Here is a 116,806-nt window from a genome sequence, read left to right as displayed (position 1 = left end):
AGTTGGTTGAGAGTATTGTTCAATTCTTTATTCTCCTATATTCTATTCGTCATAATACTGAGAGAAGTATTAACATTTCTAACCAAAGGGGCAGCTGGGTGGCTCAGTCAATTCAGTTTCTGCCTTAGACTCAGTTCATGATCCCAGGATCCTGGGATGGAGCCTTATGTCACAGCAAGCCTGCTTCTCCTTCTCCCTCTGCCCCTTCCTGATTGTATTCTCTCTCTCACACACACACATAAATAAAATCTTTAAAAATAAATAAAATTTTCAGCTATATAATTACATTTATTTTTTCTTTCTATTCTGTCAGATTTTGGTTAAATTTTATTGCTCACCCCCCCCCCCAAAAAAAGGAGGAAAAAAGCTAATTCACAGACATTCTGGATTCTGTTACATTCTTAAGAAAACTATTGGAGTTTTGATTTACTTGTTTATTATTTTTTAAAGATTTATTTATTTGAGAGAGAGAGAGAGAGAGAATGAGTGGGAGGGGCAGAGGGAGAGGGAGACAGAATCTCCAGCAGATTCCACAGAGAGCTGAATCTCACTCAGGGGTGGATCCCTGGGTGGCGCAGTGGTTTGGTGCCTGCCTTTGGCCCAGCGCGCGATCCTGGGGACCCGGGATCGAGTCCCACGTCGGGCTCCCGGTGCATGGAGCCTGCTTCTCCCTCTGCCTGTGTCTCTGCCTCTCTCTCTGTGTGTGACTATCATAAATAAATAAAAATTAAAAAAAAAAAAAAGAATCTCATGCAGGGCTCCATCCCATGACCCTGAGATCAGGACCTGAGCTGAAACCAAGAGTCAGGAGCTTAACCCACTGCACCACCCAGGTGTCCCAGGGGTTTTTGTTTAGGAAGCAGTGAATTTGCTTGGACTCAAACCCTGCAGAGGGAAGCAAGTTATATTTCTGTTCAATTCATGTAGACAATGGTTTGGCCAGTGTTTTTGCTCAGATTTTGGGGTTCACCTCCGTAATAGTTCCCTTGATTATCAGTTTTCCTTTCTAAATTTCAAGCTGCTCTGCTAGCCCAACCATCTCCATTTTCTACTATCTTGAACCCATAGGACTTCAGCTTTTTCCTACCTGAGGTGCACATCTGTTGGGAAATATATGCATCAAAGGGCAGCAAGCACCCCTTTCACCCAGTGTAGGTGTTTTTAGGGACTCTTGACTGTGATTTCAGCAGGCTCCCTCTATATAGTTTGGTGGTTAGCCAGGGATTTGGGCAATGTTCACACTTAGGTTTTGGATTTCATCCCCTTTGTGGGCCCCTTGCTTTAGGATGCTCCTCCAAATTTCCAGTTTCTCTTCCAACAAACCTGAACTTAGTGTGCTTCCACCATGAGCTGGTAAGACTGGGTTTCATTGCTTGACTTAAAGGGGTGAGGGACATTGTCAGGAAGAAGGCACTCATAACTCTTAGAAGCAAATTCTGAGTAACTCGTAACTCTTACAAGCAAATTCTGAGTAAATTCAGAATTCTGAGTAATTTCCATGTGCTTTTCTGTCTGATTTTATTGTCTTTCATATCTTTTAAAGTTTCTACTCTATATTGTCTACTTTTCTTAGTTTTTAACTGCAGGTAGGTTTACCTGACTACTTTCTGCTTGTCCATTTCTTGATGTGTTCTTGTCAATTACTTTAATATGTTAATCATAAGATTTTCCTAAGGTATGCTTTTAAAATGACTTACATAGAAATACATATATATAATATTTTATTAAGCTTTTTACGCTTATAGTTTCTTTAATAAATAATGCCAACCACTGAAGAACTAAAAGGAAATACCTGTCCTGCAAAATGAATATTTATCACAGAGCAATGGAAAAAATAACAATTGTTAGCTTGTTCTTTTAACAAATATATTTATCATCTGTGTTCCAAGCACTGATATAATGAACTGTATCAAAGAGACATGGGTTGGATGCTCATAGAACTTACAGTCTAGTGGGAGAAATAGGCCTTAAACAAGTAAACTCCAAATAATTAAATGGTAAAAATTTTCATAAAAGCAATGAAGGAAAGGTATATATTCTGAATACAAAGGGTACCGACTGAGGATTGTGTAGTCAGGAATGTCCTAAGGAAGTGACATTTAATCTGAGATATGAAAGATAAGTGGTAGATAGCTAATGAGGGTGGAACTTTCCAGGCATAAAGTGGGCATAGTATTTGTGAAGGACTTCATTTGGAGAAGAACTTGGTTTGTTGGAGGAGCTAAAAGGCCAATATGGTTAGATCATAATAAACAAAAAAGAAAGGTTAGGCTTTTCCCATAGATGCTATATTTTATTGTAAGCACACCTGTAATCCACTGACAGTATTTTTAAACAAGGGAGCGGTGATATTACCAAAATTCAGTTCAGACATTAACTTTTACATCAGAAACTAATGGCTTCCCAAGATACATTATTCCTTTCTCTCTAATAAAACCAATTTTTTTTTGAGAGAGAGAGAGCAAAGGGTGGGGGGAGGGGAGAGAGAGAGAGAGAGAGAGAGAGAATTCTAAGCAGGTTCCATGCCCAGCATGGAGGTTAATGTGGGACTTCATCTCATAACTCTAGATTATGATCTGAGCTGAAACCAAGAGTCAGACACTCAACCAAGTGAGCCACCCAGGCACTCCTAAAAACCAACTACATGCATAGCCATTCGATTCAAAGATTGCCTTTCCCAGGCTCTCCTGTAGGTCAGGGGTGGCCATATCGTTTAAGTTCTGGACAATGAGATGGAATGGAAATTTGGAACAATTTGGTGGGGGGAGAGTAAAGCAGGGATAAGGAATGATAGTAAAGATAATAGCAGCACTTACTTTGCATTTATAACATGCCAGGAAGCATCTGAAGGCCTTTACATAAACTGGAGTCAGCAGGACCTGTTTGAGAGACTGCAAATGGTTTGGCATCCCAGCAGAGCAAAGTGGGTGGAGATTAGGGAGTAGAAGAGGCAGAAAATTTAGAGAATAATCAATGGGAAGATTGAAAGAGGCCTTGTGTTCCATTCTATGAAGTGAAAACTTCAAACCAAGGGTAATAGGAATCCACCGAAGGATTTTAAAGTGGGCTATAACCTGATCAGATAGCTTTTGAGAAATTTCACTTGGAGAACAGTATGGACAATGGAAAGAGAAGCTCTATCACAGGTTTATAGTAATTGTCCAGGTGAGAGGTTCTTTTGTAAAGAAATACATGAATTAACACATTAGGAATCTTTTTGACAGGTACACATAGGGCTTTGTGATGAATTAAGTAAAAGGTCTTAGTGAGCTATTACCATAATTTCTATTATTGGAAACATACTTTAAATGTATATTAGAAAACATGTTCATTCACCAAGACCTTAGCTCTATAATATATAAAAAGTATTTTGGTATGGAATAAACTGGTACTAAAGTTGTGAATATAAGTGTTAAAGGCAAGAACTCCTGCAAGCATCTTCTCTGGGCAGCTGTATAAGTTCTTTGAAGTTCTCAAAATAGTACAATGCTATCTATATAAAAAATTTCCCCTTCTATTTCCAAGCTCACCTTTTAGACAGTATTATTAAGAATGAAGAAAAGTAGAAAGAAGGATATTTAATTCCTCAAAATGATCATTTGCCTTCTGTAGTCTAGGCCTGAAAAATATAGGACTTCTGCTGTCATAGATAACTTTTAGAAAGCACATTTCAGTTTATAGTGAATGTGCTTTGTATTTCACATCCAACTTTTAATTCTCTAGCAAAATTTGAATCTAGGCCTTGGAATTTGATTTAAAGATACATAAGATCAAGACAGGCAATCCCTAAGATTTCTTTAAAAAATTAAGTGACAATGATTCAAATAGCAAACACTTCTATTGTATGTGGTTGGCATTGTTGCCTCTTACATGTATAAAATATAATAGTCCCCAAGACAATCCCATGATGTGTTTACTATTTTTTTTAATATTTATTTATTTATTTATTTATTTATTTATTTATTTATTTATTCAGAGAGCGAAAGAGAGGCAGAGACAGGCAGAGAGAGAAGCAGGCTCCATGCAGGGAGCCCGACGTGGGACTCGATTCTGGGTCTCCCAGGATCACACCCTGGGCTGCAGGCAGTGCTAAACCGCTGCACCACCAGGGCTGCCCTGATGTGTTTACTATTATCATTCCCATTTTATTTTTTAAATTATTTTTTAAAAAAGACTTTATTTATTGATTCACGAGAGACACACACACAGAGAGAGGCAGAGACATAGGCAGAAGAAGGAAAAGCAGTCTCCGTGCAGGGACCCTGATGTCGGACTCAATCCCGGGACTCTGGGATCACAGCCTGAGCTGGAGGTAGACACTCAACCACTTAGCCATCCAGGCGTCCCTATCATTCCTATTTTAAAACTGAGGAAATTGAGGCTGAGGTTAAATTATCTGGCCCCAAATCACATGGACCTACACAATTCGGCTATAGAAACTCTGCCTCTTGCTACTGCCTCTTGCCACTGATTTATTACCTTTAATAGAATAGTGCATTTGCATACTCAAATTGCTCTTACCTATCATTTCACTATATCACAATGAGCTATTGGGAGACTAATTACAGTGATTAATACAAATGTGAAGAGTACAGCAAGTTGAACTCACAATCAAATTTACTCACAAAGTAAAGGGAAAAAGTTTGTTAGCCACTGTGTTACTGTTATTTTCAAGTTTTTTTTTTTCCTTTCTAAAATGCCTACTTAGACTGCAAGCATCATTAGGGTGGGGTCCACCTTTTTTGTCTGTTTTTTTCCCCCCATAATAGTTTGTCTATCTAACATGGTGCCTGGCACCTAGTGGGCACTCATATTTGACCTACTGCAGATCCATAGGTCTCAGGGACTGCTCTTCTAAAGACCTTTTACCTGCTTTGATTAATTTAGTTAGTTTTGGTTCCTTTTAAGATTATGGGGGACTGGGCAGCTCCGGTGGCTCAGCGGTTTAGTGCCGCCTTCAGCCCAGGGCCTGATCCTGGAGACCTGAGATCGAGTCCACTTCTGGCTCCCTGCATGGAGCCTGCTTCTGCCTGTGTCTCTGCCTCTCTGTGTGTCTCTCATGAATAAATAAATAAAATCTAAAAAAAAAAAGATTATGGAGGACTTCAATAAGATCTCATTGTTAATAATTAAAAAATACACAAAGGCACATAAAAAAAAGTGAAAATCCACCTTTTAATCGCCAACACATACTCTTTTCCAGGTGACTACTATCCCGTTTGGTGCGATTTGAATTCTCTTTCTCCGCATTTACACGCACATATGCACAAACACATTTACATGAGTATATATGTAACCACAAATACACATTATTCCGCAACTACTTTCTTCTTCTTCTTTTTTCTTATCTTCTTTTTAAAGATTTTATTTATTTATTTGAGAGAGAGAGGGAGCTTGAGCAGGGGAGAGGTAGAGGTAGAGGGAGAAGCAGACTTCCCATTTAGCAGGGAGCCCATGTGGGGCTTGATCCCAGAACCCTGGGATCATGACCTGAGCTGAAGACAGTTGCCCGACTATTTAAGTCACGCAGGTGCTCCCCCACCCGCCGCAACCGCTTTCTTTCAGTTTCCTATGTCTCTATAAATGTATTTGATTTTTAAAAAACAGTTATCTCGTATTTCATAATATGGATGCATTAAGCTTTATGGAATTGTTCCCTATTGATGGACATTAAGATCATTTCCTGTTAGTGTGTATTAAAAACCACGCAGCAACGAACATTACTGTGCCAATACCTGTATACATGTGGAATTACCGGGAAACACAGACCCCCGTTCGCGGGAAAGCCAGTTAACAGCTAGGAACCCCCAGGACACGTTTACAAAGCGCGGCTTCTCCCCTCCCGGCCTTTTTCAGCGGCGGGGGGTGGGGAACGCCCGGCGCACGGTAAGCAGAATAGGAAAACCCCTCCCTAGGGCGTTCGTAAAGTAACCCCGCCTCTCACTCACGGGTTCATTCTCAAGGGCAATCAGCGCGGGACTTGCTAGGCAGCCGCAGGACTCCGATGGGGGTGAAAGGGCGGGCGCGGGCGCCCTGACAGCGACTCCGCGAGGACCACCGCCTCCGGTTAAGCCGCGCCCCCTCAAGTTTGCCCTGTTTAGGCTAGACTGATGGAACAACTCCCCAGCTATTAAAAATGACCCGGAGGCAGCAGAGTGAAGTGAAAAGCATCCGTGTGGCTTGAGACGTGAACTGAACCGAGGCGAGGCGCCAGTCGCCACCGCAGGACTCCGCCTCCGGCCACCCCGGCCGACTCGCTTTCCCAGCAGCCCCCGCGGCCCACAGGGGCCTTGAGCCCGGCCTGCCCTCGCGCGCGCGGGGGCGGGGCCGCGGCCGGAAGTCACGTGCCGTGACAGCCGCCGGGGTGAGGCCGCCGCGGTCCGCCTGGCTGGTTGGGGCTGCGACCGGGAGAGGCGGCGGGGTGATGGCGGTGGAGACTCTGTCCCCAGACTGGGAGTTCGACCGCGTGGACGACGGCTCACAGAGTAAGGGAGGGCAGGGCAAGGGCTGCGGGTGGATGCGCCCCGGCAGCGCTCCTGCGGGAGGGCTCTGCGTCGCGGTCGCTGCGCAGCGGTCCGGTTCGGGACGCTTGCAGCCCCTTGGGGTGCGGAGGGAGGAGCTCTGCAGCGTTGCTTTCGGGATTGGGGTCCCGGTGGCGGTGGGTCAGGCCAGCCGAGGCGGGGCTCGGCGTCCGGGGCGGCGGCTGTCGCGAGGAGCCGCGGTGCCCGGGGGCAGCGTTGTCGGCTGTCCGCAGCCCGCAGCCCGCAGCGCCGGGCCGGGCGGGGCGGGGCGCGCCCGGGGAGGCCCAGCAGCCCTGGGAACCGCGCTGGCCCTGCCTCTGGCCTCTCGGGGCTTTCGCCACCCGTGCTGAGCGTTCAGTTCTAGAATGGGGAGAGGTCCGGCTTCCTGTTTTCGCTTTCCTGTTTTTCTACTTTTCCTCCAACCAACTTCTGGAAGTTTGAGTGTTCCCCCCCCCCCCCTGCATATTCTTACAACGTGTAAGATAGCGAAAAGGCGCTCTTCACACGGTAATAATTAAGAGAATGCCAGTTTATCTTCTTCCATGCCTTTTATTTACGATATGTGGTGGTTTTTAGGGATGCCCCATAGCTTCCATTGCACCTAGAAAGGTTTCAAAATTTAAAGCAACTTTTACTTCATAAAATTGAATAGTTTCATTTTGAAGTTCGGGGTTGAAAAGCCGTATCAGATGAAGTTCCATGCAGCACAAGTTAGAGACCAAAATGATTATATTAGTGAAATTCTAAGATTAACACAAGTTGATAATCTGTCTCTTTAGTGATATTAATCTGACTAATAAGAGAGATTGGTACCTTCAGCTCCTGAGTGTTTTCTATGCACTTTTCATATGAAAAGCTAGGAACCTTAATGAATTGAATGGATCCAGCTGATTCAGAGCATTAATTGCCAAATAAGGGAGATTGGGGAGCTGGGTCTTTATCCTTAGGACATACTTATCTTAGAGTTCCTTTGCATTGTTAATTTAAGGAGAGAAACATTTTAGTTTTTTTAGACAACACGGTTGAATAGTTATTCAGATCAATAAAAGAAACTGAATCAGATTTGCTGCGTTTGGAATAAATAATGAACTCTTAATGTGTATGGTAGAATATTTCCTTTCAATTATTAACTTTAATGACTAGACATACTTTTATTGTCCAGTTTATTTCAGTGACTCCTTAGAGTCCTCTGTATAGTCTGTGAATTCTGTAAATATTAGCATTGTATTCTGTACTCAGTGTTCTTTACTGGCTTTTCCAACTCTATTTTGATAATTAAAGTATCTTGGTAAATTTTGGACATTATAGAAATAACATTCATTATGATAAAATAGTCTAAAACTGTTTTAAAAACAATAGATGTATTTTTAGACACTGGTCAACAGCATAGAGACTTACGAATGATGATTAAGTTTTGCTTCTATGACAACACAGATTTTTATACTTGAGTCAGGTATTCTTTTTTTCTTTTTGCAGAAAAAGACTCAAGATGTTGAATTGTCTAAGGCATTATTCAGGTTGTTTAAAAGCCCTAACTTACAGGGTATATGGGGACAATAACCTCTTTATAGCATTTTAGAGTTCTAGTTTATGGGGAATCTAGGTGGCTCAGTTGGTTGGGTGTCTGCCTTCAGCTCTGGCCATAATCCCAGAGTCCTGGGATCGAGCCCCACCTTGGGCTCCCTGCTCAATGGGGACTCTGTTTCTTTCTTTGCCCCTCACCCTCCTTGTGCACTTTCTCTCTCTCTCTTGCTCACTGTCTCTCAAATAAGTAAATATTAAAAAATAAAGTTATAGTTTAAGTGTGTTGTAGCTGTATATGGTTAATATCTATAGCTTTTTAAATTATTTTATTTGGAAAGGATTAAAACTGAGTTATTGTTTAAATTTGAAACTTTATTTTCAAGAAGTCCAGACATATCAAAATAATACTTTTAAAAAGCTTAGTAACTACTTTGCTGTGACTTTTGGAATTATTTGAAGTAAATGTCCTATAATTTGTTAATTGTACTTCTTACATACTGTTTTAAAATTTAAATTCAGAAATTCATGCTGAAGTCCAACTTAAGAATTATGGGAAATTTCTTGAGGAGTATACGTCTCAATTGAGAAGAATTGAGGATGCATTGGATGATTCAATTGGTGATGTTTGGGATTTCAATCTTGATCCAATAGCGTTAAAGGTTTGATTTTGTTTTATTTTTAATTTATGTATACATTTTCAGGACATACTATATCTTGAAAACATAATCTTAAAAAGTGGAATGTACATTTGGCCCTTGAATAATATGTAGGTTACGAGTGCTGACTTCTCACACAGTTGAAAATCTGCGTAGAACTTTAGGGCCACCCTAAACTTAATAGCCTGCTGTTGACCAGAAGCCTTACCAATAACATAAGCAGTTGATTAACACATATTTTGTATACATATTATGTACTATATTCTTATAATAAGTTAGGGAAAATAAAATGTTATAAGAAAATCATAAGGAAAATACATTTAGAGCACTGTACTACATTTATAAAAAAAATAAACCTGCATGTAAGTGGACCCACGCAATTCAAACCTGTGTTTTTCAAAGGTCAGCTGTATATTTTTATTATTTGGAATCTAGAGAACTAAAAGAAACTTGGAGACAAATTGTTAATATCCTTATCTCTAAGCCATGTAGGTGTGTGCCTTTTATCGTTTTTTAATGAATGGCACAGACCTCTGAGATAGCCTTTATTTTTCATCAAGAAAATGGAAAGGGTTGGAATAGAATATTCATTCTTTATTTGTTCCTTATTGACATTATTTTACATATAGTGAAATGCATAGATTTGCAATATTCTGTTTAGTGAATTTTTCTCAAACACATGTCACTCATATTCTGATGAAGATATAGAAGATTTCCATCATTTCCCCTTATGCCATTTAGGGGATCTTAATGTGGGCGTAATTTATTTTTTTGATTTTATTAAAGTATTTATTTAAATTCCATTTAACGTATAGTGTAATATTAGTTTCAGTAGTAGAATTTCATTTGGGAGCAATTTTTTAATGTATAAAATAAGTCACTTCTTTGTTCCATTCTGAGAACATTCTATCTTGTTCTGTCTTTGAAACTATAGCCTGATACCACTTTAATAATAATTAACATTTGCTGAATGTTTATCATGTATTAGACACTGTCTTGAGTTACATATTGACTTTTTTTAATAACTTTCTTGAAATTCAGATCTCACTCTTGAAATTCACATATCATATAATTCTTTGGGTTTTAGTGTATTCACAGAATTGTGCAGCCATCATCAGACTCAATTTTAGAGTATTTTCAACACTCCTATAGAAATCCTATATGCATTAGCAGTCACTCCCCATCTGGTGTATGTTAGTGCTAAATATAGGGTCCAACAAGTTTAAGTAGAATAGAGCTAGACTCAATTAGTATCTTTAAAATTTCAATGATTTTTTTTCAAATTATAGAGAAATATTCTTTCTCTTTGTTTTTATAGCTTTTGCCTTATGAACAGTCTTCCCTTTTGGAACTCATAAAGACTGAAAACAAGGTATAGATTTCTAAACCTAAAAATCTATTTTTTAAATGCTTTAGTTATCTTCTATAACTGATTTTTAAATTTTATGTTTGTACTCATCAAACTAGGTCTTGAATAAGGTCATCACTGTATATGCTGCACTTTGTTGTGAAATCAAGAAATTAAAGTATGAGGTAATTATACTCTTAAGATGTTAAAAATATGATTTAAAAGCAAATAAATGCGTGTGTGTGTATGTATATAGTGTACATAAGGATTTGTTGCATGTTGAATGAATTATTTAAAGTAATATTAATAATAATGATTACCATTATTATGCGAGACCCCATACTTGTACATACTTAGACAGATAACCTGAGGAATAGATGAGGAAATAGGCTTAAAGAGGGCATCACTTGCCTAACATTTTACTGGTAGTAACTGAGTCTAGGTCTGCATACCTTCCGAGTCTATGTTATCTGCCATATATACTGGCTTTCTAAACATAATTGACTTTTATACGTATATGTATGTATATTTATATATGTATATATATTTATGTATGTATATACATATATTTATATATATTTTTATGTCTATGTTTTAACAATTTTTTTTAACGATTTTTTTTGGTGGGTTTTTTTTAAGTAGACTCCACACCCAACATGGGGCTTAAACTTATAACCTTGAGGTCAAGAGTTGCATGCTCTGCTGACTGAGCCAGCCAGATGCCCTTAGATATAACTGATTTTTTTGTTAAAGCTTTGAATTTTTAATATGTTTTGCATTTTCTTGCCCATGGGTCATTAAAACTGGTAGAAGTTGCTAAACTTCCTCTTTTTTCTGTACCTTTTTGATAGTATGTGGGAGGATATAGAACAATTAGAATGGTCAGAAAAGACAAAACGGGGGTAAAGAAATTAAGAAATAACTTTGAGTATCAGTAATATCTTTGGTACTCTAAAGATAATTGAAATTTACCTGTTTTGTAAGCAGTTTCTGAATTTAAATGAATTTGTATATGCGATATAGTTTTCTAATTGTTAAATATGGATAACAAGAGAGCCTAGCAATTTAAAAACAAAATAGCAACCTTTAAAATTATTTTAAATTTTTTTTAAACAGGCTGAAACTAAATTTTATAATGGTCTCTTGTTTTATGGAGAAGGAGGTAAGTTTTAAAGTTTTACATTGTAGTGTCATGATGCCTTTTTTAAGATTGAAATGAATGAAAGTTGACAATTCTAGCACTACCATGATTATATAATGTATTACTGTGAGAAAATAGGCATTCAAATTTTTCTGTTGGTTTACTTGTTTGATAAGCAGGTGGAAAAAACCTGAGTGATGAAGCAGTAGCAAATTCTCTAAAATCTGTAATTTTTATGTTACTCCAAGGCTTTTCCTTGAATTCATTAAATAGTGAAACAGATGGTTACTTTTAATTGAGTGGTTAATGATTGTCTCATGTTTCTTTTCAGTATAAAAATTATTTTTTCAATACTATGCAGATTAGAAGATATACTAATGAATAAAAATTATATTTATTTTTCATTTTGGGTTTTGACTAAGTTTAAATTAGAAAATCAAAATATGGTTCTTGTTCCTTTTTAAAGCTACAGATTCCAGCATGGTGGAAGGTGATTGCCAAATTCAAATGGGAAGATTTATTTCATTCTTACAGGTAACTGATTTTTCATTTTAATTTTTTTTTTTTTTTTGAAAAGTTTGGGTAAATTATACCCAATCAAAAAAGATTTCTGAGGGGCACCTGGGTGGCTCAGTTGGTTTAGGATCTGCCATCTGCTCAGGTCATGATCGCAGAGTCCTGGGATCAGGCTCCACCCCACCCCCACCCCACCCATGGACTCCCTTCTCAGCAGGAGTCTGCTTCTCTCTCTCCCTCTGCCCACCCACTAGCGTGCTCTCATGTGCTTGTGCATGCTCTCTGAAACAAATCTTTAAAAAAAAAAATTCTGAAACCTTCAAATGCTAAGAATATGTATTTTGAGAGTAAGATAGTTGGCATTGGATTATAGTTAAAGAGGTCATAACTCCTGAAAGATTTTCATAGCATTTTACGGAAATAAGAAAACAAAGGAAGTTTTTTCTTTTTAAATAATTTCATTTGTGATGGTTTGTCACCATACCTTTTAAAAGAATTTAAACTTTGTACCAGGTAGGAAAAGATAATTTATGTCAGAAAAAATTGTTAGTGGAAATTGTTAGTGGAAAAGTTAGTGTTAAGCTGTGATAAAGTTTTAAAAAGTAGCTCTTGATGCTTTTACCAGATGTTTTCATCACTGCAGGGTTTTAGTTATTCTAGGTCTTTGGTTTAATTTTATAAAAAAAATGAGATAACTTCCTCTTCTCTCTCCATTATAAAAGCAATGCTAGTACTATATGACAGGCAAAAATTGGAGATAAGGAAAAAACACCCCTAATCCCACCTGCCTTCTGATTATTACGTTTAAGATTTGATGTATTTCATTGAATCAAGCATACTCTAATAGATTCAATTCATTTATATCTTTACTACTTTTTTTGTCTCCTTGTTGTAATTGAGAGCATTTTGTTGAACTGGATTTCTCTTATGGTATGTGTTAGGTTTCAAAAGAGGAGATTTGATATAGAAAATTGGTTATATAATAGTTGGAGGGCTAAAAGAAAAAAGAGAATAATGAGGTCTTCCAGAGGAAGCAGACACCACCTCTACATCAAGGGAAAAAAAGGATTGGGGTTGCCAGAATCTGGGAGCTTACAGCAGAAGCATTGTGGAGTTAGTGCTGATACCTATGAAGGAGGCAGTGCTGCCTGACTGATGGGTACCTCTGAGAGGACAATATGAAGTTGGTTCTGGAGTGGTGAAAGAAAAGGAGGCTGGAGCAAACTGCCATTGCTGGGTGAACTGCTCTTGCCTGGATTTTGTTGATTAAAAAAGCAAGAAGTGGAAAGGTCCTTTTCCTGCCTTCTAGTGTCCTTTTAGTGCCACCTGTTGGCAGAACCTAACAGAAAAGCCTCCTGGTAGGAGTCTAAGAAATGTCATTTGCGGGGTTCCAGTGAATATGTCAGTTTCTCCCTCTGGTTTTCTCAAATTTGGATTTCTTATTTTCAAGATACTGTATTTGGTGCATACAAATACATAAAGAATGTTAATCATTCTTTATAAATTGAATCTTACATGTTGACCTTGTTAAATTATAATTAGGTATATAATATATAATTATATAAATGTATATATAATAGCTATAGTAATGCTAACAAACTATTTTGTCACTGCCCCAGCTCTATTTTAGTCAACATTTTTATGATTTATCTTTTTATATTCTTTCAGCCTTTCAATATCATTATGTTTTAGTTGTGTTTTTTAGGACCACATGTGTCTGGATTTTACTTTATTATGCAGTCTGAACATCTATAAATCTCTGTCTTTTAATTGGCTAATTCATTCTGTTTCTACCTTTTGTAAGTAGTCTGTTATATACCTGTAAAAGGTTTCTGGCTTTTTTGCTTTGCACTACTTGTCTGCATTTTCTGTTCTTTGCTTTTATTGAACTTTTAGAAGTTAAATAAGAAAGTTAAAATTAGAGCTATTTAAGGAAGATTGAAATGCATTATTTATTTTCCTTTTCAGATATTTTAAATTGTCTTTTGATCTCATTGACAGCTGCATAAAATTCCATTTTTAAGCCTTCAGTAAATGTTTTATAAGCCTAGCATATGTTAGGAACTGTTCTTGATGCTGGGGTTGCAGCAGTGCACAAATCCAACAGAACTTCCTTCCCTTGTAGAACTTAAAATTTAGGATAGCCACAGGTTTGGGTAGCCCCCGTGGCACGGCGGTTTAGCGCCGCCTGCAGCCTGGGGTGTGATCCTGGAGACTCGGGATCGAGTCCCACATCGGGCTCCCTGCATGGAGCCTGCTTCTCCCTCTGCCTGTGTGTCTGCCTCTCTCTCTCTGTATCTCTATGAATAAATAAATAAATAATCTAAAAAAAAAAAAGAATAGCCACAGGTTTAATCAGGTTTAGAATACTTGAGGATACAAACCTTTTTTAGGTTTAAGCATTGAGAGCTTCTGAAAAGAAATTTTCAGAAGGTTTATGACATGGGTAGATGCGATTTATTTATTTATTTATAGATTCATTCATTCATTCATTCATTCATTCATTCATTCATTTATTTATTTATTTATTTATTTATTTATGATAGACAGAGAGAGTGAGAGGCAGAGACACAGGCAGAGGGAGAAGCAGGCTCCATGCCGGGAGCCTGACGCGGGACTCAATCCCGGGACTCCAGAATCGCGCCCTGGGCCAAAGGCAGACGCCAAACTGCTGAGCCACCCAGGGATCCTCTAGATGCGAGTTATTTAATAACAAACATATTCTTGCAATAATTAATAGTTCCCTTTCTGTGTGCCAAGCTTTTTTATTAAAAAAAAGACAAAGATAAACATTTAAAGCTATTTCAGCGTGACTTCTGGAGAGCCTTTTTCCTCGTTATTTTACTTTCTAAATTGGCAGTCTTTGAACTTCTTCATTTAGATGTTCATTTATTTATTAACTTAGGACAGAAATTTATTGAGAAGCAGTTGAAATTTAGCCTCCATGCTGGGCAGTGAATATTCAGGGAAGCAATAAGCTGGTCTCTGCATTTAAGAATAACATGAGTAACTATAAGACTTAAAATAGAAGGATGAAGGAAATTCTGTGGGGGCATTAGAATGACCTTGGGATGCAGGAGAGGAGTTAAGAATTGATTGCTTGAAGGATTCTTGAAATTGTCTGGCTGCAGGTTAACTGGAAATTTTACTGAAAAACTGTTTTGTTTAACGTTGTTACCATAAAATTGAGAAATGGTGACAGTTAAAAAAGCAACTGTATAACACATACTCAACTTGTCATTTCAGGAACTGTCTTGTTTTGTTACGAGGTGCTATGAAGTGGTGATGAATGTAGTCCATCAGTTGGCTGCCCTCTATATCAGTAACAAGTAATGGATTTTATAAATATTTTTGCACTTATAAGAGAGATGCCAGGAATGTTTTTCTAAAACTAGTTACCTGAAATAGTTTTTTGCTTGTTTGCTCATTTGTTAACTCATTCTTTCATTCCTTTATTCAATATCATTTGAACACTTGTGATGTTTCAAACACTACTTGATGTGTATAATACATAGGTTAATAAGACAGTTTCTGCCATGGTGTTATCTATCTGAATAAGAATGTTGACAATATTACTTAAATTTGATTATGTAGGAAAAGCCTAATATGGAATTAGAACATGTACCAAATTCTCTCTCCTTATTTCTCCTTTACGTTGACTGTTCCTGGCCTAGTAGAATCACATGGAACTTTTCTTAGCCCTTACTGTTCTTATGACCGCAAAGTAGTATCTCATATTTGATTAATACTTAAAATTTTTCCCATTTACTATTGGATTATAATTTCACAGTAACTTTAAGTATATGAGAAGAGGTTCTCAATTATGAGAAGTAATTGAGGCCCAGAGGAGGTATATAAGATTCCATAGCAATTGAGATGCTGTTCTTTGATCATCAGTCCATTCATTGTTGTTCTTACTATACCAGGCTGCATCTTAACTCTCTTTATAAACTCGAAGACTGTGTTAATGGTTTCTCATTCTCATGTTTTTCTTAGTCAGGTGTTTATTTTATGCTTTGTTTTTTCACTGAAGCTGTTCTCATGGCCAGAGGGCAAATGAGAGCATAGCTCCCCAACCCCTGCAGTACCTGATGTGTGATTCAAAGAGGACTCCTCAGCACCACACCCCTATCCAAGAAAGATGAAATTTATTTGTATTTTGTATTTAACTTTTAAGATAATTCTATCATGTAGAATGGAATATCTATATGTGCTTTGATATACAAGTACTGTCTTAAATTATTTACTGCTGAGTAGAAGATGTCTAGCAAGTAAAATTGAATTATCCTGGGGCTTCTGACTTTGGTACAATGTTGGTTGAATGCATTGTTTTTCAGTAGGAATGGGGACTCAGAAATAAACCTGACTAGTTTCCAAGTGCCAATTTGGGTTAGGATGATAAAGATTCCTGTTGGGAACTGAGAAATTCTAACTATTTAGAAAGAAATTAGTATCAGTTTTATTATTTCTTTACCTCCATCCCAGAAGCTATCCTTTAGGTTTAAATGGCTAGGGTTATTCATGGGCCACATATTGTCATTTTCCTACCCATTAAATTAGCTATAGGCAAGCATAACCCTGACTCTATATACACAAGTTAGTTCTCTTTTTAGGAAAGTGGAGTATGGTCTCATAAATTCTAGTGGCAACAGCCAACTAAAGATACGTACATGTTAAAATTCCAAGAGCTGCTGCTGCTGCTATGTGTTTTCCTTAAAATAAAAATGAACAATGTCAAAAAACAAATTGTTTTCTTAACTGGATGTTATCTTATTACAGGATTGCACCCAAAATTATAGAGACAACTGGAGTTCATTTTCAGGTAAAAGTAATTTAAGTTGATCTGTAAAACTGTAATTTTTATTATATTTTACTGGGGAGTTTATATGATTGGGGAATACAATTATAGCAAAACTCTTAAAGTTGTTTTTGTTTTGTTTTTTTTTTGCCTTTGCTCACTTTTGTTTGTGAAGTTGATGAGACATTACTGACCTATTATCAGTATAGCTCTTAGTTTTTCCCAGTAAGGGGAAATGCAGATTCTCTAAGTGGTCACTTTGGAGAATGAAACAGTTCTGCAATATCACGATTAAGGATGAAGTAGTGGGCAGGCATTTCTCTATTTAAGGTTTATTGTTCCATCTGAGGATTAATAGTTTCATCTGTGTTAATAAACTGATTCACCCGCTGCTTTAATTCAGTAATAATTAGCTCAGTTTAACTTTAAAAATCCATAGGAAGCTTAACTTGTAACTAGTGATTAAATGGTAATCATTAAAGGTGTTTTGACAGACTATGTATGAGCACTTGGGAGAGCTGCTAACTGTTTTGCTTACCCTGGATGAAATTGTTGATAATCATGTCACGTTGAAAGAGCACTGGACTATGTATAAAAGGTGAGCCAATTAAAATGTTTAAAATAGTCTCTTTGTAGAGTTAACATATTAGTAATAAACAAATGTAAATAGTGCAGATCTTTTAAAAGATTTGGAGATCTGTATTTAAAAGGATCTCATGTCAAATATTTTTATGAAAAAAATATTTTTATGAATACGGTAACCATTTTTAAATTTCAGATGAGCTTGTTGAGCCTCCTAATTCTTAAAATGTAGTGGAATGTTAATTTGACTACCTTAGAACCCAGCTTTTTTGGGGGGGTTAGTCAAGTGACCATTCTTTTCCTGAAACCTGTTTTTATTTCATTGTATATTCTTAAGACTTAAGTTGAGGCATCTTATATTGTTCATCTGGTATCTAGAGAGTACCAGATATCTGAATTTAGGATGATATAAAAAGGTATGATTAGAAAATTAAATATATTAGCATTGTTTTTATTTAGGTTTTCAAATATATAGAGCTAAACAAGAAATACAAATCTAAAATTTTGATTTCCTGGAAAATTTTCAGTTGAAGAACTTTATAAGGAAAATTGAAGGTCTTTCTCCTAATCTTCCATAAGGTTACTGAAATCTGTCCATCACAATCCTTCAAAATTTGGAATTCAAGAAGAAAAACTAAAACCATTTGAAAAGTTCTTGCTGAAGCTAGAAGGGCAGTTACTTGATGGAATGATATTTCAGGTATGAGAGCTGTAGCGAGCTATACTAAATGGGCTTATATTAGTTGATCCAGCTCAGAACTACAGTAGGACAACTTTCATAGCATACTGTTGAAATATGTTTTCTTTAAAGTGCTTTGGTTTAAAACATTGTTAGTGTACTAAAATACAGATTTTAGTATCTAGTAGCAGACAAAATTAATAGTATGAGTTGTTTTGGGATGAAGTTTTTTTTTTTTAATTATGTAAAAAGATAAAACTGTAAAGAATAAGATCTAAGCAGTTGTGTTAATGTTGTTAACCTCTAAATTTGGGTTTGTTATAATACCTTTTATTTATTTTTTAAAAGATTTTATTTATTCATGAGAGAGACAGAGAGGCAGAGACATAGGCAGAGAGAGAAGCAGACTCCATGCAGGGAGCTCGATGTGGGACTCGATCCTGGGGCTCTAGGATCATGCTCTTGGGCCGAAGGCAGATGCTCAACCGCTGAGCCACCCAGGCATCCCTGTTACAATACCTAACAATTCTTCCTAGGCTCAGGGAATATGATTTGGACTTGTGTAGTCTAGGTAGCTTCCTACCATTTAGTAGTTTTTTAAAGTTTAAATTAATTAAAATAAAGTAAAATTTCACTTTCTATAGCACTTTCAAGTGCTTAATAGTGGCATACAATCTAATCATCTCAAACCTAAAGGACATATAACGCATATATAATCTAATCATTTCAAACTCAAAGTACATCTCAAACTTAAATATGTTATATATCAATAATATCTTAAAGCTGGGGGAAAAATAGCCACAATTAGTTTGTGACTAGCTATCAGCACAAATGTAGAACATTTCTGTGATCACAGAAAGTTCTATTGGATATCACTACTTTGGATAGTATTTGTCGGAGATTGCAGTATATTTATATTTAAAATCGATTCAGAGTTATTTTTAACATTTTTTAAAAAGATTTTATTATTTATTATTTGACAGAAAGCACAAGCAGGAGGAGTGGCAGGGAGAGGCAGGTTCCTCGCTGACAAGGAGCTCAGTATGGGGCTTGATGCTTCCGGGACCATGACCTTAGCCAAAGGCTGATGCTTAACTGACTGAGCCACCCAGGGGCCCCTATTTTTAACATATTTTATATGATCATAATTTGTTTTTTAATTGAAGTATAGTTGACACATAATGTTATATTAGCTTCAGGTGTACAACACCGTGATTTGACAAATCTATACATTATGTTAAGCTCAGGATCACAATTTTTACAGATTGATCCCAACTCTTGTTTATATCAGTTTAACAGCTAGTATTAGATTCAGAAGGTAATTTTTTTTGTTATTGATTATTTTTCCAGGAGACATTTTTTTAAGATTTATTTATCTATTTTTTTTTAAGATTTTATTTATTCATGAGAGACAGAGAGAGAGGGGGCGGGGTGCAGAGACACAGGCAGAGGGAGAAGCAGGCTTCATGCAGGGAGTCTGATGTGGGACTCGATCCCAGGTCTCCAGGATCACACCCTAGGCTGAAGGCGGCGCTAAACTGCTGAGCCACCCGGGCTGCCCATATCTAGACGTTTTTTAAGATTGATTTATTTATCTATCTAATCTATCTATCTATCTGAGAAAGCATGAGTCAGGAGAGGGGCAAGAGGAGAGGGACAAGCAGACCCTCCGCTGAGTGTGCTGCCTGACATGGGTGGGGCTTGAACCCAGGATCCTGATACTATGACATGAGCTAAAGTTAGATGCTTGACTGACTGAGCCATCCAGGTACTCTTCCAGGAGATGTTCCTATACATGCTATAATTAAGTGGTAGGAAAGTAATTATATTCAGAAAAATTCTGCTCTTGAAAGTGCAAAGCAAAATAATAAAATCTGTTTTCCAGTGCTTCATCAGATATGTCTTCTGTACATTATTGAATATCACTATGTATATTTCTTCATATTGAATTATGGATTTGTGGGTCACCTGAGTGGCTCAGATGGTTAAGTGTCTGCCTTTGGCTCAGGTCACGATCTCTGAGTCCTGGGATTGAGCCCCATGTTGGACTCCCTGCTCAGTGGGGAGTCTACTTCTCTTTCTCCCCTCGCCACACCCTGTTCATGTTCTCTCTCTCTCTCAAATGAATAAATAAAATCTTAAAAAAAAAAATTCCGAATTTGTGGTTCAGTTTTATTGCACTAACTGGTACTCAAATATTTAAGTACATACATACTTTCCATTCAAAAGGATTTAGACAGTAGATGACATTAAGGTAAAAACTTGAGCCTCAGTGTTAGTAAAATAAAAATGATGAACGTAGAAGTTTATCACACACTCTATATTTAGCTTCTGAGATCAGACAAGATCAGGCCCATCAGGATGGTATGGCCATAGACCACACACTCTATATGTAGATCTGTTTAATAGTTTATTACTGAGAGTCTAAATTTCTCTTTAAATGTTTCCTGTTTAGGCTTGTATAGAACAGCAGTTTGACTCTCTCAATGGAGGAGTATCTGTGTCAAAAAATAACACTTTTGCTGAAGAATTTGCACATAGTATTCGCTCAATTTTTACAAATGTAGAAGCCAAACTTGGTAATGTAAAAGGCATTTTTAAATTTTTGTTGATGAAGTTTGCATTTCCTTGAACATAGAACTTAAGTATATTTGTTCTGATTTTCTCTCATGCTGTTGTTTTATAAGGAGAACCTTCTGAAATTGACCAGAGAGACAAGTATGTTGGAATTTGTGGACTTTTTGTACTGCATTTTCAAATTTTTCGAACTATTGATAAAAAGTTTTATAAGTCTTTATTGGATATTTGTAAGAAGGTAAGAACTTGGAACTTTTATTTTTTTCAGTTTGAGTAGATGAAAAAGATTTTGGATAAAATTGGATGTTCTAAAATGTGTTTTATTTCTGCTACAAAAATAGTAATTTTTGTAATATTTTGTAATAATTATAAAAATAATATCATAGTATTTATTTTTAAAAACCAAGCATTCTGGAAGTAAGTGATATAGTAAATGTAGGTACTGCATAATTCCACATCACATAAACACCTGTTTGTGGAGGTTTCTCCGGATATTTTCCTATAAAATAACTTCCTATTACTGTTATTTTTTCTCTTCTTTTTCTTCAGTTCTTCTCTCCTTGCTATTCCTTCTCATTATTGAAGTAGAAAAAAATTAAAATTGGTTTTACATCTTTGCTATTTCCATGATATGACATCTGATTTCAAAATTGAAAATTTAGTTTGTGTGTAGAATCAAGTGATACGTGACTAGGAGAACCCAGTATCTTGGGTCTTTCACTTTTTCACTAATGTAGAATAAAAGTAAAAGCCATCAGGATTCAAGTTTCTGTTTGCTTTTTGCATATTTTTATCTAAAAATCTGTAAGAGTATATACGTGTGTGTGTATTTAATACTGAGGCAGAATAAAATTATTTTCATGATCCACATGAGATATCGGAATGCCTTAATTGTGCCACAGTAAGATAATTTGTTTTATAATGATTGTATTTATGATTATGAATTGTCTTCTATTGCATATTGTAGAACTAATAAATAGCTGATTGCTTAGTCTACATTTATTAATTTACTTTCCCTACATTACTATTTCAGGTACCAGCCATCACTCTAACTGCTAATATTATTTGGTTTCCTGATAATTTTTTGATCCAGAAAATACCAGCAGCTGCCAAACTTCTAGACAGAAAAAGTCTTCAAGCCATTAAAATTCACAGAGATACTTTCCTACAGCAGAAAGCTCAATCACTTACCAAGTAGGTTTTATAAGTACCTATAATGAAAATATTCAGATACTTTATATTCTCAGATCTTATATTGACTCTAAATATATGGAAAACATTTGATTTTAAGAACAAATATATTTATTACTAGAGAAAAATGTGGACAGTCTCAAGGAGACTTATTTTTTTTAGGATTTTTTTTGTTTTGTTTTAAATGATTTAGATTTAAACTCAGTTAAGATTAGGAAAATTAGGGATCCCTGGGTGGTTCAGCGGTTTGGCACCTGCCTTTGGCCCAGGGCGTGATCCTGGAGTCCCGGGATTGAGTCCCACGTCGGACTTCTGGCATGGAGCCTGCTTCTGCCTCTGCCTGTGTCTCTGCCTCTCTCTCTCTCTCTCTCTCTCTCTCTCTATCATAAATAAATAAATCTTAAAAAAAAATTAGGAAAATTATACTTTATGGAGGGGTGTGTGTGTGTATGTACTCATATATACATGTATTTGCATACATACATGCATACACACAGAACTTTTTATCAGATACATTATTTTTTGTGTAAAGTGAAGTTTTGTAGTAGATGTCATTTGATTACATTAAACACATTGTGTGTCCATGATTCAATGATAGTTTTTGGAGGAGTTGATTTTAATTTGATGCACACCTTTTTTTTAATTTTTATTTTTATGAAAGTAATGTATACATATATTTTAGAATCAAGAAGTACTAAAAGTTTAAGGGAAAAATAATTGTCCACAGCCCACTTTCCTCCATACCTGAGTACTATTCTCTAAAAGAACACTTTTAACTTTAGTTTCTTTTTTTTTTTTTGCAATATTTTTATTTATTTATTTATTCATGAGAGAGAGAGAGAGAGGCAGAGACACAGGCAGAGGGAGAAGCAGGCTCCATACAGGAAGCCTGATGTGGGACTTGATCCCAGGACTCCGGGATCAGGCCCTGAGCCAAAGGCAGACACTCATCCGCTGAGCCACTCAGGCATCCCTTAACTTTAGTTTCTTCTGATATTTACATCCTTCTATTTTGTCTGAGTCTTCTTATGCACATTTTGAAATATATACAAAATAGAGAAAATAGTATGCTGAGCCCACATGTTCTCATCACCTAGATTCAATATTTAAATTTACCGTACAGGGGGGATCCCTGGGTGGCTCCGTGGTTTAGCGCCTGCCTTTGGCCCAGGGCTGATCTTGGAGTCCCGGGATCGAGTCCCACGTCGGGCTCCCTGCATGGAACCTGCTTCTCCCTCTGCCTGTGTCTCTGCCTCTCTCTCCCTTTGTGTCTCTCATGAATAAATAAATAAAATCTTAAAAAAAAATAAATTTACCATACATTCTTTAGTATGCTGCCAAAGTTACGTGTTGACCTATATGAAGATTTTAAGTGAAGTGACACAGGACTGTGCCACTGGCCCATGTGTGTGACACGATTAAAAGAAAATGGGGATAGTTATCCTCTTCCTTTTGATCTTGACTATCAAGGGGAAATTGGACCACTGCTGCAGAGTGAGGGGAGGAGGAGTATGTCTGGAAGATAGGAGGTCCCCTAAAGCACCTCTTAGTACTCCCAGTTGATTAAAGTCTTTGAAAAATGACAATTACTTAGTTCAGGCAGGATTACAGCAGAGATTTCAGAGCCCTCTCATACATTTTAAAACAACTGAGAAGGGAAAAAGACATAGTTTGGATTTAAGGAAGTGAATTCAATAAGATGGAGAGACAGGGATCAGGTTTAGTAGCAGTAATTAAAAGATAGGGATATTTTGATTATCAGAAGCTTACTCTTTTACAGTGTGATGCAGTTACTAAAAATGGCAATACATACTTGTATTACATTAAAACTAGGATAATGGAAACTGGTAGTTATAATATCTAGGACATGTGAATTGGTAGTTTCACTGAATTTTTATTGGTTAGATCATACTTGGTATTTGGTGGTGTCACATTATAGAGAGGAACACAGAATGCAGCAACCCTAAATGATGTTGATTAGGGTATGTCAAAGACCAGACAGCCATGCCCTTTGAAGCATCTCTACATTGTTTGGCCTTTAAAAGGAAAATCTGAGGAATGATGTGGTGAGCTCCTTAAATATTTGAAGGGCATTCTGATTGAAGAGGGAACAGATTTGATCTCTGTGGCTTCAGAAGGTCAACCAGAACCAAAAGATGAAGATGATATAATAATAGTCACCAGCATTATCAAGCTCTTTGTAGCAGGCATTATGCTAAAGGCTTTACGCTTTGTCTTATACAAACCTTGCAACAGTCCTCTTATGTGGAAAATAATAAAGGTCACAACTAAATATGAACCTGGTCCTTTCTGTAAGCCAATAACTAAACTATTCCTGCGACTTTTCACATATCATCTCTTTTAATCATCAGAGAATCCTATGAGGCACATACTTTGTTATGGTCATTTTATAGATGAGAAAATTGAAGTACAGAGATTAGATTAAACTTATCCAGATTTAAACAACTGGTAGGTGGCAGAGCTGAACAGTCCTAACTCTGGAGCACAAGCTCTTAATGGCTACTCTTTAGTACTATTTTTATCCTATTTTTAGATAAGGAAAATGAGGCTTAGAGAAATGAACTTTGGTCACACAGCTAAGCACATGTCAGAGAAGGCATGCAGACCTGTACCAATCCTGTGGAGAGTCTGCAAGAGGGTTGTGAAGACTGCTCTGGGAGGTAATGTGCTTTTTCCCTAGAGCTGTGTAGGTGGACTGTAGATGACTAGTAGTCCAAGGGGTAGGAAGGGAGGCTTATCAGGTGGAAGATTGAATAAGTTGACTTTCAAAGACACCTCCTCCCACAACATGATAACATTTTGTGTTTCTAAATTCTTTGATTCCAAAGATATATAGTCACCATCAAGCTCCAGGGAGCTAAAGGGGATAGTGCCTTTTTCATTCTCCTTGGAATTCTTAAGAAACCTAAAATTCACTCTACTGAAATGAAACCCAGAAGAGGGGAGACAGTGTGATCAGCATGAGTTTTGTCTAATGTTTTTTCCAGTCACACTCTGAGTTCAGTAACTAAGTAAGAAAGAAGCAGTGGGGGACGGTTTCCTTATTCCTACACTACACAGTAGACTACCTGTCCAAGTGCCCCAGTCACAGTCTTGACTGAAGTCCACAGTTTTTAGGTTGCTGCATTTTCTTTTCATTCACACCACTTTTGATACTGGAAATACTGACTTTTCAGGATAGAGGTATGAACCTCCGTTTCAAACCTGTGTTGACACTGTCACATGTTTTATATTGAGAGAGGAGATTTTTTTTTTCATTAGTCTTTTTCCTGTTTGTACTTTAAAATAAGGCTGGCCATCTGATAGACCCTTGGGTATTTTTGGACTCTATTAACTTTTTAAAACTTGAAGCATTTACATTTTTACAAATTCACAAGAGACGAAGATTGGTGTCTGGATGTGGGAGTGATGGGTGGCGTTAACAGCAAACCTCTGCTTTATCCTGCATGGTCCAATCTAAAACTGACTGCCTTTGACTGATGATATATTAGCCGCCTTCAATAATGTTCATGGTTTGATTACTGTCAGGGAGCGCTTCATGATCTCTAGACCTCTTGCTTCTGTCCTTGCTTATGACCTTTCTGTTCCCTCCTATATATTGTATTCCTGCTGAATACCGATCATAGCCTCTTCAGAAGTGGAGGCATTGCCCTAGGTACCTTACTCATTCTCTGTTCCACACTTTTAAATCAAATAATCCACAAGTCAGAAAACCTATAAATCAAATAATGTTAGCATCATTTGAGGCAAAGCCAAAAGTACAACTATTGGTGTCATTTGTTTAATGGAATCCTGGCTCAGCAGAAATTTTTCTGAGATTTGATGCTAGGGTTTCATCTCCTTAAAACACGGTTATTAAAAATTTTGGTGTAATCCCTCTTTAGGCCGAGTTCTTGAGACTATCAGACTGTTTGGCAGTATGACTGGCACTAACCAGTGTGGGATTCTGGTCTCAATCAAGTGAGTCTCTTCAGTCTCTTGCCCTAAGAGCTATCCTCTAGCTGATTCTGACTGGCAATAATGGGATGTTTCGTTTGTTTTTTTTTGAGATTTATTTATTTATTTTTCTTAGAGTGAGAGCTCAAGTAGGGGTAGAGGCAGAGGGAGTGAGAATCCTCAAGCAGACTCCCCAATGAGTGCAGAGCCTGATGCCAGGCTGGATCCCAAAACCTTGAGATCATGACCTGAGCTGAAATCAAGTCAGGCCACTTAGCCAGCTGAGCCACCCAGGTGACCTGAAGGAGATTTTTTTTTTAATAAATTAATTTTTTATTGGTGTTCAGTTTACCAACATACAGAATAACACCCAGTGCTCATGCCGTCAAGTGTCCCCCTCAGTGCCTGTCACCCATTCACCCCCCACCCCCCGCCCTCCTCCCCTTCCACCACCCCTAGTTTGTTTCTCAGAGTTAGGAGTCTTTATGTTCTGTCTCTCTTTCTGATATTTCCCACACATTTCTTCTCCCTTCCCTTATATTCCCTTTCACTATTATTTATATTCCCCAAATGAATGAGAACATACACTGTTTGTCACCTGAAGGAGATTTTTAAATACAGTTGGTAATGTTAGTTCCCACAAAGGGGAATTGTTCATTTTTTTCACACTAAATCTGTAAAATAAAAAATACATATATTAATCAGCTTCTGGGATAAAAGTTCCCATCTTTAGCAATTTGGCATTCATTTATGGAGTGATTTAGTGTTTGTGACTGGCCTGCAGAGGAGAATTATATTATCAATTTAGTCTTTCCTATATAGGAAAGCTTCCTACATTTGGGCTTATATCTTGGTTTGGCTATATACCAGTTGTATGATCTTGGGCACTTTTCGTAACTTTTTGATTTATCAATTTTCTCTTCTGTAAAATGGAGATCTTAATACCTATCTCATAAAGTTAATGTGAGGACTAAATGAGTTACTTTGTGTTACGTTGTGCTTAAAACAGTGGCTGGCATACAGTAAGCATTCTATAAATGCAGCTTTTATGATTCTGACCACTTTGTCTCTCATTCTGGCTCAAGTTGTAATCTCCTTCTGCATTATCACAGTAGCTTCCTAAGTGGTTTTCCTGCTATTACCCTTGTCCCTTTTATAGTTTATTTTTAACATTTCAGTCAAGATTATATTGGTCCTCTTCAGAGTTAGATCAAGTCACTTTGCTCAGATCCTTTGGTGACTTTCATTGAAGTCCTCGCTACAAGGTCTTACACAAATCCTGTTATGTCCTCCACCTTTCCCACTCCTCCCCACCACCCTCTACTTCTCTAATTTCCTTTTGTGTTCTCATACCTGCTCTCTGACCTCCAGCTGAACTGACTTTGTTATTACTTGAACATACTAGACATACTTCCTATTTTAGAGCCTTTGCATTTGTTATTTACCTTCCTACGATTCTCTTCTCATATATTTACATGGATTACTCATTCATCTTCAAATCTTGGCTCAAAATAATCTTTTCAATGAGCTTGCTTTGATCACTGTATTTAAAATTGTGCCTGCCACTCAAGTCTCTCTTTTCCCTGCTGCATTTTTTCCCATAGCATATATCATCTAATGTCTTACTGATTTTAATTATTGGTTTCTTTGTTATACAGCTGGTCTTTCTAGAATGTAAGCTTCATTGTGGCAAGGATTTTTATTCATTTTATTTGCTGCTAACTTTTGTTTTTAGTACTGAGAAACAGTGCATTCTGTAAACATTTGTTGAGTAAATTATATATGTATGTAGGATGTCTATAGTTTGAAAACCAGAAAGGTGACTGCTGCAAGGAAATATTTTATCCCAATCAGTTCAAAGAAATGGAAGTAAATTTTCTTTCCTGTGCTGAGTAACTGCAATATTTTCCTTTGTTAGAGATGTACAGTCTTACTACGTCTTTGTGAGCTCATGGATGATGAAAATGGAATCTATTTTATCTAAAGAGCAGAAAATGGATAAATTTGCTGAAGACCTCACCAATAGATGTAATGTTTTTATACAGGTAGTTGCATCTTCTTACTTAGAATATTTTGGGGGTCATTTCTTTGTTAATCCAATGTATAGAAATTACACTTTGGAAAAAAAATGGTAGGATAGGTTATGTTTTTGTTTTTAAAAACTGAAATTGATTATGTTTGGATCTGTGTAACTTATTAATTTAGATATTCTAATTACATACATTTATATTCCCTTCAAAGCATGACTTTTTTGCTGTATCCATGTTTCAATATGTTGCATTTCCATTATCCTTTAGTTCAAGCTATTTAAGAAATTTTATTGTGACTTCTTTTTTGGTCTTTGAGTTGTTTTGAAAGATATTTTTTAATTTCTAAAGATATGAGGATTTCCTAGTTATTTTTTTATTATTGATTTCTAGAAATACTAAAATAATTTTGGTATTTTGAAATTTGAGATTCACATTATGGTCAGCTTTCGTAAACAGTTCATGTACATTTGAAAAGAATATGTAACTTGCATTTGTTGGTTGTAGTGTTCTGTATATGTCAAGTAGGTCATATTTGTTAATGATTTTGTCTGGATATTGTATCAGTTATTGAGAGAATTGGGTTAGAATCTCCCACTGGCATTGTGGATTTGTTTTTCCTTTGTCAGTTTTTATTTTATATAGTTTGAGACCAAGTGAGTGCATAAAATTGAGAATTTTGCTATATCTTTCTGATGAATTGAACCTTTTATCATTATAAAATTATCATAGGAAAATTATTATTATCTTTATCATAGGTCTTGTATGTGTGACAGTAACAGGTATACCAGTTTTCTTTTAGTTAAGGTCTACATGGTATGTCCTGTTTTTGATCCTTTTACTTACAACCTGTTTGGCTCCTTTTATTTATTTAATTTATTTAAGATTTTATGGTTTAAAGATTTATTTTAGGGAGAGAGAGCACATGAGCAAGAGGGGCAGAGGGAGAGAAAATCTCAAGCAGACCCCACACAGCATGGGAGCTAATCATGGAGCTCAGTCTCATGACCCTGAGATCATGGCCTGAGCTGAAACTAAGAGTCAGATGCTCAACCAACTACGTCACCCAGGCGCCCCTAAAGATTTTTTTACTTATTAGAGAGAGAGAGGGAGTGCATGAGCTGGGGTCGGGGGTAGGAAGTAGCAGACTCTCTGCTGAGCAGGAAGCCCAATGTGGGGCTCAATCCTGAGCCAACGGCAGCCGCTTAACCTACTGAGCCACTCAGGTATCCTGGCTCCTTACATTTAATGTCTGGGTCCTGAAAGCAGCATAAGTTTCCCCAGTTTGATCTTTCTTTTTTCATTATTTTTTAAAATATTTATTATTTTAGAGAGAGGATATGCAGGGGGAGAGGAGAACAGAGGGAGAGGGATAGACAGACTCTGTGCTGAGCACAGAGCCCATTGTGGAGAGCCTGATCTCAACCCTGAGATCATGACCTGAGCTGAAACCAGGAGAGTTAGACGCTTAACCAACTGAGTCACCCAGGCACCCCTTTTTGTTACCTTTTTGTCATTGCTGATGTATTTGGATTTAAACTAGCATCTGACTGATTGCTTTCTGTTTGTTTGACTTGTTCTTTTGAATGATTTCATCATTTTATTTCTCTCACTATTAGGTTTTTAATTCTATATTCTTTTACTGTTTTTTAGTGGTTACTGTGGAGGTTTTAAGATGCATCATTTAACCTTCAACTCCAAAATAAATGAGTAGTTTTATCCCTTTTACCTCTGCTGCTATTTATTTTGATTCCATGTATTAAACTTCACAAGGTATTATTATTATTGCTGCTGTTGTTTTTTATAGTTAGGGTCCATTTAGATTTACCCACATATTTGTTCTGTTGCTTTTCATCCTTCCTGCATCTCTTCATTCTTCTGTTTGTGGAATACCTGTTAATATTTCATTTAAAATGTCTTTCTGTTGATGAATTATCACCATTTTTTGTCTGGATATATCTAATTCCAACTTCATTTTGGAAGGTAGTTTTGCTACATTCAGAATTATGGGTTAGCAGGATCCTTCACCTCCCTCCTCCCTTATTGTCTTCTGGCTTCCTTTATTTTTTTTGAGAAGTCAGTTGTCAGTTTTGTTGCTTTTCTCAATGTGAGTCTTTCTCTAATTGCTTGTAAGGTTTACTTTTTGGGTTTTAGCAATATTATTTTGAGGTACCTAGATGTAGTTTTCTTTGTGTCAGTACTGCTTGGGATTTGTAGAGCTTCTGGAATTTCTCAGCCATCAACTCTTCAAGTACTATTTCTGTTTTATTATCACTCTCTCTCCTAATTTTCTCTTCAGCTATGTCTAATCTACTGTTTAACTTATCTGCCGAATTCTTAATTTTAATTATTTTACTTTTCAGCTTTTTTTATAGCTTCTTTTTATGAATAAGTTTTCATTTCCTTCAGTATACTCAGCATAATTATTTTGAAGTTGCCAATAATTTCATTATCTGGATATTTCTGTTACCTGTTTTTTTCTTGGGTTTTGGATATGTCTTTTTGTGTGCCTGGTTATTTTTTAATGTATGGCACATTGTATATGAAACCTATGGCTGTAATTTGAAGATCTGGATATTGTTTCTTTTTCTCCAGAGAGGATTTAATAATCTTTGCCTCCAATATACAGCTAGTCTAGGACAGTTAGCAACCCAGATCATCTCAACCCAGTCATGGATTGAGATGATTTGAAGTGGGACATAAATCTTATGATGGCTGTTTTTTGAGTTCACCCTTACTTGTCAGGGGGTAGTTTTTCAGGATCCCAATCCAGAATGTAGGTTTACAAGACTTCTGTCCCTCTTTGATGGGCCATGAACTCCTATTTTTTTTCTCATTTCCTTTCAGTGTAAGGTGTTTAAAGATAATGTTTGGTTTCTTTTTTTCTCTTTTGGAATGGGGCAGATGCCTCTTAAGGGGAAAGCAGCCACAAAAGCCAAGCTTACTTCTCTGAGTTTCTGTCTTCTAGATTTTGGCTTTATATTTCCTTATCTTCTTGGTAGTTCTTTGATGCCTTCTAAAAGATTAAAAAAAAAATGTTTTGCCCAGATTTGCTATTTGATCTTTGTCGGAAGATTGGTCCAGATTATTTATTCTACCATTAACAGAAACAGAGCTAGACCTCTTCCGTCCCCATTTAGATTTTTAAAAGACATCATTCATATGTATCTCTCACAAATTATTGACCATCTGGGAATGGTGTGATAGATATCACCCCATGAGTTCTTTCTCCTTCCTTTCCCCTCCAAAAAGAAACTCCTTTTTTCTCCCTGCCTTAGAGTTACAGTTTTGCTGTTTGTTGTTTCTGTTTTTTAACTTTTTGTGGTACTGCACTGCAGCACAGTCTGGTGTAATAGTCCTGTTGCTGACAAGATAAGACTTGAGGCTCTTTCTTTGTGTATGCCCCAAGCTTTGGTTTTATCGTATGTTACTTTTCTCAGGATACTACCTTCCCTCTCATTTCTTATTCTTTAATTTAGCACATCTCTTTATCACAGAGTTATTAATACTTCAGAGAAACTCCCCGTCCCACCCACATTGACTGTCACTCCTTTGCTGAGTCACTGTTAACACCGATGGGGAGAGTACTCTCTCTCTCACAGCAGAGGAAAAGAATAGAAATTGAGCATCACTAGTGTGTAGCTTCTGCCACGGCTCCTTGGATATATCCACAGTAGTGTAGTTTAGGTTCATCTCTAAACTGTATGTGTATTTTTTTTTTTTGGCCCTTTATCAACCCAAAGAATTTCTATTACTATATATGTTTGTGGCTTTCTGGATCTAACTGAAAATATATCTGAGAGATCATATCCTTTTTTCCTGTTTTCTTATTCCATCCCATTTCCCTTGGTTTACTAGCACTCAGTATTTTTTAATCTCACAAGACCTGTATTCTTCCTTTGTGAATCCGAAGGGTAGGAGAGAATCTGTTCTTACTGGGCTAGAAGGAGATAAAGTCTGATTAGCACCAACATAGGCAGAGTACATGGTAGCAGATAGACAGTGGTGATTGCCCTAGGTGAAAGGAAAGGGGGAATTGCCTTGGAAGTGAAAAATACCTTTTGATATGTGTACTGGCCAGAGAGCAGCTTTCCTCATTTTTCACTTCTCCTTCCTTGAATTCTTAGCTTTTGTCTGCGGCAGATAAGAGTCTTTATATTCGTGTCTGGCAGGTAAGATAAGGATGAATGGCTATATTCTTGAGATTCAGATTACTTCCTTGAAGGGTATGTTTGTATAAAAGGAAGATTCTTTAACTGTGATTATGTATCATAATTTCAGCAGTACTGACCTTACGGTATTTAATAGGTTATATACACTTATAAGAATTGTTTTGAAACTTTACCATCATGTATATATTGTATGAGGAAACGTGTTTAAAAATCTTAAAAGCAGACTTTAAAATGAACTTTACAAACAATAGTTATTGACAAGCCAAGCCATAATTATTGTTACATAGAGAATGAAATATTGAAGAAATGAAACTTTTTCTTGCAATTATAATCAATGTTTTATTTTTTATAGGGCTTCTTGTATGCATACAGTATTAGTACCATTATTAAAACCACAATGAATCTCTACATGTCAATGCAAAAGCCAATGACCAAAACCTCGGTTAAGGCATTATGCAGACTTGTTGAACTTCTCAAGGTAGGTTCAAAATTATTTTATTTGCCATTATAATTGAGAATTGTGCTTAAATTAAGGTGGTCTTGTAATATTTGACTTCTCAATTACGAAAATAAAAAAATTGTGGGAAAATGTATTTATCTCTCAGTTGGCTAAGGAAACTAGCCATTGAAAGAAATTCCTGATTAACTTCTTATGAATGGCCAATATATTTAAACTTTATTAAAAATTAGCATGTAGTGAGAGAGAGAAGAAGGCAAGTGAAAAGGTTAGCTTAAGTATTAGTAAGGTTTTACTTATTGAAGTTTTAAGCGTGTTGACTGAATTACAAAAAAGAATATGGCCTGGCACAGAAATTGACACAGAGGACAGTGGCACAAAATGTTCCCAGAAATAAACTCACAATTACATGGTCAATTATGACAAAGGAGGCAAGAATATACAGTGGGGTAATAGTCTCTCTCTCTCTCTCTCTTTTTTTTTTTTTTTAAAGATTTTATTTATTTATTTATGAGAGACACAGAGAGAGGCAGAGACACAGGCAGAGGTAGAAGCAGGCTCCATGCAGGGAGCCTGATGCGGGACTCGATCCCAGGACTCCAGGATCATGCCCTGAGCCAAAGGCAGGCGCTAATCTGCTGAGCCACCCAGGGATCCCCGGGAAATAGTTTCTTTAATAAATCGTGCTGGGAATACTCGACAGCTACAGGTAGAGCATGAAACTGGACCACTTTCTGATGCCATGTACAAAAATAAATGTGAAATGGATTAAAGACCTAAATATGAGACCTGAAACTATAAAAATCCTTGAAGAGAGCACAGGCAGTAATTTCTCTGACATCAGCTATAACATTTTTCTAGATAGTCTCCCAAGGCAAGGGAAACAAAAGCAAAAATAAACTATTGAGACTACATCAAAATAAAAAGCTTTTGCACAGTAAAGGAAACCATCAAGAAAACAAAAGACGATGTACCAAATGGGGGAAGACATTTGGAAATGATACATCCAGGGTTAATATCTAAAATATATAAGGAACTTCTACAACTCAGCCATTATCATCATCATCATCCAATTAAAACATGGACAAAGGACCAAGGAGACATTTCTCCTGAGAATACATACAGATGGCCAACAGACACTTGAAAAGATCCTTAGTATCACTTGTCAGGAAAATCCAAATCAAAAGCACAATGAGATCTCCCCGTTGCACCAGTTAGAATGGCTAATATCAAAATGACGAGAAATAACAAGAGGTGGTGGGGATGTGGAGAAAAAGGAACCTTCATGCATTGTTGGTAGGAATGTAAATTGGTATAGGCACTGTGGAAAACAGTATGGAGATACCTCAAAAAGTTAAAAATATAAATACCATATGATCCAGTAATTCCACTACTAGGTATTTGCCCAAAGAAAATGAAAACACTAACTCGAAAAGATATATACACCCCTTATGTTTAATTGTAGCATTATTTACAAGAGCCAAGGTATAGAAACAACCTTAAGTGTCCATCAGTAGATAAACAGGTAAAGAAGATGTGGTATATATGTCATAGATTACACAGCTGTAAAAAAAGGGTGAGATTGTGCCATTGGAGACAACATGCATGGACTTAGAGGGCATTATGCTAAGTGAAATAAGATAGATGGAAAGATAAATACCATATAATTCCACTCATAAGTGGAGTCTAAACAACAACAAATGAATAAACGAAAATCAGAATCAGATCTATATAAGTATAGGAAACAAACTGATGATTGCCAGCTGTGGGGTCGGGGCATGGAGGGTAGGATAAAATGGGTGCAGGGGAGAAGGCGATACAGGCTTCCAGTAATGGAATGAGTAAGTCAAAGGAATAAAAGGCAAGTCATAAAGAATACAGGCAGTGATAATGAAATAGAAATGTAATGGGATAGTTGGTAGCTACACTTATGGTGAACATAGCATAATGTATAAACTTGTCAAATCTCTAGGTTGTATGCCTGAAACTAACATTGTGTATCAACTTAAGGAAAAAAAAAGACATTATTTGTCCATTTGATGGTGTTCAAATGCCCATGAGGCTGGTCAACATGAGGCTAATTATTTTGTAATTTAGAGAAAATGCTGTGACCTTGTGATTTAAATACTTCTGGAAATATAAAGCTCCTTAGCATGCTCTCTTTAAAAAAAAATATAACCCCTTGTAGGTGGGAGAACTCCACTTAACCTTTTGTAAAAATTGAAAATATGCTAGCAAATTTCTACTAATGCCTTTAGATTGCTTAGGAAATAAATTTTTGGAGATTTTTAGCATTTTTTTTCCTTTAAGATATGTTATTAGTTATATTTTTTGTGAACTATAAGTACAGAAATGTATATGTGTATATATGCATATGTATTTAATAAACAATTTTTTAAAAAGACTAGACACTTAAAAACCCATCCCATTTAAGAAATACTATTTTCGCAAACCCCCTGTACTGTCCCTTTGTAATTACTCTTATCCCACTCCCTCAGGGGAAACCACTGTCCTGAATTTTATGCTTCTCATTCTGTTGTTTTTCATTTTAGTTTACCAGATATGGGTGAATCTGTAAGCCATTCGTTCTTGAAGTTTATATTAATGAAGTGATACTTCTTGTATTTTTGACTTACCTTTTTTCAAACTCAGGATTTTATGTTTGAACATGTTGCGATGAGTAGCTGTCCTTCATTCATTTTCATGGCTATGTAGCTTTCCTGTGGAGGGACCTTTGGGTGGTTTCCAGTTGTTGCTATTATAAACAGTGTTGCTATTCTTTCATATGTTTCTTGGTGTAATTGTGCAGGAGTTTTTCTGAGGTGTTATGCGTCTATTGGAGGACTGCTGGTTGTGTGTGATGTCCATGTTTAGCTTTTCAAGAGGATGCCACATTGTTTCCTATAGTTGTTCTATGTCAGTTTAGATACCTCCCCAGTGGACTAGACTTCCTGTGGTTACCTAACTGGCCAACATTGGTATTATCTGGCTTTTTTTTGGGTGGGAGGTAAATTATTTTATTTGTGGTATTTACTTCACTGATTGTTGACAATAATGTCTTTTTCAAGTGTTTTATTAACTGTGTTTTTTCTTTAGTGAAAAGGCAATTCTTTTGTTCAGTTTTCTGTTAAATTATTTTTAAAATATTTAAATTATCTTTAAAACATATTTCATTCATTTATTCTGAGTACTAAACCCTCATGTGTGGCAGGTATTTTCTCATGCTTCAGCTTGCCTTTTTATTTTTTTAATAGTGGCTTTTGATGAACAGAAATTCTTAAATTTTAATGTAGTCAAGTTTACAGTCTTACCCTATCTGATGGTGATTTTGGATCTCATTTACAAATTCATTACCTAACCCAAGGTCTTAAAGATATTCCATAATTTGCCTTAAAGTTTTAAGCTGATTTTCACATTACTTGTGGTTCTTTTTAGGCAATAGAGCATATGTTTTACAGAAGAAGCATGGTTGTGGCTGATTCAGTTTCACATATAACACAGCACCTTCAACATCAGGCTCTTAATTCTATTTCTGTAGCCAAGGTATGCAGTTTATTGTATATTCAGCATAATTATTTTTTGTTTGCTCTTCTGTTGTTTTAGATACTTTACTTACTCTGTTCCTCCAAACATAATAACTCTTGGCTCTTCTGTGGTATTTTATGATTGTTATTTAGAACAATCAGGGTTATCTTAACTCTGAACTTGCAGCATGCACTCCTCTATTAAAAAGTGACATTGCATATATTTTAAAAATTATTCCTCTTTCTTTGGGATGCCTGGGTGGCTCAGCGGTTGAGCATCTGCCTTCAGTTCAGGGCATGATCCCAGGATCTGGGGTCAAGTCCCACATTGGGCTCCCTGCGAGGAACCTGCTTCTCCCTCTGCCTATGTCTCTGCCTTTCTCTCTCTTGGTCTCTCATGAATAAATAAATAAATCTTTAAAAAAATTCCTCTTTTTTTAAAGAAATAATTCCCGTATTAAAAAATATGGAAATTTTAGAATGGGGCCTATACTGCTCTCTTGAATTGCCTCTCAAAAAGCCTACTATGGAAATTTAAAAATATGCTTAATACATTTGCTGTCTCTAACAGCATTAAATGACAATGTTAAGAAGTGTAAAGCACATAACAGAAGAAGCTGAACAGGGAAAGTGTCTAAAATTGCATCTTGGAAAAGATTACCCCAAAGTTTTTCTTCTGAGTCTTTGTTATTGCTTCAGAAATCTGTTATTTCTTGTTTTCTCTCCTTTTATCTTTTAGAAAAGAGTAATTTCTGACAAAAAATATAGTGAACAGCGTCTTGATGTGCTCTCTGCTCTAGTTTTGGCTGAAAACACTCTAAATGGACCAAGCACAAGGCAACGGCGACTTATTGTTTCTTTGGCACTAAGTGTTGGCACACAAATGGTAAGTGTATTGCTACTATAGAGGGAAAATGAGATCTGAGATTTCACAATTCTCTTGTTATTGACCCAAGAAGCCTGTCCTTACTTTGCAACTTTTCTGTCATTTTTTTTCTCCTTCCTGAAAGAAAACATTTAAAGATGAAGAACTCTTTCCACTCCAAGTAGTCATGAAAAAGCTGGATCTTATCACTGAGCTTAGAGAAAGGTAAGTAGGGATATGTAATGATACTTCAAAGATAAGGCTGATAGAAACATCAGTTTTCTGTTTAGCATGCAAGAGAAGAAGAAATATAACCTAGAGAGACCATTAGTTCCTCCTTGTCACTCTTCCTCTAGCATGACCAAAATGAGCTAGTGACGAGGGAGCATATTTCTTCAGCTTCACTCCTACAGTAAGGAGGTGGCTTTTGGAAGCACTCTTGTGAGAATCTGTCATGCCAGCCCTGATGCACAGTGATTGCTGAGATCCTCCACTAGCCTTGTGGGCTTTTAAAATTGCTGTTTTATAACAAGGTTTCATCAATCTGTAAGAGACTTAGAGTTTCGTGTCACATGTCACATTCTGTAATTTTATTTTGACATATGAATTGGAAGTCACTAAAATGAATTCTTTTTTGGAAGTGTTGTGACTTTATTATTTTCCTTTTATTTAGGAAGCAGTATGTTTCTTGAAGGGAAAATGAGTCTTCTGAGTTTTGATTCTCAGGTGAATTAAGGTTATAGTATAGTTTTATGTTTAATGTTTAAAACTTAATGTTTTAACTTCTATAAAACTTACTATTTTTGTTCTGAGAAGCTGAGACTTTTGTAGTTAGTAGCACTTAACTTTCTATCTTTGGAAGAAATAGTGAGCCTTCTTCATTACAAGATATTTAATGATCATTTTGTTGTCCCTAAATGGCATGAAATAGTCACTTGGCAAAGATTATAGACAGGTTAAGTGTAACTGGTTTTTTTTTTTGTTTGTTTTGTTTTGTTCACAATTTTTTAAAAAGGTTCTGCTTTTCCACCTTGAGACGGGTAAAATGGCATGTGTGTTGTAAGTTCAGTCATATCAAATAATATTGAAAAGTTTAAACTATTTATAAGTTATGTGTATTTTTCAAGTATGCTTTAGAATTAAAGCATCTGTGCAGAATTCCGACTATTAGATATTGGAGTGTTTTGTTATCCTTGTTCAATCTGAAAAATATTATTTTGTGCCTTTCTCTGTACTAATATTGGGTTAAGTGATACAGGGAATACGGAAGTAAGATTGAGCTCTTACCATTATGGTAAGATGATGGTCCTTTCATTATTTTGGGGGCAGGGAGGAGGTACTTCAATTTTGCTACCACTAATTACTACTTTATATTGTAGAGTCCAAACACAGTGTGACTGTTGTTTTTTATACTGGCATCGAGCTGTCTTCCCAATTTATTTAGATGACGTATATGAACATGCCGTTGATGCAGCCAGATTACATGTAAGTGAAGAATAATGTAAAAAATAGTCCATCATTTTTAGTTATTGTACAAACCATTCTAATTAGTCTTAAATACAGTCATTTGACTTGATCATTTTAAAATTTACTAATGTTGTTTTTACAATGCTACTATATTTAATAGGCATTTAACCTGTAGTTAAATTTGATATTAATTTTAATATATTTAACTTTTTTACTCATATTCCTAATCATTCTCATTTCACTTGATTTTAGTTTATGTCACAATAGTTTGGCGTTTACTTGTCAGCAAGGTGTATATATTATTCAGGTCTTTCTGTTTCTTTATGGAAGTAAGTATTTGAATGCTCAAGACAAGAAAGGATAAGTGAATGTCAATTTTTTTTTTTTAAGTATTCACTTTAGAGAGTAAAATCTGGCTCATCTTGTTTAGGAAAGTAAGACAGTTATGTGTAAAAAAAAAAAAAAAAAACCCCTTCAGATTGAGATTTTGTCTTTAAAGATAAACTTTTGTGATACTTCTTTTTTTCCCCTTGTGATATTTCTTAATTAGAGCTCTTGTTTTTCTAAATTCATGAACATTCTAATTTTCCTCTTAGTACATGTTCAGTGCTTTACGAGACTGTGTACCTGCCATGATGCATGCAAGGCATTTAGAGTCCTATGAAATACTTCTGGATTGCTATGACAAAGAAATTATGGAAATTTTAAATGAGGTAACATCATATTCGGGATTGCATTCCAAATACATGTTTTAAGTTTTTCAGTGTTTGGGAATACCTGGATTGAAGCAGGCTTTCATTTACACATATATTCATTTTTTATATAAGTAATAATATAAATTATTTATAAATCATTGTCTAGAACAAAGGATCTCTTTTTATAGTATCACTATTTTGCTAAATTGGTCTGTAATTTCTAATTTTCTTTTTTAATATTTTTTTAAATTTGAGAGCACACACAGGGGGATGGAGAGTGACAAGCAAACTTTGAGTGTGGAGCCTCACTGGAGCCAAAATCAAGAGTGGATGCTCAACTGAGCTGCCAGGGGCCCCCAATTCCTAATTTTTATATAAAAATTCAGACAAGAATTTGGGAAATTTTTTTCACTTTAGTAAATAGTAGACTTGAATTTAAAATTCTGTTTATTAGAAGAATAAAAATGCAGAATTGGTTTGAATATTGAGTGCTACTAGTGGTAATGCAGTTATTGCAACTTAACTACCAATATTTTATTGAGTTATTTGCAGAGCTACTGACTAAAATTTACTGTTCATTTAAATTTCCTAAATTTGTGTTTAGGAAACACAAATTGTAATTTGTGTTACAAATAATTCAAATGCAGTGTAGTATATACCTTCTTATTTTAATGGAATGCGTATTATAAACACTGATACCTTTAAATTTTCATCTAGCAATATTATATGGAAGGAGAGATTAAAAACAAGTAAACTTCACAATGTAAACCATATTCAGGTTTGATAAATTGAAAAATTTTGTATAATTTCTTATTAACTATTCTTCTTTAAAAATAACATACATGTAATTAGAACATGTGTAATTAGAACTTCATGATAGACCAGAAAAGATCAATTTTATTTTGCAGTGAATTTTTTTTAAAAAATGATTTTTATAAGGAAGTGAAGCTTGTAATAACCTTTAAGATTTTATTTTTTTATTTGATAGCAGAGGGAGCAGCAGAGGGAAAGGGAAAGAGAGGATCCCAAGCAGACTTCCTGCTGAGCATGGAGCCCACAGTGGCACTCCATCCAATGACCTTGAGTTCACTACCCAAGCTGAAATCAAGAGTCAAACGCCCAACTGACTGAGCCATCCAGGCACCCTTATAAGGAAGCTTTTAAAAAATGTCTTCTGGTAGTTTTCGGGGCATTTCCTTTTTTGTTACTGGTTTCCATAAATATTGCATATTCATATTCCTTTTAATTAAGTCATCAGACATTAGCTTTTGAAGTTCTTCTCAAGGGTTTAAGTATTATTGAAAATAGAAACTTAGAATTTATTAACCTGCTCCCTGGTCAAAAAATCATTTGTTTAAAGTGGAGAACAGGGGTGCCTGCCTGGCTCAGTCAGTAAAATGTGTAACTTGATCTTGGGGCTTTGGGTTCAAGCCCCACATTTGGAGTAGAGATTACTGAAAATCTTTATTACTTTTTTTTAATGATTTTATTATTTATTTGACAGAGATAGCATGAGCACAAGCAGGGAGAGTGGCAGAGGGAGAGGGAAAAGCAGACTCCCTGCTGAGCAGGGAGCCCAATGCAGGGCTGGATACCAGGATCCTGGGATCATGACCTGACCCAAAGGCAGACACTTACCGACTGAGCCACCCAGGTGCCCCACTTAAAAATCTTCAAAAAAATAAAATAAAATGAAGGACAAAGTAATTTTCACTTTGTCAATAAAAGTAGTATTTTACCATAGCTTATTTAGACTCTTTAACCAGATTGACAGATTTTTTTCATCATTGCACTGATTATAAAGCTAATGGTCAAAGCATAGATGCCTTAGTGGAATAATGCAATTAGAGTATCATTTTGTTTTTTGTTTTTTTTTGTTTTGTTTTGTTTTTGAGTATCATTTTGAAAAAATTAAAGTATTCTTTTGTGAATAGCATTTACTGGACAAATTATGCAAGGAAATAGAGAAGGATCTGCGACTTTCTGTGCACACTCATTTAAAGCTGGATGACCGAAACCCTTTCAAAGTTGGCATGAAAGACCTGGCCCTTTTTTTCTCTTTGAATCCAATTCGATTTTTCAATCGTTTTATTGATATTCGAGGTGAGTGTTCTGCTTTCCTTCTTAAAATCATGCTCTATGTCTGTTTGCCCTTAACTATTAAAAAACAAAACTCTGAGGATATTTTTGTTACTCATTTATTCTTTAATTCCTTTTTGCTTTTATTTTCTTCTAGTACTTTATTCATTCATTCATTCATTCATTTATTCATCTATTTATTTTTAGTACCTTATTTTATTTTATTTTATTTTTTTTAATTTTTATTTATTTATGATAGTCAGAGAGAGAGAGAGAGAGAGAGAGAGAGAGAGAGAGAGAGAGGGAGAGGCAGAGACGTAGGCAGAGGGAGAAGCAGGCTCCATGCACCGGGAGCCCGACATGGGATTCGATCCCGGGTCTCCAGGATCACGCCCTGGGCCAAAGGCAGGCGCCAAACCGATGCGCCACCCTGGGATCCCTAGTACCTTATTTTAAAGGAAGAAATTTAATGTTCAAAGACAAGTTGTTTGCATAAGTTTCATTTCTCTTCCTTTTCTATTTTTTCATGAATCAAAACATTTTTTATTTTTTGTTTTTTTGGTAGCTTATGTAACTCACTACCTAGACAAGACCTTCTACAATTTAACAACAGTAGCTCTTCATGATTGGGCCACTTACAGTGAAATGAGAAATTTAGCTACCCAGCGTTATGGATTGGTTATGACAGAAGCTCATCTTCCTAGTCAGACTTTGGAACAGGTACAGTATAAAGTGTTTCTCGTGTAGTGTATTTGTAGCATAATAGTGTTTCTCTGAGTAGTCTATTTTTTTTTTACTTTATTTAGCATATGTTTACATCTCAAGAAAATATTTGCTATAAAAACGATATGCTTGACAAGAATAAAAAATTAGATGGTGCTAATTTTCTTCATGAGTAATTTACCATAAGCTTTCTGTTTATAGTTTGCCTTTTGTTGAACATCTGAAATCTGCATAGATTTAGATGTGTTTCAGAAACATTGGTCTAGTGAGGTGACTTGTGCAGAATTGTAAAAAGTTTAATCAAGATCATAGCTAAAGATTTTAAACCTAGATATATAACCTTTAATGTTTTAGGAAGAAATAGTTAAATGTATATAATTATAAATATATTCTTAAAATGATGACTGCCTGGAAGCATTTAATTTTGCTAATTCAGTGAGCTAATTTACAATTGGCAGTATCTCGAGTGCAAAAGTTTATGTTTTCAGTTAATTTACATGTATTTTTTTCTAAGAAAACCCAGAAATAATATTATCAAGAAACATTTATTCAGTCCTGAAATTTAAGGATCACAATTTTTCTTCCATCCTACTGCATTTCCAAGATCATTTTGTATATCCTTTCATTCATTTGTACATTTAGTATTTACTGAAAAGATGCTAGGCACTGAACTATGTTTTGGGATATAAAAATAAATAGAAACAATTTTAGCTCATATCCTTATAACCTAGTGGGAGAAAAAGTGAGTAAACAGATTTTTAGGTCTAAACATGAGAAAAACGATAATAAAAACTTCAGTGGGTACTGTGATACTTCTTTGAGCCCCAGTTAGAAGAGCTGTGGGACAATTTATATGATGCTGTGAGGCATTAGAATAATAACTGAAGAATGAAGGATTCTTAACAGGTAACCTGCACATTAAAAGTGGTTTAGTGTAATTAAAAGAAGCATAAGGATTCAAAATCAGACTTTGTAGAAATCCCTGGCTTCTGCTTCTTCCTAGCTGTTTGACCTTTGAGAACTCCCTTAGCTTCATTTTCCTCAGCTGTGGAATTACAGAAGACTAATACCTCATTTTTTTGAGAATTACATATAAAGAACCTTGCCCAGTGCCTGAAAAATAGTATGCATTTTATAAATATCACCACATCTCCTGACTGCCTTTTAGAATCTGACCATCAGTTTATTTAAAAATATATAGAAGATCTTTGGAAACACAGATACAATCAAGAATGGTGGGGAAATGATTGGGTAACGAATCTCTGAAATTTTAAACATAACTGTTCATGTTTTTACAAAAGGGATGAGATAATAAGCAGCCAGGTTTCCCTAAGGACATAGTCCTGATTGTAGCAGTTAGAGGGCTCCTAGCCCTTGGTCTTACCTTTTGTATAGCTGTTTCTTTAAGTAATTTAAAAATCTTGTTCGCAAGTCACTATATTGGTATAAGTCTGACTGTTCAATAGTAATAGAACTGTGCGGGCTCTTTTGTAGGGACTGGATGTTTTGGAAATTATGAGAAATATTCATATATTTGTGTCTCGATACCTCTATAATCTCAACAATCAGGTGAGTGGGTTTTAGAATTTTTTTTAAATGTGGGTGGATGTATATTAGGAAGGCTGAGGGGCAAAGAATTGATTCTCATTGGTGAAAACTACTGAAATAAGCAGAAAATAATTGTTTAGAGATCATATTTTTATTCTTTTGCTTTGATTATATTATCTTCTTGAATGACTTTCCAATTAAATTATCTTTAATGAAATAGATTGTAAAAATTTTTTGTATAACTGACCAGTGGCTTGCTATGGATTGTGTTATTTAGCCTAAGTTTGTTTCATTACAGATTTTTATTGAACGAACAAGCAATAACAAACATTTGAACACTATTAATATTCGACATATTGCTAATTCAATTCGAACACATGGCACAGGAATCATGAATACAACAGTAAGAACCCTTTTTGGGGGGTTGAGTTGGTAATAGACTCCTGTTTAAGTTGGTAGTTTGGCAAATATTCTCATAGAATATTTTGGTAAACACATACTACTACTTGTTTATATTATACTTGAATTTCCATTCTTCTGGTTGGTGTAATTAAAATGTTTGGAGGGCGCCTGGCTGGCTTAGTTGGTAGAGCATGCAACTCTGGATCTTGGGGTTGTAAGTTTGAGCCCCACATTGGCTGTAGAGCTTATTTAAAAATAAAATCTTAAGAAAAAAATGGCACTAAAATTGTGTTCAGAAATGTTGGAAGCTCTGTGATACAAAAGGCATATTTGAATATCTTACCATCTCAGGATCATCATTTTGAACACTATTGGAAATTTGAGCACATTGGCTAAATACATGTATCTGGGGTGGATTGTCTGATATTCTTGGAGAGTTGCTTTTGCAAACAAATCATCAGTAGCAGTTTATTTAACATCAGTCTTGGGGGGGAGCTTACTGATTATTTAATATCCATAAAAGTATAAATTTACTAAAAATATTTTGAATCTTAGAAGTGGGCAATCACTTGAGGGAATCACTTGAATTTGTATGGTATTTTTTCTTCTGCAGACAAGAGAAGTCTTTGAATTTACCTGGTTTTCAGGGTACACTTAATTTCTCCTTGAGGAAAGAAGAATATGAATGCTTAAATAGTAAAATATGATTAAACATGTTTGAAAGTAAGGGAATAGGGAGGAGTTATGTAACTGGAAATTACATAGGGACCATTTTAATATTCAGTGGGGGAGCCATTATAGTATTTGAGCTAATAGGAGATGTGATTGGAGTTCTATTTTAGTGATTACCAATATAGAAATAAGACAGAGTTTATAACTTAAAATAAGGAGTCATTCATGTAGAGGTCATATCTGAACTTTTCAGGATTAAAATAAACTCTTCTTTAAACTCTCCTGTCAGATACTCATGTAATAAATAAAATTATGTGTATATTTTACATGACTGAGCCACTGTGCTTGCTACTGTGGTGAGAAAAATGGTTCCAGCTCTCATGGTGTTTTTTACTCTAGCAAGGGATATGTAGTCATTAATCAGTTGATCACAGTAATGAATGTACATTCCCAGTGTCTGGTGATGACAAAGTGAGCATAGAAGAGACAAGATCAGAGACTGGCAGTTACCCATTATTAAGAGCGGGAAGGATAAAGAAGAGACTATTTCTACTACGATGACTACTAGTAAGGAGATCAAGAAAAAGCAGTACTTAAGCCACAAGAAGAGTTAAGAGAAAGCACCCATTTCTAAAACTGGGTAAATGAAGACTGTTAAAAATGGCATCTGTTTGCCAAACACCGTAGTTCTTGAGGCTGGAAGAGATAAAAATTAGTACAGGCTTCCATCTAGGTCAGAAGTAATCTTATGTTATTATGGCTTTACTCTCAGCTCAAATCCAACTTTTTCAGGGTTTTCTGAGTCTAGGTCAGGGCCTTTTCTTCATTCTTAAATCACTGGCACTTCTCACTGTATGAATTATTACGGTTGAGATTTAATAATTTATTTAAAATATTTGTGTTTAAAATGTCTGTTGCTCCTGCTAGAATATAGACTTCATGATGACAAGCATCATGTCTAGTGTGAGAGCAGATAGATTGTGCCTTGCACATAAACGGTGCTCAAAATATTCCTGGGTAAATAATTAAAGGTCTTCCTTCAGGAAAGTTCAAAGAGCACTGTGTTTGTTACTTTATTATCATTCTAGACATGTAGATTTGTAATAAGTAGTCTTGTAGAGGGAGGAACAGAAACTTTTGATTGTGGTTTATGACTCAAAATCTAGAGTGTTGAATCTGGTTTTTGGATTCTCAGAATAACTCTTTGTTCTATTAGAATAATCTCCTCTTTGATGTAGTTAAAATATTTAAGGGAAGCTTATAGAAAGTTCTGTAAACTTGGGCAATAAAAAAACTTCATCTATTTTATTTCCAGTGTGAATTAGACTTTGTAAATTATTAGACTTTATGAAAACTCATAAATTAGAGTTTATTGATAACTGTTCTTCAGCCACATTGATTTGAGATTTTTATATTAACTTTGCCCAATTTTTTGTATTTTAATTTTATAGGTTAATTTCACTTACCAGTTTTTGAAAAAGAAGTTCTATATATTCAGCCAATTTATGTATGATGAACATATCAAATCTAGATTGATTAAAGATATTCGTTTTTTCAGGGAAGTCAAGGACCAAAATGATCATAAGGTATTTTTACATATTCTTTTTAAGATATGTTGATTCCACTGTTGAGTACATAGCAGATGTTTATGCTTAAGTTCATTATGAGGCTTGGTAGTAAAGTTTTAGTTTTATTATGTTTCACAATTATATCTCCTGGATCTGACCTCCAAGTTTCTTTATTTCCCCTTATAGTTTCTTTGCATTTTCTGTAGGCTAAAGGGTAAGGATTAGTGTAGCAAGATGTTACTTTTCTTTATTTATTTTAAATAACACAGAACAAAACATGCTTACTTTGAAAAATTTAAGCAATAAAGACTGCATAAACTAAATGATCTCCCTTATTTCTCTTCCTCCCAATTCCATTCTCTGTAGGCAGTTACTGTTAATGTCATGTGATGCTTCTAGATGTTTGTGTGATAAACATCTATTTGCACCTACATGTACTGCTTTTTTTCTAAGAAAAATGACGTAATACTACTACACAGATTATTTTACTATGCTTATCACAGGTCTCAACACATAGATCTGCCTCATTCTTTTTAATAGTTGATAGTAAGGATGTATACCATAGCTTATTTAACCTTCTCCAACTGACATTTAGGTTTTCTGATTTTTTAGTGTTATGAACAGTGCTACAGGTAATATCCTTACACATTTATCTCTGTGTATTTGGAAACTATTAAAATTCTGGAAGGGGAATTGCTTGAAGAGAAATTTCTAGGGTACAGAATATGAATATTTAAAATTCTGATACATGTTGCTATGCACTCTAAAAATACTGCACCAATTGATACTCCCACCCATAATTTATAAAAATGCTATTTTCCCTTCATCCTCTGGGCTGAGTTTTCTAATAATAAAGAGAAATGTAAGTGGTACTAGTATAGAGCCATTAGCCATGCAGATGGAGAACCAACATGCTTAGATGGCTTTTATATTTGATTTGCCACATTTGTGGCAAATGTTTAACTACCCTTAAACATTACCTAATTGCAACCCCCTAGTAAACTAGTTGGTAGTTTTTATACAGCAGTAAAATACTATTTTCTAGTAAAATAACTAATAAAATTACAGATTACAGTTACCAGTAGAGAATTTTATTAACTGTCTCATTTTTACTGGAACAAATTACTAGTATATAGATAATCATTCTATTATTTGTAAGGATTGTTTCCATTGTTATTAATATAAAATGAGTAATTTCTTAACTTTTAATTAGCTAAGAGTTGAAAAATCATTTTTTATTGGTGATGGCAAATAGAAATTTTTACTCAGCTAATGTGTATTATTTGGGAAGGAGTGTGTTTATATATTTATATAATATAATACCTATTCAGCCCACAGGAACATGGTTGGGCATCTGAAGAAATGTTTCTAAGAAGAATTGGTTTCTTTTATCTATCTAATAGAGTAGTTCGATGTTGGGAAATGAATAATGGTGGTGGAAAACTTAAATTTGGTGGCTTTAATAATAATTTTCCTTAGGGGACGCCTGGATGGCTCAGTGGTTGAGCGTCTGCCTTTGGCTTGGGGCGTGATCCCGGAATTCTGGGATCAAGTCCCACATCGGGCTTCCTACATGGAGCCTGTTTCCCCTCTGCCTGTATCTCTGCGCCCTGCCCCCCCCCTCTGTCTCTCATGAATACATAAATAAAATCTTTAAAAAAATTATTTCCCTTAGGTAGTGGCAAAAAGAAATTTAATTTATATTGACTGTGAACATTAGTGGTTTTCGTACTACAATTTTTTTGCTATTAGGTTTGAGTGTTTTTTTTTTTTTTTTTTAAACACAATGGAGGGATCCCTGGGTGGTGCAGCGGTTTAGCGCCTGACTTTAGCCCGGGGCGCGATCCTGGAGACCCGGGATCGAGTCCCACGTCCGGCTCCCGGTGCATGGAGCCTGCTTCTCCCTCTGCCTGTGTCTCTGCCTCTCTCTCTCTCTCTCTCTGACTATCATAAATAAATAAATAAATTAATTAATTAAAAAAAAAATAAACACAATGGAAATACAAAATTAGAAAGGCAAGTGGTATTAGCATGGTTGATTTGTAGGCATTTTATGCTTTAGGGGTCTTTATTATTAAAGATAGTCTTTAAATTATCTCCTTAGTATCCTTTTGAAAGAGCAGAAAAATTTAATCGAGGCATCAGAAAACTTGGAATTACCCCAGAGGGACAAAGCTACCTTGATCAGTTCAGGCAACTCATCAGCCAGATTGGTAAGTTATTATAAAAGAGTTGGGGAATAAAATACAAATTCCGAGAATCCTTCTCTTTAAATAGCTCATGCAAATCAACAACTTAATATGTAAGTACCTGAGATCAATTTTATTCCACTAGAGTAATGTTCTTACCAAAAGTTTTTCAAGTATGATTAGATTGCTGGTGCAGAAATAATTGATGGACTTAATATGTATCAAATAAAACCTCTTCAGTTAAATTAAAAATACATTTAACTCATCTCAGATATCCTCATGATAGTCAGCTGGGAACTATTTATTAGTTACCCTATTCATGGTAGTTTTGGACTTTAAAAACTGGTTCCCTGAAGTTATAGCCTAAGTGCAAAGGTATAAAATAATTTATGTGAAAAGTTAATAATATAAGTAACTAAGTTATATTACTTACAAATAAGTTTAATTACAGTTGTCTCTGTACCAACATGTATTTGAATTGTTAAAGTCCACTTATATGCAATTTTTTTGGATGAATATAGTACAGTACTGTAAATGTGTTTTCTCTTATGATTTTCTGAGTAAGTTTCTTTTCTCTAGCTTACTTTATTGTAAGAATATAGTACATAATACACATAACATTTAAAAAAGTGTTAATTGACTATGTTATTGGTTAAGGCTTCTGGTTAATAATAGGCTATTAGTAAAGTTTTGGGGGATGCAGATTTTCACCTAAGCGGGGTTGGGGAGTGGTTCGGTGCCCCTAACTCCTGTGTTGTTCAAAGGTCAGCTGTATTATTGAATTCCTACTATGTGCCAGGACATATTGGCTCTAGGGATGGAGCAGTGAGAACAGAAGCCTTGTCTTGGATCTTGCATGTCAGTTGGGAGAAACACAAAGATACAGAATATGTCAGTGTTAAGTGCTGGCTAAGGAGATGTAATAGTTCTGGGCAGTGCTATTCGGTGATGTTTAGAGAAAGCTCTAAGGTGACATTTGAGCAGGGGCCTAGATAACATCAGGGAATAAACCATGTGCATATTCAGGGCAAGAGCATACCAGAGAGAGGTCAAAAATAAGTGCCAAAGTCCTAAGTCTTTATTTAGCATTTTAGGGAAGTAGTCGGGGCCAGAATGGAGGAGTTAGTAAAGTCCTGAGTGGTAGGGCAGGATATGGAAAGCAGCAAGGGGCAAGATCACACAGGGCTTTGTTGACTATGTAAGAGATTTGGATTTTATTGAGATAGAAAGCCATTGTAGAGTTTTCAGAAAAGGAAGGATATGTTCCAACTTGGTTTGGAAAGAACCACCAGCACTGCTGCTATGTAGGTAAAAGATTGGGAAGCATAATGCTGAAGGTGGAAGGAGGGAAATCAGGAGGTCTTTGCCTATTGCAGAAGTATAGGCAGGAGATGTGGTGATTTGGAATAGGGTCATAGCTATGAATGTGAAAAGTGGTGGGATTCTGGCTACATTTTGAAGGTAGAGCCATTATGATTTGCCCATTGATTAGATATGAAGTATAAAAGAAAGGAGTCAGGGATGACTTCAAGACATTTTGCCTGAACAGTCGGAAGGATGGAAATGTCAGTTTCTGAGATAGGAAATTATAATAGGGTGAAGATCTTGAGTTTGACTTGAACATATTAAGTTAAAAATTCTTCTTAGTTATGTAGGCATCGGCATTGGATAAAACAAACCTAGAGGAGTAGTCCAGGCTGGAGATGTAATTTGGAGGCATCAAATAAAGATTTCTCGACATCACTTCCAGTTGCATGTGTGGGGGGAGAGAGGAAAAGAGAGAGGTGGGCATTCAATGTGAGAATGAAGAAATTATTGACAAAGTAATTTTAAAATGTTTTCTAAAAATATAGTCAGCATTTAATGAATTTGTTTATCAAATGTCAGTCACATTTACTTTTTGAATATTTAATATAGCTGTGTTTAAGTATATATATTTCTATTGTAGGCACACAAATACGTAAGTTTTACTTTCATGGAGCAAGAACTAAAGTAAAATAGAAAAGAATGTTTTGGTACTTCGGAGTGGTGAACCTTGTAATTGACTGCTATATATGACTATATTCCTGATTGTTAAGAGTTTAGAGTTATTTGTATAAATATCTGATTTATGTGTGTCATTTTTCAGGTAATGCTATGGGCTATATACGAATGATAAGATCTGGTGGCCTTCACTGTAGCAGCAATGCCATTAGGTATGGGCGTAAACATCATTTTTACCTGGCTTATGTCATTTAAAAATTTTATGTCATTTAAATTTATCTTTATTATAGATGATATTGTAGAGATTTTTTTTCTTATTAATATACTTTGAGTAAAATATGGAAGAAAACCATTAATTCCTACTGGTTAAATTTTTTACTTTAATTTTAAGACTACAGTAGGTCTTTGAGAATTTTTCTCTTAAAGTTATAGTTAACACTACAGATTGTGAATAGTTCTAAAGATAACATTACCTATACATACATTATATTGATAATATAACTGAAATACAGAGTTCTTTCCAAATATTGAGTTGAAAATATAGAATCTCACAATACCACTTTATTGGTATTCATCAATAAATAAAATATTTAAAAATAAAATAAAAGAGAATAAATAGTTGTGCGTATTTAGCTTAATAAAATTATTTCCCAAATTCTTAGATTTGTGCCTGATCTTGAAGATATTGTAAATTTTGAAGAACTAGTAAAAGAAGAAGGTCTTGCAGAAGAAACATTAAAAGCAGCAAGGTAATCTAATTTTGGAATAGTCTAAATTTAAACATTTTAAAGGGAAGATTAGAGGGTAATATATAAACATTTTTTTTCATTTTTTTTGTTTTTATTATACAAGTTATGGTCTCATTTTGTGAGATACAATTTTTTTAAGACTATAATATTCTGAGATTTTTTCCAACTTCTAAAAAGGGATCTTCTAGGACATGATAATGTAGTAGCCTGTAGCCACTATGGCTGTTGAGCACCTGAAATGTGACTAATCCAAATTGAAATGTGTTGAAGTATAAAGTTATAATTAATTTTGAAGATTTAATTTTAAAAAATGCCAAGTATCTCAATAAAATTCATTTCACCTATTTAACTTTTTAAAAATATTTGTTTCCTAATAGAGTTCTAGAATACCAGTCCTTCATTTCATATAATCTAGAGTAGCATTGTCTAGTACAGTAACCATTACTACATACAGCTGTTGAACCCTTGAATAGGGCTAATGGGATGAACTGAAGTTAAGATTTTATTTCATTTAAATTTAGATAGCTCATGGCTATCTTATTGGACATTGCAGACGTGCAGACTTGAGTAAGTGGTGAATTTTGAACACAACTTACAACTTGAGGGAGGCATGTAAAATTGTTATTTAGAAAACTCCAAGTTTTATTATTAAGATTGTAGCAGTGTTTTGACTCAGGCATGAAGGGGCACCCCTGGACAAACTGGAGACAGTTTGAATCTCAAAAAGAATAACGGTAAGGGCACCTGGGTGGCTTAGTCGGTTGAGCATCCAACTCTTGATTTTGGCTCAGGTCATGATCTCAGGGTTGTGGGATCCAGTCTCTGTCGGGCTCTGAGCTCAGGAGGGAGTCTGCTTGGGATTCTGTATCTCCTTCTCAACCTCTACCCTTCCCCCTACTTGTGTGCTTAAGTGCTCTTTTTCTCTCAAAAGATTAATTAATAAAAAGAATAAAGGTAGAAATTGATTATAATGCATTGAATAAAAAAAGAAATCATGAGCCCTAGTGATAAGAAAAGTTGAGCAGAGGGAAAGTTCCTTTTTTACAGAAGAATGTCAGCTAATAGATATAGAAGGGACTGGCAGATATAGGGAGAAATCCCTGTTTTGCAACCACCACTCTACTGCTTAAAATCAGACAAAAATCATCAGTAAAACAGTTTTGGAGAACAGAATATTCATTCACTGTCAGAAGATTATCCCACAAATTTCTTAATAAGCACAAAGGGGAAAACTGTCTTTAGAGAGATTGACATTCTACCTTAACCAGGTGATCAGACATAGGATCCCCAGTTAACGGGACGCACTGACATGATGGGGCCTCCTGCTGCGCTGTAATGGCAGTACCCGGGTTGTGGGTATTTTTGTTTAAGAGTTTATTTATTTATTTATTTATTCATGGGGGGAGGGCGGCGGGGCAGAAACACACAGGTAGAGGGAGAAGCAGGCTCCATCCAGGGAGCCCGAAGTGGGACTCGATCCCAGGTCTCCAGGATCACGCCCTGGGCTGAAGGCAGCGCTAAACTGCTGAGCCACCCGGGCTGCCCCTGGGTTGTGTTCTTGCCAGAAAGGTTTACTCTGAATTTATTATGAGGAAACCATCAGAGACATTCAGAGTGTGGGGCATTGTATGAAATACCTGGCCTAGACGCTTAAAAAATGTCACTTGTCATAAAGGACAAAAAAGGCAAGGAGCCTCTTCTACATTAGGAAACTAAAGAGACCTGACAACCAAATGCAGTGGGTAATCCTTAATCATATCTTAGATGGGGGTGGGGAGGACATTTGGAGGATAATTGGGAAAATTGGAGCATGTGTACATTAGATAATACTGTAGTTCATTTTGGGATGTAATATATTGTGGCTTTGTAAGAAAATGTCTTGATTCTTAACAGATTCATATTAAAGCATTTGTGGCGGGATCCCTGGGTGGCGCAGCGGTTTGGCGCCTGCCTTTGGCCCAGGGCGCGATCCTGGAGACCCGGGATCGAATCCCACATCGGGCTCCCGGTGCATGGAGCCTGCTTCTCCCTCTGCCTGTGTCTCTGCCTCTCTCTCTCTGTGTGTGACTATCATAAATAAAAAAAATTAAAAAAAAATAAAGCATTTGTGGGCTAAGTGATATGAGATCTGCCAACTTGAAATGTTTTGGGAAAAAGAAAAACATGGAGGATGTTAAATGGTGAATCTAGGTGAAGGGTAAATAGGTGTCTAGTACACTATATTTTAACATTTTATTAGGCTATTTTAAAAGGCTGTATACTAGCCTTTTCAGTAGGCTTAAAGTTTTTTTAAATAAAAAAAGTGAAAAGGGGATCCCTAGGTGGCTCAGCGGTTTTGGCGCCTGTCTTTGGCCCAGGGCGCCATCCTGGAGTCCCGCAATCAAGTCCCGTGTCGGGCTCCCGGCATGGAGTCTGCTTCTCCCTCTGCCTGTGTGTCTCTGCCTCTCTCTCTCTCTCTCTCTCTCTCTCTCTCTCTCTCTCTCTCTCTCTCTCTATCTCTATCTCTGTCTATCATGAATAAATAAATAAATAAATCTTTAAAAAAAAAGTGAAAAATGTGTATGTGTATTTATGGGAATAAGGCCCCAAAACAAGATTTGATTTGAAATAATTTCTTAGCCTAGTTTTTTTAGGCTAAGAATTAAAGAAGCCATGTATGGTCAATAATACATTTAAAGTCCTGGGCCACAAGGACTAAATGATTAGTTTGTGGCTTGTATGTCAAAGAACAAAATCAGAATTGTTGTCTTTTATTAACTGATGTCATTCATTTAAAAGTAGATGACTTGGGCAGCCTGGGTGGCTCAGCGGTTTAGCGCCTGCCTTCAGGGTGTGATCCTGGAGTCCCAGGATTGAGTCTCACATCAGGCTCCCTGCATGGAGTCTGCCTCCCTCTGCCTATGTCTCTGCCTCTCTCTCTGTGTGTCTCTCATTAATAAATAAAATCTTTAAAAAATAAAGTGATGAGAGATGGATTTAAAAAGCCATACCTTTTTGGGCTCCTGGTTGGCTCAGTCAGTCTGACACTTGATTTCGGCTCATGTCATGATCTTGGCGTCGTGAGATCCAACCCCATGTCAGGTTCCATGCTTGGCGTGGGGCCTGCTTAAGATTCTCTCTCTCCTTCTGTCCTTCCTCCTATCTCCCACCCCCTCCTCACACACTCTGTCTCTGTGTCTCTTTAAAATTAATTAATTTTAAAAGCTATACCTTCTTCTGAGAAAGGAATCAGGTAAATAACGTTTTGTATTTTAGGCATTTGGATTCAGTCCTCAGTGATCATACACGAAATTCTGCCGAAGGCACAGAGTATTTCAAAATGCTTGTAGATGTTTTTGCTCCAGAATTTCGAAGGCCAAAGAATATACATCTTCGAAATTTCTATATCATTGTTCCCCCTCTGGTGAGTATTTTTAGTTTCCAAAGTGAATTTTTTTAAAAAGTTAGTAAATTGATCTAGTTCTTTTATAGAAGGAAATGCACATAGACTCTGTTCTTTCTGGTTGTAGGTAAAATCTAAGTGTGATCTCAGTGAATGTGGCTAGGAATTTTACTTAACTAGCTATGCAGAGTAAAACTTACTTTATAGTTGATATGGATTTTTATTTGTTAGTAACTACTAGAAAAATCCTTGTGTTATTTAAATTGAGTGTACTCCATTATATATATATACCGCATATAATCTTTGAGCTGATTATACTATATAATCATTTTAAGTGATTAATGTAGACTAACTTTTAACTGTTACAGTATGAAGTATTTTCTAACACATCTCTTAAAAGTATTACTGTTTATAAGGACAACTTCTCTCTATTCAGTAGTAAATACTAACATCTAGACTAAATTTTAAGTGTTTTCTCATAATATATGTTGCGTGTACTGCTCAGATTAGAGAGGCACATACAGCAGTAAGAGTTATGGTTCCCTACAGACTTCTATAATAAAACTTCTTTTTAAAAATTTGTAAATGAGTAACTTATTACAATTTTTTTTTGTGTATTTTTTTTATTGGAGTTCATTTGCCAACATATAACACCCGGTGCTCATCTGTCAAGTCCCCTCCTCAGTGCCTGTCATCCAGTAAATACTACAGTTGTAGCTTTTGATTACATCTAATTTTGATAAGAGTAATACATTTTCATAAATATGCCTGACTTGTTAACACATATCTTCTTACATATTACTACCATTATTATCCCTTGAAAGTAGCGGGTAGTCTGTGGACAGCTTTTTTCTTTGAAATGTTCTTTTCTCCTGTTTTGTAGTATGTTTATTTTTAGTGATATATCCTAATTATATTGTTAATGCTTTATCATAATTATATGTTCTGTGGTATAGCAAAAATGCCCATATTCACCTACTAAACATTATCTTTTCATCCTAAAACAGTGTCAAACTGGAAGCAAATCTTAGTTATACTTTGATAACAGTATAGTTAGCTGAGGGTGACTCATCATGTTTCTTTAATTTGAAGCACAGTATACTGAAGCCATAGTAAACAGGAAATTGTGAGTTTAAGGAAAAGTGGGTTTTTTGCAGGGCAGCTGTCAGAATTCAGTTAGTGATGGGAGGATGAAAAGCACTACAGAGAAGTATAGGGCACCATCCTTGTGCTTGAGTTTATCATCTAATTCCAGAAAAAAGACAAACATAAATGAGCTATCTAAAAAAAGGTAAGTAACAGTTGGTAGAGATTTCACAAATCTGTGATTAATTGCCAAGTGAGTTTTACAGGCAAAAAAGTGAAATTTGGTATTTTGTTTCCAATATAGGCTATTAGTTTTCACAGTGTATCACAATTATTTTTATTTTTTTTTTCACAATTGTTTTTAAATAGGTCTCTCTTTACCCCCTTTAGAGCTGTGCTATCCATATATAGCCACAAGTGGCTACTTAAATATAATTAAAATGCTATAAAATAAAAAAAAATCTAGTTCTTCTGTTTTGCTGGCCATGATTCAAGTGCTCAGTGGCTATATGTGGCTAATGGCTTACTGTATTGGATAGTACAGCTGTACAGAGGTTCTGTCATCGCTGAGAGTTGTTTTTCTAAGATCTTTTATCTTTTTAGACCCTCAACTTTGTAGAACATTCCATTAGCTGCAAGGAGAAATTGAATAAAAAAAATAAAATTGGAGCTGCTTTCACTGATGATGGGTTTGCCATGGGTAAGCTTAATGCAATTGTTTTTCCAATAATTTTAAGTTCATTTATTATCATGGATTTTTAGAAACATTTGCTTAACAGGTTTGTGTGCTCTTTATAGATTTGTATTTCCTGAGCAGTAGTTATTAGTTATTCTTTATTTTGTACTTGGGCCATTTGATTACTAGTACTGTTTACCATCATTTTATAACTGTCATTCATGCCCCCTTGGTATTGCTAATCACTTGGTCTCAGAACTAATAGATTTTGTTGTGGTGGTTTTAGAGTTTTAGCATCTTATGTTGAGTTTCCATGTAGCTTCTTCCTCAGTTGCTGGCTATTTAAGCAGTGGAAGTTTTTTCCTAACCTACCATCCATGTTCTCTCTGATTTTCATAGCCTTGTCATTTCTTTCTTTCTTGATTGGCTCATTTTTAGTTCTCTGTATACTTTCACATCTTCTTCTTCTTCTTCTTTTTTTTTTTTTTTTTTAAAAGAGTAGAATACAGCTTCTGTACTCTTGGTAATTAGGTTTGATTTTGCTAATGACTGCAGGTGTGGCTTACATTTTGAAGCTTTTGGATCAGTACCAGGAATTTGACTCACTTCACTGGTTCCAGTCTGTTAGAGAGAAGTACCTGAAGGAGATAAGAGCAGTTGCTAAGCAACAGAATGTGCAGTCAGCTAGTCAAGATGAAAAACTACTACAGACCATGAATCTCACTCAGAAGCGCCTGGATGTCTGTCTACAGGTAGAGAATAGTAATAGTCAAATCTGCTTGATTTCTGAAAAAACTAATCCTACGGAAGCCCCCTTTTAAACAAGTGAGATGAATAATGGTAGTAAATATATTTTTAAAGGAATGGCATTTGGAAGCCATTTGATTCAGATATTAAAAATAGATGGGTTACTTAGTTCAGTTTTTATATTTATGATTTCCATTAGAGCTTTTAGAAATAATAGATATGTAATAATTTTAGTATTTTGCTATAAATATTTTCAGCTTCTATTTTAAATTTTTTTTATTTACTTAGGAATTTGAGTTGCTCTATTTCTCACTGAGCAGTGCAAGAATTTTCTTCAGAGCAGACAAGACTGCAGCTGAAGAAAACCAAGAAAAGAAAGAGAAAGGTCAGTGAGTGGCTTAAATTTGGAAAGACCAATACATCTTTAATAGTAGCCACTATTGTCCCATTTTATCTAGTCAGAATTCCAGCTTCCTTTTCATTTTGGAAAATAATTTAGACCTAGAAATGACTTTTTTTTTAAAAAAAGTCCAGCCTATTGGGTGGATCATTTGTGAAACTAAAAAAAAAAGTTTACGTAGTTTTTACATTTCATTCTGGGGTAACTTTTTATTCAGTTTCATCTTTTCTTAATGTAAATAAAATTTAACAAGTTTAGTTTTTCTTTCACCCTTTAATTTGTGCCCAACAAGAAGGAACAGATTAGGAGGAATGCTAATTGTTTCCTGAAGGCAGAGCTGCTCATGACTAGACACAGACCGAATGAGATGGAGCAGGTGCCTGAGGAGGTGTAAAACATCGGGGCTTGCTCCCTGGAGTCTCGTGGTCAGCAGCTGCCTGTCTTCCACCGCAGCCAGAATCAGAGCACACTGTACCCCTGATAACTGGTCACCACATCCATGAGCTTGAGTCATTATGGAAAGGATCCTGTTGTATTATTTGTAGGATGGTGTAAATTGCTTATTTCATACGTAAGGACTCACATGCTACATTTCTCTCAGACTTAAATTTAGGAACAGTTGTCTTCCCTGAAGAATGGATGTTTCCTCTTTTCTGTTGTAGAAATTATGTAACTTTAAGTTTTCCTCTTTGCTCGGAAGCTCAAAACTGGGTAGAGCAACAGAGTTGGGTTTTCATGTTTTGCCCTTTATCCTGTTTCCTTATTTGTATTTTACAAATCAACGCATAAAACATTTCATAAAATAATTTTATTTATCTTATTTTGTTAAATTTTGAAAATATATATTTTTTACACTGAATAGAGTGGATTCTTTTGGGTAGACCACTTACATCAATTACCTATTCCCTGATAATGTTGCATAAATTAAATATTATGTTAATAATTAGCTTATACACACATTTTTGGAATCCAGACAAAAATAATTATGTGCTTGAAAGTGATTTCAGGCTGTTGTTACCTGGAAGATACTCCGTATTTATTACATGAAAATGTGTATAAATTCTGTTTGGGTTCTTTTCCAAGACTAAGATAAACGGGAATAATTTGAGTGAGGTTGATTTAAATTATGAGGAAAGTCAGTTGTTGCTTGGGTTCTCCTCCACTATTTCCTGCCAGAAGCTTCTCTCCCACTGAGCCTGCTAGGAAGACTCTGCAGGTGGACTGGATATTTACTTTAAGGCATAAAGCATTAAGACAAAACAGATCTTTCTGTGTCACTGGGACTCCTTGCTTTGGACTGTTCTTAAAGAACTGTCTGTGATTCTGGTTGACACATATCACCCACATGGCTGGGTTATTCTGGTTTAGGACTCTGTCTTAGCTGAGGTCGCTCAGACACGTAGTCAGAGTTGCAGGATCAGGAGGTAGCTTTCCTCTGCTCATGAAATATGTGCATGTGACATTTTGCACGATAAAACAGGAATTTGTTTTATCACAATTATAATAAAAAGTTGCTTTAAAAATGAATTATAAACACAAATGGAAAGTTATTTATTCTGGACAATTTTATATGTGAATTTGCAGTAATGTTTCTGTCAGTAATAGTAATGCACTGTAATAGTGATTCGTTGGCCTGGCTGGGGAACCAGCCGAGGGGCAACACTGCTTCAAATGTGCCAGTGAAACTCCAGAAGCACTTCTGATCTCTCACAATCCTACACCTCTCATAAGTACAGTAAGTACCAGTCAGAACATTACATTTTCGGTATTTAACTTAGGTTTCTAAAAAATTAAGGTAAATATACTCGATAAACTTTAGAGAACTATTTGGTAGATGCACATTTTCTTATTTTGAAATTTAACAATGCATTCCTAGTTTTCATTTAGTGCACTTTTTAAAAATGAACATGAATCTGTCCATTGTTATTTTTATCCATGGTTCCAGAAGAGACAAAAGCAAGCAATGGAGACCTGTCCGACAGCACTGTGTCTGCAGATCCTGTTGTCAAATGATATTGATGGTATGCATTGCTCCTATGAGATCATCAGAATTGTGTCAGTACTGTTGCCAGTGAAATGATGTTAATGAGGTAATGATGAGTATTCCCTGGGCCGCATTTCTGGTAATAGGTCGATGTTGCAACTCTTTAAAGCAGTGCTCTAAAGTTAAGTCTGTTTTTCTTCCAAAGGCTGTATCCACTTTTCAGAGTTTGAGAATGAGGTTTTAAATTGGATTTTTGCCTGGACTTCAGGCTAGGAGATGTGCCTGTGGAGAGTTATTTGATGTGAAGTTATAGAAGGGCCAATCCAAATTCTTAAACTGCTGCCTCAGATCTCTTGTAATCTACATGAGGGTTTATAATTTGTATTTGCATAGGTCTTTGATCCATATTTGTCTCAGTCATTGGAAATTCAGTGCATATACTATGTACAGCCAGCAAATACATGTTTAAACAAAATGCATTAAGCCTGAAATTTATGAAGCATACATATCAATATTCTTATGACAGGAATATTTAAAGAAGGTTTTGATAATAGAGGTGAGACATAAGTATGTTACGTACTGTTCATGTACAGTGTAGAACTGATTTATTGTTAATTTCATGTGACTCACAAGAGCTGTCAATGTCTTTGAGAAGACATTTTATAACTAGTTTACATTGCTTTGAGAACATGTAACCTCCAACAACTGCTTTAAATTTAAGATTTACTTAATACTCAAGATGAAAGAAAATTCAGAGAAAGCCATAGAGTCCTGCTTGAAGCTTCACTTTTGGTTGAAGACACTATGTATATCAGAGAAAATTATATGGATTTTTATTTCTACATCCAAACTCAGGTTTCTTCTACATTAGGTTGAATTGAAATCTTGGTGATGGTTTGGGCAGACTTTTTCTTTAAACCAAGTATAATCTAAGACATCAGATTAATAAGCACTGTGCAGGCTTTTTAAAAATTACCACTGTGACAATAAAGTTATAATAAATTAAATCATTTACTGATTTAAAAATACAGTAAGATTTTGAGTAAATTTAGTTCCTGGCAGGCTACTAGCTTTATTTTTGTAAAGATTACATCAGTTAATAATTAAATGGTTAATCATGGCCTATAAGCTTTTAATATATAATACAGTTATACTTTTACAATGAAAACAAATTTTAAAACTGTACACATAATACTAATAACATCATTTGGGAAATACTTGATTTCTCCATTGCACTTGCCTATTAAGCATTTCTTTGGGTATATCATGCAAGGTGTCCTAATGGTGTTTGATTTTCAGCTTTTGGAGTAGGTATGCATTTGCCCTATCTGTATTCATTGGTTACTGGCAGGGTAACTGTCCCAGCCCAAGATAAACACTTTCACTGTTCCAAGTCAGAAGAAACAGAATAGGTAGGAAATGTTTTTTTTTTACTTAAACATGACTTACAGAATTATGTACAATGGATGGATTAAAGGCATTTAATATTTGTAATTCATACTAACTGTAGAAATGGCCCTAAAGCATGCTGCATAATTAGTAATTTATATTTTCATTATTATAAATGTTTTTATTAATGATCTTGCTTTGATTGTATCAAACTCGTCACCATTTCATAGCAACAATATTTTGTTTTTTTTCTCTGACTTCCCTAAAATAATCCAGTTTACTATGGATAGAAACTGTAATTGGAAGAGAATCCAATGTCTGTTCGTTATCCACACGTATCAGTTGTTACCGATTTTATGAATACTATATAGAGTTCATATGCTGACTCCATGAATATGTACAACTGAGAAGAAAGGGATAGATTGTTATTCTGCCATTAGTTCAAAATAATGTCACTGCAGTCTGGGTAAGTTACAGATATTTGAAATAAAATCTCTGAAAATGATTAAGCATACTTAAATGCTATTAAAGTGCAGAGCAATAGGGCTTAAGTGTTTCACACTTAATACACATTTAGATGATTTTCTTTGCTCTAACATATTGTTAAATACTGTTTTCAGACACTGTAATTTAAAATTAGTGTGAGCATTTGTTGTAAATTCACAAAAAGTAATGTTCAAGTTCTCAGGAAGTAAGGACTAACCATTATCTTTGTCCGTTCTAATTAAGTTTTATAAAGGATGGCAAGTTTGTTACCTCACTTGAGTGGGACTTCCCTCTCCCGATTCTAAGAAAATATAATTATGCATAATAAAACCTTAATAAATATAATTTCAAAAATTTACTTCCTTCCCCTAATGTTTATGTTCAAAATTGAATGTCTTAAACCAGTACTTCTTAACATTAACCTTTTTGGAGTCCCCTTTAATAAATACAGGGAATCAATACTTGCACGTGTATATGTAAAAATTTCAAGTATAAAATTGGTATTGGCACCGCTCCATGTATCCCAAGTGAAGAACTTTTACTTTCCTTTGTACATTTTTGGTCTTTTTATTCCTTGTTACTTTCAAATAAAAAGAACCCACATGAATGTTTAATTTTAAATCCTAATCCTGGGAAGGGATCCTTGGTTTACAGTGTTTAATGTTGGAGATAACTAGTGCCATTTGCAAACAGTTGAACTGAAACAGTAATAATAATCTTTTAAATATTACACTGGAGACAGGAGACAGTGTTGGTCAACTTACATGCAGTTTTCAAAAATATAGTATGATAAATGTGTATTCTCTTATGATTTTAATAGCTCTAGTTTATTGTAAAAATATAGAATATAGTTCAGTGATATATATAGCATGTGTTCATTATAAGGCTTCCAGTCAATGGTAGGCTCTTAGTTAAGTTTCTGGGGAGTCAGAAGTTACATGCAGATATTTGATTGCATGAAGGCGTTGGTGCCCCTCACCTCCATGGTGTTCAAGGATCAGCTGTCCTACACTGGAGAAATTGTTCTTGGTAAAGTCTGATGGCTGCTCCTTTTGTCTTCTGAGGTAGTAAATTTGTAATTAGGGGAAAGTGGGATAATGCCATCACATATATCATCATGTTACTCTTGGATGGCTAAATGTAACAAGATTTTAACAAACTTAATAATTTTGGGTTTTTTTCCAGCTAAAGTTTAAGGTTTCATACTGATGATATTCATTTTAAGAAAGTTTTAACACTACAATTTCAAGTTTTTAGATATTAGGAAGAATTTGACAGGTTATTAGAGATTTCAGATTAAAAGAAGGAATCTGGAATAAGTTGAAATCTCTAGAGATTAAGTGGGCATCACGCAATGAACTCTGAAATGGTGATGGCAAAATTAGTGCTTAGCTTATACAAAAAGTTCTTATATCTAGTGTATACGAATACAAAATATGAAGTCATTTTGGGCAAATGTATGGATATTTTGTTTGACTCTTTACTATAAAACCTAGGTTACCTGATAATCGAGTTGTTCCCATTAGTGGAGTCATACTCAGCAAAGGAGAGGACATTTATCTTCCCATCAGTGTAGATCTGATGTAATAATTCTGGCATCTTCTTTAAAGACTGTACATTCTATAACGTATGTAAGATCTTTGTGTAGGGAAATATTCTTTAGTAATGCCTCATTATCATTAAAGTGAGGGGGAAAGTCAATACTTTTTTATCCAGAAACTCCTATCTATATTAATTTTACAATATTTAAATCACTTCAGAATCAGCACAAAAGGTAATAAAGCATTAGAGATGCACTTTAAGTAGACATAATTACTGAATATCAGAATAATCTTCAAAGGTTTATGTCCCCAACCTCAATGAGAGATTTGGTGATTGCTGTCCCTGGTTCGTGCCATAGATTTCACAGAGTAATGGGAAACATAGACAAAAGAATATAGTATGTGTGTACTAGAGAGCATAAAAACAACACTTGGGACACCTGGGTGGCTCAGCGGTTGAGCATCTGCCTTTGGCTCAGGTCGTGATCTTGGGGTCCTGGGATCGAGTCCCACATCGGGCTCCCCACAGGGAGCCTGCTTCTCCCTCTGCCTGTGTCTCTGCCTGTGTCTCTCTCATGAATAAATAAAATCTACAATAAATAACACTTGGGTAGCCACCATGTAGGTAAAAAAGCCTGTTGCTCCTGCCTCAGATCTCAGCTCACGTTGCCACTCTGGAGGAAACCACAATGCAGAATTTTGGTGGGAACTATTCCCTCCTTTTCTCTAGTGTTACAGCCTATCTGTATTTTTCTAAGTAACATGGTGATGGTTTGCCTGTTTTTAACAGTTACTATAAATGGACTCCATGTGCTTAAAGGACTTTTTCAGTACTGGTTTTGAAATCCATCCACGTAGATGCATATAACTAGAGTTCATTTAATTTTCCTTCCCAGTATTCAGTTGATGACATGAGGGTCATTTCCAAATTTGAGATACTATGAGTAGAACTCTGTAACTGTTACTGTATGTATGTGTCTCTGGGCATATGTGTGAAGAGTGAATCCAGGTGGTAGGGTCAGGTACAAGCGCGATGGATACAGATGCCAAGCTTCCCCATCCCACCAGTGGGGGACCTTCCCCATCACCCTATTTCCTGCCACGTTTCAACAGTCTGATGGATATATCACTTCACAGTTTTACTTTGCATTTCCTTGATTATTTTATGAAATTGAACATATTTAAAACCCTTTTTATTCTGTTTTGTTTTCAGTGTATCTTTTTCTTACTAATTGGCAGACTGTAAACAAATTTTTGTCATCTGTGCTTGCTTAATATGTTAATTTTATTTTCACTCTGTTTTTTGTGACGCAGTTTTAATGTACCGGATTTCCAGCCCTTTTTTTTCTTATGATTTGCATGCTTTGTGGCTTAGTTAAGCCACACATTTTTTAAAGTTTTACTAATGAAAAAAGTTGATTTCAGTTTCTAACAGTATTGTTCATGACTGGATTCATCCTTCCTACCCTGAACAATTCTAAGCAAGAAAAAGAAATTCAGGACTGTGGCTTTTGTGGCCTACCAGAGAACTTACTGATTTAATTTGGTTTGGTTAGGATATACACATTTTTGTAAGTTACTATTAACACTGAACCAATACCATGATGTACACATAATAGAAATGGATTCCTGAGGACCCTGTAACATTAGTTTGGGATTACAAAAACTGTTCTATTAATCCACCATTTTAAAAGCAACACCTTTTAACAACTTGATACTGCGATCACCTTGTATCCCTGTTAATAGAAGTATTTGATGGTACCTCCCTCCCTGATGTGATTTCATTATGTCCTAATTTTTTGGAAATTAACATTGAAGCTACAGAACAGCCTTTAGTTTTCTTCTGAGGATATTCCAGAAAACACCCATAAAAAGCAAAAGAAAGAAACAGAATGATAGTTTTTATTTGCTAGCATTCATTGCTAGGTTAATTTATTACAAAGACAAGGATATTCTGTTGAACTTGGTTATAATTAAACACACTATGTCAATTCCAGATCATTATACTTATTTTGTAGGTAGGGGTGGAAACAGGAACTTTGCACCAAGCCCCACAACCAGCTGTGCTTCAGGTGAGTTTTAAAATTCATTGGTCCCTTCCTTGAGGAGGGTCTGGCTCAAGAGAATCAGGAACTGGTACAGCTTCCATGGTGATCCCCACTAAAAACAGTATCTAGAGGACCATAAACTTCTGAATGTTCATTCATTAAGGTTCCATTGTAAAACTGAACATCCTTTGTGGTCCTCATCTGCTAGTCTTTTTATTGCATGTCTGGAAAAACGATCAAAACTAGACCTGCAGTTTTGCTAGTGCTCAGGCCTTAAAGCAGGGCTCCTCACTTGAGTGCACAAATTAATGCTATTAGGTCCAACTGTGAGACAAGCTTGATTATAAATACACAATTTTCAGAGTGACAGGCACTTAAAGTTCATTAAGTAAAATACAAAAATAGGTTATATTAATAGGAAATATTTAGTGTTTATCAAATTATAAATCTAGGCTTTTACCATTTTTAAAAAAGTACTAGAAACTGAAGAGATGACAATTGAATAAAGTGAACAATGCATTTTTTCATTAACTTTCATTCTGAGCACTGAACAGTACAATCTAAGAAGACTTACCCCACAAAGCACCTAAAATAACATTTGTAGATGGGTAGGAAGGTTGTCAACCATTTCTGTTTACCTCCCATCTCTCAGTATCAAGGCATCCAGAGGACATTCCACAAACGATTGTCAGCATTCTGAAACCAGGTCGTGGGCCTGTATATCAAAGAAGTTGAAAACCTTTAGGGGGGTAGCTCTCCTTCCTGGGTGCTCGTCCCCCAAAGGCCCAAGAGAGTTATGCTTCAGATTCTGCGCCTCTATTTTCACTTGGACTTCCGTCACTGTCATCTGGTTGATCGTTTAACAGTACATATTTTCCATCATTGGTTAGTGGTATGGACAGCATTAACTGAGCCAATGCTTCTGGATCCTGAAGTTAGAGGAGTTTAAGAAGGAGAAAAGAAAACGCTTAAAATGCACTTAAGACCCCCCCCCTCCCCCCGGGCTTGGCTTTCATGATGTTCTGTAATCTGGCCTTATTCCTTCTGTGTGTGCCTTCAAGGGAAGTCTCCTTGCTTCTCTGAAAAAACTCAATTGCATTACTTCCCTAGAATCTAGGGCAAGGTTTTGCTCTCAGCCAAAAAATATCGTTCATGTAGACAAATCATAATCATCTTCCCAGGAAGAGTCCAGAGAGGAACTTCCTTTACAGTACCTTTGTTTCTGGATCTTTAACTCCCTTCTGTCTTGCAATCCCAAGAGCTGGCAAACCACAGCCATGTGGGCTCACCACTTGTTTTATATAAAGTTTTATTGGAACACAGCATTCCTTTACATACCGTATATGGCTGCTCTGGTGTTCCAAAAGATGTAAGCCTAGAAGGCTGCCGTCTTGCCCTTTACTCCTGATCTAGACCATAAAACACTAACTCGCACTGCCTGCTACTATTTCGTGTGTGTTGGCCTTAGTTCTTGGCCTTCCTACCCCCTCATCACCTCCTAACGACTGAACTGCCGGTGTGGTACTTACTAGCTGGACATTATTGCTTAAAATAAAATGTAAAAACCCAGGTCCACAGTCACATTAGCGACATTCAATCTGCATATTAAGCAGTGCAGATACAGGCCATTTCCACGACCGGAAGCCTCACTGCACGTGCTGAACCAGAAGCCTCCTGCAGCAGGACCTGTATTGCTCACTGCTTTAATTCCAAGGTTTTTCTTTTATAAACTCGGCTCTTAGATATGTGTTTGGTGAATGGAGGACTGTAAGCAGCTGACAGGGAGGGGAGGTTTGGGAACCTTCACATCTAGTGCATTTCCAGGGGAGATCAGTGATGCTCTGAGGAGCAGAGCCCTCGAGCAATGGTAGACGTTTCCATCACCTTCATTTGAAAAGGGATATCTAGCCAACAACAGCAAGCAAAAAAAAATAATATAAAGCAAGAGCTGCAGCAGTGGTATTTATTAAGAACTCCATGTGTGCCACCTGTGATTGTGGACCTGGCTAGTCTGGTGGTTAGAATGCACACAGGAAATCTGATTTGGCCATGCTGCCTAGTGAACATCCTTCTTTTTGAGAGAAATCTGAGTATGTATATAGATCTTTGGAGTTGATAAAACCAGAACTAAAATGCACCTTACCTTCTGAACCTCAATGATTTCTTTTCCCAAATTAATAGCATAACATATCTGCAAGACAAGAAAAGCAGTGTTTGGCAAAGGTGGAAAAGGATAAAGAACTTTAGGGGAAAACTGTGATTATGGAAGTCCAGTGAGGTCACTGCTCAAGGACCTGGCTGTAGGACAATCATCACACAGGGCTTCTTGTTGCCAGTGGTTGCAGGTTCAGTGGCAACTGAGGTTATCCCAGAGCGTACATTTCTTAAAGGAATATCTTACTGCTTTTTCTCATAGTCAGCCACAGCATATTCATGGGCATGACAGCAAATGGGTATTTGCTGAAAGAAGAGTTGGTTAATTTTGATTAATTCTAAGTAGTGAATACATTCACAATATTTTTCATAATAAACAACAGTTTCCTGATGTCTGCTTCCTTGGCTTGCCCTGAAACTAGATTTTATTTATTGTAACTTTTGTTTTAATTTTAAAAGAAGAAACTTGAAGGCAATTGCTTTTAACATTTCCTGATACCTCTTCTAAATAACCATATCCCACTGTGAACATTCTTCATCACTGTTTAGGATGACGTGTACTTTCTATGGGGAAACCATATTCCAGTCGGTTTGCTTTCAGTGGGGCCTTCCTAGACGTATTCTCTAAACTCACTGGGGGAAACAGCATAGTCATCTAAATATCCAGGGGATGGTACAAAAACCCCTTTAAATCTCTGGACAGATTATGGAATCCTAAGATGAAAAAAATAATAAGACCTTTTCTCCTTCTGAGTTGCTTTCAAAAATGTATGTGCTGAGAGCCTCTCCCCCTGTGGATTCAGGCGTGCGGACCACGAAGCCAACCAGCCTCTTGTTCTCTTGATGAGCAGCGAACTGGGTGACACTGGTGAGTTCAAACTGGAAATAACAGGAAGAGACTGAGTATCACACAACTGGAATTCAAAAACAAGTCATTCTCCCTAGGAAACATCACGGAAAAGGTGCACTAGTAGAGACAGACATTAGATTTGGCAAGAGTGATAAAGTGCCAACTTTGACTTAAGGAATAAACCAGTAGAGTCCATGTGTATGCAGGTACTTACATTGGCCCTTGTTACTTGAGTCTGAGGATCTATCAACCTGAAATTTTAAGAGATTCATTACATTACACACGTTGGATAAACATATGCTTAGAAGTTCAGAACGCAATCACATGAATCTCCAAACATGGAAACAGAAGGCCTGGCTGAGGCCAAGGTGACATGGCTCTGCGTGACTGTCCACAGGGAGGGAGCATGTGCCACGACTCCTGCCTCTGTTGAACCCGTGTAGTTTAAAGCTCGGGGTGTATCTTTACAGAAGAAGACAACAAAGGGAGAATTTCATGTTTCAGGGCTCATCCAGGAAGGCAGCTTTGTCATTCTGCAGGGTGCTGACATAGAGCATGGATGGGTTGGGTTCTGCACAGCACGCTTCCCAACAGACATTTATTGACTACAGGCTTTCCCTTGCAGTGTTAAACATTTTTTTAAAATTAAATCTGGAGTGGGGTGAAAGTAATGGACAGATTTTAACAAAACTATTCTGTGTCTGTCTGGGTGTGCAGAGAGTACTGTTTACGAAGGTGTCCACGTGCATTCCCTGAAGGGCACTCGGAGCACCACCTAGTAACAGGTTGATGTGTCTGGGAAAACACACTGCATCCCACTGTCTACTGCTGTCATATATACATACAAATCTCTACTTTCTAAATGTGGTATATTATCTATTGCTGATTTGCTATAAATTCTGTGGGTGAAAGCAAAAAGTCTATTATCTGTGTTTAAAAAAATGGTTATAATTCCATTTATGTGAAGTGTCCCAAACAGGCAAATCTATAGACCTAGAAGATTAGTGGCTAATGGCTGCCTACGGCTGGGTGGGCTTCAGGGGAAAGGGAACGGGTGCCAATGGCTATGGGTTTTCTTTGGGGAGGATGAAAATGTTTGAAAAGAGTTTATGGTGATGGCTGCACAATTCTGAACATACTAAAAATACTTTAAATGGGTGAATTGTATTTAAGTCATATCTCAGTAAAGCAGTTATACATGCAGTCATACTTGTTAAAACACAGGGTTTATAATCAGAGGACTATAACCTGGCTGCTCAGCACTGATTTTGTGCAGGTCACCCTGACTTCTCAACTGCTTTGTTTGTAAAACGGATAAGAAGCCCCACTTCAAAGAGGTGGTAAAGACAAGGAGAAAATGTGTATGGAATTTTTAGTAATCTACAAAGCTAAATAAATGTTATATTTTTATACGTCCCTACTAATGAATATGAATTTAAAGATTAAAAAAATACATAAACAATTTCCCTGAAGTTGGGTTAAGTTTAGGTATTTTGCAAAATTTTTTCATAAATGCAAACATATTTGTAACAATCTAAATCAGGTAACATGGATTTCCCTCTTAAGGTCCAATTTTCTGTGGGACTTTTAAATTGTCCCCAAATGTGAATTCCAGTTCAGGGATGCGTCTGTGTGTGTACTGCGGTAAAATACACCTGACATAAAACTGATCACTGTTGACATTTGGTACATTAACCCCATTGTACAACCACCACCACTGTCAGATTCCAAAAGTCTTTCATCACTTCACAAGGAAGCTCCGCACCCATTAAGCAGTCCCTCTCCATTCATTCTCCTCTCAGCTTCTGGCAACCACTAACCTGCTCTCTCTCTCTCTGGATTTGCCTACCCTGGATCGTTCGTGTAAATGACCATACACAGTGGCGGACACTGTGAGTCTGGCCTCTTTCACTTGGCAGAATGTTTTCAGGGTTCAACAATCACCATGTGCAAGGACTTCATTCCTCTTTAAGGCTGGCTCATATTCCACTATATGTAAAATACCACGTTTTGTGTACCTATTACTTTGGTTGGCAGATGTCTGGATTATTTCCACTCTTTGGCTATCATGAGTTACAAACATGAGTGTAAACGTTTTTATTTGAACACCTGTTTTCAGTTCTTTGGGAATTCTGGGTTTAATTCATGGAGCACTGCCAGACTATTTCCTATAGTGGCTGGACTGTCTTAACAATTCCCATCAGCGATGGATTCTTAACTAGTGCTTTTATTTTCCTTTTTAAAAAAATTACAGCCATCCTAGCAAGTGTTAAGTGATATCTCACTGTGGACCTGATTTGCATTTTCCTAATAACTAAGGACACTTAGTTATCACTCTTTGTGATTGTTGGGTGATTTGCATTTTCCTAATAACTAAGGACACTTAAGCATCTTTCTTTGTGTTTGTTCGCCATTTCTATATCTTCTCTGGAGAAATGTTTACTCAGGTCCTATGTCCATTTTTTGTTTTGAGGTCTTTTTGTTGATTTCCGTATGAGTTCTTTATATACATGATTTGCAAATATTTTCTCCCATTCTGTGGGTTGTCTTTGTACTTTGATAGTGTTCTTTGATGTACTATCATTTTTCACAATGCTTTTGTATGTATTTACTCTGATCTTTTTGGTGGAGATTATAAGAACAGGGAGCCAGTGCCCATAAAAGGTGCAGGACATGCTTGGAGAAAACCTTTAAATAAATATGTTTTATTATAAGGTTTTAACCTTTATTTTATAAGGTTTTATTTATAGGAAGTTTATTCTCACTATAAGGTTTATAATAAAAAGGACTGATTTTAATGAATGGGAGAAATTATATTCTGATTGTTAATGAAATCCTGCTTACCTTTTTAGAAGCTAACATTTATTGAGCATTTTCTTTGATGCCAGTTGTGGTTGTAAATATTTAAGTGTATTTTATGTGTATTAACTCCTCATGACAGCACTATGAGGTGTGGATATGGTTATTTTCATCCTACAGCCGAAGAAACCAATGCACACAGGTTAAAACTTGCCCAGGTCGTACAACTAACAAAAGCCAAAGCCAGGAATAAACCTAGACATTTGACTCTAAAGCAGGGCTGCTGTCTCACAGAAATAAAATATAAGCTTCGTACATAATTTAAAACTTCCTAGCCACATCAAAGAGTGAAACCGGGAAAGTAATATACTTTATTTAATCTAAGAGATCTAAAATACTACCAGCTAGACACTTTATTAATATAAAAGTTAATGAGCTATTTTGCATTCTTTTTGGGGGGTTGGTATGAGATCTTAGAAATGTGTTCTGTATTTTACACTTAAAACATTTCAGTTCACAATTTAGTTCTGTTGCAAGTGCTACACTGAGTACTCCTAGATGGTGCATATGTTAGCGAAGCCTACCTATGCCAACCGCGGCTTGACAGTCCTCTGCCATCACCCATCTAGATCTTATTAACCTGAAACCCCAAGTCATGTAGTTAACATCACCTGGCTTTATTTTTATCTCAAAAAATATTAATCAGATTCTACTGGTGGTGGTTTAGTCAACTCAGGTAGGTTCGTGTTCTGTTTTCACTGTTGTGAATTTTAAAAAACAGTGTATTCAGAAATTAAAAAGACCCTTTCTTTTTCAAGCTCTGAGATACACAGAGCAGCTCTGGAGTGATGGCACCTTATAAACAGTAGGATTCACTCTCCGCTAAATTTTGAAGGTATCCATTACTCAGGGGAGCAGCTTCTCCCCAACATACCTAATAAGATTAAATATAAAAAGGAATAGGGCAGAGATGAGTAGCATCTTCACTTACTCTGATCAAACGAATATTCTGGTATGAACGTTCTAGATGAGTAAATGTGCCTTACATGGGCAATCTGCCAGCACGGTAAGACCGCCTGAAACAAGACAGCATACCTCAGGGTCTGGCTGGTGACCATCAGGTGCGATTCTGTCATTCGGAAGATGTTGTGAATAGCCCGAGCAGCCAGCACTTGTCTCATTGCTTCATAAATCACTTCGGTAGTGGTGTCTGTTTTAACTGCCATTGATCCCAAAAACCGAACTATAAACATCTGTTGCAGAAGGGAATCTGCAAGACAGTGACTTCCACTCAGGAGCACATTCTCTTCCTGCCTGCCGCCAGTCACCGGTGCCAGGCGCGGAACGGGCTGCACACCTCAGGTCTGCTTTGCCTCCCACAGAGGCTTTCCACCAAAAGTCTCAACACTGTGCTTGAATAAATCCACGCTGCCAGAGCCCTGAAATCTATCATCTACGTTTTGTCTCAGGAACTACTACAGGTCTAGAGAAGCACCCCTCTTAGTGCATCTATAGAATGAGACCTTAGTACCAGATGACATCCTTCTAGCACTAAAACTCTAGGTGACTAATGCCGGTGGCACTATATGCATCTTTTCTCTGAAAATAAGAGCTTCTCCACTTAGATGATAGAAAATTCTTGGGCCTACTGACAGAGTCCTCCTAAAGAAGAAAACATCTGAAGAACAGAAGACCTGATAATTGGGGCTCCTTCAGTGTGTGCACATCAGGCGTTGCTGCAGGGCAGTGAGGGCACCCCATAAACTAATGCACATCTTAAACGACTTTCTTATCGGATTCTAGTGAACCAGTACTGGCTTCCTGGTCATGGCATTTAACCGACAAAACTGAGTAACAGCAACTGCGACTGCAAAATCAGGAAGGTTTAAAGCCGTTTTTTTTTTCCTTGTAAGAACAATAATTCATTTATCTACCATTTTACACAAAGATGACTGCTTTTTCCTCACTTGCCCTATTAGTGTCCTTGCCCTTCAAAATAAGTAACAAAAGATTAGGAAAATATAACTAGTAAAATTATAAGCAGTTATTTCCCGTAAATTTGAAAGTTTTTTTTTTTTTAATTTTTATTTATTTATGATAGTCACATAGAATGAGAGAGAGAGAGGCAGAGACACAGGCAGAGGGAGAAGCAGGCTCCATGCACCGGGAGCCCAACGTGGGATTCGATCCCGGGTCTCCAGGATCGCGCCCTGGGCCAAAGGCAGGCGCTAAACCGCTGCGCCACCCAGGGATCCCGAAAGTTTTTTTTAAATAGACTTTATGGTGTGAATTATATAGAAGGTCAGTCAGAGACAAGCGGAGGGGCAGATCTGAGGCAGATCCTCCCTCCCTCTCTCCACTGACCCCCTTTCTGGCTAATTCTGTAAGGAGTATCAACTCTCAGGTCCTACTTTTAAATTTAAGGCCATTTTATTCTAATGAGTCTCAGGCTTCAGTCATGAGGCAGTGTGAAAATGAGGTCTTGGCAGCACTTCTAGCTCCTAAATTGCCTTGGCTGGGAACTCAGGTTCTGCTCTAGGGAGCATCAAGTTTCAGTCAGCTCTACTCTAAGGATGTACATCCCGTGTCAAAAATCTGAACTTAAATTCCATTTACACATATCTTCAAATTCAAGAATGAGCTGTGATGTGTGTCTTTGGCTAAAATGAAACAGCATATTTATGACTCACCGTGATTGCATTTTGTTGTGACCATTTCATTCTCTCTGGATCTGTTTTGGAGTAATCTGATACCTGATTTAGGCTCGGGAACTTTCTATGTGGGAGTTGCAGAAAGGGCATGGATGAGGCCAACAGTGCAACACTTGCAGAAAATCTGCCCACTTCCCTTCAGGTTTGACCCAAGATCTGCCTTAACTGCACAGACCTACTGAGTTTCCAGAGGAGAATCAGTGGGTCACAATTTTGCTTCACAGTCCAAGACCTGGCTCCCTGGACCGTGAGTGCCCGTCTCCTTTCAGTGACTCGCGTCGTCGTGTGAGGAGGAAGGAGTGCCCCAGCCACTCACCTTCTGCTTCTGGGAATGTCTCGTCCTCGGTCTCACCGAAAGGGTTGATGCGCCTAGGGGAACCGCCAGAGTCCGACAATCAAGACCTTTTCGGCTAAAAGGACACGTGAACTCCCGAGCTCTAAGTCAGAACAGCAACAGCCTTGGCAGGTGGTTGCCGGCACCGAAGACCTCGAGAAGACCTCGAGTTTCCTCTCGTTTCTCCAGGAGCCCACCCCGCACCCCCCTCGGGGTGTACCTGTTCCCTCTGTTCTGCTCCAGGAACTCTGTGGCAGGAAGGACAATATCGAACTGGATGGGTGTCCCGGGTGCGATGAGCTCATCGGCCTCGGGGACACGGAGCTCTGCTGTGGGAACAATCCTGTCATTCTCCATCTCGGAATTTCTCAGGTTCTGGCTGGAGTGTGAAACGGGGAAATCACATCCCTCTTAACCTTGTGCCTTTGCAAGCAAATGAGCACGTGCTCAGCGCAGTGTGACATCTACAGACCAGGGTGAAGACGTCAGCCGATCTTCAACTAATTTTACAAAGAAAGCTTCACAGAACAGCATTGGCGTCCTTGGTTGGACTCCTTCCGGGACTCCGGGCCCCTGGGACACCCCCCGCCGCGGCACAGCATTCTGCACCACGATGTGCCGGTCAGGACGCCACCTAGGCCTTCTCTGGCCTCCTCCCTGGGAAGCAGGCCTAGGGGCAGGGCTGCGGCTAAATCCTGCTCCTACCCGGCCCCCAGAAGGCACTCCCAACTGCTCGGTGCATGAACGAACACATCCCGGCTCTGCCCCCGGACACAACCCCTGGGCCCCCCACGCACCCCACGCTTTCCCTGGTTACCGTTTCCAGCCCGACACCCTCTTTCCAACCGCCGCTCAAGCTCCTAGTCCTCCGCCAAGCTGTCTGCAGCCCTGTGCCGCTCCTCGGGAGCCCGGCCGGCCCCGCGCACTTGCGTACCCGTGCCCTCCCTGCACGGAGCCGCCCAGAGCCTGCGGCAGGGCAGAAGGCACGGCCGGGGACGCCCACGGGCCGCGTGCTCCCTCCGTCGGTGTCACGATGCCGTCATCTGACCGGTCCCATCCTCATACCCTCCCCAGCCAGAGTGCAAGCTCCTGCGGGAGGCTGACGGCGCCAGGTGACCCTGACTTCCTAGGTCATCTGGCAGAGGCTCCGGGCACCTCGCTCACCTCGGGTGTCACTAGGGGATACGCTGCACGGAATGACTTACACGGCCCCGCCAGGGGAGTGCCCGGGCGGGAGCCCGCAAGGAGACCCCTCTGCCTTCACCCCCGCCGTCACCGGAAGGGGAGTGTGGTCCCGGCAGCCGCGGGAGAGCCCAGGGCCCCGCCGAAGCCTCGCCGCCGGCCTGGCACGCCCATGTCACTCCGCCTCCCACCCAAACAGCAGGACGCCACCCGGTCTCCTCCGGGGGTTAGGTTCGTAGGTGGGGAGCCCCGAGTAGAGGCTTAGCGGGAGAAAGGGGAGGGGCCCACGGCCTTGGCTCCCAGAGGCTGGGGAAGAGCACCCGGCGGCGGCGACCCAGCAGGCGAGGCCGCACTGCCAGTCGAGGGCACGGCGGCCACGGACGACTGCTCACACAGTGACGCGGGGCATCAGTGACCTCCGGCCACCACTCTGGCAGACACGCTTTGCGATCAAGGTCCCACATCAAAGCGGCTCACAGTGGAGCTGTCCTCCTTGAAGCTCCTCTTTGTTGGCTCCTCCTCACACCACTTTCCTTCTCGTTGCGGGGTGGCTTTAGCAGGTTCTTCCCTCCACTCCAGACGCTGGAATTCTTGAGGCTTCTACCCAGGCCCTCCCTAGATGGCCTCGTCTACCACCACAGCCGGTGTCCACATCCCCAGCCCTGGGACTCCCCCAGGGCTCCAGACCTGCGTCATGGGTTGACCGCTTGACAACTGGGATGCATCACGGGCTCCGCAATGTTACATCCAGAAGTGAAGGGACTCTTGGTCCCCACGAGCAACTCCTTTCCTCTCTCAATATGCCACCATCCATGTAGGTGCTCAATCAGATGACGGTCGTCATCTCACGTGTCCCTTCCACTCACAACTCACTGATCACAAGTCCTACACATTGTGCCTCCAAAACAAGTCCCCAAATAAGTCTCATCTCCTGTGCAGAGACCCTGCCTGATATAAGATGCCACCGCCATCACCTGGGCTGCTGCCATAGGCCCTGACTGGACCCCTGCTTGCCCCGCTGTGTGTGCTATCGTCCATCGTAGCCACAGCTGCCCTCAGACAACATACCGTGGATCATCTCTGTCTGGACACACACACACCTACCTCTCTTCCCCCTCGACAACTCTCCAAGTTCCTGACTCCCCAAGTTCCTTCGTGATCCATTCCTCCCTCCCTCCCTCCCCAACCTCACCTGGCTCCCATCCCCCTGTGCCCACACTAGCCATCCTGGCCTCCTTTTTCGGTTCTTCAAGCACGCTCTGCTCTCTCGGCTTCTAGCCTCCGTACCGGCTACCGGAGACGCAGGAATCCGGCTCTGCTACTGCTCATCTTTCACCTCCGGCTACATACTATCTCTGCAGGCAGGCCTCTCTGGGCCAGCGCCTTCGTCTTTAACACCAGAGCACTTTTCTCCATTTTCACAAAATATTTATTTACCTTCTGCCTGCCTTTACCAACAAGACTCTGCGACCTAGCCCAGCGCCTGGGCCCAGAGCAGCTACTCCACAAACAAATGGTACTTTAGGAGCCAGATAATGCACGAGTCCTGGAGGCCCCGGGCTGCAGAACAGCAGAGGCCCACACGGTGCTCGCTTAGAACTGAGTGGCACTTTGTTCCCAAGAATAGCTTCTCCGCTCTCCCCACCTCAGTGGCATCCAAACATTCATTCTTCACGAGCTGACCCTCAGGGACAGAGGAGCCCTCCTCCAGCACCCACACCCTTCCAGTCTCTGTGTTGGTTCAGCTGGCTGGCTAGAGGTCTGTTTTGTTTGTTGCAGGATTCTTCTGTGTGATTTACTGATTCTACAACTGGGAGAAAAATCTGTTGCTGAATAATTAAATCTAAGCTACACGTTTTTTAGGAAACCAAGCACACCTTTAATTACTAACGCCAGTAAACTACACATGGCACTCTAGAAAGAGTGCTGCTCGAACTGGAAAGGGACCGGGACGGTGGCCTAGTTTTGCATCTTCTCGTATCATAAAGTCAGGGAGACAGAGGCCGAGGGCCGAGCCATCGGCATGTGCCCAGCTCCCACCCCCACAGCCCCCAGGGAGAAGGCTGGCGTGTGCACCCACCCAGCTGGCAGCCTAGCTGGCTGGCCCGATCAGTATTTCCATTTCCACTCAAGGCCCTCCTTAGAGCTGCCTTTTGTGAACACACTGCCTATGGAAGGGTTATACCCAGCACTCAGATGTGACCTGTTGCCTCTTGCCCCTTTGTAAGCACCTTTCCTCAGGTTCTGTGGTTGTTCCAGCTGTGTCGTGTGGGGCGGCATCCCTGCCCTGCCCTTTTCCCTGCACACCCCAGATCCAAAGTGTCCTACATGCACAGAGCCGCAGGACAGCCTTTCCCCACCCCTCCTCACAGCCAGTTCTGCCCCACAGCACCCAGTCCCCTCACGAAGGAATCCTGGCTACCCTCTGGCCTCCTCTTCCATGACTCCTTCCCACGCACCCAGGGTTCTGCGTGTGCACAATGGCGCCCTGCCGCACGGCGCTGAGACTACGCTAAGGGGGTGAACGCTTAGCTTTCTGATGACTTCTGTCTGGACTCACAGATAATATCTGTGAAACATTTATTTAATGGGGTTCTTTCTACCGTGCTGCTGAAAATGGATACCAGATACAGTCCTAATTTTAACTTACCTTTGGCATGACCAATAATACAGCCCTTTATCAGTTAACTAAATGGTAACTGCCATTAAGTTAAAAGGTGGGATTCTTGGAATAACTTGATAGCTATATTCAAAACAGGAGTGAAGCTGGATGCATGAATATATTCACTATACATGATAATAGCAGAGGAAAAAGATGCCACCTAAATAGTCAACGGCTAATAATAATAAATCATGAAAGTCTATAGTGACAAAAAGGAACAGTAACAAAAAATGTAAAAATATGAAAAATATATGTGAGAAGGCAAAAGTAACACACATGTGAAAGCACCTGTAACACAGATGTGGAAAGGGTGACTTTGTTCCTTATTTTTTAAAAAGGGTTTGTTCTGGTTCTAGAACGTTGTTGTTGCTGACAGAAAATGTGAGAAGCCCTGACCAGCTGACCCTCGGAGGCAAGTCGTATTTGCTTGACTGCAGTCGAGGTCCAGCAGGCAGGGTGCGCTGAGGTCAGGCGGCTGCGGCTCCTGGCTCTGCCCCTCACCAGTGGTGGGACCGGGCACACACCCCACCTCCCCAGCAGCCTGAACTCCACCCCTAGGGGGGCTATGAGGACAAAATCACTCATAAATACCCCCGAACCACGTTCCCACGGCATTTAGTTACCTGGGGCACGAACTTTCATGCTTTTTTCCAAAACTTGTAATGGGAGTTACTGCTTGGAGAGCCGTCTGATTCAACTTGATGGCAACTGCCTACAAACGCACAGGAGGTCCTGCTCAGTCCAGGACGGGTGCTCACCCTTCACACTGAGCAAGGCCGGGGGTGCAGGGGAGGAGGCACGAGTTACCTCTGGGTTGTCAGTCAGGTAGATCTGTCTGGAGATGTTGTTTATGGCACATATCCACTGTGGAGAGAGGACAGTAAAGAGTCTGCTGGAGCCCAGTCACCCGCTAGACTAGGACACAGGTGAAAAAACAAAACCTTTACCTCTTCGTTTTCCTTTCTGCTTTCTGCCTGGAGGATTATTCCCCTGAAATAAAGTGCATCCAAGTCAGTGCTTCCCAAACCCCTGTGACTGAGGCTTATTCACAGACACTGAACTCAGTGGTGGCCCCACGGGAAGGGCCAGGAGGCAGCATGCCAGGAAGGAAAGAAAATGGGGTTCTGGCTTGCTGCTCCATCACCGTGTGATCCTGGACACACACGTACTTCCCCTGGGCCTGTGCTTTCTCATCTATAAAGTGAGCAGCTAGGCTCAGCTCTACCAGCTGGAGGCTGTGGGTCCTCAAGCGTGGACATCTCGTGGGCTCTCAGACTCTGGAGCTGCCAGGAGCCCCTGGTCCCTCCTCCCAACCACGCCCACAGGGGTTAGCAGACACTCCACACCTCCCTCCCCATGGGGGGAGACAGAACGGGAGGCAGGTAACACTGCCCTACCTGTGGTGGGGGCTTAACCCTTTCCAGGGACTCCACATCTGTGGGAGGTGGGGAGCATAGATCCCACCCCTGTCTTATAACTGAGAAGACCAAGGAGTTAAGTGACTGCACAGGACCACAACTGGGATCCCGGTCTGCTCCTGCCACCCAGGAAGAAGGACAAAGTCTGAAACCACCCTGCCTGTCAAGGAAAAGGTCGGCTTGCACCAGCTTGCCCGGACATGCTCCTGTCCACTTAGGATCTCAGCTCAGAACCCCACACAGAAGCAAATGCAAATCCAGCAGCAGCAACCTAAGGATGGGCGGTGCTGGCCCCTTGGAGCACAGTTTCGAACTGCTCAGAGGGGTCCCCACTGTAGTGGGATCTGTGAATGACTCCAGGTGACTTCTGCTGGGTCCCGGAAGCTCACGGGGGTCTCTGGGGACAGTGCCATCACTGAGCCCACCACCCCATCTCCAGTTTCAGCTGTGGGGCAGGCAGGAGCGGCCACAGCCTTCCCCAAGCCTCTGTGCTGACAAACAGCTCCTTCCACAGCTGCCTGCCACACAGCGGTCATGTCTCTTCCAAAGCCATGGGGCAAATCTGCACTGGGACCCCTTAAATAAGGCACAGTGGATCTCACAGGGGGCCTGTGTGCTTGCTTAAACAGGACAGAAAAGTTTCCTCCCCAAGAGCAGCCGGCATGGAGGGACGAGGCCCTTGGCAGGGGTGGGTGGAGTCACTATACTCGCTCTCGTCCCAAGGACACCCGTGTGGCCTACGATTTTCCGTTGGGCGTGGTGATCTGGAAGCAGTATCGCCGGTCTTCACAATCCACCGCCATCACGGAGCAGTTGTCCAGGTCCTGGATCAGGCCTCCTGCCACGGCGCCCCGGGGTTGACACATGAGGTTCCCACCTTGTGTGAAGAAGTAAAGCCTCTCCCATGTGGTAGTGACCAGCCCTGTTTTACTGTAAGAATTGTGGTTTTAGAAAGCCTGCTGGTACTGGGGAGTGTACCCAGCACCTCAAGTTCTTGCTGCCTCTGGATGAGTACTAGTGGCATTTTAGAAATAATGTTTCTTTACATTAAAGCAAAACTGCTTTGGAAATAATCCAAATGCAAAGGAGTGGAAGAGGTACCACTTAGCCTGAGTGACCTGGAAGTTATGGGCTCTGCTTACATGGGAGATGCTGGTCCAGGGCCAGCTCCACTGTGGGATGGCACGTACACACCCACTGGCAGCCAGACACTGGCTCCTCCCGAGATCTGGAAACAGATCAGTCCATCCCCACTGGAAACTGGAAACCTAGTGGTCATTTCTCAAAGACACAGAGCCCAACTGTTCTCAGTCAAGAGAGAGTCACCCGGGCACTGAAGGGGACACTTGACGGGATGAGCACTGGGTGTTGTTCTGTATGTTGGTAAATTGAACACCAATAAAAATTAATTTATTAAAAAAAAAAAGAGAGAGAGAGAGTCACCAGGGCCACCGTGGCTCCCAGCACCCCGAATCCTGTGGGGCTTTACCACACTGAGTTTTGCTCAAACTGGATGTTTAATGAGCTGCTTAGAGGAGGAATATCCAGTAACTGGCAAGTAACACCAACCTTGTAGGGTTCTCTAGCCATACAAACTAAAGGAGAGATTTAACTCATGATCTCGTTCCACCTTGGTAAGAAAACAGCTGGCAATTTCTCTCTGTGGAGTCTCCATTTGAGAAATAGCACTTACTTGATTCAGTGCTGATCAAGTAGCAACTATGTGCAAGGCACTAGGTTTTCTGCCTCAATAATTACAATTATTTCCAAAAACCAGTAATAGCTAACATCTGAGTGCTTACTATCTCCTAGGAATGACCTACTAGGAATGTTCTTGTAACACCTTTATTTAGAAGGTGTGATGAGCAGCTCTGTTCTGTGGGTGATGCAACTGAGGCCCAGCTAGGAGGCCTGACTGAACCTAGGTCTTCACCACACCCAAAAGCCTCCGCCTGCTCTTGGACACAGGAAGCCTGCTCATCTTCCCTTCAGTTCAAAGTGCCCAGAGTGTTCCAGTGTGGATCAGTCTGTGTGAACCGGGATGACCTGAATGCTTGCTGGCTCACAGACTCTGGCCTTAGTGGCAGGCCTCAACCACATAGCAGTCACCCCTCTGGGGCCTGGGCCAAGAGTGGGGAGGGTCAGTAATCCTACGGTCCATTATGATGCTGGTTAAGAGTGGGCTATCTGTACAGGCCCAGAGTGACGAAGGCCAGGGGTGGCCCACCACTCCCCAGTCTGCCCACCCCCACCCTCCACTGAGCGGACGCCCTATAGCCACTCTGAGGGAAAGCTGATTTCAGAAAGAGCAAGCAATGGCATTCTTACTTTCTCAGATTAAGGTAACCAGCCTTCTGGATGAGGTTCCTGTTGATCTGGGGGGCAGCCACATCAAAGTCTGGGGCATAAATAGACTCATCAACGGAAAGCAGTTCTTGCTGGGACACCCGCATCTTCTCTGCTTCGGCTTCTAGTTCCCCCTGGATGCTTAAGACAGAAGGTGTCAGGTCAGCTGCTCCTCACTGGCTGGCCTAGTACCGACCCAGCACCACCCAGAAGCAGATGACAGAGCCGTCCCCAGGGCTTCCTGCCTTGTGAAGAGAGCTCAGGCCCCAGACTCTTGGGGGTTGTGGGGACTTGATTCTGCGTTGCTAAGTGTTTATATGACTGCTGTTGTAAATCAGAACATAGGAACACCACTAGATGACGCCTGAACCCAGTGAAATAGCTTCTGCAGTTTCTCTGCTGACAAAGTGGTATCCAGGCTCAGAACTGTTGGTGCATTTTTATTAAGAGTCATTCATCCATTTTAGAGTGTGTGTGGTGGGGGGAGGAATGCATGTGCATGTAAGAGGGGGGGGCAAGGGCCAGAGCTGATGTGGGGCTCCACCCCACCACCCCAAGATCACCACCTGAGCCAAAACCAAGAGTCAGTTTAACTGACTGAGGCACTGAGGTGGACATTTAACTGACTAAAGACACTGAGGCGCCCCAAGCTCATGCAAATCTTAGGAAAAAAGCTTTGATCAGCCCATTCTCAGGGCTGCAGGTGCAGGCCACCTGCAAAAGAGTTGGAAAGGAGACAGCAGTCATTCCTGCCACCACCCCCCGCCCCCCCAACCTCCCTTAGGTGGAAACAGCCACTGGAGATAGGAAATGAGCAAAAGGTAGAATCAAGGTGCAGTGACAATGACAAAGACAATGTTCTTCCTTTTCTGGTAGCCATACCACTGCCCAAGACCGCAGGGGCTGCCAGCCAAGGGCTGCCCACGCTACACAGTAAGGGTGGGAGGCCAGTGTCCAGGCTCTGGCGTGTATGCACACTGAGGGGTGGAAAACCTAGCTTTAGCTCCAAAGAAGCAGCTGCCCTTTCCCCCCACAGAGCAATGCCCCGATAGCTACCCTACCCAGTGGTGAGCCTTGGATATAAAAGTCCTGAACACCATCTGCCCAACGTGGCCCATCCACGTGAGACAGCGAGGCATACTTCCACTCTTCCATGGTGTTAAAGAAGGTAAGACTGAGTTACAGATGTTACAGTCTGAAGGAGCTCTGGCTGGCCAGCCAGTCCACTGTTTCTCAAAGTGAGTTCCTCAGGATTTTCTCTCAAAAGGGTTCTTTAAGTCTTGTAGGAGTTTGTACGGTCCATGCTCTCCCCTTAGAGACTCACAGTGTACATGGCCTATATCTTAATGCAGCTCAAAGTGAACAGTCTATCTAAATTAATTTTGGCTTTTTTGACATTTGAATAGAACAGCTGGACACCCCTCTGGTAGCCTTAAGACAGGCAAGCTGAGAACAAGCCTCATTGGCTCACCTGCGTGTCACTGCCAAGACCGGGAGAGGAGAATGAGAGAAAAAAGCAGGACAGGAGGTGGAAGGAGGGAGCCAGAGTATACAAAACCACTTAGGTTCTTAAGCTTTCCAGGGTGAGAAGCCCCCTTGAAGACCCAGAGAAAGATTAGGACTGCCTCTCCCAGAAAAACACTCATGTGTGCCAGCATGACGTCCTGCACACAACTCCAGGGAGCAGTCAGGGACTGCCCTCCTGCTGCCCACAAACCCTGAAGACTCCGCTTCCAATACCCAGCTTGAGCAGGGCTCCCAGAACCCAAGGGCAGGGTAGGAAAGTAACTTTCAATAGGTTCTCTTCCAAATTTTTTTTTAATAAGTTTAACTGAATGTCTGTCTATTAGAGCAGCAGCAGGAATCCAGAATAAAGGTAGAAATGTGTCCCTGTGGGGTTAGGGACTAATCTGGCTCTTTGGGTGACTGGAAAGGCCACCGTGTTGGTTTAGGCTGGGTTCTGAATCCCCTCACATCTCGATACAGAGGAGCAGAGCACTCAACTCCAGGGGAAGGAGGGCAGCACCCTGGAGCCCTGGGCAGGCTGGATGACAGGCACAGCAGTGTGGCAGCAGCACCACCCCCTGGCTGGAGAGAAGTGGCAGTATGCATCCACTCACCAACATAAAGGTTAATCTGAGTGCTTTAGTTATTGGAACCAGGAGGTTCAAGTGCTTCCAGGTTCAGCTGGGAACACTGCCAGGGGGCTGTTGCCTTCGTAATGAACTAGGCCTTGTTAGGCAGCAGAGGGACAACTCACAGACCTGGACCAGCCCTTGAGAGAAGGCGGCACAGCCAGGGTTTCACACTTATCACACGGAACTGCCGAAGTGACTACTATGCACTTGGGCTGACCTGTACCAGCTCACAGAGATACTGACCGGGGTTGGGGGCTGGACAGAGGCTGAGAGATTTGCAGGGAGATACACCACAGCATCTGAAACACCAGCGCCAATGTCCTGCCATCTATAAATAATAAAATCTAGTGCATGAAAAACTTTGAAGCACAGATGGTTCTCCTGGGACACAGAAAGCCAGGAAATTCTGGGAGCTGAAGCAGGGTAAGAAAGAGGCAGTGAGAGAGGGCTGGGGGAGAGAGAAGGTGAAAAGTGACAGTAGGTGCCTTGCCTTCCTCTCTCCTAATATTTGGTGGCTAACAATCAGACTAAAAGGCAGGAAGCTAAAATCGGATTTCAAAGTGCTTTCTGGCCTCATCATAAGCCCAGTTTACACCTCTGCTGCCAGTGGCCAGGGACAAGAGCTCAGTGACTTCTGGGAAGGCACAGATGCCTTCAAAACTGCAACCCTCCTGCATGCTCATATGAATGCTGAGTTCTGATTTTCTTGGGATTTATTCTTTTTTCAGCATTTGAGGCACATGTCTACCTAAACAGAGTCCACTGGTTCACCTTAAGGTATTTTGAAATGCACGGACCCCAGGTGGCTCATTCGGTTAAGTGTCCAACCCTTGGTTTTGGCTCAGGTCATGATCTCAGGGTTGGGAGATGGAGCCCTGCATCAGGCTCCATGCTCTGTGTGGAACCTGCTAAAGTTACTCTCTCCTCTCCCTCTGCCCTTCCCTGCACTTACTCACTTGTGCTCTCTAAAATAGTTTTTTTGGAAAAGGTCTGCAACATCCTCAAGAAAGTGAGTGGCCTTCCTCCATTTTTCCACACACAATAAAATCCTCCACTCCTACTTCCATTTTGTCTGTCTGCTTATCAACTTCTCTCCCTCTGTCTCCTACTTCAGAAATCACGGAGTGCTCCCAGAACCAGGTCTGCAGTGCGAGTTAAACAAGCCTCCTGTCGCAGACACTGGCAATGGAGGCAAACGGTGTCCAAGCAGCCATAGCATCAACTAAATGTGGCAGGACAGCCTGGAGACAGGATGCTGTGTTTTTAAAAAATAAGCCTTTGCAAAGCTGAAGTGCAACTTGTTAAATTAATTCCAAAGCAGCTTAAAGCCTCATTTATCTAGCATAAATTGGCAGCTAGCTTCCTGAAGAGTCACAGCACTCCTGGAAGCCAGACTACTTCCAAATCTACTGCAATCCTATGCTGGGTCCTGGCTTGCAGGATGTGAATGCTGGCTGTCAGCAAACACGAGACCCTCCCTCAGCACAGGACTGAGGACCTGATGGTTAAGTACCCCTGTGGACAATTTCTCTTTAGTTATCTAACCTGTTCACCCTCGGTGCCCCCACGGGTGGGAAGGGTAGAAGGCATTACGTTCCAACAACAGTATTCCCGAATACCGGCAGCTGAGAAGGGGGCTGGCTGCCCAGACCTCACACAGGCAGGGCTTCCTGGGGCCCTCCCTGCTCCCAGAGAGATGGATTCAGCAGGAAAGGCAAAGGCCCACCAGACTGGAGCGCAGCCTTACCTCTGAACCATGTCCGCAACTGAGGATAAAAAGTTGTTCATACTTTGGGAAAACATCTCTGCTCCCTTCTTGAAAAAGTTAATCTGAAAGACAGAATCGTGATGCTGAAAGTCATCTAGGAAAGGGGCTCAGGGAACACAGCCGGTGTGAGCAGACAGCACAAGGGCAGCTCCAGAGGCTGGCCCCATCGTGTGCATGTGCTCCTGGGCTTCCTGGGCCTCTGCTGGGCTCATGCCAGTGGAGCTCCTCCCGCAGCCCGGAGTGCACTGCAGACCTAGCTCTTACTGAAAGGCCATCAACACCAGGGATTACGTGAGTGCTCTGCTTGGCACATACCAGGCCAGGTGCATCAGTCGTCACTACTGACAATTATCTTTGACATTCTCGTCATCAGCTCTTTCCCTCTAAATTCTCGACAGAAATCTTCTAGGGGGCAAGGAGGTTTTCACCTTTGTGTCTCCAGGGGCTCCATCGGTGTGTGACACGTGACGTGCACAGCACCAGCAAGAAACTGGCGAGCACCGGATGTAGCGCAGTGGGTGGTGCTTAGAGAGGCCCACCCTGAAGGCCACCACTGGCCCCACTCAACAAGCCATATGCAGCTCGGAACACGAGCTAGACAGATGATATGGTTGAGACACTGCGAAGGGGAAACTGGGCTACAGACCCTTAAGAGGCTCTTCTCACCCTGATGTCAACCCAGAGGGGACTGTGCGTGTGGACGATGCAGCGGAGCTCTTGGCCCGAAGAGGCGCTCGACACAGGTGAGCTCCCTTCCTGCCCCTACGTCCTGGGATGCATGCTCTCTCTGCCCAAGACGGAGGACCCCAGGAGGGCTCAATCTCTTTGAAAATAAAACTTTAATTGCTGGCTTTGGGGGGACAAATAGAAGGAAGTCCTGACTTCCTGTGACTGCTGGGTATTCACGTCCCAGAAAGTCTGGGTTGCCTCACAAATCCCAAAGGTTTGGGGAATAGGGGCTACCTTGGTGCACTACTGATATCAATAACCATCTGGTTCCAAAGCTCAACTCTCCATTTCTTTCCATGGCCACGCCTTTAAAACACCTGGATACTAGGTGCGAACTGCTCCATCTTACGTCCTATTCACAGAGCTAGAACAGCTGCAAGCCCAGGTCGTGAATAAAAGGAGAAAACACTCAGCTTGGATGTATTTCTCACACTTTATGCCAGCTCATGTGTCTGATCTGGAAGCAGCCCCTGCCCTGAAAGGTGGGCACAGAACTCTAACACATGTGCCAATGAGGCTGACAGGTGTCACCAGGGCAGCTCTGACAGGAGGCATCCTGGGGACGTATGTGCCCCCAAACCCTTGGTTTTCATAGTATAAAACCAGGATGATCATGGTTATCATCAGGCAAGGTATAATAATGCAAGAAGCTGCTCTGGCCCTTTTAATCATACAGAGATCAAAACAGTAAATGCCATTTGGAATCTCTGAAACCTCAAAATCAAAGTCTATTAAATGAGCCTTCTGCATTTCTAAGGACACGGCCTCACAGTGGCTTTCCTCTCCTTTCCCTCCCTGAACTCCTTGGAATTTATCCTCTGAATTCCACGTCTTAGCTCTTCTATTCTGTAAGCTCCTAGGGCAGGGGCTCATGCAATCCCTACCACAGTCTGATCTGAATGAATGGAAGGGAGGGATGAGATCTTGGGCACCTTTCATAGGGTCTACTCAGTGAATGTGACACTACTGTTGATTTCTGTGATCTCATAAACCTGCACATAGCTACAAAACCTTGGTTTGTTTCAGGCATGATGACTGATTCATGATTTCATCGCAAACCTGTTTAACAAGGGCCAGGGAAGGCAGAAATAAAGTCGGGCAGCTTGCACTGAAGTGGGTGGTGCTGAGAAGCCTGACCCAGATTCACGTGCCTTTCGTGAGCCACAGGAAGTACAGTGGTCACGTGACTATCGGCTAACAAGGGTGGACACCCAGTCAACGCTAATCTCAAAGGGCTGATGAGTCAGAAGGAGAGTAAATGCTTTGGAATTATCCAAAAGATTCATGTGGTTAGACATCAACTGGTCTAGGCAAAGGAGCTATAATTTTGGCAGGATTCAAAGTCTGCAAGGGGAGGGACTATTTGGTCTTGTGTCTTGAAATTTGGGTATTTTGTGCTTAAAGGTGAAACGTGCCACTCTCCATTGTGCTCTCGAAGCAGAGCCCCCTCTCCCTGGGGCGGCCTCCACTTATCAAGTGCAGGCTGGGAGAAGCGGTGTGGTCCTTACGGTAAAGCAGGGTACTAGACCTTGTGAGGCCCCTCCCTCACCAACCAGGCTCCCCAACCACTAGCGGCTCAGCCTGCAGCTGCTCAGCTCTCTGAGGCTCTCAGTCCAGGGCCCCCTGGGCCTCTAATTAGTTAGGACTACCACTCCACCAGCAAGGGCTGTCAATCCTCCCTGGACAGAGTGACGGGGGCAATAATGAAAGCATAGCCAGGCACTCTCCCGGGCAGAGCTGCGGGACCTAAAGAAGGAGGGAGGTGGGCAGTAGAGTGGGCAAGGACATAGCATGGGCACTAGCGCCCACAGCAAGGAAGCTAGATGCTGTCAGGAGTCTGCTGCGGATGGGAGCCCACGGCTGGATGGGCCTAACTTTGGTTCTCCCCAGCTTTACGCAGATGACACAGACTACAGCACTCTCCTTAAATATCACCTCTGAAGACACAAACTGACTTTAGTCACCTCGCCATTCAGCAATGTCATAATCACATTAAGAAGGAGGATCTCTGCCCTTGAGGATCCTCTCTTATTCCCCTTTCCCTGAATGCTACTGATGCTGTTTTTTGAAACATTCGTATTTTTAAAACATATTTAAAAATAATAGATGCTCTTATTATAATAATAGATGTGTGTATTTTAAAAAGTTGCTGACTTTTTTCCTCTCAACATTCTGCTTCCTGATATCCCTTTCTGTCGCTAGATTATCAACTGAAAGAAGATTCCTGGGTGTCTCTCTGGCACGCCAGAGCATGGTGGGGGAGGGGCCCAGAGAGGAGGGGCAGAGCCGCCTGGCCAGGGCCTTAGCCTACCTCCAGAGACTCCTGGCAGCCACATGTCCAGGAGTTACTAACTGGGGGGAGAAGCTGCCCAGGTCCTAGACAGAGGCTTCAGCAAGCGGTGGCAACATTTTGCCATGCCCCAGAGGCCAAGGAGCCGGCCGTGACCATGATGGCAGCAATGATAAGAGCCCAGCCCAGGGTGGCCCTCACCATGCACACAGTGCCCTAGGCTTTCAGCCCAGCTCCAAGCAGTTAGCTGCTTCTTTGAATGGCAGACCCAGCCTGGCTCTCACTTGGCTCAGAGACAAAAGGGCCATGCCAGCCCCTCCCCACAGGAGACCTGGGATTGAGGCCATCACTACCAGCACGTACAGCCCAACAAGTCCAGCTACTGATGAGCCAGCCCGCCTGGAGGCTCTCCGTGTGCTGGATCTAAGGCAGGCTCCAGGGTGGTGGTGTGTTCAGGTTTCTTTCTCCGATAATGCTTTGGTTTCTCCTAGACACGACCTCTGCATGAAGGCCAAGCTGCTCTCCCTAGCTGGCTCAGGGTTCGGCCCTCAGGGGAAGGGCATGGCCTACCTGTCCGTGGGCAAAGCCTATCATGGGCTCCATCATGGCTACACGCTTTCTGTACTGCAGCGCGTTGAGGGCACAGTAGTACTGCAGGGAAGAAAGGTGCTGCTTCCGCCGCGCCGCAACCACCTCTTTCACAACCTCAGTCTTCGCCTGGGGGAGAGAAGGGAGGAACACGTGAGGCTGTCTCAAGACCGTGGCAGTTCTGTTAGAGCATGATCCTACAACAATGTGCGTTTATTTATGAGACCCATTTCTATGACCAATATAATAAAACACAGACTAGGCTCCACCTTGAGTTTTAAAAACTCCCACCTAAAAATACCAACATAACAATATATCCGTGCTTGTGGGGTTGCCCTGGGGTGAAGATCCTTTAGGAGAACAATAGAGTGGCATGCATGGTAAGCCACAAACATTTTAGTTCACTCATTAATATTGTATCCCAAGGAAGTAATTTAGCTCAAGGAAATCATACAACAGAAATAAGTTATGTGCATTAAAATGTTCAATATCATCTATAGTAGCAAAAAAACATGAGTTGAAGCAGAGTCAACACCCAGGGCAAGAAATTCAGGTAACCTGAATAGGTATGAGGCAGACATGCAGGAGGTACCAAGCTTGAGTTGAAATCATTGTGCAACTGTAATTTTACAATGGTTCCAAGTTGGTGTTTAATAAACCAGTTTGAAAAGCTAGAAAAGGGAGGTAGAAGACTACTTAGGAGATTCAGAATAATTAAAAATCTATGTATATTAAAGAAGAGAAAGAATTCATTGAGGTACCTCTCAAGGCCACAAATTTCACAGTAGGAACACAGAACAGGAGCTTCAGTAAACAAGGTGAAGAACAATATGTCAGGTAGGTTCTTACCTTCTCATTTTCCTTTTTTTTAGGAAGCCTGCTATATTTTGCCATTGAGAGGTCATGCTCTGAAAATAAAGAGGCATTTTAGCACCCAGATGGGCTGAAAGGCAAGAACATTCATTCAGCATCTCCACCCACATGAATACTAAACCCACGTGCCAAGAATCAGAGGATGCCTACCATTACTGGCGAGTCCAAAAAGATCCTTTAAAGTGCTAACCTCTGAAGAAGAGAAAAAAGAACATCTTAGAGCAAAGAAAAATAAAATATGCCAAACCAGAGTTCTGTGCTTCCCCGAAAAAATAAAAGTCTATATGTGGAAGGAGAAAGGCTTTGCGAGCAGGACCTCTGGCCTCACAGGGCTCCGGCCTCCCGGCTGGGAATCCTAATCTAACTGCATCCCCAACTTGGGGATGCAGTGACCCTGACTGAGCTTCTAGCCACTCCCCGTAGATAGCATGGGGGGGGGAGGGTCTGTAAAGCAGAGGGCACTCTGCGGATGTGGGCTGGAGTGTGTGGTGGCCAGGTGCTCTTCATGGAGACCTGGAGTACAAACCTAAGCTCTGATTCTTCAGTGCCCAGAAAGAGTTTTAATACCTCTTTCCTCAGAATACCTGGACCATACCTAGAACCTACAAATGCCCTGTTGCTGCCATTTTAACATGTGGCAAAGCCACCACTAACAAAGGAGTATGGGGTGCTAGTTTTAGTGAAAAAGTCTGAAACCATCTCGTATCTGGTACTTGGGACAAACCAACCACCACCACTATCCCAGGTGGGTATTGCACTGTCATGTCACACACGAAAAGGCGTAACAAAGTCCAAGACCAAAAAAAAAAAATGAAGAGGTCAATAAAGGAGGGCTGTCCCAGGTTAAAAACTTTAAAACACAAAGACACCTAAAAGAAAACAACACTTTCTACAACTCTACCACAGTCCAGTTTTGCTTTGTCAAACAAAGGAAAGTATTTTCAAAACTTTTATATCATTTTTCAGTTTGACTCAAAACTGCCTCCAGTTTGTAAATCTCTCTTCACATTATTCTGCCTCTTTCTGGTAATGGGCTGCTTTCTGCCTTTGTTGGCCTACATTTCCCTTTCTTCTCTCCTTCTCACTTCCTATTGGAGCACTTTCAGGGTTCTTGTCTTCTGGGGTCAAACAGCTTCCTTACTATCTCTGGGTTCTCTTCATTCAGTTATGTACTTGTATTGGTGCATAAATGAAAAAGGCAGTGAAACATCAGGTAAAAGCTATCATGCAGTGGGGAGGCCAGATTCTAATCTGGTTCCCAGGCTGACTCAGGTAAGACCTGGGCTAAACCCTTCAAACTTGTGTATTGGCGTCATCAGAGAACATTACTTTGATTCTCAGTTTCCATTGATACCTAGAGGCTTCTCTTTTTACTACTATTAGACAGTTTTATTCTCTTAAAACAAACAAAATCACCATCCTGGGCAAATACTATTAATCCACACGCTGAGCCCTTCGGGATTAATGAAGCTCTGGTCATGACCCTCTCTCCAGGGCTGCCTCCCACACACAAAGCTGAAAGACACAAATCTGACAACGTAGGTCTGGGTGGTGTGGGGGGGGGGGGTGGAGAGGGGACTATTTTCTGTCTAAAAGACTTGGAATTTGTTTTCAAAATGATATCCCCACAAATTTCTATTATTTTATTTAGAGAAAGTCTTCATGAAAAATGCTTTCAGTTCATATTGTATGATCAGCACAGGACAACATGGAGCTTTGGGAGTTACATGCACTTACAGATGAGCAACACTGAAAACCATGAAAACCCCTGCTCAAGGAAGGTTTCTCCCTATACAAGCTGACATCTCATTTCCTGTTCTTTGTCAAGTCTTAGTGCTGTCAAACTGCCCCCTACCTTTCCCGGGAAAAGGTGATTCTGTTCTACCTCTGCCCCCTACAGCCTCAGGTGATGTGATCACAGGAAATCTCCAAGGTGGGGGCAGGGGGGAACACCATCTTTAAGATGTACTGCATCTTTTCTGCCTGAACAAATTTTACATTTTAAGGTGGAGAGAGACTGAGCACGAGAATGGGGCCAGGGCAGGAGGGATAAGCAGTCTCCTCACTGAGCAGGCAGCCCAAAGCAGGCCATCCCAGGACCCCAGGATAAGGACCTGAGCCACCTGGGCAGCCCATAAGGTGTTATATTTTTAAAGAAGAGATACTATATTGAACAGATCTCTTAGTACTCAGGTTTGGACTTTCTGGGCAGCAATTTCTTACATCAGTGTTCTAGAAAATACAATTCTTTAATCTCTAAGCAACGGACATTTTCAATGACATAAAGAACAAAAAGACTAGGAATTCCAGATTCCATTTCATAATACCAACTACATTTTTCCAAGATTTTTAGTTCTTTTTTATTCAGCTTTTGGCTACCTTGATTTCCCAGAGATATAAAATTATTCTAAAGTTTTGTTCTTGTCTTTCGTTGAAGAACCAAAATGAGTCCAAAAGGGCAACCACGCTAACTAGTCCCAGGTATGCCTGCTCACTAACATGTGAGCTCCAGGAGATCTGCCTTGTTCCGGGCTGCAGCCCAGGGCCTGGCACAAATAAAGCAAGGTCCCCGCCCCTCCTTCCCTAAGCCACCCGCTTTATACGCCAAAACATTCATGGCTCCCCCAAAAAAGTATGCCTTCAAAATGCTCCGAACCAGTAATATAAGCCTTGTCATCTCTGCCTCCTTGGTAAACACTTACTCATCTCTCAAAAGCCAGCACAGAGATCACTTTCTCCAGGGAGCCCTCCTTGGTACTCTAATATCAAAAGGGTAATAACACCTTCCTGTATGCTGTTTTTATTCCTTGTACCTCCCTGTCCTGCTGCCCTCATTACATGTTATGATTGTCTGTTTCCAACTCCATTTTCTCAGCAGCCTATAACCTCCTTTAGGTGATCTAAGAACTTAGTGGGGATTCAATGAAAGTTAGCTAAACTGAAATGCTCAGAAAAAGAAGGGCATCCCATTTTTCAATGATGCATGTATTTAAAGAAATTTGTACAGTCAGAACAATTATGAAATGAATTGATATTTTGAAGATAATTGGCACTGAACTCAGTAACTTTACCTGTGAGATCCTTTTCTCGAAATTGTATAATAGGTAGAACCATCGTGTCTGCCAACTGTTTAGCCAGCTCTGTATGGAGAACATTAAGCTGAAAAAGAGAAATCTTACTGAAAAAAATTATATCCACTACATTACTGACACAATCTGATTCTGGCACAGGATCATACTGAACTCTTCTGTGTGGTTCAAGAGTTCTGTTACACTCCCTTAGCAAGTAAACAACCCTTCATAAAGCTGCAAATGATATAGGCCTAGAGATACTAAAACTGAATGCAGGTTCTAACTGACCCGGCATCAGTTAGGTTTACTAAAGGATGCCCTGAGCCCATGGCTACAGTCTGTTTACTGTAAACCTTGGTTCTGTGTTCTCAGTCGGAGCCACACCCGCTGGAGGAGGACACTTTCAGTGTGCTTCCAGTTAAGGCAGCTCACCAGGAGCACTCACCGCAGGTCATACTTTACCAGGCCACCCTGAGCTCTCTCCCTCTCAGAAGGGGGCAAAGTCACACTTGAAAGATGGGCCTGCTGGGAGCCCATTAACCCTAAAACCAAAGCAGCTGCAGGCCTGGGAACTACTCTGGAGAAAGAAGGCTCCCCACTGAAACCTCAGATCCCAGGCCTCTGTTCTTCAGAAAAGGATCTTTCCAAGAACAAGATGACTGTATTCAAATGTGATCCCCCTCACCAGGTAATTTTAATGGCTCCTGATTCTTTCTCTTCTTTCACTTTGTCAAGGCCTTTCTTTTTTTTTTTTAAATTTTTTTATTGGAGTTCAATTTGCCAACATATAGCATAACACCCAGTGCTCATCCCGCCAAGTGCCCCTTCAGTGCCCATCACCCAATCACCCCAACCCCCCGCCCACCTCCCCTTCCACTACCCCTTGTTCATTTCCCAGAGTTAGGTGTCTCTCCTGTTTTGTCACCCTCACGGATATTTTCACTCATTTTCTCTCCTTTCCCTTTATTCTCTTTCACTAATTTTTATATTCCCCAAATGAATGAGACCATATAATGTTTGTCCTTTTCTGATTGACTTATTTCACTCAGCATAGTACCCTCCAGGTCCCTCCACGTGGAAGCAAATGGTGGATGTTTGTTGTTTCTAATAGCTGAGTAATATTCCATTGCATACATAGACCACATCTTCTTTATTGTCAAGGCCTTTCTAAATCCTGTTGTAAATGGTGCAGGAGAAATAAAAGTCATCCCCCTCAGTGCTACCATTTTTGAGTATTTTTTGCATGCCAGAGTTACATGTTTTATATCATTTGGTTCTCACCCACTCTGAGAGTTAGGTTTTATTTATTATACCCATTTAACAGACAGGCAAACAACTCTCCAAATCCAGACGGCAAAAAAAGGTGGAACAGCTGGGATTTTCATCCTACTATACCGTGTTGGATATAAAGTCTTTTATGCTCACAAATGTTTGGTAGTCTGGACATCAGCAATGAACACAGATAATACTGAAGATGTTCTGGGATTCCTGCTTGGTGAACAAAAGGGAAATCACCCAGCAGTCTTTCTTGGCAGTATGCATTTGGCAGTTTCTTTCAGGGGTGACTGGGTGACCGCAGTCACATATGAAGCCCTCATGTGCACACAGTTGTCCCTCCAACAGATCTGGTCCTTCAGGGCTGTGCCTCCATTAGAGCTGCTTTGATAAGCTTACAGACAATCATTTGTCAGGCAGGGGAGCTATCGGCCAAGCAGTTAATGGTCTATCTTTCAATCAAGCTGAAGCATGGCAGCTTTATTCTGCTGAGAACACATGAAGACAGCCACACCAATAAATGCCACCAGGACAAAATGTGTTAACTATTTTTCCTGAATAGCTTCAGTAAGAAATGTATTTTTTTACTAACAGTTAAATGAATGAAAGTCAACAAGTATACCTATTATGTGTCTTGCTACGTGTTCAATACTATCATATACATCACCTAATTTAATCTTTACAATAACCCAGTTAAGGTGGGCTTCTGGATGCTGCCACTTACAGATGAAGAAACCAAAAACCAGGGAGATTAGGTGGCTTTCCAATTATTATGCACTTCAGGAATGGCAAATTTCCTACCTACTCATTGTCTTCCTAATTTCTTAAGGATCAAGGAGTTTGTCACCAACTTTTTGCCATCCAGCTTCTGAGAGGTAAGGGACAATCACTTCTAAACATAAAGCTTTTGCTCAGTAGAGTGGAAAGGGACTACCTCTTGGCACTTCAGTATTGTCATCCTGAAAGTAAGGATAATCCCATCTTCCCTGTATGGGTACTGTGAGGACAAAACAGAAAATACTCAGAGTAGAGGGCCTGACACACACTTGTTAATGTAATCTGTAATGATGACGACTTCCTGTCTCAGGCACTCTCCATGGAACTGATCTAGAAACTCTGCCTTTGAAGAAATCCACAAGGGCAGAAACCTCTGTATGTGTACAATACGAAATGTCTGATTCCTAGGCATTCCATTAAAAATAGAAGCCACACAAATCTCTACTTCTAGTCAGCTTTTTAATTTCTGAGTCAGGCTACTTGTCTTGAAATTTTTCAACCTAGTATAGGCCCAGGTACAGAAAAACACCTGAAAAGCTACTCAAAAGCTTCCCACCTGAGCTGCTCATGCATGCAGGTTTCCACACCTGAGGCGTGTTTTGAGAACCCAACAGGGCCATCATACCACCTACTAAATCACATTTTCAGCCCTCCAGCCTTTGGAAATGATTCACTCCTCACCAAGAGAATCATTCCTGCCTGTGAAAGGAGGGTTGTAAGTATCTTAAACTGGAAATATAAGTTCTGGGAGTTTGGCGACTAACCACATTTCCTTAGCAACTAGCTCTAGTCAGGAAAACACCTGACTTCAGGGGTGCAGCCCGCTGCTTCTCCCTCTGCACTTCTTATTCATGGTCAGACATTCGTCTCCTCACTGCCAAAAAAATTACTTTTTGCTCCTCTCTCATTACTTTTTTCCATTGACGCTCCGCCTCTTCTGGAAAAGATCTCCATCCATTTTAAACGTACATTCTAAAGAGAGAGTTGTGAGAGAAAAGATGATGTTCAGAAAGAACTGGATGACATGTGTCCTGTATACTGCTAGAGCCTAGAAAAACACCTACCACACAGGTGTTTGCTGAATGAATAACAACTTGTTGGTCTGATTTGTTGAATGAATGACAATGTAATCAGTACAATTTTATGTGAATATTAGTTTCTCATTTTATGAACTGAAGACAGTATCTCCTTCAGGTAAATGGCACTTGCATATTCTTTTTCACTTATTCTTTAAAAAAGATTTTCTACTCTAAGTATTGCAGGCTCCTTGAAAGGTGAAATAATGATTTCATACAGACCCAATTCTGCGGAGGGTTCTGCCCAGCATCAGTAGCATCTGAGCTGGAGTGTTTATTACAATTAGGATTTATATGCTTCTCTTATAACAATACCTGTTTTTCATGAACGTTCCAAATGTATTATACAATACAGCTACAAGAACAGTTGTATGAAACCCTCTGGGCTGTGGTGAATCATACCTACCCTCCTCCTTCCCCAAAGAACTGTGCATCTGAATATGTGGAGTATTCAGAAACAAGGTCTTTGCAGATGTAATTAAGGACCTCGAAATGAGATCATCCTGGGTTATTCAGGCAGGCCCTAAATCCAATGACAAGTGTCCTTTTAAGAAGAGAAGACACACACACACACACACACACAAAGAGAAGACACACACACACACACACAAAAAAAAAAAAAAAAGAAGAGAAGACACAGATGGAAAGGGTGAAGTAGAGTGGGAGGAGGAGGCCATGGGCCCAGTCAGAGGCAGAGACTGAAGGGATGCAGCCACATGCCAACGGACACCAGGGCCACCAGAAGCTGGAACTATTCCTTTCCAAGGATTCCTCTTGGGCCTCTGGAGGGAGTTTGGCCCTGCCAACAACTTGATTTCATACTTCTGGCCTCCAGAACTGTGAGAGAATAAATGTCTACAGTTTTTAAAGCCACCTATCGGTAATTTATTACCAGCAGCCGGAGAAACTAATACACCCTTCTTAGGAAATTGAATTCTTAGAAATCTTTCTCTTAGTCCACTGTTCATGTTTAACAAAGCCTTTCTCCTCAAACCAGAAACAAACATAATCACATCCAACCTGTCCCGTGAAATGAGCCTTGGAAGAGCAAGTTGAGATATTTAAATAGATATTTAAAAATGGAAAGTGGGCCAAAACAAAGATAAAAGAAAGTTCCAGAGAGAATCAAATAAAATTTTGCCATGTTGCAATCTTACCTCATCTACCACTTTGGAAAAACAGTGCAGTGTAGAAATTACTTCTTCGTCCCCTTTGCCGAGAGCAAAATTCTAAGACCAGAGAATAAAACACCCAGGTGTTAATGCTTGGGGAGTCAGTGCTCCCACCTCACCCACATCCCACCATCCTCCACACCAGCTACCATTCTGCTCCCAGGCACACATCATGTCATGGTGTCATTTGCAGAAAACTAATATGCTCACCTCATCCTGCCCCAGCAATGCACTCAAGCACCCCTCCCTGACTACTCCTTTGTTGGCCATCACCGTTCTGTCTGGACATAACACTATCTTTGAATTTATTCCCCAGAACTGGGTTATTTCCTGGAATTTGTTTCATTTGTAGCCCCTCAGACCATGAATTCTCAAGGCAGTGGGTTACATACGTAGGCTAATTAGAACATATCCTACAAGACTTTGGGATAATCACCAATTAGAATTTACCAGGGGAAAGGAAAAGGCAAGACAAAATAAAAAATAAAATAATAAAATAAATAAATAAAATAAAAAAATAAAATAAAAATAAAAAAATAAAATAAAATAAAATAAAATAAATAAACAAAACAAAACAGGAGTGGATCATGGACCAAAAAAATCAAAGTCTCTTAAGGATGCCCTTGGAGAATTCCTTAAGAGAACTCCACTTACGAGAGTCCCGAGCACAGCATCCTATGCCCATAAATAGCCAGTTACCTGTTTTTCATATGCCAGCAGCTGCTTTGAAAGCTGTTGAGTGGCCAGGCACATCTCATTCTGTGGGGAGAAGAGAAAGGCAGGTAAGATGTGTCCCACACACGTACAGTCACACACACACACACACACACACACACACACACAAACCCACCTATGTCACCTCAGGCAATTCCTTAAAAAATGTATGTTTGTGTCTGTAAAATAATAATTTGTTCAGAAATTATTTGGAAAACAAGACCAAAACAAATTTAAAAGGTTAAAGCTTACTTTTCTCCCACCATTTATAAATTACTGTTCCTTCCAGTCAGTCAGTACAAAAATGTAACGAGCAACTACGCTGTGCCCAACATCCAACAACAACATGGTTCCTGTCCTCATGGAATTTATTGGGGAAGCAGACATCAAAAAATAGTTACAGGCATGATGAGAAGGAAATCATTGATGTGTTAGGAGGCTCTAACAGGAGGTCCCAGATGGTCTCTAAGGAAGAGAGGTTCTAAGCAGACCCCTGAAAACAGACTAGGATTTAGCCATGGGAACAAGCTTTCCAGAAGGAGGGACGAGCATGTGGAAAAATGCACAGTCTGTCTGAAGAGCCATGGAGCAGAGTGTAGCTGAGCAAGGGGTACAGGCGTGGAAGCAAGGCGAGGCTGGCAGTGCAGGCTGAGTGAGGGCACGCAAGCCTCCACAGTCCAGATTTAGACTTTATCCTAAGTGCAATGGAATTTCAACAGCGCGGTGACATGAGCAGATGCTGTAAGCCCAAGAGTCCTAGGTAGGTAATGCTGGATGGGAATACGGGAGCACAGCTGCAATGTCCTGGGAGGCCAGTTTTATGCCACTTTGCACTGGCCTGTATTGTTCATTTTTCTCTTCTCTGAGTTATCCCTCTAATCTAGGTACAGGGCAGTTCTGCACCACTAGCCTCCCACCATCGATGTCCTCTGCCTAGAAAACGTGTCTTAATGTTTCTAAAGCTCAGTGAAAGCTTCTTTTCAGATTCATGACTCACTCAGAAGGATAGAGCCACAGGGTCTGACTGGAGAGAAGGAAGGGTGGGCACCAGCTGGCCTTGGCCTTGGGCCTCGCTTACTTTCTAATTCTCCTGGGTTTGCTGTTCCATTAGGGGCAAGGCCTAAACTCTGCAGGAGCTTGTTTTCTTTACCATGGTCCTCCTTTGCAAGACCCATCAGAATCCTAATCCTACTTTTTTCAGCCCTCTTTGGTGACAACTAGCCAACGTTCCCTGACTTCCTTCATCAGCCCCAAGGGACATGCATTAATCAACCCTGAAACATGGCTCTCTCCCTTTTCCCCTAGAATAAAATTAAGCAAATATAATAAAAGTTCTGGCTTTGGCATCCTACCAGGGTGCCACTCCTTTCAAAACAAACCAGAGCTAGCGGCCACAGAGCCAAGAGGAAGGCAGGTGAACAAATGCATTTAGGGAGGGGTCTGCAACAGCTCCCAGTACATAGCAGACTCTCAACAAATGTATGATGAATGAACGAACAAACGAGATTAGAAGACTCATCTAAATTCCTGGTTTAAAACAACACTTGGAATCAAGGGTCATGGGAAGTACTTCCTACTCCTACAAGGTAACATCATGAATGGGAGGGCAGACAATAAAATACCAAGAATAGACAAGCATGATTCAGCTAAGAAATACTGCCTGTCAATCACCTCCAGCAGTGCTGTCTGGAAGGTCAGAGGGCACGGGAACAAGGGCTTCGGCCTACTCCCTGGGCTGATTGCCTGTGCATCAGAAAATCCTTCACTCCTCAGAGTTAGTGACGGAGGCTTTAACGTGGATTTGCTCAAGTTACTTTGGCATCTGCCTGGGGGTAGCACCATGTGGACTGGGATTTGCAGACCTACAGAATCATCCTAGCAGCAACTACACCATGCCAGATGCCACACCATGTGTATTCCATGCATTACCTCATTTAATTCCAACAATCCTCTAAGGTAGGTTCTGATTATTAACTCAATTTTACAGATGAAGAAACTGCGGCACAGAGAGGTTAAGATGCTTGCCCAAGGTCACGCAGATAGTCAGCAGCAGGCCTGGGATGTGAACCCACATTTGTCCCATTCTATAATCCACACACTTAACTACTATTCTCTAAGATCCCAAGTCCTGCTAAGAGCTAAGGTGACCTACACTTTAGCCTCAAGTTGACAAATTTTTTCTCTAAGGGGCCAGAGACATTACTTTTGCCTTGTGAGATATGGCACAACTGGCGTCACAACTACTCAACTCTGCTGTTGGAACACGAAAGGAGCCATAAACAAGACAGAAATGAATGAGTGTGGCTTCCTTCATTTAATCATTATTTACAAAAATAGGAAACCAGCCCAAGGGTGCAAATCACTTGCTGATCCTGCTTTAGACATTAAAGATCTCCAGAGACCTGCCTCTCAGGAGGCTCTACTTAAGCTACACTATTTCCAATTCAAGGAACATTTTCTACTCTTTTAAGTCATTCTTTATTTTAGCTAAGTCTACAATATTACTGCCCCATATCTATATCCTTTAGAGACTGGAAAACAGATATGATAACTACCCTCCTTGCCTTCAAAATAAGAAGTGGGCTACTTGAATTCTTCTCTACCACTTTGTGGCAAACACTCCAATCGTCACAGAAAAAGCTGCCAGAATGCAGAACCCTGGACTGCACCAGGCCAGGGGAGCACTCATGTGCCACCTGCACAAGGCCAACATGGGGACACGACAGTCAACAGCTGCTTTCCAAAACCACTGTACACAACTGGACACTCTGCTAGGTCTCTCCTGCAAATACCTTATGGAAATACTGTGTATTTTTAGACAGCCATGATTTCAGGCTGCAAGATTCTGTTCTGCCAGTATGATCTCACTGGTGGCCTGTCACGGCCCTGAAAAGAAGTGAACTTCTGTACAGAGCACAGTCCATGAAAAATCTTCTGAGCTAGACCAACTTTAATCTTACTCATACTTAATCTATAATATACAGAGGTTCTATGAAATGTTTTGCCATCATCAGCCAATTAATCCACGCCCTGTGAGGTCAGCGCACACAATTATCTCTCCATCAAGGCTTGCAAAACTAGAGCTTGGGTGCAGAGTAAATATCAGTAATAGTGATCATGCAGGCAGCTGCTAACACTGAGTCTTTTCTAGGTACTTGACGGTACTGTTAAGTGGTTTTCACATATTATCATGCTCAATCTTTACAATGCTTCCATGGGGGTAAGGACTGTCCCAAGGAGACAAACGCTCAGAAGGGATAATAACTCTTTAAAATCACATCTAGTATCTGGCAAGGTAAAGACTTAATACAGATCTGCTGGACTTGAAACCTAAATGCCACATTTTTAACTCTATGCCATTTCCAACCCAAAGTGCAAAACTGTTACCTGGCTGGTCCTCAGTGGGCAGGCCTCACTGGGCCTATGGATGGGAACATAAATCCCACACCCTTCTAGCTGTGGTTCAGCAACAGAAGTAGCCTAAAATTTAGACTCTAAATGGAGTTCCACAGGTAAGTTTTCTGTGACATTCTGGAACCACTCTCTGGCTATTATCTGTGCTCATTATTGATGCCTCATAAGAATCCTTTAAAAAGATAACCCAATGGAGTATTTACTGACAGCATCTCCTATATTAAATAGAATCTCCATGGCTCCTACCAAGGGAGAAATACCAGTGGTCAGCAAACCTGAAAGAAGAACCAAGCTTTTAGCAAAGGAATATTTATCTTGGGGTGGCACAGAATGCTCATGGAACTGTAACTATCACCCCAAACCACCCAAAGGCCCCTGCTGGTGGCACATCTATGGTGAACAGTGATGGAGAGGCTGGGCTCAGGGGCAGAGGGAATCCACTGGGGTCAAAAACCACAATGTAGGCACTTGTTCCCACCCAGCAATGTTGCCTCAAGCCCAGTCATTGAACATCTCGGTCAAACCACGTGCTTGCCACAGAGCCAGGGTCCAGGATCCCTCGAGCTGGGTCATGCACAGGAGTGGTGAGGGGTGCCCACTGTGTTGGGGGCTGGCCGTGAGGGGTGCCTCCTGAGGATGTGGAAATTACTCTGGAGGGAACAGGGGGGCCCTGAGGAGCATGGGCAGGGGAGTGACAAGATCCACCAGGAGCAGAGGAAGGATCAAGAGTGGCTGTGGTGAAGAGGAATAGAGAAGGAGGCATAGCAGGAGGGTCAGGAGGCCACCTGAAGAGGTAGAGCGAGGGATGCAAACAGTCTGAGCCCGACGCCATAAGGGAGAAGGTGATGGAGGCCTGTGAGGTATTCCTGAGGCAAGAACAGCAGCCCGCAGGGAGTGAGGAAGGAGGGGCAAAATCCAAGAACGGACCACAGTGGCCCTAGCTGGGAAGCTGAGGACCCATGGGCATAGCACACAGTGGGGGTGTGCTGGCACTGGCATTCAGTGCAGATGTCCTGGCCCCAGTTCAGGCCTTTACTTGACACCTACGACCCCTCAGTTCAGATGCTCAGAGCAGCCAGGCCTGGTGCGGGCCCTGGAGACAGTCTGCCCTCTGGGATGTCACAGTCCAGAGGGACAGGGAAACCGCACTCAATGCCCCAGAAGTGCTCAGGGCAACAAGTGCACATGGCCCTGGGCACTCTGGTGCACTTTGGCTGAGAAGGGAGGGAAGGAAGGACAGGTGCCAGAGATGTAGCAGTGGCAAAGCAAAGTCCCAAGCCACGTAGAGAGTCTGGCATATTCTGGAACAGCCAAATGCGAGGCCAGAGTAGGCTGATACTCAGTTCGTGAAGCGCTTTGTGCACCTTGCTGAGGAGTTTGACCGCAATCGTCCAGGAGCCATGGAAGCGTGTGAAGATGAGGGAAGGGAGGTTTTGCCGGAGGGGCTGAAGCGGGGGACACCTCCCAAGGCAAGAGGACACACCAGGGGAGTGTACATTAGGTAAAAGCTGAACACTCATTCCCCACAACACCAACAGGCAAATGTCTGGAACAGAGACCCAGAGACAAGCACTAGAAATGGATTCTCAAATGGCCAGGCTGGCTGAAGGGCTCTTACCCCTGGAAGCAAATAGAGATAAAGCCAAGGAGGATTCCAGGGCAATTTTGTAGAACACCAAGACTTAAGGGGCAGGAAGCAACAGGGTGCCAAGAAAAGAGAAAGATCTAGAAGGACGAGCAGAGCACTAGAAGGAGACTAGAAGGGACCTTGTCACAAAAACCAAGGCAAAACCGCTTCAGGTCATTAAAGAATCAGAGGCTGCTCAGGGCCCGAGGGAGGAGAGGCAGCGATTTAGGCACATGGCCACCCTGAGGAAAAGGGAAGAGGGAGGCCAGGCCCAGATGGCTTGAGATGCAGGCATCAAACGTCCAGCAAGAAAGTGAGGAGAGCAAGTATAGACTGCTGCGTCAACAGTCAGGCTCTGAGGACTAAGCTTCTACTAAACCCAAATAACAGTCCCAGTGTAATGTGCCCTCTTAACTATGGTTATTACAAGTCACAGATGATGATTAACACCCCTCGTGCCAGGAACTGATCTTAGCACTTCACAGGTCACTCTAATAACCTTCACAACAAACCAATGAGGTGGCCATGATTACAGCCTCTGTTACCTGATAAGGAAATTCAGGCAAACAAGTTACCCAACCAACACCACACAGCAAGTGGCCAAGCCAGCGCTGGAACTCAGATGTGAATTCAGGGTTACACACTTAACCCCTGTACCTAAGTGAAAGAGCCTCGCCCAGAATCATCTTTCATGCCAATCTGAAGGCCTCCAAAGGCTTCATGAAGAAAAGCTGTAGGTCCTGCATGCAAAACAAGAGCAGGAATCCAGGTCTCTGTAGTGGTTTCCAGAAACTATTCAGGCTCTCTGCTCCCTCACACCTTAAGCTACATATGTATTTCTCCTCAGTCCCTGCAATATCAACCTCAATTTGACTGGCTCTCAGGGCTATTAAAATGCACAGACTAAAACAGTTATGCATAAAAACTAATTCAACCAGGGAAGTTACTTTGGGATACAAAAAGGAATTGGCTCCCACCTCTGACATAGTGTGCCCCCATTTCTATAGGGGACACATTCCCAGACACTCAGGGGATGCCTGAAATTGGGGCTAGTGCTAATCTTTATATATACGTTTTTTTCCTACATACATAACCTATGATAAAGTTTAATTTATCAGTTAGGCATAGGGAGAGATTCACAATAACAAAATGGAAAAATTACAACAGAGTTGACCCTTGACAACATGGGTTTGAACTGTGCAGGTCAACTTACATGCGAATTTTTTTGTGTAAATACATACAGCACCATAAATGTATTTTTTCTTCCTTGTGATTTTCTTAGTAACACTTTTCCTCTAGCTTATTTTATTCTAAGAATACAGTATATCGTATATACAACATACAAAATAGGTGTTAATCAACTCTTTATGTTACTGGAAGGCTCCTAGTTATGCTTTGGGGAAATTAAAAGTTGTATGAGGATTTTTCAATTGTGGGGGTCAGTGCCCCAACTCCTGCACTGTTCAAGGGTCAATTGTATACTGTAATAAAAGCTATATGAATGTGGTCTCTTTCTCAAATAGCTCATTGTGCTGAACTCACTCACCCTCCTTGTGATGGTGTGAGGTAAGATGCCTACATGGCGAGATGAAGTGAGATGAATGAGGTAGCACCAGGCTACTCCCGAGCTTCTGATGATACGTCAGGAGGAGGAGCACCGGTTTCTAGACCACAGTTGACCACAGTAGGTAATATAAAGATCAGAAAGTGAACCCAGTTAAAGGGGGAACTGTTGTGCTACAGGGCTGTTTGGCTGTCCTATGGTGGGGATTGTTCTATAGTGACAAGAACAACCTCTGAAAGCTCCTACTTCCTTTGCCTCTGCTGCCATGCCACTTCTAGAGGCCAGTATGTCAAAAGAGTAGTGCGTAGTGGTTCAGAGTGAGAGTGCAGGCCTTGGAGTCAAAGACCTGAGTGCAAATTCTAGGTCTGCCACTGTGACTTTAGGCAAAATATATAACCTGAGTCTTAGTTTACTGATCTGCAAACACATGCTATAGCAATACCACTCCTTTCTTGTGAGAGCTAAATGAGATTCTACAAAGGAGATGCTGAACAATCACGGACCATAGCTTCAATCTAGCACTTAAATCAAATAAAATTTAAAATTTCCCCCAAACCAGCTACAATCAGCAAAAAACACTCACAGAACTTTCTTCCAGTTTTCCTCACTCTTCCTCTTTCTAAAACTGAGGTCCAATGGCATTTGCCCTATCAGAATACAGAAATTTATCATGTGGTCTGATTCAAAGTACCTCTTAAGAACATTTATCATCTATCACCAGCATAAATCTGGTTTTTAAAATATAATGCAAAAACATCTAAGTACCTGTGTTTTTAAAAATGAAATTATAAGACCCTATTAATTGAATTCAACATGTCTAGGGGCAAAATATTTAAAGAATAATGTTAAATAAATCAAGAAAACATCTTAGGGGGAAAAAAGTTGAATGAAAACACTGATAAGTATTACTACATATACATATATATATCCACACACCCACACATACATGTGTATAAATAAATTGACCAAAGAAGAGTCAAGAAAGTTTTCTTTTTTTAATTACAAAGAAACAAAACAAGATACCTAAGCCTTGAAATAAACCTGAACACCAACTGACCCTGACGGAACCGATCTGGATGCCGCTGGCCACTGCTCGAATGTGTCGCTGAGCTTGGCAGCACTAACTGGCCCTTCCCGCCAGCTTCTGCTGCAGGAAATGCCGAGGCAGGAGGAAGGGTTTCTAGCCAGTAGAGAACCCATGTGATGATCATGTGGTGTGAATTAAAAGCCGGTTTACAGACTCTTGGAATTCACGACCCACTTAATTTTGGCAAAATGTAGTTTTCTAGCTCAAAAGAAAAAAATACACATAAGAAAGCATTTGGATATCTCCAAGTAAATGATTCTGACAGACGTGGAGAGGCAGAACAGAAGCTCTTGGGAGTAACAGAGACACTGTCCCTTAAGTCGTGGGGCTCCCAAACCTTAAACAGGAGATGATAATATTCAACTTACTGAATAGCAAGTTCAGGCCCAAGTCCAGTGGAAAAAAATTTCTATTTTCTTAAATTTTGAGTATGTAGGGAAAAATATAAAAACATACTATATAAATAAATAGGGTTTTAAAAAATCAACATAGTACATCCCCAGTTTCTGAATGTCTTACCAAAACAAGTACAATCACACATGAGCACATGATTTGTTTGGGTTTTAAAATCAGTTCCAATTAAGTTATATTTGCATAATACAGTATAGTTTGCAAATCAGTATCTCCAGCCTGAACTCTAGATCTGAATTTTCAACAAGCTGTCTTTCTCCACTTTTGATGTCCCACAGACATCTCAAAAACAGCCTTTCAAGAAAGAATTCAGATTGGCATCCTTGCCATTACACAGACATACATTCACACCATCCATATCTTCCTATGTGCTCCTGACTACTCACCCTGTTGTTGAAGTCAAAGACCTGGACATCGTGCTTGACTTTTCCTTCACATATGTGACCACTTCACATCCATTTAGTCACCAATCTGCCTCCCGAACACCTCTGAAATTCATCCACTTCTCTCCATTTCTATTGCTACTTCCAAGGCTGCCCCAAACTTCGTAGCTGACAATTTGGGCTTCAGCTTTGGGCTGACCTGCTCTGCCTTGTATTAATGGGGTGGACTTGGACAAGTTACTTGTCACTGGAATCCTTAAGTCTCCTAACCTACAAAATGAGGATAATGACAACAATGCCCACCTCAGAGTTGCTGGGTAATTTAAATGAAGCGATCCATGTAAAAGTTGTGAAATCATCCCCAAAAGCTATGAAATATTCAATTAATCTCGACTGTCACAATCATCTTCTCTTTGGGCGCTAAGCACAATTCCTCTGGGTGAGGTGACCTCCTCTCCTAGTGGCATTAACACTCTTAGATAAATGTTTTCTCTGTCTCCTCACCTAAACATGAGCTCTCTAATGGCAAGGACTGAGTCCTCTTCCCATATATAATATGAATGAATGACTAATAAGACAATGATAATAATGAATGATCATATATGAATGTTAAGAGCTATATAATAAGAAATGACTACACACAATTATTAGTATATATTACACACTGAATGTATTTCTCTAGAGATCATCAATGAGAAAAAGAAACATTAATGCATACAGGTTTAAGTCAACAAGGAATCAATAATCAAAGGCTCAGCTACCATAATATTCTGACATGCAACATAATGAATTTTAAATAAGTTCTAAGTTTTCCCTTAGAAAATAACATATACAGGCACTTCTCGATCTTAAGAAGATTCACTTTTGCTACTCAGCAATTTATTTTCCATTATTTGGCAAGTCAGAGATACTTGTTCCTCAAAACAAAGAAGTCACTCGATAGTTTCAGAAGTGTGACCCAACCCTTTTTAGAGGAAGCATGTGGAAAACCCTCTCTACCCGCCTGCCCTGACGTCTAAGGCTCCCATTTATGAGAAAGACAAAGAGGATACTGACCCCGGTCATTCACAAGTAGGAAGAGGAGATTCAAATGTTTCCCTCTGGGGCTGAGTTTTTTAAAAAATTAAAACCAGGGATGTGCTCCTTCTCTACTGGTTTTACTGGTTACAGGAAAACTGCCCTCTTTCTTAAGCTGAAAACAGATTGTCCTTAGTGTTTTTCATGTGAACAGAAGTGAGGAAAAAAATTCTGATTTTATTTCCAAATTTTAAACGGTATTGTTCTGACTCAAATTTCTCAGCCTCTTGAGAGAAGTTCAAGATGAAACCAGGGGCCCCTACTCTACTAGTTCTCAGGTAAGGGCACAGCAGGATACCTGGGCTCCATAGACACGCTGCATCGCCTGGAGCAACTGGTTGGTATAATCCGTGAGTGTGCCAGCATCTTCTTCAAATACACTCAGTAAAGAGCGAGTCTACAAGAAAAGAAGAAAGGAAGTTAATTTTATCTCTAAGAGGAAAAGTTACAAAGGAGGTAGAACAAACGAATGAATGAATGAACGCTCCTCTCTGAAATGGGGAGGGAAGGTGCCTTTTCTCTGGCTTTATTCTTTTACTGATAATACTAGTAAGAGTTGATTTCTGGAGCTTTAATTTAGAACTACTTTTCTAATCCTTCAGACTACAACACAGGGGCAAGCTGAATGCAATTTATTTGAGTGTTGGGGCCAGAGAAGGAAAGCCAATTTTTAAAGAGTTAAGACTCAAGGGCTAATATCTGCTTGGACTCAGCCCCTACCTAAGCACCAGGAGAGTCCATCTAACTGGGAGAAAAAAGGGGGGGTTAAAAAGGCAGCCTCTCCTTTCCAGCCCATAAACTGAACACAACACCAGGCCTGTGTGTTTACCTGGGGTGTGGACGCCCAGCAGTGCATCACCCCAACAGCTAACCATGTGTCTGGTTTTCTGCAATCTTAGACATCTTGCAGGAGTGCGTCACTCTTTCCACTTAAAATGCTACAATTTCCATGTCTTTCATCATCTTTTATTCAAATGATTTTAAACTTGCAGCCAGGAAATTTCATGCACCCCAGGTCCCCCAGCAGCAGATCCGAGCACAAAACTGAAACAGTAGTTTAACAAAAATGGGAGCTCAGTTCCTTCAGGAAGGCTAACTACACAGTGCCCTGGAGCAGCTGAGCAATGTCATTAAATGGAAGGCAGTTCCTATTACTCTTGGGCACAGAGCCTGACACCGTTGAACACTGAAGAAATATTTACAGGACGCCTGGGCAACTCAGCTGGTTAAACGTCTGCCTTCAGCTCAGGCCATGATCCCAGGGTCCTGGGATGGAGTCCTGCATTGGGCTCTCTGCTCAGAAGAGTCTGCTTCTCCCTCTTCCTCTGCTTGCTGCTCCCCCTACTTGTGTGCACACGTGTACTTTCTCTTATATGAGATGGAGTCTAAATAAGTATCAACGTGTCACATAAGTGACCATTATCTACTGAAGAGACTTTACTGAATGTGTCAGTACAGTGGAAATTTAAAATATTATGTCAGCAGCACCAGGTGGCTCAGTCAGTTGAGCGTCAGTCAAGTGATCATCAGGGTCATGATCCTGGGGTCCTGGGATCAAGTCCCACATCAGGCTCCCTGCCCAGTGGGGAGCCACATCAGGCTCCCTGCCCAGTGGGGAGCCTGCTTCTCCCTTCCCTCTGCCTACTGCTCTGTCTGCTTGTGCTGTCTCTCTCAATCTGTGTTAAATAAATAAAATCTTTAAAAAATAATAATAAATAATATAATATTATGTCAGTGATAATGGGATTTCTAAAAATAACCCCTTAGGCACAAAATGGACAGTAAGTTACAGAAAAGCTTTTAATAAAATGGTATCAAAGCACTTTACAAAGAACAATCTATTAAGGCTCATTATTTCCCTGTAAATGAATTTCAACTCCTTCTTACTCTCAGGTAAGAGAGTGGTGATTGACCTCAAAGCACCCTCAGTCACCTGGGTATTTAGATGGTTTCCTATCCTGTATTTTGTTCCCCAAACTCCAATGATGCGTTTTGCAGCAGGACACAATTGTCCTGGCTTTGCCTGAGGCCTTGGAAGCTAAAACTACCTTTTCTGATATCAATGTACTCCCTTCAGTATCAATCCTTATCAACAGAGGGACCAGATGCAATGAATACAGAAAACGTACAGCAGGTTTTTAAAAAGCTCTCAATGACAACACATATCAGAGCTCACACAGTATGTAACTCTTATGTCGGAGTAGAATTCTTCAAACCTTCTAAAATTAAAAACAATGGAACAAAACACATTTTACCAAACAAGGTTCATCATTAGTATGCATATACACTTTGACTTTTCCTGTTCTATTCCAGTCTCTTCCATCTGTAAACATACATCATGATTGTGTTCCACTGGCTCTCACAATCAATGCATGGATGTCAACCAGTACATGAAAAGCATTGGTTCAGAACTCTTCATTCTATCTTTTTAAAATGTATTTTTTATTTTGGAAAAAAAAAAAGATTGTATTCATTCATTGATGTATGCATTTCTGCCCTCATCCAGGATCTGCCGAAACATTGTGCTGGAAACTGTGTTTCAGAGGTGATTAGAACCGACTGTGTTCTTCAGGAACTTAGAGCCTGCTGCACCTCTCAAAGTATTCGGGATCCCCCTGGTACCATGTCAGTCCTGGGTCCAAATTCAGCCTCTAACACTAATTTGCAGAGTTCCTGAGATAATGAATATACATAAAGTGTCTGACAGTGTGTGACATATAGCAATAGCAGATGATATGAACTTGAACTGATTGCTTGCTACAGGCTGTACGCTAAGGGCTTTCCATGTAATTTCATTATTTCTAAGTGATATCTGAATTTATTGAAGATATAGAGAGAGCAGATATGGATGGAGCATCTGGGAGAGACTTGGAAAGGAAAGGAGCATGAGTCTCTATGATTGCCTTTTAACACCACAGCAGTTCTTATCTATACAGTTATCTATAAATGTTATTAGTAAAGGACCTTTTTTGTCTCTTTGTATTTATGGTGTCAATGCTGTAGGAGCTCACTCACGTTTATATGATTCTGGCATCTTTCTTTGCTATAACCAACATGTCTAGGAAAACGAGAAGGAAAGAATGATACAACTAGATGAGGACATTTAATTTTTCTAAATACTACTGATAACTGTCCAGTCAAGTCCTACTTATTGTTTTTAAAACTCTTGGAAATAAAATAGAACGGAAAATGAGAAGATGAAAGAGAAGCTTTGTGGAATGTTCTCCACAAAGAGAAGAGACAGAAAACAAAAACTCCCATTTACTCTGTACCTCCTGCATCTGAGACATAGTGCTCAGTACTAAATACTTGCTACTTCATTTAATCCTTCCAACAACTTTATGAGGCAGATACCATGGATATTTAACCCTACTTTACAGATAATAAAACTGAGGTTCAGCAAGGTTAAGAAACTTGCTCAACCTCCCATTGCTGGGAAGCAATCCAGCTGGGATATCCATCCAGGTTTGACCAGGATCATTGGCCACACTTCACTGGCCACTGCAGGAGGCTGCACCTGTCACCCAGCTGGCTGAGCTTCAACGGGCGTGCTCTGTGGTCCACAGCCCAAGTCCTGCCTGGAGCTGGCTTCCCTTTGGTCATCCTACCGTCATGCTCTCACCTATAATAACTGCCAAATTTATATCACAAGTGTTTTGTTTTGTTTCCTTATACTCTGGACATGTATGTTTACCATGACCCCTATTAGCCCTGGCAAGAAAAATCCAATCTTTCTAACTAGGCTACAATCACTGAAAAAACATCCTGCTCTCTTAGGCACTGTTCTGATTTCTACATTATCAGCTCTATACCTGCTTAAATTTATATCTGGAACAACAGGAATATTCTACATCTGGAACATACAGAAGGAGACAAAGGGGCAGCCGAATGTACACGAGACATTAGACTCTACAGAAAAGTCCAAAATACCCTGATGCATATCACTTATAAAGATAATAACAGCAATCGTTTATGGAGTTACCATGACACACAGGCATGAAGACACTTTACACACCTTATTCATTCTTCAGGACAATTCCATTAAATAACTATTTTTACGCCGAGCCAGAAAAACCAAACGCCCTAAGGATATAGCCTCAGCTCCACAGCATCCCTCCATCGTAAAGAATCTAAGTATTACCTAATAAAATAGTTCTTAGACATTTTTTGTTCTCCAGAATAGCATCTGATTATATAATGGCATAATTTTAATAACTCTGATTATAAAATATACACATTATTCTCCACAATGAAGACATAACCACCAGGTTGTTTTGAGGCATCTTGCTTGAGTCTAGAAAGCCTGGTTTGGTCAGGGAGGGCTGCTCCCAGTTGGACCACTCGTTATATAATCTCAGAACTAAGTCTTAAGTTTCCCTGTGCTTCAGTTATTCCAACTGCAAAGGAAACAAACAAACAAAAATCAAGAAAACAGCAAGCAATACTGCTTCACCTTATCTTTTGTCTTCACCTTATCTCAAAAGCGTACTACTTACACAAAAGAGAATAAGCCCCTGAAGGAATCTATGCTGCAGCTGCTCAAAGCTGCATTTGTGTTCTTATCAGAGCGCATTCACACAGTACTGGCACTGCTTTCCTTATCTGTCTCCCAGTACAGACTGTGCACCATGGAGGGCAGGCACTCTTACCTTGTCACTATATTCCCAGCATCTGGTAGCGCCAGGCAAGGAGCAGAGGCTCACAAACAGCAACAGAGACAAGTATCTTTGTCTCCAAAACATTCTGCTTCTCACATATTAGATATAACCAGAAATAATATGTGTATGCACAGACTAGTCTTCGACACACCATGCAGTACTAAAAAGGATGAAATGAATAGATGTGTCTACGGGCGGTCAACTGCTATTCAGTTCTTCTTGGGTCATTGAGTTCAATTACAAAAGCTTTTGTGTTCACTTAATGAATCATGTGCAGGTTGCTGCAGCAACCCTCATAACTACTCTTCATAAAACTAGAAGAAACAAACAATAGATGGTTTCTTAGGATCTTTTCCTTTCAGTGAAACATTTTAGGTCCCCGATGATAGAAGGGTCAGGTGCCAGGTAGCTGGGCCAACTTGAACAATATAGGCAGACTGCCTGGGTTCCAATCCTGGCTCTACCACTGTCTGGTGTATAATCTTGGGCTGGCTATTTAACTTCTCTGCTTCTTGGTAATTTTAATAGGAGACCTACTTCAAAAGATTGATGGGAATATTAGGTGAGCTAATACAGGTAAAGGATTTAGAATAATGCCTGGTACATAAAATGCATGTGTGATATAGGTGTTTGCTGTTGTTTTTATTTTGTACACATAAAAGGAATTAGATCTGCTTTTCTCCACTTCCTAATCTATGAGTCTCCTCAGGAATAAGGCTGCTTTAGGCACACCCCCCATATAAGACTGCTAAATAAATACGTTCTGATGATTATCAAAGAACTTCTTTAAAGTTAGCTTCCTCTGAACAACCTATGAAAAATCCTAGTAGAGTGACACCAAGTCCCAAAAGCAGTAACAAATTCCCTACATTAAGAGGAACATTATACAGGAATGGCAATGCCACTAAACTTCCTCTTCCATTTATGAGCTCAAAGTTATAAATCATGCAATATGATAGAATTTTAAGCTTTTAAAGCTCCTTATAAATCACTTGTTCCACATCCCTCATTCTGTAGATGAGAAAACTGAGTCAGCCACAGAATGAGAATAAGCGACTTGCCCCAATGACATGGTAAGTTAGTGACAGAGCAAGAATTAGGATGCAGTTTTCCTGACTTGTTTGCCAGTCCTCTGCTTCCTCCCAGCTGAGAAAACCCTGCAAACCACTCAGAAAAATGGTACATATGCACTTATATGAGAGTCAGAAATGCAGAATGTGACCTATCAGCGAGGGCAGCATAGAAGAATCAGTGTTTTCTCTCTGACCTGGCTCGGCCAACACCACGATCAGTTAGGAAAGCAATATATCTGCACTTTTGGACTGTAAAGCAAACGGAAATCCTCGTTCAAAATGTTATCATTAGAAGTTCTACATTATTATCTTCATATCTCACATAATGTGTGAGGTACAGACAAAAAGACTTCTCCAAAGGGCTTCGGTCCCATTAAAATGCCACAAGTTTAGAGCCTTCAAAGAGGTCTTTAAAAAGTCGATCAAACCAGCGGATGCCAATTAGAAAAAGAAAAAAAAAAAAAGTCACAGCTTGCTCAAGTTTCTTACTTGCCTACCTAAGATCACAAAGAAATGGGCACAAGGCAACGAAGCACACAGTGCTCTGACACTTATTCTGAACTGGCAAGATGCAAAGTGGGTGTAGGTAAGTCCATCAAAAAATCATCCTAGGTGCACCTGGGTGGCTCAGCTGGTTAAGAGTCTGCCTTTGGATCTTGGTGTCCTGGGATCCAGACCCCTCCCGCTCCCTGCTCCGCGGGAGTCAGCTTCTCCCTCTGCCACTCCCCCTACTCTGCTCTTCTCTCCCGGTCAAACACATACATAAAATCTTAAAGAAAATAAAATAAATTCCTCCCAGGAGTGCAATTTGCTAAGAAAAAGGAACCGAACGGAGATGGAAAACAGGTTAATCTCATTTGAATTTCTGAAGAGTTGAGACATCGGGGGCTAAAAAGACTTATTAATAACCCAGGGATACAGAACCAGGAGAGCTGATAGGAAGCCACAGCCGGGGAAATGCTAATGGCGAACACAAGTTCCCTGAAGAGAAGGGCACTGAATTATGAACTAATGTCATCCAGCACTCATCCGCTACCTTTACACGGCAACTTTCATCTGCAGAGCTCGAAGGACTTAACTTTGGTCTCGCTAATGAAATCCCTCCGTGCGACAGTGGGGCAGGTGTTGTCATATTCTCTTGACAAAACAGGAAAAGCGTGCGGAAGGGTCCTGCTGGGAAAGAGCTGGGCTCTCTGCCTCCCATCTTGGCCCTAAATCCACTAGGGCCCATCGCATCAGCAGCAGTAGTAATAATAATAACGATGACAACTTCTATACAGGACGTTGCCCGCCAACAACTTTACTGGCATCCTGACAACGCCACGAGGCGGGTACAATTATTGTCCCCGGGTTACAGATGACAAAACTGCGGCACACAAAGGTTGTTTGTCCGAGGCACTCAGCGGAGCGGTGGAGCCGGAGTTTAGGCCGGGCAGCGTCAGTGTCGGCTGACTCCGAAGGGGTCACGACACCAAGACTCCGGCGGCGAAGGGCTTTCTCGGGTTCTGCAGCCCCGCCTGAGGGGTGCCCCCTCCCGGCCCCCGGGCGGCCCCCTGCGTGCTCCCGGCCTCCACCCCCGTGCTCGAGGGGCCGCCCCGGCCTCCAGTCCCCGCAGGGCGAGAGCACCGGGGCGGCGGGCGGTACCTGGGGGCTGTCCTGCAACGCCTCCTCCAGCAGGAGCTTGTCGACGGCGGGCATGGCGGCGCGGGGCCGGACAGAAGGACGGAGTGCGGGAGGCGCGGCCGCCAAGGGTGCTCCGGAATGAAGCTACGAGGCAGACGCTCCGTGCCTGCCGCGGCCCCGCGCGCGCCCACGCCTGGCCAGAGGCCGCCTCCCGCGCCCCGGCCCGCCCCCCGGCCCGCCCCGGGCCCGCCCCCTCCCCGCCCAGCCCTCCGCGGAGCCGGATCAACAGGAAGTGTGGCGAGCGCGCGGCCGCGCCGCCGGAAGTGTGGCGGCCTCGCTTCCGCCGCGCCGCCCCGCGCCTCGCGGGACCCGGCCGAGCCTAGCGCCGGCCTCGCGGTTCAGGGGTCGCGGGAGGTGTCGAGGTGTTCAGTGACGCAGTCGGGTGCGTGGCGCTGGTCGCGGCTTATTAAAGCCCCAAACGGGGAACTCGAGGGCGGAACGATAAGGTTTTATCTACTTGGCACCTACTCGGGAGACTTTCGATTGGAAGGACTTAGGGGCGAACAGGTGTTTGCCGCTGTGACCCTCGCCACTTCCTGAACGGGAGGGAAGAGCCAACCCTTGCCACACCACCTTTTCTAGATAAATCCCAGTGCCCCGTGACCGCTCGCAGCGCAGAGCGGTCGCACCTAATTGTAGAGAGAGAGAGAAAAAAAAAAAAGGATAGTTGAATCATCTGCGTGCGCCGTTCTTCAGAAGTAAGCATCTTGCAAACCAGAGCTATATGACTGGAGCGGTAGAATCAGACCTCATCCTCAGGGTTGGCTGTGTTTTCTCATTTGGAAAATTGATCAAGCTACTGTTTAGAGCTGGAAGGCATCCATCATCTAGTTCAGTTGTTCTCATCTAGAGGTAAGAAAACGGCCCCCAGAGTGAGGGACTTGGTCAGGGTCACACAAGGAAAGGCGGAGGAAGAGGAGGGAGGAAGGGGGAGCCCTGGGGGAGTACCTGCAAATGGACCGTGAGGTCTTCTTATACCAAAGGCAGGGGTTCAGAAGCCCCTTCCTTACGAATCAGTAAGATTTATCCAGTAGAGGGGCGTCTGGGAGGCTCAGGGGTTGGGCGTCTTCCTTTGGCTCAAGGTCCTGGGATGGAGTCCCTCATCGGGCTTTCCTGCGGAGAACCTGCTTCTCCCTCTGCCTGTATCTCTGCCTCTCTCTATGTCTCTCATGAATAAATAAAATCTTAAAAAAAAAAAAAAAAGACTTATCCAGTAGAACACATTAGCAAAATCAACAGGCAGGATATGATAAAATTAGATGCTATAGAAACACCGAGGTGTTTAAGGTACAGGCTGAGTTCCAAACACCTCTGAAATTCTGATGGCAGGCTGCCTGGTCACTTGGAGACTCCAGGGCCATTATTCCCAGTTGGCTGTAGCCAGCACCAACCTTTCCTGAGCCATCGTATGGCCTCCATAGGAAAATCATCCAGCATCCTTTTCCCTACTATATTCTCTTCTTGGGTAGATTCATGCTCACACCATGTTTCTTCCTTCTCCTGTATTTCCTATCATTTCTATCATGAGTACCGTTCAGTTAGTTTCATCTTATCTACTCTCTCAACTGTCTCCTGACCAAAATCCTCTTCCAAAGGCCAGACTCCAGCTCTTCCTTCCCCCTCCCTGGCCCCAGAGGTCACTACCCACTCTGAACAGCCATCTCCTTGATTGACATCCAAGGTATCTTACCAAGTAGTGCCTTTTCTTTCTCTGTATAGACCTCACTCCCTGTGTAAATAGTAAGCCTCTCAAGAGATTACTGCATCATCTTCTTTTTATCTGAATACTGAGACATGGGATAACAAATACTAGTTTATGACACTCATCTCTTGCAACTCTTTTCCAATTACTTAAAAGAAATTTCCCCCCAACCATCCATCTTGCTTTGTTCTCATTCTTGCACCCAACTGAAAACAATTATTAATTGCCTGCCAGACAATAAAGATCCTGCTGATGATAAGAATGGTGTAGGATTATAGCAAGAGAAAGAAATGCATACACAGGGATCCCTGGGTGGCGCAGCGGTTTAGCGCCTGCCTTTGGCCCAGGGCGCGATCCTGGAGACCCGGGATCGAATCCCACGTCAGGCTCCCGGTGCATGGAGCCTGCTTCTCCCTCTCCCTCTCCCTCTGCCTATGTCTCTGCCTCTCTCTCTCTCTCTCTCTCTGTGTGACTATCATAAATAAATAAAAATTAAAAAAAAGAAATGCATACACTTTAATATGAAAACAGATGTTAAAAAAGACACAATCCCCTCCATGATCATTGAAAGGTCTCAGAAGTCTCCTAGGGAATCACCACAACATTTTTATGTGCCACCTTATTTCCTAATTAAAGTCACTTTTCCTCGAACACCTGTATCCAAAATCACTTAAGTGTTTTTACACAATGCCATTACTTTTCTACATTTTATTACTACATTATGGGTAAACAGCCTCAGTGGGATTTCTTGTCACTTAAGTGTCATTTATAACATTGTTTCTATAGGAGGATTCATCCCAAATTGAAAACAACTAAGTTACAAAACCAACTCTGGGAATACAATACATTTG

The 116,806-nt window shown here is 40.3% G+C and overlaps 2 protein-coding genes across 6 annotated transcripts; one reads left to right on the top strand and one right to left on the bottom strand.

Annotated features, from left to right (window-relative positions):
* The first annotated feature begins 6,364 nt into the window (after positions 1 to 6,364).
* On the top strand, positions 6,365 to 61,221 carry WASHC4 (WASH complex subunit 4). Its single transcript, XM_055328969.1, has 33 exons — positions 6,365 to 6,485; positions 8,565 to 8,704; positions 10,020 to 10,073; positions 10,169 to 10,234; positions 11,166 to 11,211; positions 11,657 to 11,724; positions 14,953 to 15,035; positions 16,486 to 16,528; positions 16,999 to 17,102; positions 17,666 to 17,786; positions 20,221 to 20,344; positions 20,453 to 20,580; positions 21,376 to 21,536; positions 27,409 to 27,535; positions 32,042 to 32,167; positions 35,582 to 35,689; positions 36,410 to 36,556; positions 36,681 to 36,760; positions 37,915 to 38,020; positions 38,599 to 38,715; positions 40,632 to 40,800; positions 41,342 to 41,496; positions 42,994 to 43,068; positions 43,346 to 43,450; positions 45,573 to 45,707; positions 47,794 to 47,902; positions 50,007 to 50,073; positions 50,524 to 50,610; positions 53,866 to 54,013; positions 55,682 to 55,778; positions 56,310 to 56,506; positions 56,790 to 56,886; positions 58,847 to 61,221. The coding sequence occupies exons 1-33, from the start codon at positions 6,425 to 6,427 to the stop codon at positions 58,912 to 58,914; spliced, it is 3,519 nt and encodes a 1,172-aa protein (XP_055184944.1). The 5' UTR covers positions 6,365 to 6,424; the 3' UTR covers positions 58,915 to 61,221.
* A 2,976-nt stretch (positions 61,222 to 64,197) lies between these two features.
* On the bottom strand, positions 64,198 to 114,395 carry APPL2 (adaptor protein, phosphotyrosine interacting with PH domain and leucine zipper 2). Of its 5 annotated transcripts, none has more exons than XM_055328970.1 (21): positions 114,215 to 114,394; positions 107,138 to 107,236; positions 97,262 to 97,321; positions 96,548 to 96,619; positions 92,263 to 92,350; positions 89,342 to 89,383; positions 89,168 to 89,226; positions 88,301 to 88,447; positions 84,691 to 84,773; positions 80,788 to 80,946; positions 79,201 to 79,389; positions 77,989 to 78,031; positions 77,849 to 77,905; positions 77,665 to 77,753; positions 73,418 to 73,576; positions 73,180 to 73,232; positions 71,248 to 71,422; positions 67,568 to 67,604; positions 67,242 to 67,382; positions 66,493 to 66,540; positions 64,198 to 65,278 (listed from the first exon to the last, which is right to left on the bottom strand). In XM_055328970.1, the coding sequence occupies exons 1-21, from the start codon at positions 114,266 to 114,268 to the stop codon at positions 65,144 to 65,146; spliced, it is 1,989 nt and encodes a 662-aa protein (XP_055184945.1). In that variant the 5' UTR covers positions 114,269 to 114,394; the 3' UTR covers positions 64,198 to 65,143. The 5 variants fall into 5 exon arrangements, with proteins under 5 accessions (XP_055184945.1, XP_055184946.1, XP_055184947.1 ...); XM_055328971.1 differs by having other exon boundaries at positions 64,198 to 65,064; XM_055328972.1 differs by lacking the exon at positions 114,215 to 114,394 and adding an exon at positions 97,413 to 97,455 and having other exon boundaries at positions 107,138 to 107,195.
* Between the last annotated feature and the right edge of the window lie 2,411 nt (positions 114,396 to 116,806).

Source organism: Nyctereutes procyonoides, unplaced genomic scaffold, assembly GCF_905146905.1.
Source record: "Nyctereutes procyonoides isolate TBG_1078 unplaced genomic scaffold, NYPRO_anot_genome, whole genome shotgun sequence".
Classification (NCBI taxonomy): Eukaryota; Metazoa; Chordata; class Mammalia; order Carnivora; family Canidae; genus Nyctereutes; species Nyctereutes procyonoides.
Note: the sequence above shows the minus strand (reverse complement) of the source record. Positions and strands in the feature narration are given on the sequence as shown.

Excerpts from the sequence above, each read along its gene's own strand:
- WASHC4 (XM_055328969.1), top strand. The coding sequence starts at position 6,425 with ATGGCGGTGGAGACTCTGTCCCCAGACTGGGAGTTCGACCGCGTGGAC. Across the intron at positions 6,486-8,564 it reads CGTGGACGACGGCTCACAGA|AAATTCATGCTGAAGTCCAA; the intron begins GTAAGGGAGGGC and ends ATTTAAATTCAG. Across the intron at positions 38,716-40,631 it reads TTATGGAAATTTTAAATGAG|CATTTACTGGACAAATTATG; the intron begins GTAACATCATAT and ends TTTTGTGAATAG.
- APPL2 (XM_055328970.1), bottom strand. The coding sequence starts at position 114,268 with ATGCCCGCCGTCGACAAGCTCCTGCTGGAGGAGGCGTTGCAGGACAGC. Across the intron at positions 80,947-84,690 it reads GTTGCGGACATGGTTCAGAG|CATCCAGGGGGAACTAGAAG; the intron begins GTAAGGCTGCGC and ends TTCTGTCTTAAG. Across the intron at positions 77,906-77,988 it reads GCAGAAAGGAAAACGAAGAG|TGGATATGTGCCATAAACAA; the intron begins GTAAAGGTTTTG and ends CTCTCTCCACAG.